Source organism: Prinia subflava, chromosome 8 (genome assembly GCF_021018805.1).
Source record: "Prinia subflava isolate CZ2003 ecotype Zambia chromosome 8, Cam_Psub_1.2, whole genome shotgun sequence".
Classification (NCBI taxonomy): Eukaryota; Metazoa; Chordata; class Aves; order Passeriformes; family Cisticolidae; genus Prinia; species Prinia subflava.
In genome coordinates, this window is record NC_086254.1 from 19256713 (window position 1) to 19383311 (window position 126599).

General features: G+C 55.9%; 16 protein-coding genes across 27 annotated transcripts; 11 read left to right on the top strand and 5 right to left on the bottom strand.

Annotated features, from left to right (window-relative positions):
• Positions 1-2723: 2723 nt before the first annotated feature.
• WNK4 (WNK lysine deficient protein kinase 4) lies at positions 2724-14835 on the top strand. 2 transcript variants are annotated; one of them, XM_063403886.1, is made up of 20 exons: positions 2724-3301; positions 8451-8623; positions 8791-9011; positions 9086-9243; positions 9779-9867; positions 9941-10160; positions 10237-10567; positions 10730-10860; positions 10931-10992; positions 11083-11224; positions 11306-11422; positions 11496-11651; positions 11960-12017; positions 12141-12275; positions 12409-12962; positions 13186-13282; positions 13389-13818; positions 13924-14126; positions 14241-14338; positions 14417-14835. In XM_063403886.1, exons 1-20 carry the CDS (start codon positions 2852-2854, stop codon positions 14417-14419), a joined length of 3828 nt encoding a protein of 1275 aa, XP_063259956.1. In that variant the 5' UTR covers positions 2724-2851; the 3' UTR covers positions 14420-14835. The 2 variants fall into 2 exon arrangements, with proteins under 2 accessions (XP_063259956.1, XP_063259955.1); XM_063403885.1 differs by having other exon boundaries at positions 14420-14835.
• A 164-nt stretch (positions 14836-14999) lies between these two features.
• LOC134553884 (cytochrome c oxidase assembly factor 3 homolog, mitochondrial) lies at positions 15000-15693 on the bottom strand. The gene is made up of 2 exons (XM_063404014.1): positions 15441-15693; positions 15000-15360 (listed from the first exon to the last, which is right to left on the bottom strand). Exons 1-2 carry the CDS (start codon positions 15676-15678, stop codon positions 15248-15250), a joined length of 351 nt encoding a protein of 116 aa, XP_063260084.1. The 5' UTR covers positions 15679-15693; the 3' UTR covers positions 15000-15247.
• Positions 15694-16297: 604 nt separating this feature from the next.
• CNTD1 (cyclin N-terminal domain containing 1) lies at positions 16298-20132 on the top strand. 4 transcript variants are annotated; one of them, XM_063403961.1, is made up of 8 exons: positions 16298-16683; positions 16776-16851; positions 17088-17259; positions 17707-17869; positions 18234-18378; positions 18759-18820; positions 18922-18991; positions 19230-19388. In XM_063403961.1, the coding sequence occupies exons 1-8, from the start codon at positions 16512-16514 to the stop codon at positions 19243-19245; spliced, it is 876 nt and encodes a 291-aa protein (XP_063260031.1). In that variant the 5' UTR covers positions 16298-16511; the 3' UTR covers positions 19246-19388. The 4 variants fall into 4 exon arrangements, with proteins under 4 accessions (XP_063260031.1, XP_063260029.1, XP_063260028.1 ...); XM_063403959.1 differs by having other exon boundaries at positions 18759-18991; positions 19230-19369; XM_063403958.1 differs by lacking the exon at positions 18922-18991 and having other exon boundaries at positions 16299-16683; positions 18759-18855; positions 19230-20132.
• A 139-nt stretch (positions 20133-20271) lies between these two features.
• On the bottom strand, positions 20272-24342 carry BECN1 (beclin 1). Of its 2 annotated transcripts, none has more exons than XM_063403928.1 (11): positions 24158-24342; positions 24002-24069; positions 23866-23924; positions 23383-23473; positions 22990-23126; positions 22664-22855; positions 22316-22462; positions 21681-21830; positions 21532-21592; positions 20945-21087; positions 20272-20658 (listed from the first exon to the last, which is right to left on the bottom strand). In XM_063403928.1, exons 1-11 carry the CDS (start codon positions 24282-24284, stop codon positions 20490-20492), a joined length of 1344 nt encoding a protein of 447 aa, XP_063259998.1. In that variant the 5' UTR covers positions 24285-24342; the 3' UTR covers positions 20272-20489. The 2 variants fall into 2 exon arrangements, with proteins under 2 accessions (XP_063259998.1, XP_063259996.1); XM_063403926.1 differs by having other exon boundaries at positions 22664-22858.
• Positions 24343-24431: 89 nt separating this feature from the next.
• Positions 24432-30690, top strand: PSME3 (proteasome activator subunit 3). Its single transcript, XM_063403984.1, has 11 exons — positions 24432-24590; positions 25089-25121; positions 25404-25466; positions 26040-26144; positions 26447-26495; positions 27065-27177; positions 27690-27758; positions 27963-28030; positions 28186-28240; positions 28421-28507; positions 28981-30690. The coding sequence occupies exons 1-11, from the start codon at positions 24549-24551 to the stop codon at positions 29059-29061; spliced, it is 765 nt and encodes a 254-aa protein (XP_063260054.1). The 5' UTR covers positions 24432-24548; the 3' UTR covers positions 29062-30690.
• A 2835-nt stretch (positions 30691-33525) lies between these two features.
• Positions 33526-39647, top strand: LOC134553810 (membrane primary amine oxidase-like). 3 transcript variants are annotated; one of them, XM_063403908.1, is made up of 5 exons: positions 33526-36191; positions 36324-36924; positions 37910-38195; positions 38392-38521; positions 39036-39647. In XM_063403908.1, the coding sequence occupies exons 1-5, from the start codon at positions 35358-35360 to the stop codon at positions 39318-39320; spliced, it is 2136 nt and encodes a 711-aa protein (XP_063259978.1). In that variant the 5' UTR covers positions 33526-35357; the 3' UTR covers positions 39321-39647. The 3 variants fall into 3 exon arrangements, with proteins under 3 accessions (XP_063259978.1, XP_063259977.1, XP_063259980.1); XM_063403910.1 differs by having other exon boundaries at positions 35801-35932; positions 36021-36924; XM_063403907.1 differs by having other exon boundaries at positions 33526-36924.
• Positions 39648-40405: 758 nt separating this feature from the next.
• On the top strand, positions 40406-44522 carry LOC134553805 (membrane primary amine oxidase-like). Its single transcript, XM_063403901.1, has 4 exons — positions 40406-42233; positions 42333-42618; positions 43372-43501; positions 43606-44522. Exons 1-4 carry the CDS (start codon positions 40421-40423, stop codon positions 43900-43902), a joined length of 2526 nt encoding a protein of 841 aa, XP_063259971.1. The 5' UTR covers positions 40406-40420; the 3' UTR covers positions 43903-44522.
• A 144-nt stretch (positions 44523-44666) lies between these two features.
• On the top strand, positions 44667-51048 carry G6PC1 (glucose-6-phosphatase catalytic subunit 1). Its single transcript, XM_063403952.1, has 5 exons — positions 44667-47770; positions 48273-48382; positions 48698-48806; positions 49020-49135; positions 49225-51048. The coding sequence occupies exons 1-5, from the start codon at positions 47541-47543 to the stop codon at positions 49734-49736; spliced, it is 1077 nt and encodes a 358-aa protein (XP_063260022.1). The 5' UTR covers positions 44667-47540; the 3' UTR covers positions 49737-51048.
• A 105-nt stretch (positions 51049-51153) lies between these two features.
• On the bottom strand, positions 51154-56358 carry AARSD1 (alanyl-tRNA synthetase domain containing 1). 5 transcript variants are annotated; one of them, XM_063403940.1, is made up of 13 exons: positions 56173-56358; positions 55971-56093; positions 55741-55900; positions 55264-55321; positions 54753-54909; positions 54547-54663; positions 53821-53951; positions 53585-53651; positions 53312-53403; positions 52783-52837; positions 52143-52237; positions 51856-52006; positions 51154-51301 (listed from the first exon to the last, which is right to left on the bottom strand). In XM_063403940.1, exons 1-12 carry the CDS (start codon positions 56209-56211, stop codon positions 51871-51873), a joined length of 1230 nt encoding a protein of 409 aa, XP_063260010.1. In that variant the 5' UTR covers positions 56212-56358; the 3' UTR covers positions 51154-51301; positions 51856-51870. The 5 variants fall into 5 exon arrangements, with proteins under 5 accessions (XP_063260010.1, XP_063260007.1, XP_063260008.1 ...); XM_063403937.1 differs by having other exon boundaries at positions 51154-51305; XM_063403938.1 differs by having other exon boundaries at positions 51154-51323.
• A 133-nt stretch (positions 56359-56491) lies between these two features.
• Positions 56492-58627, bottom strand: PTGES3L (prostaglandin E synthase 3 like). The gene is made up of 7 exons (XM_063404025.1): positions 58486-58627; positions 58004-58117; positions 57802-57868; positions 57411-57509; positions 56962-57051; positions 56804-56857; positions 56492-56598 (listed from the first exon to the last, which is right to left on the bottom strand). Exons 1-7 carry the CDS (start codon positions 58491-58493, stop codon positions 56590-56592), a joined length of 441 nt encoding a protein of 146 aa, XP_063260095.1. The 5' UTR covers positions 58494-58627; the 3' UTR covers positions 56492-56589.
• A 53-nt stretch (positions 58628-58680) lies between these two features.
• Positions 58681-62539, top strand: RUNDC1 (RUN domain containing 1). Its single transcript, XM_063403917.1, has 5 exons — positions 58681-59078; positions 59605-59763; positions 60033-60231; positions 60500-60589; positions 61070-62539. The coding sequence occupies exons 1-5, from the start codon at positions 58749-58751 to the stop codon at positions 61933-61935; spliced, it is 1644 nt and encodes a 547-aa protein (XP_063259987.1). The 5' UTR covers positions 58681-58748; the 3' UTR covers positions 61936-62539.
• Positions 62540-63222: 683 nt separating this feature from the next.
• Positions 63223-65172, top strand: RPL27 (ribosomal protein L27). The gene is made up of 5 exons (XM_063404007.1): positions 63223-63299; positions 63399-63481; positions 63597-63766; positions 64289-64399; positions 65082-65172. Exons 2-5 carry the CDS (start codon positions 63401-63403, stop codon positions 65128-65130), a joined length of 411 nt encoding a protein of 136 aa, XP_063260077.1. The 5' UTR covers positions 63223-63299; positions 63399-63400; the 3' UTR covers positions 65131-65172.
• A 552-nt stretch (positions 65173-65724) lies between these two features.
• On the top strand, positions 65725-68826 carry IFI35 (interferon induced protein 35). The gene is made up of 9 exons (XM_063403950.1): positions 65725-65925; positions 66000-66089; positions 66307-66459; positions 66790-66888; positions 67202-67346; positions 67565-67686; positions 67859-68048; positions 68312-68418; positions 68530-68826. Exons 1-9 carry the CDS (start codon positions 65911-65913, stop codon positions 68719-68721), a joined length of 1113 nt encoding a protein of 370 aa, XP_063260020.1. The 5' UTR covers positions 65725-65910; the 3' UTR covers positions 68722-68826.
• A 105-nt stretch (positions 68827-68931) lies between these two features.
• LOC134553800 (uncharacterized) lies at positions 68932-75363 on the top strand. Its single transcript, XM_063403889.1, has 5 exons — positions 68932-69254; positions 69951-70054; positions 70980-73727; positions 74063-74271; positions 74729-75363. Exons 1-5 carry the CDS (start codon positions 69077-69079, stop codon positions 74796-74798), a joined length of 3309 nt encoding a protein of 1102 aa, XP_063259959.1. The 5' UTR covers positions 68932-69076; the 3' UTR covers positions 74799-75363.
• A 275-nt stretch (positions 75364-75638) lies between these two features.
• On the bottom strand, positions 75639-83861 carry VAT1 (vesicle amine transport 1). The gene is made up of 6 exons (XM_063403949.1): positions 83459-83861; positions 82462-82669; positions 81963-82133; positions 81786-81875; positions 80651-80892; positions 75639-79676 (listed from the first exon to the last, which is right to left on the bottom strand). The coding sequence occupies exons 1-6, from the start codon at positions 83783-83785 to the stop codon at positions 79575-79577; spliced, it is 1140 nt and encodes a 379-aa protein (XP_063260019.1). The 5' UTR covers positions 83786-83861; the 3' UTR covers positions 75639-79574.
• A 7922-nt stretch (positions 83862-91783) lies between these two features.
• RND2 (Rho family GTPase 2) lies at positions 91784-112625 on the top strand. The gene is made up of 5 exons (XM_063403993.1): positions 91784-91969; positions 92058-92145; positions 104126-104235; positions 108974-109108; positions 111191-112625. The coding sequence occupies exons 1-5, from the start codon at positions 91868-91870 to the stop codon at positions 111437-111439; spliced, it is 684 nt and encodes a 227-aa protein (XP_063260063.1). The 5' UTR covers positions 91784-91867; the 3' UTR covers positions 111440-112625.
• The last annotated feature ends 13974 nt before the right edge of the window (positions 112626-126599 follow it).

The window sequence follows — 126599 nt, forward strand, 5'->3', positions numbered from 1 at the left end:
GGAGGAGGGGGGGATTGGCTGGCACAACCCCCTCCTCCAGGCTGTGGCCCCTCAGAGGCCCTTGCCACGTCTGGCCGTGGTGATTAGGGCTCGCTGGCCAGGGCGAGGCAGAGCTCAGAGGGGCTGGTGCCAAGATAAGGCGCTATCAGGCTGGGCACACTCGGATCCCACTGGTCAAGGAGGAAAGATTCTGAGAGAGGTTTCACTTAATGCAGCTGCTTAGGAGCAAGAACTGTTTCGGTTTGATAACTTTGTATGTTGGGATAAACGTGCAGGCAGGTCCCATCTGTGCCTCTGGGCTGAGGAAATCCTCTGCAGTGATCTGCCCGGGGTTACAGCCACAGCTGAGGTTTGGGTGCCATCTCCACCTCCCTAAATTCAGTGGGTTAGGGTGACAGACACACAAGGTCCCATGGGTTTGGGGTGGTGAAGCAAACAGAGAAAGAAGCCCTGGGTGTCTCTGGAGCCCCCCCGGGACAGGCACCCTGTGCTGTGCAGCCCCAGCTGTGCATTCCCTTCGTCCAAACCCATCCTGGCCCCTCTGTGATCCTGCCCCAGGTTCTGGGATCAGAATGGACAATTCCTGGCAGGGCTTGGTGGAGCCTGGAGCTGAGCAGGGCTTTGATTCATGATCTAATTCTGAGGAGAGTGATTACACAGTCCCCTGTACTCTTTCTGGCAGCCAAATGCAGGCGAGAAATGGGTTATGTTCCCTGATTGTGGCGGTTCCTCAAAGCGAAGGCTGGCACTGGCACCTGCAGCCCAGAAATGTCACCCTGATAACGCTGGGGAGCTGCAGTGGGCGCCTGATTGTGGAACAGGAGCCCTCTGGTTTCAGGCCAAGCTGGCTGCAGATTGGTATTCCTGGCCAGGTCAGGAGAGGACCTGTTCCCCTGCCTGAGCCTCCTCCCCCTTACCCAGTTCTGGTGTGGAGTGGCATTTGGGGGGATCATTTAGGGAATTTCTTAGACCACTCACAAGGGATGTGTGGGAGGGCAGCAGTTGGAGCAAACTTCAGCCCTAATTTCCCTCCTGCAGGGGCCTCACTGGACTGGGATACTCCTCTGCTCCTTTGGGATCTTCCGAAGGATCTCGTTTCATGATGGAAACCCTTGATAAGGGGACATGAGCCTGCCAGGGACCAAGCTGAGATCCCTACCTGGCTCTGTGTCTCTTGTTGGAGAGCTGGGGCTCCCTGCCAGCCTGCTCTGTGTTCCTGGGGCTGGGCATGGCCCCTGTGTGGGGGCAGCCACAGAGTCAACCTAGAGCACCTTGGGCAGCATGGCCCCTGTCTGGCAATGCTGAGAAGTGGGCAGGTTCTGGGCAAGGCTCACCTTGAACAAAGGGTGTTGTTCAACACAGCTGAGTGAAAACACGTTGCATCTTACAACCTGAGAGCCACCCACGGCAGGACCAGTGGCCACTGCACCTGTGGCCTGTCAGCCTTCGCCTGTTGGCTCCAGTGGCCCATGGGCACCCGGTGGCCCAGCAGCAGGCAGAGCCCTGCCAGCGTGATGTTCTGCCTGGGACCATGCCCCTCACATGCTCCAAGGAGTGCAGGGCTGAGTGGGGACGTGGCTGCTGCTCCCTGCTCGAGCAGCTCTGGGCAGGGAGGCATCGATCAGACTCCTTCTTGGGAAGGAGGTACCTGACTCCTCCGGTGCTGGAGACGAAGCTTCTGGCAGGAGGAGCTGGCTCGAGTCGGGGTAGCAGAGCAGAGATCAGCACTGTGGCACAGGTCGGCCAGGAACATTTCGTTAAATGCTTGTCCCTCCCTCTTGCCAGCAGGGATTTGTGGGGAGCAGCCGTGCGGGACGTGGCCACAGCCGAGCTGCAGGTCAGCAGCCCCAGTCACCCTGCGGGTGCCAGGCTGGCGTTTAGGAGACCGTGACTGCGTTCCCTTGTCGATCCACTCCTTAATGTTTCCGGTATCGTTGAGTAGAAACAATCTGACCTCAGGGAAAAGAAATTAGCGGTGGCCTCAATTGCTTTGTGTTTTGTGTAAACAGCCTCACCGGCAGAACAACCCTCTCCTTCAGCCCAGAGAGACAACACGCTCTTGTCCGGCTGTTGGCTCCCCCGGGGCTGACACACACCTTCGACTCTTCCTATTTGCGTGACCCCAATTTCAGGATTTCGGACCGCAGTGAACCCGAGCGGGATTGTCTGGGGCAGCGGGAGGGGGAACTCGCGTCCCGGCAGCGGGACTGGGCTGCTCCAGGACACGCTGCTCCAGCACCACAGTCACAAACTCCGAGGAAATGTTTAAACCAGGGACGTTCCTCCGTCCCGGCTCCGGGGGACAGTCACAGCAGCCCCGGAGCCCCACGGGGGTGGCGGCAGGGAAGGGGCTGCCCTGCGGGGAGGGGACAGCAGGGAGCCCCTGGAGCAGCGGCAGCAGCGCGGATCCGGGTGGGCGCCGGGCGGTGACCCCGGCCTGGGAGGGGACATCTCGGCATCCCGGGGTGGTCGGGAGCGGTGCCGGGGCGCGGAGCGCTCGCCCGCTGCTCGCAGCCCGTGTCTGCAGTTGCAGACCGTCCCAGGTCGCTGCCCGGTGCGGTGTCGGAGCGTTGCCCCGGCCCGGTGCGGTGTCGGTGCGGTGTCAGTGCACTGCCCCGGCCCGGTGCGGTGTCGGTGCCCGGTGCGGGGCCGGTGGCGCAGCGCGGGCGGGGGGCGGCGGTCGCACGGGGGCGGGCCCGGGCGGGGCGGGGGCGGTGCTGCCGGGCGGGGCGGCGGCGGTGCCGGGGCCGGTGCTCGGGCCGGGTCTCGGCGGTCGGTCCCGGTTGCGGGGCGGCGGAGGCACCGGGTGCGAAGCTGCTCGGGAGCGGCCGCTCTGACCGCGCTTGAGCCGATGCTGGCAGCCGAGCCCGGCGCTGCCGGAGCCATGTCCCATCCCGAGGCGGAGCGGGCGGACAGCGGCTCCGCGCCGCAGCCGGAGCCGGAGCCGGCTCCGGGGCTCACCGGACGGGCCCCGCACCGTAGCCGCAGCCGGCGGCCCTCGGGGCGCGATTCCCGACGTGCTTCCTCCCGCTTCAACCGGCGGAGCTCGGCCGAGCTGGAGCTGCTGGGGTACCCGGCACCGGACGGGGGGAGCGGGGGCTCGCCGCCGCCGCCGGCCGCTGTCGGGCTCCGGGAACCCGAGGAGACGGAGAGCGAGGAGGTGGAGACGCGGGCGGTCGCCACCTCCCCCGACGGCCGGTTCCTCAAGTTCGACATCGAGATCGGCCGCGGCTCCTTCAAGACCGTCTACAAGGGGCTGGACACGGAGACCACCGTGGAGGTGGCGTGGTGCGAGCTGCAGGTACGGCCCCTGCCAGCGCCTCCGCCCCTGCCTGCCCCGGGGCAAGGGGCTCGAGAGGGGCACTTGGACCCTCTTCTGTCCAATTTTCCTGGCATGTGCAGCCCCCCCCGGCCCTGACCCTGCTGCCCACTGCTGTCTGCCTGCGTGCTGTGTGGGACCCACGGGGCACCTCCCCGGGCTGGATGGAGCCTGTGCCGGTGAGGGCAGGCACCCTCGAGCCTCCGCTTGTGCCACTCACTGCGGTGTCCCGCTGCAGCCGGGCCACAGCAGCAGGGCAGGGCAGGGACCCGCAGCTGACTGCAGGTGCCCCTCTCTGCCTTGCCCTGTGCCCATCACTGCCAGTGAGTGCCTCGGTGGTGCCTCGTGGGTCTGCTGGCCCGGACCCAGACTCCTGCTCAGTGCCGCCGCTCCTGGCCCTCCTGCTCATCACGTGCTGTTTTCCATTTGCTTTCTTGCTACCTGCCCTATGGAGCATGCCAGGGTGCCCAGGTTCTCGATGCCAGTCCCTGCTCTGGCGCTTTACAGGTGGATCTGAGGCTGAGCATCCCACTGTCTCTCTGGCAGTGCTCACCAGCTCGCAGCTTTCCCTCCAGGAGGACAGCGAGGGCAGCAGTGCCCTCTCTGCATGCTTGCCTGTGCTTGTGCTGGAGCTGCCTCCCAGGTTTGCTGTCAGCTGGGAGCAGGGTACGACATGACCTTGGTGCTCTCTGCCTGCTTGACCTTGGCTGAAGCAGTGTTCGTGGTCACCTGTGTGTGCTTTCTGTGATGCTGCCAGGGCCTCCCTGCTGGCAGCAGCTGGACCTGTGGTTCCAGGTCTCTGAGGAGCATCCCCATCTCCTCTCTGCTGCCACACTCCAGCTCTGTGGCTGTCCTGCAGCCTGACAGCAGGATGCTGAGAGCAGTGGTGACAGTGTTGCCTCCACAATGCCTTTGCCCACTCAAGTGCTTTTGAGGAACCTGATCTTGTGGAGGTGCCCAGGGAGATCTGTGCAGTGGGGCTGCTGCCTTTTCTCCTTGGAGCCCCTGGGGAGGGGCTTTGGTGAAGTCCAAAGTCTCCCACAGGCTCCTGAGCCTGGGATGGCTGCTGTGGTGGGAAGGTCCAAGTCCTTGTTGACACAGAAAAACGTGTCTTGCGAGTTTGTTGTCCTGTTCCTAAAAGCTCAGTGCAGTTGCAGGTAGCTGCCTGGGCTGGGTCCTTGGGGTGGCTGCAGCCCAGCAGAGCAAGAAGAAATCCTGGGAGACTGGCAGGTGGTTTCTAGAGGGGCTGACTGCGGCCTCTTAGTGAGGAAGGTGAAGATTTTCCCCATAGCCCCATGGGTTGCACAATTGCTTCAGTTGTTGAGAGTTCAGTTCAGAGCCAGCTCAGTTCTCCTGCCCTAACAAAGCCCCACAGCTCTGTCCAAATACCCCTGAGCTCTCTTGAGTCCTGTGCCCCTTCAGGTGGCAAGCACTGATTGGAACAGGCTCTCCTTTGCGAGCCCAGGGCCTTCCTTCTTTGGATGAGTCAGCTGTCCCCAGTGCTTCCCACTCAGCTGGCTTCGTGTCCCTCCCTGTGGGTCTCAGCCCCATGGCACAGCTGTGCCCCAGCTGCCCTGCCCTGGGGGCTGGCACGCACAGCAGGGCTGGCAGCATTCCCTGCACCCTGCTCTTCCCCGTGGCTTTGTGCAGGCAGTGCAGGTGTCTTGCGAGGGGATGAGCCTGCCCCATCTCAGGTGGAGGGGAAAAGGGAGTTGGGAAGCAAAATGCTTCCATCTCCCAGTCCAGCAGGCACGTGCTGGCCCCATTGCTGGTCCTGTGAGCCAGCCAGGCAGGAGTGGCAGAAGCCACTCACTGTCCCCTGGGGGTGGCTGGGGAGAGGCTGGGGTCAAGGCTGAGCTCCTGCCAGAGACCCTCCTGTGAGCATCCCACGGTGCTGAAGACCTGGCAGACCTGGCCCCTCTTGGCCTGCACCTTCCCCCAGGAGTGCAGGTCCCTGCTCCCACCCCGTGCCTGCCCCTGCAGCCCCTCTGCCCCAGCCCTCTCTGCTCCCCACCCAGTACTTGGCTCCATTCCACTTATTGCTCTTTATCCAGTGTCTCTTGTACCCAAATCTGTGTCCCACAAGGGGCTAAGAGCACAGACGTAGACATTTAGAAGTTTGTTTTTTTCAGCAATCATGCAAAGAATTGGACACTGTGACACAAATATGGGATTTGGAACCACAAATAAAATTGGTTGTGGTTCTGCCATTTTAAAAATAGCTTTGTCCTGTGCACTTCACAGTTCTCCTTCTATTGCCTTTCAATTCCAAATGAGTACTTAACCTCAGGCCTGACCTGTTCTGCACCAGAGAACCTGGTTCAGCTGCTGTGATGGATCCCAGTTCCAAACCCCAGCTCTCCCTGCTGTCCTTGCCCTGTCCTTCCCTCCTCAGAGCCTGGAGAAACAAGGGCTGGTTTTGCCTGTCTGCTGCCTTCCTGTGAGACCCCTCTGGGGACCTGCCCATGCCCGTCCCCTCTCCTGAACGCAGTGTCTGTCTGTCCTCCCGCCCGTGTCCACAGCCCCACTGTTTGTGCTTTCCAGCTTTAGCCTGGCACTATTTCTGTCGTAGGTGCTGCGGGAGGTGGGGAAAGAGGAAGCAGGGAGGAAACCAGAGGCCCAGAGTGGGGTCGGGCTGTAAATACCTGACTGTGCCATTTTCCTATGGAACCCCTTGGGGGTTCCCCAGTGGGCAAGGGCATTCTGGGCAGCAGGCACTGCTGTGCCTCCCCTGGCTCCGGTGCCCGGTTGGGCAGGTAACCTCAGCCAGCAGCCCTGGGGCTGCAGGGCACCTTGTGTGTGTGCTCACATGGCTGGCAGCACCACAAGCTCCTGCTCGGCAGGCCAGACCCACAGGGAGAGAAGTGAGGCGCTGGCACCCACTGCTGACACAGAGCTGGCTCCTCTTTGGGGGGCTCAGGACCTCCCTGTGGCTGTGGACACGGCTGGAGGGAGAGTGCTGGGCACATTCCAGCACCGGCTCTGTGCCCCACCATGGCATTGCTCTGAATGCCCCTCCAGAGTGCAAGTGTCAGTGCAGAGCTGGGGCCCTTAAGGGCTGCAGGAGCAGGACAGCCGAGCTGTGGGGATGGGAGAGCCCTGGGCGTGCTGCAGAGTGCACTGGGGACCAGGGACAGCCGAGCTGTGGGGATGGGAGAACCCTGTGAGCGCTGCAGAGTGCACTGGGGACTGGGGACAGCCGAGCTGTGGGGATGGGAGAGCCCTGTGAGTGCTGCAGAGTGCACTGGGGACTGGGGACAGCCTCCTGCCACAGAGACAACAGCCATCCTCGGCCACTCGGCCCCACCCTCGCTACTCCTGCACTGGCCTCAGCTCCTGCTGTTGGCTGTGCTGGGCTCCTCGGCAGCCAGCTCCTGGCTCACAGGACGGGCTGGACCATTTCCACCCAGCTCCTCATGGTCCCCCCGCCACCACCCCCAGAATCCTCCTCCTCCACCGTGTGCGAGGGCTGTTAGGAGAGGACACGGTGTGCCCATGCTGTGTGCCCCGTCTGTGCTGGCAGCCCTTTCTGCCCTGCCCTTCCTGGTGCTCCTCCAGCCAGGCTGGGCTGTGATGCCCACACTCCACAGCAGAGTATCAGCACGCACAGGAGTGGGAGCTGCTGCTGTTTTGGTCATGTGGAAGGAGCCCAGCAGCCCTGGCACAGGCTTGGGGGACACGCTTGGCTCCTCCAAACCTTACTCCAGGCCCTCTGGGAGAGGTGACTCTGGGGTTCTGCCTGGAATTGGGCATGGCACAGTGAGGGCTGTGCTGGCACAACTGCTCCAGCTGGGGTCCACTCTCTCTGAGCTGGGAGAGCTGTGGCCACCCCTGACTCCCCACCTGCCCCAATTCACAGCCCAGGTCAGCCTCCTCATGCCTTGGCAGGTTTGTGGGGTGCAGTGGACACCTCTTGGTGGGGAGGAGGGGGCCAGCAGGGTGATGGTGGCAGTGGCACTGGGCAGGGAAGCTGGTGTGTGCTGCTGGCCATGCAGGGGTTCGGGTGATGTTTTCCTCCTTCCATATGAAAGGTCCCATTCATGCCGCTGCAGCAGGCTCAGGTTCTCGTCTGGGCTGAGCCTGTCCCTGAGCATGTATTAAATGAGGGGGGATTATGGAGCAGCTCCAGCCAAGCCATGGGGACGCCTGTGATGCAATGAAAATATTACGAAAGCTGACGGCGCTGATGGATGGTGGCCACTGGCCAAGGGGCTGAGCACAGCTCTGGCAGCTCTGGTGGTGGGAGCTCTGAGGCAGCTCCAGTTTCCTTGGCCTCTGAATGTGGGCTGGGCAGGGGTCCCAGCTCGGAGGCCCCCAGGCTCTGCAGGACCTCAGGCTGTGGTGTTGTTGTCACTGCTCCTGCTCCTGCCCAGGGCTGAGCACTCCCAGCTGCTGCTCTCGGGGCTGGACGTGGCTCCTCCAGCTCTGGCCAGTCAGCTCCCCTCTTCCTGCACCCCGGGGCTGTGTCCCTTCAGGGTGAGGGGGCTGTCCCCTCCGCTGGCCCCTGCCCCAGCTGCAGTCAGCACCCTCGGCTTGTGTTTCCACTTTAATTAACTCGAGCAGGAGGAACATGGAAAAACCTGGGCTGGAGCCTCCCCCGCCTGCTTTCCCCAACAAAGGCCTCATTGAGGCCACACAGAGCCCAGCGCTGATGGTGCCCCAGTGGGGGCAGAAGAGCCATGGCCATGGGGTCTGCACAGGGCAGGATGGCAGCAGAGCCCCCACGTGTCCCCTCCAGCTGGGGTTCCCTGTCCTGAGGCAGCGTGGTGGGCTCCAGCTGGGGTTCCCTGTCCTGAGGCAGCGTGGTGGGCTCCAGCTGGGGGCTGTGAGGGGAGTGGGGATGGGTGGCCCCGGCACAGGGCAATGGGGAACTGTGTGGGGTCCTCAGTGCCCTGTCTGCACCCACACAGAGCGGTGGGCTAGTGTGTGACCACAGCCCAGGGTGGCCCCAGCCACGTGTGTGCCACTGTGCTGGGGGACAGCAGGTCTGACCCGAGCTCTGTGCTGGGGACACAAAAGCCTCCTCTGCATGGAGTGGGGAGGGGGACGTGAGGGTCCTTTGCAGCCAGGGCACCCCCTGAGCTCGGCAGGAGCCCGTGTGCCCTCCTCACACCCTCACTGGCTCCCACAGACGCGGAAGCTGTCCAAGACAGAGCGGCAGCGCTTCAGCGAGGAGGTGGAGATGCTGAAGGGGCTGCAGCATCCCAACATCGTCCGCTTCTACGACTCCTGGAAGTCAACCATCAAAGGCCAGATCTGCATCGTGCTGGTCACGGAACTCATGACGTCCGGCACCCTGAAAACGTGATTGGGGCGTGAGGGGAGGGAGCAGGGTCCCTGCTGAGACGCTCTTTGTTGCTTGCCTTGTGCCCACATGGGCTTGGCATGGCAATAGGAGGAGGGCGGGCTGGAGCCAAGGCTGGGGCACGAGTCCCAGCCCCACAGGTCTGAGCCCTGTTTGTCCCCACCAGGTATTTGAAGCGCTTTAAAGAGATGAAGCTGAAGGTGCTGCAGCGCTGGAGCCGGCAGATCCTCAAGGGTCTGCATTTCCTGCACACTCGCTCGCCCCCCATCATCCACCGCGACCTCAAGTGTGACAACATCTTCATCACGGGCCCCACGGGCTCCGTCAAGATTGGGGATCTGGGCCTGGCCACGCTCAAGCGAGCCTCCTTTGCCAAGAGTGTCATAGGTGGGGCTCGGGGGAGCTGTGGGGGCTGCAGGGGTGGGCATGGAGGGGGTCCTGAGCTGCACCACTGCCCCCAGGCACCCCTGAGTTCATGGCGCCCGAGATGTACGAGGAGAAGTACGACGAGGCTGTGGACGTCTACGCCTTTGGGATGTGCATGCTGGAGATGGCCACCTCAGAGTACCCCTACTCGGAGTGCCAGAACGCCGCCCAGATCTACCGCAAGGTCACCTCGGTGAGGGCCCGGCCCCGGCTGGCGTGGTGCTGCTGGCTGACCCCACGGGAAGGGCAAGGGGCTGAGGGATGCTCAGCTGGAGCTGCCAGGCCTTGCTGCTGTCAAAATGTGGTGCTGTGCAGGTTGTGTGAGTGGCTAAGATAGTCTGGGCAGAGAGGGGTTGCTCTGCCAGGCTGTGGAGCTGTGGGTGGTGGTGGTGGTGGTGGTGGGGCCGTGGCTTGGCCAGACCCCACATCCTGGCTCTGCACCAGCCACTGCCAGGGCGTTAATGGGGTGGAACGGGAGCAGTCTGCTCGGTCACCCTGGCCCGGGGCACTGCAGCTGCCCTGACTGGTCATGGCCGGCTCCTGCCAGCTCCTGCCTGGTGGGGTGGAAACTCAGAGCCCTGGGGCATCCTGGCCCATGCAGCCACACATGGCCTGGCCACAGGAGCCACTGCAGAGCTCCTGGGGGCCTGGGCTGGCTGTTCCCTGGGCCCTGGGAGCCCACGCTGTGGCAGGTTAGCACAGGAGGGGCTCACTCTCATCACCCCCAGGGCCTGAAGCCCAGCAGCTTCTACAAGGTGAAGGTGCCAGAGCTGAAGGAGATCATTGAAGGCTGCATCCGCATGGACAAGAACGAGAGGTGGGGGCAGAGCGGGGCTGGGTGGGAGGGTCCCCCCTGGCCCCGAGCCCGTGCTGAGCTGTGCCCTCTGCAGGTACACCATCCAGGACCTGCTGGAGCATTCCTTCTTCCAGGAGGACACAGGGGTGCACGTGGAGCTGGCTGAGGAGGACGATGGAGTCAAGTCAGGGCTCAAGCTCTGGCTGCGCATGGATGACACAAAGAAGCTGCATGGCAAATACAAGGACAACAATGCCATCGAGTTCCTCTTTGAGCTCTACAAGGACGTGGCAGAGGAGGTGGCTCAGGAGATGGTGGGTACAGAGATGGGGGAGCCCTGGGCGCTGTGGGGTCCCTACACCCCGAAGTGACAAGCTGCCTCCTGTGCAGGTACTCCTGGGCTTTGTCTGTGAGGCCGACTACAAGCTGGTGGCCAAGGCGGTGCGGGACCGTGTGGTGGCCATCAAGCGCAAGCGGGAGAAGCTGAAGCGCGCCCAGGACGCGCCATCGCCCGCAGAGCCCGAGCAGCCGCCAGGGGTCCTGCGGCTGCTGGAGGAGCTCAAGTCGCCGCTGCCACCCGGGGCCTCCGCGCCTGCCCTGGCCACCCCCGGCTCTGGGGACTCTGCCTTCAGCAGCACCTTCCCTCTGGAGCCTGAGGAGCCCGAAGCTGACCAGCACCAGCACTTTACCTACCGGCACACCAGCTACTCCTCCGCCACCTGTGCGTGGGCACCAAGGGGGCACCAGCGGGGTGGCCGGCAGGGGACCTGGAGGGGGAGGCGGGTGCGGGGTCCGCCGGCTTCTCCCGGCCCCGCAGCCCTTTCCCAGCTGCCCAGCCAGGGAAGGGATGGTGGCTTCAGTTCATGCTAGCCCTCCTCCACAGCCGACTGTGAGACGGATGGGTACCTGAGCTCCTCTGGCTTCCTGGACTCCCCGGATCTGGCCCATCGCAGCTTCGTGGCAGTGGACCCCACCAGCCCGCCGCCCACCCGGCCCGTGCGCTGCTTCCCCACGGTGAGCACGGCCCCGCGGGCGGGGGCTCAGGGCAGCCGCGGCACCGGCTCACGCCGCCCTCTCCCCGCAGAGCATCGCGGTGCAGACGGAGCGCTTGCCCTCCGCCAGCGGCTTCTCCTCCTCGGTGGACAGGTGAGGCCGGGGGCTCGGGCAGGGGCGGCACAGGGAGTGCGGTGCTTGGGAACGGCCGTGCTGATGCTCCGGAGCTGGGGCTTCCCGCAGCTACACCTCAGATGTGGCCTCGGGCATGAGTGACGGCTGTGAGGGGCTCTCGGCCAGCGAGCAGAGCACAAAGCTGCCTCCCAAGAGAGCCTCGGGGAAGCTGCTGCGGCGCCGAGCTCGGTCCAGGCTGCGCATCACCAACGTGAGTGCCACAGGTGCCAGGGAGGTGCCAGGCAGGTGCCAGGTGGGTTCTCCTGGGCTGAGCCAGCCCTGCCGCCCGCAGATCTCCGACAAGAGCGACCGAGTGGTGGAGTGCCAGCTGCAGACCTACAACAACAAGATGGTGACCTTCAAATTCGACCTGGATGGAGACAACCCAGAGGAAATCGCAGCTGCCATGGTGAGAGCGGGGTGAGGGTGGAGGTGGGGTCTGCCTGGCCGGGCTGGGTGCTGAGCAGCCCCTCCACCCTCAGGTCCACAATGAGTTCATCCTCAAGTCAGAGCGGGACAGCTTCATCAGCCGGATCCGGGACATCATCCACCGTGTGGAGACCCTGCTGCGCAAGGACGGGCGCAGCGGCACCGAGCTGCCCAAGGGCCCCGAGGCTGAGAGTGCTGTGGGCAGCCCTGTGAGTGCCAGCCTGGCCCTGCCAGCGCTGGGGAAGCTGCTGCTGCTGCTGCTGAGCATGGCTTGGGATGCTGCCTGGCCCCAGGGAGTCCAGGGTGGGGAGGGCTGGGGTGCAGGGTCATCCTGCGGTCACTTGCCCACTCCTGCTGGCCCCCGCTCCTGTGACAAGTCAAGGTGCTCCCCAGCCCAGAAGAGTCTGCAGCTCCTGTTGCCACAGGTGGTGGGACCAGGGTGGGGCCCAGCAGGGGCTTGGCACAGCCTGGCTGGAGCCTCTTCCCCAGTGCCGGGCTCAGCTCATCCTTCTCGCAGGTGGACCTGCAGCTGCAGGGGCTCTCGCGCTCCATCTCCTCCTCATCCTCGCTCAGCGGTAAGTCTGTGCCCTTGTGCAGGCCCTTCCTGTCTCCCCAAACCCCATGCAGGGCAGGTGATGGCCTCAGAGGACATGTCCTGCCCTGGCTGAGCCTGGCTGTCCCCCCTGTGTGTGCCACAGACCTGAGCTGCACCAGTCCCAGCCTCTCTGTCCAGTCCCCTGTCCTGCCGCTGCTGAGCCGTTCCCCATCAGAGACCAACCTGGCCAGTCCTGTGGAGCCCCTGGCAACCACAGTGCCACTAAGGTCCCCCACAGGTACCAGTGCTGGCAGGGCAGGCACGTTCATGGCCCTGGGGCTGCCAGCTGCTGGCTGGCTGCAGTCTCTGGGTGCCTGGGCAGGGTAAGAGATGGTCCTGGGGGGCTCCTCCTGATGCTTCTCTCCCTGCAGGCTCAGCTTCGGTGACTCCCTCCTGGCTCACGTCATCACCAGCACTGACACCAACTCTGACTCCCCAGAGGACCCCAGGGCCTGTCCCCCCAGCCCTGCCCCAAGCCCTCCTGTCCCCCCAGCCTCTCCCCACATCCCCTGTTCCCTCTGAGCCCAGCAGTCCCCTGAGCCCCTCTGTGACCAGCACACCCCTGTCCCCCACTACCCCCCTCTTGTCCCTGGCCAATGTCTTCTCTCTGGCAGTGATGACCGTGGCCCACACTGTCTCCTCCATTGCCAGCTCAGGTGGGCACCTCTACCCACTGCCACGGCCACAGAGCCTTGTCCTGGATGCCCCACGCTTTGTGTACCCTGACCCCAGCAGCACAGACAAGCCAGTCCCGCCTGGCAGTGGGATCCTGCAGTCAGTGGGCGCTGATGTCCCCACTGCCGGGGTGCCCACGTCCTCCCTGCCCCTGGCACCAGCCCCAGCGTGCCCCACTGGCAGTGAGGCCGTGGGGAGCCCTCTGCCGTTGCTGAGCACATCCACACCTGGGAGTGCAGAGGGCAGCACGGTGAGTGTGGGTGTGCAGGGGCTGCTCCAGGTGGAGCTCAGTGTCAGGAGGGCTGGGTGGATGCTGCAGGGGCTGCACTGGGATGGGATGGAGCCTCATGGCTTGTGGAGCCACTGGGATGCAGGGAGGGCTGAGGGGGTGGCAGATCCAGGGCACGGAGGAGAGGACAGGAGATGTGGCAGGACCCGGGGTGGGGCAGCTGATGCTACTCAGGTGCCCACAGGTGCTGCCCGGTGCCCCCAAGCCCAGCCACTCTCTGATCATCTCGGAGGCACCAGCCCCCAGCGTGCCCAAGGCACAGCTCTCGCCCATCAATGAAGGTAAGGCGGGGCAGGGCCAAGGCTGTGCCGTGTGCCTGTGCCAGGGCACCGCAGTGCCCCGGGCAGCCCATGTGCCCTGAACCCCACCGGCTGCCCCTGTCTCCAGCAGAAGCCAAGCCCCAGGTCCTGGGCCGGTTCCAGGTGGTACCAGCCAAAGACCTGGCTGTGACCTCTCTGGCGCTGGGCAGCAGTGACGGGGAGCAGCACGGCACGGAGGCGGCAGCCAGCGGCTCCCCGCCGCCCGCCGTGCCTGACACAAGCCGCAGCTCAAGCAGCGACTCGGATGTGGCGCTGGAGGCAGTGCAGCGGGACCCCAAAGCTGAGGAGGTGTCAGCCGAGGGCGGCGCGGTGCCTGCGGCGCCACTGGGGAGCGACCCAGGGGACGGCCCTGGGGAGGTGAGCACAGAAAACGTGCCGCAGGCCGTGCTGAGCCAGGTGTGGCTGAGCTACTCCCGCAGCTTGTCCTACGTGAGCAGCGATGACACTGAGAGCGAGGACGAGGAGATCTGGGAGGAGCTGCAGAACCTGCGCCAGAAGTGAGCAGGGGGTTGGGCTGCACCGACAGGTGATCCCACCCAGCCCGGGTGCGAGTTCACCGTCCCTGCCCCGAGCCCCCGCTGCCAGCCCTGTGTTCTCCCCAGGCACCTGGCCGAGGTGCAGCAGCTGCAGAGCGCCCAGAAGAAGGAGATCGAGGAGCTGTACCTGCGCATGGGGAAGCAGCCGCCGCTGGGCATCGTCTCGCCCGCCGCGATGCTGTCCAGCCGCCAGCGCCGCCTCTCCAAGGGCAGCTTTAACCCCTCCCGCCGCAACAGCCTGCAGCGCCTGGAGCTGGGGCAGCCCGCAGGTGCCAGCCCCGCTCCCCGCTCTCTCCGGGGCACCCGGCCCGGGGGGGCTGCAGGACAGGGACCCCCGGGCTGCGCTGCACAGCCCCGTGCCCTCACTCGCTCCTGTCCCGCAGGCATCATGCGCCGTAACTCGCTGAGCGGCAGCAGCACCGGCTCGCAGGAGCAGCGCCTCAACAAGGGCGTGACCTTCGCCGACGACCTCGGGCGCATGGTAAGGGCAGGGGCGGACCCGGCGGCGCTCCCGGCCGATCCCGCGGCGCTCCCGGCTCACGGCTGCTTCTCTCCCCAGTAGCTGGCCGGCCAGGAGTGATTTCTGAACTACCTCATCCAAGTGCCTGCTGCCCCGGGGGGGCAGAGCTCCCGCAGCTCCCAGAGGGCAGTGCCAGCCCTGGAGAGCCCGGAGTCCCTGCTCCCCTTGGCAGGGACGCCGTGCGAGTGCTGGCCTGTCCCACAGGGGTCTGCCCGCTGTCCCCAGCCCCTCTTCTGGAGGACACGTGCCAGGTGTCTCCGTCCTTCGTGGCTGCGAGGAGCTGAGCCTGCCCTGAGGCCCCCGGCTTGTCCCAGCCCTGGCACCGCCTCAGCCCCGCGCCAGAGCCCGCCCACCCTGCGGAGCGGCCCGAGCTCCCTGCTGGAGCACGAGGATCCAGGAGCACTTTCTTATGAATTGGTGTTGGGAAAGTGTTTTCATAAACATGGATTGGATACAAACTGGGTCTGTGTGTGTGTCTGTCGGGCAGGACGCGTGGCTGCTTGCCTCACTGTGTGACAACAAAGAGCAAACGAGAAAATCCCCCCTCAGCAGGCCCTGAGCAGGGTGAGATCTGAGCTGGGCTCAGCCTGGGAGATGCCTGACAAGGGGCACTGACGCGGTCTCCAGTGAGAGGATTTATTGTGGGGAGTGGTGGGACCAGGGCGCTCCTGTCCTTCCCGCGGGCACGGCCCCGGCAAAGGCCGCGGGGCGGGCTCTGCCCTGCCTGCGGGGAGCCCCCGGGGCCTTCCGCTGGCCAAAGCAGAGCACGGGGCAGGCCCGAGCCCCTCGGGCGCATCTGCCTCGAGGCCCGTCCTGCCTGGCGAGGGCGGCAGCTCAGTCCCGGGCCGGGCCGGGCCGGGCGCTCCCCGCTCAGCTTGCGGCGCCCTCGGTTCGCGCCCGGGCCCGCGCCCGCGCCGCCTCCGCCTCCTGCTCCAGCTCGTCCAGGAACCGCTCCTGCGACACCGAGTAGAAGGTGTAACCGTCTGCGGGGGGTATTAAGGAAAAGCTGCGGGCGCGGCCCCGGAGACCCCCGGCCCCACCCCGCCCCGGCCTCGAAGGATACAGATGCCGAATGTCACCGCGCCGATGCCGAGCGCCAGCAGCACGTTGCGGCTGCGGAGCCGGCGCTGCAGGACGCGCTGGCGCTGGGCGAACTCCACCTGCGCCATGAGGCGGCGCTGCTCGGGGCTGAGCCCCGGTTCCCGAGCCGGGTCGATCCGCCGCGCGAACGCCGCCTCCCCGGGCTCCCCGGGCGCCGCCATCTTCCCCCGCCGTCTCCGCGCGGCGTCGTGACGCCACATCCGGCGGGGGGCGCTGGCCAATCGGAGGGCCCGGGCGGCGCGTGGCTTCGAGGCGTTGGCTGAGGCCCAGCGCGTGCCGGCCCCGCTGATTGGCGGAGCGGGGGTCACGTGACGGGAACGGCGCTCAAGCCCTGCCCCGGCCGGAGCGGGGCTGGACCGGGGCCGGGCTGGACCGAACCCCGGGACCTGCCCGAACCCCCCCGGGGCCTGCCCGAACCCCCCCGGCCCTGCCCGAACCCCCCCGGGGCCTGCCCGAACCCCCCCGGCCCTGCCCGAACCCCCCCGGGGCCTGCCCGAACCCCCCCGGGGCCTGCCCGAACCCCCCCGGGCCTGCCCGAACCCCGGGACCTGCCCGAACCCCCCCGGGGCCTGCCCGAACCCCCCCGGGGCCTGCCCGAACCCCCCGGGGCCTGCCCGAACCCCCCCGGGGCCTGCCCGAACCCCCCCGGGCCTGCCCGAACCCCGGGGCCTGCCCGAACCCCCCGGCCCTGCCCGAACCCTCGGGGCCTGCCCGAACCCCCGGCCCTGCCCGAACCCCCCCGGGGCCCGCCCGAACCCCCCGGGCCTGCCCGAACCCCCGGGGCCTACCCGAACCCCCCGGCCCTGCCCGAACCCCCCCGGGCCTGCCCGAACCCCGGGGCCTACCCGAACCCCCCGCGGCCCTGCCCGAGCCCCCGGCCCTGCCCGCACCGAGCGGCCTCTCCTCCCGGTGCCGTCTCCTCCCGGTGCCGGGAATCAGCGCTGCCGGGAGGCGGTGGCGGGGCCGTGTCCCGCTCTCTCCCTGCGGGGCTGGTGGAATCATTGTCATTACGGCTTCGGCCCCGAGCCGCTGAATGGGGTCTCAGGTGCCACTGAAACCCCGGGGCCGTGACTCAGGCCCCGTGTTCAGCGGGGTTGCTCCCGAAATTATCGAGGACACGCTGATCCACTTGGCCACGGAGAATGAGCAGTACTTGAGTGAGCTGCCAGAGCAGGCTGGGCGCTTCAAAGAGACCCGGATCGTGGGTGAGGCCTGGTTCCAGCAGCTCCTGGGGCAGGGGACAGCTCTGCACTGAACTCCAGGAGACTGACATGAGTGGCTGCTGTGCTTTTTGCAGAATTCATATTCCTTTTGTCTGAAAAATGGCACTTGGACCAATCGATATGCTACCAGGCAGTGGAGTTACTTGAAAGGTAGTGAGAGTCCTGAACACTCAGCACATTTCCCATTCTCTGGTGGGGTTACACTGCCCATGCCCTGTCCCACGCTGTCCCCCTCACCCAGACCACACATGACTAATGTGCGTGTCGAGGGCTTTGTCTCTTCATTCATTTAACCCCAATTTTTAGTTCTAAGTATACACGGAATTGCCTTTCTGCCTTTTTCTCAGCAGCCAGACGCGTTCTTTGAGCACTTGTGGGTTTTGTAGGTTTATGATCAAGCAGGTAGAGCAGATGTGTGATGACAGAGGGAACGCTAAAGGTCGTGAGCAAGGCCAGAGGAGCAGCTGGAGCTCTGTGAGGGATCAGATAGCCAGCACCTTTGTCCTGAGGCTCGTGTCGTGTGTTCAGCTTGCCAGCAAACTCTCTCTGCACTACAGTGTAAGCCAGCTCAGCCTGCCCTTGCTCTAGCAACGTGCTTAAATCTGCAGTGTATTAATCTCTCTTAAAAATAGATTTCCTTTTTGAAAGGCAGTAGTGATAATGAAATGCCAAGGACACGATATTCCCTTTAGGGCAGGGAGATTGCTGCTCACCCAGTGACAATTTTCTGGGAAACCTTCCCAGTTCTGGGGGGAAAAAAAGGCACAGGAAAATCTGGGCCCGTGGTTGTCAAAAATCGTGTGCTGCCCACAGGGGTTCACCCCTGCCTGGGGATGGTTTGTTGAGTCCTGTGGGAAAGGTCAGAGCTGGATTTCCCCTGCCAGCTCAAAGGACAGGCGGGTGAGCTGCAGCCTCAGCTCAGCAGGAGAGAGGTGATAAAGCACTTTGTTCCTACCGAGTGCCTTTATTGCCTGCAAGACATTTTGTCCCTTTTTTCCTTTTCAGAGAGTGACCAGTGACACAGCTTTAAAATTCCTGCAATCCTTAAAATACTCCTACACTAAACAGGAATTGCTGGAGTCAGAGCTTGCTGTTTTAAACACTCTGCACTTCCACATCAATGTGTCAACTCCGTTGGCCTACGTGGAATTGCTTCTGGAGGTTCTAGGTGAGAGCATCAGTCAGAGAGAATGGGAAGGAAGCTTTTTAGTAGGGTCACAGAGCTGTTGCTGATCTGAACCAAAACGTTTCATATTACAGATTTTTGCACATGGAACTGTTCAGATTGTCCAGGGCTTCACTTCTTAGATGAGAACTTTGTCCTTTGTAGAATGTGATGAATGTTGGACAGCCAGTCATGACTCATTCAGTAAAAGATTAGGTTTTAAGCCCCCCAAAACTGGTGACAGGCCACATTTTCTACCATTTTATTGGCCTAAATTTCAGAGTGAAGGGATCCTTGGGCATTCCTAAACACTCCTAATTCAATTCAGTGACCCAAAATGTGTGACTGCTGGTGTGATCTCTGCCAGGCTACAACGGCTGCTTGCTTCCTGCCAAACCCTTACACCAGCTCTGTGTGCAGCTGCTGGACTTCTGCTACCTGGCCAGAGAGACCATCTATGACATTTTGCTGAAGATTGCCATCGAAAACCCCACCCCGAGCAAACTGCAGATGTAAGGGCCTTACCTGAGAAAGACTTAAAAGAACCCTTTGAAATTAAAACCCTTAAAAAAGCTGGTAAAGTCACATAACTCTCACTATGCCATTTTGGGGACATGTTTAAAAAAAAATCAATGAAGTAATTTGGGGGGCGTTCATCATTGTTTTGGAATACATCAGTTCAAAGCAAGATGCTTTCCCACAGCTGCTTCATGGGGAAGGAAAATATTTCACTTGCCTGTTGAAATCCAGCCTTGCACCATCAGCTCCAACCTCTGCTGCTGGGCTTTGTTTGGCCCGAATAACCCAACACATCCTGGGCATTGACAACTACAGCAGCAGGTGCTTTTGAACCGTGTTTGAAGCAGTGTTTTACACACATTTCCCTCTGCAGAGCCAAGTTTTTAACGGTGAAGGAGGATTCCATGCTCTTGGCTGTTGGAGTCATCAGTGCAGGTGTGTTCATCCTGAGCCCCGGGCACTGGGAGCAGGTACAGTGGCTGCTGAGCGCGCTGGCCCCACGGGAACACAGTGCCAAGGTGGTTCATCTCTTCCAGCACAGCAAGTGGGGCTGCACTGGGAGTGGCATGAAGGAGGGGACTCCTCTGTGTTTCTAGCAGGAAGCATGTGAGTTTGTGTCAGAGCTGAGGGCATGGGGCAGCTCTGTGTGCAGCGTGTGTGGTACTGGTGAGTGGCTTTGCCCTCAGTGCTTCACAGCCAGAACAAAAACCCACAGGCAGCGTTTCACTGGCAGGTAGAGAAGGAATCTCGTGGGACAACTCCCTGTGAAATGTGCCCAAGGAGCAGTTACTCTTGTCAGGCTGTAAGCTCACAGCCTTTATGTGCTGTATCTTCTTTGTTCCAGGTTGTGGAGCATTTGAACTGCATCACTGGCATTACTCCACAAAGCATCCTGGAGTTCTCCTACGCCGTGGTGAGGCGCATAGTTGGCAGCAGCACACCCGAGCAGCACCGTGGGAGTCATGGAAGCAAATCTCCTGAGGACAGAGCTGTGCCTCAGAAATAGAACCAGCCTGTCCATCCAGGCATTGGCCAGCAGCAGGAGCTGTCACGCTGCTGCCAGCAGTCCCTCCTCTGTGACACTGCCCAGGCACCCAGCACAGCTCAGGGTTACTGGATTCTGGAACAGGTCGTCAGTCAGTCACTTGCTAATTAGCAGGGCTCATCCTGCTAGACATTGCACTCATGCTCTGAAGAGAGGCCCAGCAGCACCACAGTGTCCAGAAATGCCCTAAAAGCTTTATTGTAAGAATTGTATCTTTGAAGTTTTGACTCTAAGCACAGAGACCCCTCAGAGCAGTTGTTTGATGGTGCTACCATGCCTGGTGCTCATACGAATGTTACAAAGGGGGCTGTGCTGTCACCTCTTGCTGCTTTTATAAAATCCCTGCCTCAGCTGCCTGTGACTGTCCCCAGCACCTGGAGCCTGTTTGCTCTTGCCCCAGCACAGCCAGCAGTGACCAGCATGGTGATGAGGACAGAACTGGGCCAGTGCTGTGACTGTCACCGCAGCAGTGACAGCCTGGGGTGTGTCCTGTGAGTGCCAGGCACTGCTGGCTGCAAACACCTGGAGTGTGGAGAGTTTCATTGTTTCCTCAGTGCAGGAACAGGCTGCAGGAGGGATTACGGTGCTGTAACCTCGTTAAGTTCAGTCACATAGAAGTGATGATGTGACTTAGAAAATGCTTTATTTCAAACTGTGGTTACTCTTTAACGAGACCATGCAGAATTCTGGCATTATTTCCACATTATTCCCCATATTTGTAATGTTCTGCTTTTCCAACCTTGCCTTAATTGTAACAGAGCAGCATCAAACTGATGGGTATTCTGAAGTTTGACAATGATTTACGTGCATGGCCATAAACCCCCAAAATAACAGTTTAGAATCCATTTAATAGCTGGGTTTTATTCTGTTCAGCTCAATGATACAACTTTGCATATTGCTTTTCTATAAACTACTTGTAATAATGGTATTTTTAATAAAGTGTCTTGTGGATTTTTGGTATTGTAAACATTTTGTACTGGTTAATATTAACAGACATCTTAATTTACCTTTCTCCAACACAATGCAGACTCCACAGCTGCCAGAACAAGTTCTGACCAGTTACTTGTTATAGAATTGGGATGAGACCCAGGCCAGGCCCCATTTCAGGTTAGTTAACATGAATTTTAGTGCTTTTGTCCATTGCTCTTCAGAGTTAAACTGTGTTTTAATTGAGTAAGAGCCACCACTGCCACCCGTGTCTTCAATCTTTCCTTTCTCCACGTCCATCCTGTATCACACACAAGCTTTAATTAGTGCACTCCTACTGTAAACATTTAATCTCAGTATGACATCAAGCACTCATTTTAAATTTGACAATAATACTATTCTGTTTTTAAAGGGACTTTAGCAAGCCTCAGGACTCCACCCAAGGGGCTGGTTTAAATTTTCAATGAAACCAGCAAACACAGATCATAAAGAATTCCAGGTCATTTCCAAAAGTCAGGACTGAAACAGCAGCCAGTGCTGGGGGGAGCACACAGGGCTGAATTTGACAGTTTTGTGGCAACACTCACCTGTAAGGCAAACAAAACCGAGTTTCACCTTTTTCCACTTCCTCTTTAAACTGCTGCACACAGTCCAGGAATGCCACCATGGCGTGATCAAACTTATTGTCCCAGAAGAACCTCAAGCCTCCAGAGCAGTACAGGGGAAGCTCCTGGGAAAGAGATTTGTATCAGGCACCCCCCAAGCACTTGTTTTTACTATGGTCACTGCAGCTTTTTAATCTTATATTTGTCATGGGATGCTGAGAAATGGCATCTTGTGGCACAGAGCAAGTGTGACTGGTTTTATGCAAGTGCCTACCACGTGCAGGCATTTATTCCTGACTTCCACCAATCCCAAATCATGCCATCTACCTGCCAATCACCCCAAGGCATGCCTCTGCCCCTGGCCAGATGTGTCATTCAACAGTTCTGTCCCTTTTAACACTGCTGGCTGGCAGCACCAGTGGCTTCACACAGGATGTGGAGTGAGCTGGGGCAGCCAGTTTTCCTGCACTTCACATTCACAGAGACCAAAATTTGTTTCCTGCACCCCAGTGTGACCAGAGCTCTGGCACTCAAGGCCAATGTCCCATGGTTTGTCTGTGACCTCTTACCTTGGATTTGTCTGTGAGGGACTCCAAATAGGAGTGGTTGCCAAAGGGGACAAGACGGTATCTGAAAAAAAAGAGACAGAATTCACAGGCACCTGAGTGTGCCTGTCCCCTCTGGGTCACAGATGAACTGTGTGTGGTATTGCACACACCTCTGGAACTTGAGGCCCATTTTGTTGGCCAGGGCATGCAGCAGCAGCACAGTCTGCCCCCAGGCAGCGTTGATCTCATTCCATTCCACGGGAACGCTGGGGAGACGGCCCAGCCTGAAGTTATTTATTGTGCCAAACTGCCCGCTGTGCCTGCGATAAGAAGAATTATAAATAAGTGTGCTAGGCTGGGAAAAGCTCTTGGGCTGATAACCAAACAGGGGCTGTGTCCCAACAGCACAGCACACACAGTGCCAGCCGTGCACACAGAGGGTTTGGGGCCATTCTTAATAGGTTTATGCAAATACCAAACACTTGTTCTCTTTTTGTCATAAAAACACAACAAAACCCCCTAGCCAGCCTCTCTAAGCTGCCTGCTCTGTGAGCCCTAATGCCAGTGTCACTGCTGGCTGGCCCAGGGCTTCCCAAAGTGTTACTGGGACTGGTGAAGGAGCCATTTCCCAGTCCCACAGCCTGGCACACTCTACTCAGCTGCCACTCCTGGGAGGTGGCACTCATTGCTTTGCTAGGAGGTAACTGTGAGCTGGCTGGCACCTTTCCTGTCAAATGCAGTGACTTAACAGCCTCACACTGCAGATTCCAAGAAAATGGATATAATATTCCAATGTCTACATTACCAGATGTGAAAGGTTGCATTGAACACGTTGGTTTTCTTTAATTTATCCAACTGCATCTGGGCATAGCGCATTTGGTTGTCCACACTTTTCAGCTCATCATCCAGCTCCAGCTGTTGCCTCTTGAACTCACAGTATTCCTTCTGATACCTTTGAGCAAAAGCAAGACAACGAGTGCTGAGTGCTGGCTTATACATCAGGGACAGCTCTGCAGGCTGGTTTGGTCTCACCCTTTCCATCTGCAGGGAGAGAGCCACTGGCCTTTGGGCACATTTACAGTTTCTCATGTTACAACCTCATTTATCTGCTGCCTCCAACCCCTGCCACAAGCTGCAGGTGCAGTTCACTCACTGGGCCTCCTCCTGCTCCAGGCGCTCGGCCTCTGCCCTGACCCTCTCGAAGTCCTCAGCCACAATCTTGCGGTTCTTCTCGACATCCTCCAGCTCCTGAATCAGCTGCTCCTCCTCCAGTGCCAGCTCTTTCAGTTCTGTCTGCAGCTTCTCTTTATCATCCTCATTCATCTGTTCCAGGATCTCCAGACATCTTCTAAAGGAGAACAACAGGATTACCAAAACAAGAATCCTGGTCAGTCCAGTTGTGAGGAGCCCCAGGCTCTCCAGGCTGATCGTGCCTCAAGCTACAGCAGCTCTGTCTCGGGTCATCTCTGGCTCACTCACTTGTAGTTCTGGCACTCATTCTCTGTGATGTTGAGCTGTGTGTCCAGCTGGTCCAGCAGAGTGTCTGTGCACTCCTCACACAGGGGGTGATCCACGTCTGTCTGCCCAGACATGATGTCAAACAGGTCGCCAGTGACCTGCAGGAAGGGCTCACGTTAGTGCAAAGGAAACCACAGGCAGCTGCCTGCTGGTTAGCAGCAGCCTCAGCTAGCAGAAATGTTCTTTGCAAGTCAAACTCTGATTAAATAATCTACATTTACTGAACTACTCACCAACCAAGCCCCCGGAGGGCAAATGCTATAGGAAACTTTGACGTTTAGTTTTGCAGAGCATCAGGAAAAACTGATGCTCCCTTCCCCAGGATCTGAGCCCACCAGCTCGTGAGCCACTTGCCTTCAGTCTCCGGCTGAGGTTTTCCATGGTGCTGCCATCCGAGGCCTCCCCGATCAGCGTGAAGCTGTTGGCACTCTCTGTTGACATCATTCTTGGAAAGAATGTTACTGACATGAGCGCTAAGTGCTGAGGGGAGGCAGCTCAAGCGCCAGACCAGAACCTGGGGCTGGCTCAGGGAAGAGTGAGAGCAGGAGGCTGGGGCAGCCCGTGATTCAGGGGCTCTGCCGGGTCTGTGTTAACCACACAGACTCCACTTGGAGCAGTGCCCCAAGGACTGGGTAGATCTGTGCCCAGACTGACAGGGAGCCCGAGGGCCACGGGGATCCTGCAGGGGAAACTCTAGGGGGTCACACGAGCTATTCAGCATGATCTCTGTCCGCGAGAGGAGCTTTCTCAGGCGCTGCCACAGCGTCGGCTCAAGCCACCCGCAGGGACAGGCTCCAAGCCGGACCGGGCCTGAGGGCAGCGTGGCAGCGCCTGTACCTGGCTGGCGGGATGAACCTCCTGGACACGCCGTCCTGCCGGTTCTCCACGAAGGCTTCCTGGGGGCAGGGAGCATCATTACCGGCGGGCCCGGGGGAGCTGTCGCCGCGCCCCGCCGCACCCGGGCCCGCCGTACCTCCGTCAGGGCGCTCTCCTCTTCGTGCAGGTCCCCGGGTCTGGCGGGGGCGGCGGTCACCAGCGGCGCTGTGGGAGAGAAGGCGTCAGCCGGGCCCAGGCCTAGGCCCGGGGCCCTGCCCCAGCCCCGGCCCGCCACCCTAGCGCGCCGCGGTACCGGTGAGCTCCTGGATGGTGAGGCGGTCGAGGACCTTGAAGGAGGTGTCGAGCTTGAGCGGCTGGCAGCAGCGCTGGCACACGAAGCTGACATGCGCGGTGCCGCCGCCCGCCCGTGCTCCCTCCATCGCGCCGCCCGCGCGCGCCCCGCCATCGCCGCGCGCCGGACGTGACGCGCGCGGGGCGCGGTCCTGGCAGGGGTGCGCGGCGCCGCCCGCGCCATTTTCCGCGTCCCCGCCCCGGGCGGCGCTGAGCGGCCAGGACCCGGCGGCGCGTGCGCGCGGGGGGCGTCACGCGGGCGGCGGGCACGCGCGGCATTGGCGGGCGCGCGGCGTGAGGTCATTTCCGGTGTGGGCCCGGGGAAGCGGAGCGGCCCCGAGACCGGAGCCGCCATGGCCTCGCTGCTCAAGGTGGACCCGGAGGTGAAGCTCAAGGTGCGCCCGCCCCGCCGCTCGTCCCGCCCGGCCCCGCCCGGCCCGGCCGCCGCCTCCGCCCCGCCGGCCCGCGCCGAGCTCTGCTGGTGCCGGCCCGGGGCGGGGCGGGCTTGGGGCCGCCCCACGGCGCCTCCCGGCCGTTCCACCCTGCCCGCCGAGCGCGGCCCGCCCGGCCCGCCGAGCCCCCGGTGTCTCCACCTCCGCCCGGCCCCGCAGCGCCGGGGGGCGGGGATGCGGCCGGCGCTGTGCCCCGGGGGGCGGCCCGGCGGATCCCCCACCCGGCGGGGGATGCGCGGTTTCCCGTTCCCCGCAGCGCCCGGAGCCCGGGCCGGGTGGACAGAGCCGCTCCGGGGGTCCCCGGGCAGCCCCGCTCGGTGTCCGCAGACTCTCCCGTTCCCGGGAGAGCGGGGGCCGGGCTGCGGGGGTCGTGCAGGGCCCGGTGCGCGGCCGCCCCGCCGTTCCACGGCCACCCTGACGTGTCCCTGTTTCATTCTGTAGGTTGACTCCTTCAGGGAGCGCATCACGAGTGAGGTGAGTGGCACAGGTGGAGCAGGAAGGAAGTGTTGGTGCTGTATCTTTCTGACAAACGCTGCTGTGGGTTGAGCCTGGCCTGGAAGCTCCTCAGTCACCCACTGCAGTGAGGCCCCTGAGCCTCGGGGCTCTCTCCTCACCTGAGCTTTGTTTGGTTTTGGCAGCAGGAGGAACTTTTGTTCTTTCTGTTTCCTGCTTATGCTCAGATCATTTCCCTGGTGCTCTTGCCTGCTGGTGGGAGCCACATGGCCTTCTCTCACATCACTGTTCTTTCTTTCTTAGGCTGAGGACCTCGTAGCAAACTTTTTTCCAAAGAAGCTGTTAGAGCTGGATGGATTCCTTAAGGTAGGGTGTGCCTTGTTCTCCGTGTCCTTTTCCATTTTCAGCTCTGTTTTGAAATTGATGTGGCAGGTCTTTTCTCAGGTGTTTTCCATGCATTTCACCTTGTTGCACAGAGACAAGGCAGCAGCTAGCTGCTCACACTGCAGTGCTGTTGGCTCTGGAGGGGTGCTGCCTTCTGCAGTTTGCTTTGTGTGATCTCTCACATTTCTCTTTCCCCAGTGTCCCTGGCAGTGCTGGGGTCTCACAGGGACACCAATATCTGCCCCATAGCCCTGGCTGGGGGGTCACAGCCTATTGCCAGACTTCTTGTCTTCATTCATCCTAACTTTTGTCTTCATTCATCCTAACTTTTGTCTTCATTCATCCTAACTTTTGTCTTCATTCATCCTAACTTTTGTCTTCATTCATCCTAACTTTTGTCTTCATTCATCCTAACTTTTGTCTTCATACATCCTAATTTTTAATCTCGTTCCTCTTGGACAACAGGGATTCCTGAATCTTTTGTCTTCTCATTTTATTTGCTGTGGCAGAATTTGTTAATTCATAATCAAATAACAAATCTGCTTTGTTCTGCAGGAACCCATCCTGAATATTCATGATCTGACTCAGATCCATTCGGACATGAACCTCCCAGTGCCTGACCCAATTCTTCTCACCAACAGCCATGATGGACTGGATGGGGTAAGGTTACTCTCCTGGCTGTGATGCCAGCTTCTGTTTAAAACTGCATGGTTTCCTCTGTGCTGGGGTAGGATATTCTTATTTAATAACAGGCCTTGGCCCAGAGGCTTCTAGAGATTGATCTCTCAAGCCTGGGAAGTCTTCTGGAGGTAACACTGCTCTGCAGTCCTTCCTGGGCTTTAGGGAAGAATGCTTAGAAACCAGGATCATGGCAGGGCTCTAAGTTTTCCTTTCTTTTTTTCCTTTGCAACGCTTTTACAGCTTACGACTAGTTTGTGAGTAAAACATTTTGTATATTTTAGCCAAATATGAAAAAGAGGAAGCTGGAAGACCATGAAGAGACCTTTCAGGGTAAGAATCCCCGAGTCCCTTGTGTTGCTGCCTGCCCCCTGCACTGCTGCACTGAGCCTTGGGGATGCAAACCATGTGAGCTGCACTTGCCCTGCCAGCAGCTGCTGCTCATACAGGCCAGAGCCTGACCTACAGATGTTTGATGTGGAGGTTCCAGCTCTTAGAAGCATAATTAGTACTTCTCTGATGGACATAAGTAGTACTTGTCTGGATCTTGGCCCGCTGACAGAGGCAGCTGATCTCCTGGTGGCTCTGTGCAGTTCCTCTCTGTGTCTGGAAGAAGATTCCAGGCTTTGGATTGAGCTGAGACACAACGTGTGCACAAGGAAAGCCCTCTGTGCTCAGCATCCTCCAGCTCTTCAGTCTCATCCTGCTCTGTGTTTTCTCTTCTCCTTCCCTTGTGGTCACTGCTGTCATCCCATGCCCTATTTCCCCTTCCCTACAGGTGGCCACAGCCTGGCCCAGTCCCTTTGTGGCCTTGGTGGGAGATGAGTGAGGCTCAGGTGGGCCCTTGGTCCGACCCTGGGGCAGTTCCTGGGAGCTCACGCTGGGGTTTGTCTCTGCCACAGGTACCAAAGTGTTTGTGATGCCCAATGGGATGCTGAAGAGCAACCAGCAGCTGGTGGACATCATTGAGAAAGTGAAACCAGAAATCAGGCTGCTCATTGAGAAGTGCAATACGGTGGGTGTGAGCCTGGAGCAAGGGGAGGGAGCAGGGTGGTTTTACGCCTGGGCAGGCAGAGCTGTGAAAGGAGCAGGTCCCTCCGTGCTGCAGATGAGGAAAAGCAGGGCTTGGTCCTGTCTGACAGGGGCTGGGAGGCAGCTGAAACTCCTGGGGAGATTTTGTTTTGTTTTCATCCTTGGCAGGTGAAACCTCACTGGAAGGGGAAGGATGTCTGTTTTCAGGCCTCATGAGGCTTTGCTGTGCCCTTCTTTTGCACAGACTCCTGCCAAGGGCTCCTGTGGCGTGGTGAGGAGAGCTTCCCATGGGAAGCTGGGCCTGTGCTGGTTGCATGGCATCCCAGCCATGTGGGAAGTGATCTTGGAAGTGTTATCGGTGCATAAGGGACCTGCAGGAGTTTATCATGGTGTCTGTGGCAAAGGCAGGGTCCTGGGAGGCTTTTGCTGACATTCCTGAGAGAAATCTTTGTGCAGATGTTGGCATTGGTCAGCGTTGTGATCTCTCCACTGCAGGTCAAAATGTGGGTGCAGCTTCTCATTCCCAGGATAGAGGATGGGAACAACTTTGGTGTTTCTATTCAGGTAAGGCACTGCTCTGTGCTCCAGGGCCTTGTAGCTGTGAGGTTCCTCTGGATCTTTCAGTTCATGCTGTCCAGCAGCTGCAGGATGGGGTTAGCTCAGGTTGTAAAACACAAACTTGAACGTGATGTGATGCTGCTGAGACAGTGAGCCCTGGAGGCCAGCTGCAGCCTGCTGGAGCTAATCGCTTCCTTGTCCTCCCTGCAGGAAGAAACAGTTGCTGAGCTTCGGACTGTGGAGAGCGAGGCAGCATCTTACCTGGACCAGATTTCTAGGTAGGCATGCAAGAACACACAGACTTCTTTTTTCATTCCTTGGGAAAGGAATGTGTTTGGGAAAGGTCCCCCAGCTTTTGTTACAGGGCAGCTTGGACCTGAAAATAATCCAGGTGCTGTTTATCTGAGCTTTAATCTCTCTCTTTCCCTGCCAGATACTATATCACAAGAGCAAAGCTGGTTTCCAAAATAGCCAAGTACCCTCATGTGGTAAGTCCCAGGGACATGGCGATTTACGCGTTTGTGCTGCTGCTTCTTGGGACTCCTTGAGCTGCTTTGTCTCTGTCCTTTCTGAGCTGGGGCTCCTGGAGGAAGAGGGGGGATCATACCAGGATGAAGGTGGGGGTTTCTTGGTGGGGGGCTTGGCTGAGCCGTGCGTGCCCCCGGCAGGAGGACTATCGCCGCACCGTGACGGAGATCGACGAGAAGGAGTACATTAGTCTGCGCCTCATCATTTCAGAGCTGAGGAATCAATATGTAAGTGGAAACACAGAGCTCACACGGGTTTCTCAGTAGCAGTGGAGAGCCCTTGTGAGCCTGCTGCTGCTCCTTTCCCCCTGAGCACAGCCACTCCTGGCAGGAAGCCTGCCTGCTTCCCGCTTCGGCTCCAGCGAGACGAGCCCACTGCTGCTTCCCCACCATCTCCTAGAGCTGCTGATGTTTCCAGCAGTGTTCACAAGGCCCTAGTGAAAAATATTCATGTTCCCTCTGTGGGAATCTGATCCTAAGCTTTTCATACAGCACAAGCCAATCCTGGGGTTTCTGAGTAAATGTTTTTGGTATTACCTGTACTGGCTTCTGTAAGCTCTGGCTGGAGGAAACCCTTGCCTTAACCAGGTGTGTGTTTGCACACAAGGGTTGAGGGTGGTGCCAAGGGGAGTGGTGCTGCTGTGGTAACCAGGTGAAAGCTGGATCTGTTCCTGCCTGAGTCCTGTTCTTCCTTTTTGCAGGTCACTTTGCATGACATGATCCTTAAAAACATTGAGAAGATCAAGAGGCCTCGGAGCAGCAATGCTGAGACCCTCTATTAAGTGTCAACGTTTGAACTTGAGAACTGTTCAGTCAACTAAAGACCGTCATTGCCTTGGTTTGTTACGTGACTATCGAGATGGGAAACTGGCTGGAAATAGTATTGCATTCTTAGTTAAACTCTAAAGAAATTCTTGCCTAGTTTTGTGATTGGTTTTGTTCAGGTCTCAGGAGCTCTCCCTCTTCCTCTAGTCACTGGTAGTAGAGGCCATGCTGCACTGGGTGCCCCAGAGGCTGCTGCAGCCAGGCAGGGACATTCCTTCATGCCTTGCTTCCTACCTGACTGGGAACACTATAGACCAAGCCCTTGTCCTGTCCCATCTCTTGTCTGGTGGCTGCACTGGGGTCTCTGGAACAGGGCAAACAGCCCAGCACGAGGGCAGGCCCAGCAGTGCCACAGCAGGGGAGCTCTGTCCCCACTGCTGGCTGTGGCCAGGCCCCTCTGCTACCAGCTCTGCACTGACCAGGGACCCTGCCCCTTGGCAGCTGTGCTCTGGTGCCACTGAGCCATCTGCACTCCCTTTCTGGCTATCTCCTGGCTCAGCAGAGCCTGCCCCACAGGTCTCTGCCTCACCAGTTCTGTCTGGATCAGTGCAGAGCATGAGGCAAGTGCTTGGAACTAGAGCTGGTGCTGTCCTGGCTGTCAGGAGCTCAGGTGGCTTCTGCCATTTGACTAGAGCCACTTTCTTGGCTAAAACCAGTGTTCTTTCACATACATCCCAGTTGCCCCTTCAGCATGGGTTCCTTTTGCCTGGGCTGAGAGAAGGGATGGGCTGGAGATCTGATGCTAAACTCCTAAAATATCTCTGCATGTGATCAGACCGAGTCCCCCTGTCCCTGGCGGTGCTCCCTGGTGCCTGGGCAGAGCAGGCTGGCTGCCACAGCTGGTGCTTGACGGTGAGGGTGGCTGACACCCACCTGGTACCTTGCAGACCTTGCAGTCTTTCCCCTGCACAGGGCACACTCCCGTGCCTCGTGACTCCTCCAAGCTGCCAGAACATTTCGTGGTCCATTACAAACCCCTTTGGAAATGACTGGTTGTATTGCGTCAGTTTTTGTGTGTGGCAAGTGGGCCCATAACGCTGCAGGCTTCAAAATTTTCTTATTTATAGTATTTCTACTTAAGTCCCCTAATCAGGGAACGTTGAATCATTTGTTTCAGGAACCTCGCTGTTTCCCAGGTCTCGCTGTTACACCTGTATATTCTTATTGTGCAGTAGCCTTAAGAGTTGTGTTAATCTCATTGTAACAACAGTGACAAATGGAATGAATTTTCTTCCCTAATTTTTTTTTACTTTATTTTTAGTTGGTTTTTTTTTTCTCTGCTTCCACATCTAAGAGCCATGTTGTCTCTTGCTGGTTTCCCAGGGATTTGCCCAGAGTGAGGCGGGCTGCTGGCCCTTGCTATAGACTCTTCTGTTGTTGTTTGTAGTAAGTCAACTCTTAGTCTTCCCTCTAATAAATATTCAGTAACAAACCAACTGCGTTGAGCTGCTGTCTGGGAGCAGCACTTCCCCTTGTGTTTCTTTGTATTGATTCCTTTTCATTTGTTCAGCTTTCTTTGCCAGATGAACGTATGTAAACTTTTACCATGTCAAGAAATTAAAACAAGGTACTTGGAATTCTTTCAAGGCAGCCCCCTGTGTGTGATGCTGGGCTCTTAGGCCATGCAGTTTTAGTGTCCAGTTGTGGTTCTGCCTTTCTCACATTCAGTTGCTCTTTCCCTTCATTCTCCTCATTCCTTTTTTTGACTGTTATAAACTGCTGTGCTGTGTAGGTTGTTTCTGTTCCTTCAGCATGCCTCACATTGGGCAGGATTTTGCCCATGGGCTTGGGTTTGATGGAATCTGTGCCATCTCAGCCCAGTGTGGGACTTGGGCTGTCCCAGCTCAAACAGACGTGGGGACGTTGCCTGGTGTTTCTCTGAGCCTGCAGTTGCTCCAGGTGTCTCTGCCTGTCCAGGCAGGGTCTCGTGGGCAGGTGTCTCTCGGCTGTCCTGGGTGCAGCACCCGGTGTCTCTGTGTCTCTTGCTCCTGGCTGCTCCCTGCATGTGGTACCCAAGGAGAGGCAGCTGCCCTGCTGTGCCCACAGTGCCCTCTGCTTCTCTGGGGATTGTCCTGTTCCTGCCTTCCCTCCATGCTGGGGCACTGAGGCCTCTCGAGGGGCACTCCAGGCTTTCCTGCGTGCCCTGCCTGCAGCTGCAGGGCTGCAGCCCCTCTGAGCCAGCCCCTGGTGCCTGTTTGGGGTTGTGCCTGTCCTGGTCACCGTGCTGCTCAGCAGAGTCTGTGACTGGCCCTGGGAGCAGCTCCTGCAGATTGGTGCTCCTGTCTGACACCTCTGGCTGCCCAGGAACAGGAGCAGCCACTTGTGCAGGAAAATTCCTGCGGTGTGGGAAAGCCCTGCAGGTGCCTGACCCATGCAGGGAGGGGGCACTGAGCTGCAAACAGGTCTCAGGGCCAAGGCAGCTGGAGCAGAGCCCAAAGGAAAGAATTGCTGGCAGGACTTGGTGTGGTGCAGCCTGAGGGGCTCCTCCTCAGCACAGTCAAAAAACCTGAACTCCCAGAGAGCCAGTGCCAGCACTGCCGTGGAAGGATGGAGCTTCCAGGACAATTGTCTTGGCAGGTGCTGGCAGGGACTGGGTTCATCCCTGGGAGCAGGGCAGGGTTTGTTGTCTGTGATCCTAGCGAGCCTGGGAGCAGTCTCAGCGTGCAGGCAGAGCTCTGCTTCACCAGTCCTTGAGACATCCCAGCTGAAGGGCAGGGGAGGAGAAGAATGGCTCAGCAGCTGTGTGCAGCCACAGGCACTGCCAGCAGCACAGCTGGAAGGGAGGAAGGGTCAGGCAGGTTCCACTGCTGTGCTTTGCATAAGCTCACCCCATGAGGTGAGGCATTGCAGTGGGAGCTTTCTAAAGTCTGAGCTCTGGTTTGGGGCTTGCTCAAGCCTTGTCAGTGTTGGGAGTGTTAGCAGGGGTTTTCCTGATCTGCCCTTTCCCCAGCTGCTGCAGTTGCTACCTCCGAGTTTCCCCAAGCCAAAACCTGTCTGCCTCTGGTTTGGGTTTCAGTAAATTCCAGATTCTATTTTTTGCCACCTTTACCTTTCTGTGTGCGTGAAAAACAGCACTCCCATCTCCCTTGCTTTGTTTGGGGAATGTGGGCAATTTAACAAATATAAAATGGGCAGTGCCTAAAAGCAACCACAGAGCCAAAATAAAACCCGGGGAGGATGTGAGTTCTGCATCTGGGATGTGGGTCAGTGATGGGCTGATCACACTGGGGACTGGCATGTGGGAAGCAGGACGTGCACTGAGCAGGTCATAAACAATTATGCTGCTGTTGCAGAGACATGCAATTTCTTTAATTCTAGGTTAGCTTTAAGCTGCTGCAGCCTCCTTTTGGAGAGGGTACACAAGCAATTCCATGGTGTGTGTGGCCCCCAAAGAGCCCTCATTGCTTTTCATCAGGCAGCTACTGACACAGGTTCTGGCTCTGCAGACTTAGTTAATTACTCTGCTTCCTGAAATTCCTACTGCAAGATGAAGGTGGGTTTCAGGCTGTTTTGTTTATTCTGAAACAGCTCTAAACCAGAGTTGGGAAAGTCTAGCAGAAGCAGAGAGTACTAAAAATCCTGGTATCAGACAAGGCCTCCATGGCACAGGCTCTGCAGTGGGGCAGAGCAGTGCAGAAAGCTGCCATCCTTATCCAGCAGCCCTGGGGTGTGTGCTGTGCTTGGTTTGTCATGGGGATGTCAGTACACATTAGGGTTTCTCTTTCTTTCCAAGCCCCCAACATGCAGAGAACCAGGAGTGTTCCCACACTCTATTTTTGGATCTCTTTCAGGCCAGCTGCAGGATTGAGTTGTGATTTGTGGGGCAGGAAGGCCTGTGGAGTTTTCCTAAACTACTGCTGTGCTGCTTGGAAAGGGCCCTTCTGTAATTGCAGCCTGTGCCGTGGCTTTGAGGAGCTAGAGATGCAAATCCAAGAGATGAAGTCAAACCTGAACAATTTGCTCTTTGTGTGCTTCTTGAAGGAAAGGTCCACACGAGCATTGTGCAGCCAAGGAGGTTCTGCCGCAGTCTCACCTTGGCTGTGTCAGTGTGTGTGGCAGCACAGCACTTGTCCCATTCCTGTGTGACAGCAGGTATGTCCTGGCTGTGCTCCAGAGCTGGACCAGGACAGCAGAGCTGCTCTGAGCTCCAAACCTGATCCAGGACAGCAGAGCTGCTCTGAGCTCCAAACCTGGACCAGGACAGCAGTGCTGCTCTGTGCTCCCAAGCTGATCCAGGACAGCAGGGCTGCTCTGAGCTCCAAACCTGGACCAGGACAGCAGTGCTGCTCTGTGCTCAGACCTGGACCAGGACAGCAGAGCTGCTCTGTGCTCCAAAGCTGGTCCAGGACAGCAGTGCTGCTCTGAGCTCTAAACCTGATCCAGGACAGCAGAGCTGCTCTGTGCTCCAAAGCTGATCCAGGACAGCAGAGCTGCTCTGTGCTCCAAAGCTGATCCAGGACAGCAGTGCTGCTCTGTGCTCCAATCCTGGACTAAGCAGTGCTGCTCTGTGCTCCAAGTGAAATGGGCACCATGTTCCAGGCTGAAACCAAAAAGGAATTATTCTTCCAATCCTGACCCCAGGTAATCCTTGAAGCCTCAGTGACTTCATAGATTGAAGGACTGACTTGGAAATCAGTGCTGCTTTGCCTTTTTGGGGGTTACTCAGAGGCATTTGATTCTGCCACTGTGAGCTGATGAGAGCAGATACTTCTGCCACCTGTGGCTGCTGTCCCATGCAGCCATGGCACTTCTGTCCTGTCCTGTCCCTGCCCCTTGCTGTGCCCGTGCTGCAGTGAGCCCCTTTGCTGGCACTGTGGCTGTGTGCAGCGAGTGCTGTGGCTCTGAGGCTCTCCTGCGTGGTGGCTGCCGAGGCAGAGCCCTGTGTGCTGGCACAGAGAGCACGAGTGTGTCCCTGGCCTCACACTGCAGCCTGCCCTGGAGAAGGCTCAGGCTGCCAGTGGTGGTGAGGATAATGGAGTGTGTCCCATGGCAACGTGGCCTTCTGCCTCCCAGCGTGGTGTCTGAGCACGGCCAGAGGGCCACAGAGGGGCTGAGCCCCCGGCAGGACCTGCCGCAGAGGGAGAGCCAGGGATGGTGGGTGCTGCCTCCCATCAGGAAAATGACGCAAGGAAGAGAAGATGAGGGTGAGGTGAGGTGAGGTAAGGCTGGCAGCAGGAGTGGAAATTTTGGGTTGAATCTCCAGCCCTGGTTCTCTTGGATGCCTCGTCCTACTCAGCACCAGCTCCGGGACTGTAGCCAAGGCGGTGCGTCTTGTCTGCCCCGAACATCTGCTGCGTGGCAGGACGGAGCACCGAGCCCTCCTGGCTGCCTCCTTCTGCCAGTGCCTGTGCACGGCGCTGCCAGGCCAGCAGGGACAGTCCTTGGGGTGGCAGAGGGCAGCTGTGGCTGCCCAGCCTGGGCACTGTGGCTTGGCAGCACTGAGAGTGGGCACTGCCCTCGGCTGCTGCCAGGTGCAGGTTCTGGCTTCTGCCCTCGAGGGAACCTCTCGGAAGCTGCACCTCAGTTTTTCTGTGAGTTGGAGGCAGAGACAAAAGCTGGATGATGCTGTGACAGTGCAATGCTGGGGATTAATTGACTCAGAGCTGTTCTGTGGTGCAAACTAAGAGCTGCTTGTTCACAGCTCCTTGAGGCCTGATTCTCATCCTGAACTACAACTCCATGCCTGCCAAAGTTTTTCCACCACCACACAGGAGGATGTGTTTTCAGCAAAGGCTTCCATGTAGAAGACTGAAAAAAATTAAATAAAAAGTAACTCCAGGCTTGGAATGGTGCTGCCAGGGAGAATGTTTACAAGGAAACAGCCTGATAAACAAGGAAAATCGGTGAGTTGTAAAGAGGTGAAATTGTAGAGTGTGGCAACAATTCCCAGCTTGTCAGAGCCTCACAGTGGTCACAGCCACCTCAGACTGGCTGCAGGATCTCCGTTTTTACAGGCAGCCTCAGGAAGCCAGGCTGGACTGAAAAAGTAACGGAATTATGTGGAACTTGTCTGAGTCACTGACCCTACATCTCCACAAGTTCTTTCAGGGCACTGCCATGAAGGAGGACCGAAGAGGCTGCAGCTGAGAGGAGATCTGCCCTTTCTGGTCACCAAGGGTTTCAGATCTCCTCCCCTAGCCTCTCCCAGTCTTTTGTGCTTTGCTAATCCATCCAGTGCAGCATACACTGACAGAGGCAGGAGCTGGAAAGTTTCCTCTGAAAGCCTCTGAATGCTGCTGGACCAGCTGCAGGCATGAACCTGAAAACCGTGCTCATCCTGCTTGGTCTGGCGTTAGCCACGATATTCGCGTTGGTCTGCGTCTTGCTGACCAGAGAAAGGACCCCCAGCCCCTGCCAGCGCCTGCCCCCGCAGCAGGAGGACGTGGAGGACAGCCAGAGCCTGGTCTTTGCTGACCTGACAGCCGAGGAGATGTCCCAGGTGGTGCGGTACCTGCAGGGACACCTCGGGGTGCCGCTGGTTGAGGCGTCGCGCGCCGAACCCTCGGACAACTGCATCGCCCTGGTGGAGCTGCAGGTGCCCGCCAAGGCAGAGGTGCTGCGGTTCCTGGACGGCGCGGGGGCTCGTCCCCCCCGAGAGGCCCTGGCTGTGCTGTACTTTGGGAAGCAGCCGGAGCCCAACATCACCGAGTTGGTGGTGGGGCCGCTGCCGAGGCCGGCGTACCACCGAGATGTGACGGTGCAGAAGTACGGGGGGAGGCTGCCCTACCACCGCAGACCCACGCTGGCTGTTGAGTACAAGCAGATTTGGGGATTTCTAAAGAGCCAAGTGCTGCCCTCGGCTCCGGCTTTCATGCAACAAGTGCTGGGGTATGATGGAACCAATCTGGCAGTCGTGACAGCTGCTCCACGTGGGTTCCAGTCTGGAGATCGGGTGACCTGGTTTGTCCTGTTCCAGAACGTCAGCGGGTTCTTTGTGCACCCAGTGGGGCTGGAGGTGCTGGTGGACCACAGCAGCCTGGACATGTCGCAGTGGGCGGTGAGCAGGGTCTTCTATAACGGGCAGTACTACAGGGACATGGCTCAGCTGGAGAGCGCCTACGTGCAGGGTCGGATGAGCGTGGAGAAGGTGAGGAAGGTTCCGTGGGACGGGGACTTCTCGTCCATGAGGCCTCGAGCACCTCGGGCCGCGCAGTTCCCGATGCAGTTTGAGCCGCAGGGTCCCCGCTACAGCGTCAGGAACAACCGGGTGCTCTTCCAGGCCTGGAGCTTTGCCTTTGGGGTGAGCGTGAGCAGGGGCCTGCGGCTGTTTGACATCCGACACCAGGGGGAGAGGGTTGCCTACGAGATCAGCGTGCAGGAGGCGCTGTCAGTGTACGGCTCCAACTGCCCGGCGGGGATGTCCACGCGCTACATGGACGGCAGCTTCGGCCTGGGCCGCTACACCTCCCCGCTGGTGCCAGGGGTGGACTGCCCCTACCTGGCCACCTACGTGGACACACACTCTCTGTCAGACAGCCTGAAGCCCCAGAAGAGGAAAGCTTCCCTCTGCATCTTTGAGCACAACCTGGGCTCCCCTCTGCGGCGCCACTACTCCAACTTGCAGTCGCTCTACTACGGCGGGTTGGTCAACTCCGCGCTGGTCGTTCGCTCCATCGTCACCGTGGGCAACTACGACTACGTGTGGGACTTCATCTTCTACCAGAATGGGGCCATGGAGGGCAAGGTGCAGGCCACGGGCTACCCAAGCTCGTCCTTTCTTCATGGGGATGGGCTGAGATACGGCAACAGGCTGTGGGAGCACACGCTGGGCACGATACACACCCATTTTGTCAACTATAAGGTGGACTTGGACGTGGGAGGTAGGTCTGGCTCTTGTCTCTCCTTTTTAAATAGTACTTTCCAAATGCTTTTAGATTCAAAAATCTTTACTTTTTTTGGTGGTTATACAAGTTTTCCTTTTCACCACTGAAGTGGTGTGCTTGCAGTAGGGGGTGGTAAAACTGCAGGAACAGGGAGAAGGCAGATAAAATCAAACTGTCACTGTTAATACTGCCAGGGGAGGTGTGGGCTGAAAAGTTTTATTCCTGTGAGAAGAAGAAAGGAAATGAGCTCTGCTGGGCATGAATGTTCTTCTGTGGGGATCAAACCATCATAGATAGCCACAGGTTCAGCTCTGAAATGGCTTTTATGAAAGCTGAGAATTCACATGTTAAAGAAGCAGAACACAGAGGGGCTTTGTGGTGGGACAGGCAGGAGGTGCTGAGCAATAACCCCTTTGCCAGACCTGCACAGGCACTGGCCATTGAATGCCCCCAGCAGCCTTTTGACACCTTTTCCCCAGATCCATCTGCTCCTAAGCCACTCTTGTTGCTCCAAACCTTGGGCCCATGTTTCTTCTTTGTGGCAGGCCCTGAGAGCAGCACAACACTGCTCTTGTCCGTAATGTGCAAATGTGTGCAGCACCTGGGCTGCTCCAGGCGCCTCCACTGTGCAGAATGAGCAGTAACAAAGCTCATGCTCTGGTTAATCAGCCTGTGCTTGCACAGGAAGCAAACCTGTTCCTCTGCCCTGGGGTGAGGCTCATCCCTCATCCCCTCTTGTCTCTCACAGTGTCTGCTGCAGAGTGGTGTTGCCTGGCTTGGACAAGAGTCCCCAGCCAGAGATCAACACAAGGGGTGTTGTCATGGCATGTGGAGCTGCAGAGCAGTAACTGCTCCTGGACAGGGTTGGTGCTCAGAGCCCCGGGGTGCAGGGAGGGAGAGCAGGGAGAGCAGGCACTGTGAGGTCCCTGGGGAACAGGGCACTGTGGGGACTCTGCTCAGTGACTTTGTTTTGGCTTCGCAGGGGTGAAAAACTCCCTGGTGGCCCACGACATGGCATTTGAGGTGACACGGGCTCCCTGGAGCCCCGAGCAGCAGATAGAGCGGCCACAGCTCACCAAGAAGGTCCTGGACACGGAAGACCAGGCTGCCTTCAGGCTGCACTCCAAGGTCCCCAGATACATCTACTTCGCTGCCAACAGCAAAAACAAGTGGGGCCACCAGCGTGGCTACAGGATCCAGATCACCAGTTTTGCAGGGGACCACATGCCTGAAGCCAGCTCCATGGAGAGAGCCATCAGCTGGGCAAGGTCAGGCTGTTCTGGCTGGCGTGGCAGGGTCTCAGAGATCCCCCAGCCCTGCCAGCTGGGAAGGCTTTGCTGGATGTCCTCTGATGGGAGCACTCTTCTGGGGTCGCTCCACTGGAGCAGGCCTGTGCTCTGGAGGCTTTCAGGAGCTGATTTAGCTCTGCCCTGCCTCGGGGGGCTGCTCTTTTCTTGTCCTCAGGTACCAGCTGGCCGTCACCCGGCGGAAGGAGGAGGAGCCCACCAGCACCAGCATCTACAACCAGAATGACCCCTGGACGCCCACGGTCAGCTTTGCTGACTTCATCAACAACGAGACCATCACCAACGAGGTGAGCTGGGCTCCCTGGGCTGGAATGTAACACCCAGCTCCAGGCTCAGTGGGAGCTCCGAGGAGCAGAGAGGCTCCAGCACCACCCCTGGGACAGCAGTGAGAGCAGCAGCCCAGAGGAAAGAGGAAAGTGGGTCTGAGCATCCCCTTCTCTGTGTGTCTGCTTGGTGCTTTGCTCAGAGAACACAGAGTGTGTGTGCAGAGCAGAAGCTTGTTTCTCCCTGTGGAGAAATGCTGGCAAAACGTAATGAAAACCTCTGTCAGACCAGAGTGAGGCCACGGCAAGGGCCCTTCACCTGGGTGGGTGTCTGCAGCCACGGCTGTGGCAGATCTTTGGGGAAGGGAGGAGTTCTTTCCCAGGAGGGGGGAGCTTGATGTGTGGGAAAGCAGCTGGCTTGTGCCCATCGGGGTTCCCCTCCTTCCCTTCTGTCACTCCCCACTGCCCCGTGCGTATTTTGGTCACCGCTGCTGCAGCTTCTGAAGTAACCCTGGGCTTGTGGCTCTTCCCTGCCTAGGACCTGGTTGCCTGGATAACTGCTGGCTTCCTTCACATTCCACACTCTGAAGATATTCCCAACACTGTGACCGTGGGAAACTCGGTCGGTTTTCTCCTGAGACCCTACAACTACTACGACCTGGACCCCTCCATATACTCCCACGATGGGGTGTTTTTCACCAGCGAACAGGACTTCACAGCATGTGAAATCAACCCTCTTGCCTGCTTGCCCAAAACTGCCTCTTGTTTGCCAAACTTCCCCCCGTTCACCTATGATGGTTTTCGAAATATGAGCAGGCTTTGATGCTACAGGATGGTGTGAGGAGATGTGGTCAGAGACACCAGGCTGACCATCCTGTCTCTGATTTGCAGCTTTTTAGTGAAGTTGTCTCAATTTTCAGTTATCCAGTGACTTCACATTTTATTGTTGCTTTTGAAATAGTGCTCTTGAAAAGGGAAGCATGATTTTTCCTAGCATGACGTGAGATGGAAATCTAAGTTGTCTGTTAATTCCCGAATTTGAGTCTGCCGCCAGAGGAAAGTGAGGAGAAAATCCTGTTCCTCTGCTGTAGAAGCAAGTGCTGTGTAGTGCATACCTCAGGTTAAAATAATGAAAATGGTGCTGGTCCAATGCTCTCAAGTGTCTCATTCTTACAGCAGCATCTCCTGTGGATGATGCTGGTCTCTGCCATAGTTCCTGTGCCCACAAACCAGCCCAGCAGTGTGGCTCTGGCTGTTTGTCAGGGCACAGGGATGTCCAGCTGGAGGGCAGGAGGGACAAGCTGGGGCGTGCCCCAGGGCTCAGGGGCATGGACTGAGGTGGGCACTGGCACTGAGCCCTGTGGCTGTTGGGGGGAGGCTGGGTCATGGCCAGGACTGGGTGGGTTGTGGCCCTCAGGCCCTCAGTGCTGGGCACAAGGGAGGGATCCAGACAGGACTTGCAGGAAGGGGTCTCGTGGCTGCTGGTGATGCAGCTTGGCCAGTGCCACTGCCTGTTTGCCGGGATGCTGGCTGGGCTCTGGTGCCCCTGTTCCTCTCCTCGCTGCCCCATCTGTGCTAGGATCTAACTCAGGATCAGTGGGCACCTTTGCAAGGTGACAGAGAGCTGTCCTCTCCCTCCCGGCTGCAGGACCACAGGGATGTTGGCAGGAGCAGGCAGTGCTGCTTGGTGGTGTCTGGGCTGTGTCAGGATGGGGCAGTGATGCTGTGTTTAGCTCTGCTCTGCACTGGGAAGGTTTATCTCTACAGCCACTGCCCAGCATCTGCAGGGTTAAGAGAAGGAGCAGAAGGGAGATGTGCTTCTTTCCCCTAAATGATTGGATCCCTTCTCTCCAAGCTCTGCAGTGTAGGATCTGGGACCAGAGGGGAAGGATGGATGTACAAACATTGAGTTTACTTAAAATTATGACCCTCAAGGGAAGTGGAGCAAAGTTGCCTTTTATGGTTCCCAGCAAATCCTGGCAGTGTGTGAGAACATCCCCTTGCACTCTCCCTGCGAGTTCCTGCAGGCTGTTCCCTGGTGAGGAAACAGGGGAGGAAAACAAACCCGAGCCAACCCAGCCCCTTGTTCTGGTGAGTCTCTGGGAGGATTCTGCAGCTGGAAGCTTGTCCTGCCAGACTGCAGGAGCGCTCAGTGCCCCAGCAGGCATGAGCCTCAAAACCGTGCTCATCCTGCTTGGTCTGGCGTTAGCCACGATATTCGCGTTGGTCTGCGTCTTGCTGACCAGAGAAAGGACCCCCAGCACCTGCCAGCGCCTGCCCCCGCAGCAGGAGGACGTGGAGGACGGCCAGAGCCTGGTCTTTGCTGACCTGACAGCCGAGGAGATGTCCCAGGTGGTGCGGTACCTGCAGGGACACCTCGGGGTGCCGCTGGTTGAGGCGTCGCGTGCTGAACCCTCGGACAACTGCATCGCCCTGGTGGAGCTGCAGGTGCCCGCCAAGGCAGAGGTGCTGCGGTTCCTGGACGGCGCGGGGGCTCGTCCCCCCCGAGAGGCCCTGGCTGTGCTGTACTTTGGGAAGCAGCCGGAGCCCAACATCACCGAGTTTGTGGTGGGGCCGCTGCCGAGGCCGGCGTACCACCGAGACGTGACGGTGCAGAAGTACGGGGGGAGGCTGCCCTACCACCGCAGACCCGTCACGGGCAGGGAGTACGCGGACATCAACGCCCTCGTTCAGAGGGAGCTGAGAAAGGCGCCGCGCTTCCTCGCTGCCTGCTGTGAGTCTGACGGGACTGACCTGGTCACCCTCACCACAGCCCCACGCGGCTTCAAGTCCGGTGACCGTGTGACCTGGTTTGTCCTGTTCCACAATGTGGCTGGCACTGGGTATTACCTGTCTCCGGTGGGGCTGGAGGTGCTGGTGGACCACGGGGACCTCCGCGTCTCCCAGTGGCGGCTGCGCCAGGTCTTCTACAATGGCCGCTACTTTGCCAGCACAGAGGAGCTGGAACAGGAGTTTGTGGCCGGTGCTCTGGAGGTCGTCAGGCTCAAGCGGCCCCAGGGTGATGCAGTGCTGAGCTCAATGAAGCCCCGGCGCCCTCCTGGGTCCCCAGGCCCGCTGCAGTTTGAGCCGCAGGGTCCCCGCTACAGAGTCAGGAACAACCGCGTCACCTTCCAGGGCTGGAGCTTCGCCTTCGGCATGAGCCCCAACACCGGCCCGCGCCTCTTTGACATCAGGTACCGTGGGGAGAGGATTGTCTATGAGCTGAGTCTCCAGGAAGCCTTAGCCCTGTATGGCTCCAACTGCCCTGGGGGCATGTCCACCCGCTACCTCGACGGCAGCTTTGGCATCGGCAGGTTTGCCTACGAGCTGGTCCAGGGCCTGGACTGCCCCTACACGGCGACCTACGTGGACAGGCACTACCTGGCAGAGTCAGATACCCCCAAAACCAACCGAAGGTCACTCTGCATTTTTGAGCACGACTCTGCCCTCCCTCTGAGGCGCCACTTCTCCGACTCGCAGTCCTTCTACTACGGTGGGCTGCGGAAGAACACGCTGGTCGTCCGTACCATCTCCACGCTCATCAACTACGACTACATCTGGGACTTCATGTTCCACGGCAGCGGGGCTGTGGAGGTCCGGGTGCACGCCACCGGCTACATCAGCTCCTCCTTCTTCCATGGCCGAGGCACTGACTATGGCAACAGGGTTGGGCCCCACACGCTGGGGACGATGCACCTCCACCACATCCACTACAAGGTGGACCTGGATGTTGACGGTAGGTCTGGCCACCTTTTGTGCACAGCTGTGGTTTGCTGTGGCCTAAAGCTCTGCCTGGGGTGCAGAGCTTGAGAGGGTTTTCTCTTCTGCTTCACAGGGCAGCTGAACTCCCTGGAGACCCAGGACATGGAGTATGAGTTTGTCAAAGATCCCTGGAGCGCACAGAACACCATTGAGCGGCCGTTCCTCCGCAGGGAAAGGCTGGAGAAGGAGGACGAGGCAGCGTTCCCACTCAACGCCCCCATGCCCCGCTACCTCTCCTTTGTCAGCCCCAATCCCAACAAGTGGGAGCACCCACGCAGCTACAGGATCCAGATCAGCAGCTTTGCTGGGAAGCACCTGCCCACCAGCAGCTCCATGGAACGCGCCGTCAGCTGGGGCAGGTGGGTGCCAGGGCTATGGAATGTGAGGCCTCAGCTGCTGCTGCTCCTGGTGGAGGGAGGCTGTCACCCCTGGGCAGGCCTGCACCAGGCTGCAGGGAAGGGTTAAACAGCAAACATTCACAGCTTTTGGCTCTGAAATGTCCCTGAGATGTTGCTCAATAACATCTGCTTATGGTATTTCACAGGCAGGAATCTGACCCCGCGTCAGACTGATTTAGAGCAACCCCGTGTGTTTTTCCCTTTGAGGGGAAGTAGGCTGCAGAACAAATTCCTAAGGGAAGCACTTGTATTGCTAGGCTGTGATATTTTCCCATGAGGACAGAATGCCTTTTGGAAAATGCTTGGGATGAGCACAGAGCAGTCTCACTGCCAGGGTGAACTGATGGAGCTCGTGCTGGGGAAATCTGTGGGGGAGAAGCAGCTTGAAGGGAGTGCATTGGGCATTGGGTGGCAGCGTTTGCACCTGGACCCATTCACATTTCCCAGCCACGCTGGAAAAGCCACAGGCAGCAGGGGATCCCCTGCAAAGCTCAAAGATGCTGGGGTTGCTGCTCACTGCTGCCCTCCCAGCCCTTTCCCTCCCCACCCCAGGGCAGGCCAGGGATGCATCCAGCCCCAGACTGCCAGTGCATCCCAGCTGGCAATGCCCTGTGCTGGCAGGGACGAGCCCCTGTGATCCCTGTGCTGGCAGGGACGAGCCCCTGTGATCCCTGTGCTGGCAGGGACGAGCCCCTGTGATCCCTGTGCTGGCAGGTACCAGCTGGCCGTCACCCGGCGGAAGGAGGAGGAGCCCACCAGCACCAGCATCTACAACCAGAATGACCCCTGGATGCCCACAGTCAGCTTTGCTGACTTCATCAACAACGAGACCATCACCAACCAGGTAAGCTGGGCTCCCTGGGCTGGACAGAAGCTGCCCCTGTCCCAGAGCCAGCAGCTGGCAGAGTCCTGCTCAGCCTGACTGATGCCTTATTCCTCTCCTCACAGGACCTGGTTGCCTGGATCACTGTGGGGTTCCTGCACGTCCCTCGTGCTGAGGATGTCCCCAACACAGTGACTGTGGGGAATGGTGTCGGCTTCTTCCTGAGGCCCTACAACTATTTCAACGAGGACCCCTCGGTGGATTCACCTGACAGTGTCTACTTCAGCAGTGAACAGGATGTTGGGGCATGTGGGGTCAATCCCCTTGCCTGTCTGTCCTCTGCCACCTCCTGTGCCCCTCGCCTGCCCCCCTTCCACTTCGGGGGCTTCCTCAACCTCAGTCTGCCACCTGGTGGGCTCTGATGGGCCAGGGGCTGCTGCTGGCTCTCGGGTGGGTGCCCAGGGTGTCTCTGTCCCACACCAGGACCTGCCTTCCCCCTGCCCAGGGTGCCACGTGCTCAGCGTCAGCTTTTGGGAGAAGCTCAGTTCTTGTTTCAGCACTGCCAAAGGAGGACCCAAAGCCTCTGAAAAACAGCCCCTGGGAGTGATTTTTTTTTTAGTTTCATCCTGGATGCCACCCTGTGTACCGTGGAGTGCCCACAGCCACTCCCCTCCTCTGGGGTGGGGCTTCCACCACGTCCCCATCCTCGGAGCACAGGGTGGCAGTCCTGGCCAGGGCTGCCCACAGCACAAAGCTGCAGCTGCCCTTGGTCCACCCAAGGTTTTGCCCACAGCAGCAGGAGTGAGCAGAGTGGTGTTGCTGTGGTCCTGCCACAGGATGCCCAAACGCCCTCCCCAGCCACGCAGCCTTTGCAGCATCGAGGCCACTGTGCCCAGGCACTGCCAGGCTCTGGCTGCTGCTGCAGTGCCAGCTCTGCAGAGGGAGAGCTGCCCTGGGCTGGCTGGGAGGCTGCTGGAGGAGCCCAGGGCTGGCCTCCGGATGGGCTGTCCCAATAAACAGGCACTGCAGTGCTTTTCCTGAACACACTGGCTCAGCCCCCGGGTGCTGCTCTGTTTCCTGTGGCCAGGGCCAGCCCCAGCACGTCTGAGGCTGTGGGAGCTGATGCCCTGTTAGGGACGGCCCTGGCTCAGCTCTGCGGGGCTCCAAGGGATGTGGGGCTGCCCCAGTGCCCAGCACAGCGCCTGGCAGGGCTGTGAGTGTGTCCTGGCGATGCTCCTGGACCCAGAGGCTCCTGCCAGGGAATAAGGAGCAAACAAGGGAGTTAATGTTTAACAGTTGTTCTGAGCTGTGTTAATCAGTTCTGGGCTTGGCTGCTGCTCAGCCCCCCTGAGTGGGGACCCTTGATTCTACACCCCTCGCTGCACGTGCAGCTCTGGGCTGCAGGATCCCACAGCCCACAGATCCCATCCCCACTGTGCAGGCTGGCATGGGGACACCAGGGATCCCCGTGAGGCCAGTGCCAGCCCTGGCACATGGCTGCAGATGCTAAGCACTCACAGAGGTGTCCCTGGGGGCATGGTGGGTTTCCATGCCCTCTGCTGTAGTGGATGGCTCTGTCCCATGCTGTGAGGAGCTCCAGCAGCCCTGCTGGCTGTGGCATGGCCCCTGGGAGCCAGCTCAGCTTGCTGCAGCACACGGGAGAGGCGGTGGGAGGAGAGGGCAGCTCAGGCCATGGCTCAGTGTGAGGCTGCAGCGGTCCCTGGGTGCCCTGGGGTGACAGCAGGGGCTGTGCCCAGAGGCTCCTGCCAGGCCTTGTGGCAGGGGAAGGTCGTGTCCAGCCCGGCTCCCTGCCCTCCACCACGTGCCCACGTGTGTGGGGCTGCCTGGACTCTGCTCGTGTGCTGACGCAGTGGCTGCCCTGCCACAGCACAGCCCGCACCTTGCAGCTGTCTGGGAACATTCTGGAGAAACCCTGGCACTGCCACAGCACCCACTGGTGCTGCACTGGCCAGAGCTGCAGCCGGAGCCTTGGGAATCACGGGCACACCGTGTCCCAGAGCCTGCTGCTGTCACTGCAGTCACACAGCTCCTGGGCTGCCATCTGATCCTGGGCTGGGTGTGCACAGAGGCACAGAAATTCCCCCAGCCTGGCCCTCTCCTTCCCTGGGAAAGCCTCCCTGGGAAAACTTCCCTGGGAAAGCCAGCTGGTTTACAGTGCACTCCCCAGCAGGGCTGCACAGTGCAGGGCACGAGCTGGGCCCTGAGCAATTGCCAGACCAGCCAGGATGCAGAACCCTGCAGTGCCCAGGCAGCTCCTGCTCCTTCCCTGCCCTGCCCCAGGCCTGCACAGTGACTTTGGGGCTGGGGGTTTATCCACAGGGAGCAGTGCTGGGGCTGTGTGGGCCCTGGCACAGTCCTGACCTGGCACTGCTCAGGGGGGTACTGGGCTGAACCACTCTGTCCTCTGTGCTGGCAGGGAGGAGGTGACTGCCTCCATCCTGCTTCCTGTCCTCTCCCTACCATGGCCCCTGTTTTCCTGCAGAGAGTTTTTCCTGGAGGACTGCAGTGCTAGTCCCCACCCCCCACCTTTTGCCCCATTTTCCGCTCTGAAATCTCCTGTGAAGGATTTATTGCTGACGGTTTCAAAATATTTTTGGAACAGAAGCCAAGTCTGTTGCATTCCTTCACGCTGGCCAAAGCCACTCTCTGTGGAGGACCCTGGAATGAGCTGTTGGGGAATTCATTTTCGAAGAAAAATTCCGTTTCTGTGCAGACTTCTGTTTTGTTGGGATGTTTTGCAGGTCAGGAACTCAGTCCAGGATCTGGGACCACCTTCCTTGGGTGCAGCAAGGCCAGGCTGGACAGGACATGCCTGCAGCAAGGCTGAGTCTGTGGCCTTTGCCTGTTTTTCTCACAGGCCATCCATGCCTATATCCAGGGAGCAAGGTTTGCCGGTGTTTTTCCTGTCAGACCCCGTGGGCTCTGCATGGGCAGAGGGGCAGGATGGGGCCTGTAACTGCTGCTGTTTGTCAGCAGGACCCAGAACTGGACACAGCTCTCACAGAGGCAAACAACATAGGGCAGGGGTTCAAGGATCTTGACATGAATTTTCTCAGGAGGGAGATAAGTGATGCATTTCACTGGCTGTTGATCATTAATGCCTTGCTGCCTGTTCAGCTGCGTGGGTGCTGCCTGGGCACCCTGCGCTGCTGCTGCAGGGCTGTGTGTTCATGCACTGGCAGTTGTGGGTGATGAAGTTGCAGTGCCAGCAGTGCTGCCAGGGACAGCAGAGTGCAGCTGGGGTGGAGGGGGTGGCCATGGGCACTGCAGGATGAGTTGTGTGTTTGGCTCTGCACCCACAGCGGGGGTCTGAAGGGGCAGGAGGGATTAACCAGTGGAGCAGTTCAGGGAGGAGAGGTGCCATCCCTATTTGCAAAGGTCCTTTAGCCCCCCACTACAGATCAGAACCTGGCTGGCAGCCAGGAGCATCCCAGGCCTGGCTGTCTGGGACTGCAGGGTCCTCCAGGAATGGCTTTGAGAGTTTCCCATTATGCAACGTCCTGGCTAAATTAGCCTGGCAAATGAGGAGGGGAGTGGACAGTCTGCCCTCTACTCCATGCTCCCACTCCATGATCCTGGGCATCCTTGCCATGCTCCAGTGGTTGTTCTTGGGGGGGTGGCAGAGGGACCAGAGCAATTGCCAGCCCTGGACACGGCAGCTCTGCAGGACTGTCACCCACAGCCTGTGGGGTAATGGAGCAAGGGGCTCCCTCAGAGCAGCTGAACCGTTGTATTGGACAGCTGAGGAGCCAGGGCTGCAGAATCCCGCAGTGAGGGGATGGTGTGGGGCAGGGGATGCTGCTGGGGACGGAGCACCCTGCACTTCACGTGCCCTCCAGCCTGTTCTCCCCTTTTACGTAAGCTGTTCCAAACATGTTTGTTCCAACCCCCTGGCGATGTACCTTTGCAAAGAGTGGTTTTGGGTCCAAAGATCAGTGCTGGGACAGTGACCTGCCCCCTGCAAACAGGACCCTGCAGAGTATAAAACCCCAGTGGCATCGTGGAGCACGGGACAGGCAGAGCCACGCAGCAGAGGAGGATGGAGGCCAACATGAACCTCCTGCACGACGCGGGCGTCCGGACCACGCACTGGCTGCAGCAACACTTCCAGGGCTCCCAGGACTGGTTCCTCTTCATCTCTTATGCCGCTGATCTCAGGAATGCTTTTTTTGTCCTCTTCCCCATCTGGTTCCACTTCAGTGAGGCAGTGGGCATCAGGCTCATCTGGGTGGCTGTAATCGGAGACTGGCTCAACCTCGTCTTCAAGTGGTGAGTGGCCCCGGGCCAAGGCTGCCACCGTGTGTTGGCACACCTGGACTGATGTGGGCCAGGTGGGTGCTCTCAGCCCCAGTGCTGGAACAGAACAAGGACCAGAGTTCAGCTCTGGCTGGGCAGTGACAATGGTCACTCCTTCCCAAGCTGTGCAGCTGCAGCTCCCCCCTTCCCAGAGCCAGAGAGATGGAGCCTCCTGCAAACAGAGCGTCCCATCAGGCAGGGCTGTGGTGTGAGTGGGGGGTTCTTCACAGAGCCCCCCACCTCAGGAGCTCATATTGATTTGCTTGCAGGCAGTTCTTGCTCTTCCCTCTCAGGGCTGGGGGTGGGGACATGGACAGCAGTGTCAGCTGTCAGAACCAAGCACTCAGCTGGGCGCTGTGTCTGTCAGGGTGCCCTGCACCACCTGTGGGTCCTTTGCTTTTTCCATCTCCCGGGACAGATCTAAAGCTGCAACTGTGCCCAGGACCTCCCCAGATCCCTTCTTTGTTCTTTTCAGGATCCTCTTTGGGGAGAGGCCATACTGGTGGGTCCTTGACACGGACTATTACGCCAACAGCTCTGCACCAGAGATCCAGCAGTTCCCACTCACCTGTGAGACTGGCCCTGGTAGGTTCCCCAAGCCAGGGGCAGGGCGTGCTTGCCCATGGTGACCTGCACATGCAAGGAGGGGGGTGCTGGCCTGGCCAGGGTTGTGGCTGGCAGCCTGCAGGTAGTACATGCCCCTGGACAGCTCTGGAGAGAGGGCCCTTACTGCTGTGCTCCTGGGGATGGCAGCTGTGCCTGCAGGGGAAGGAGGCAGGGCAGCCCCTGCACAGAGCACACCCTGACCCTTGGTGAAGCTGTGGTGGTTCAGCACAAACCCCTGCCTGTGCTCAGCTCTGGCCCATGCACAGTCTGAGCTGGGTCTCTCTTCTTGCTCAGGGAGCCCATCTGGCCATGCCATGGGTGCAGCAGGCGTGTACTACGTCATGGTGACGGCCCTCCTCGCTGCTGCTGGGGGAGAGAAGCAGTCAAGGACACTCAGATACTGGTAAGCTCCGTGCTAAAACCACCTGTACTAGGCAGAGGCAGCTCCAGCACTGACAGGCACAGCCAACCCATCAAGGCTGTGGACTGACAGCTGGGTTTGGTACCCCGGGTAGAGTCTCAGCACGCAACCAGGCATTGTTTGGAGCACATGATGGCAGTACCATGGGCAGTGCAAGCTGGCCCTGGCACCCACATGGCTGCCTGTCCCTCACAGGGTGCTGTGGACAGTGCTGTGGATTGGCTTCTGGGCAGTTCAGGTGTGTGTCTGCATGTCCCGAGTCTTCATTGCTGCTCACTTCCCCCACCAGGTGATCGCAGGGGTTTTCTCAGGTGAGTTCATCAGAACCCCCCTCCCTTTCCCTGCAGCACCACTGCAGTACCTGCAGCACTGACCAATGCTCCCACTTTGTTCCTGGTAGGGATGGCTGTGGCCAAGACCTTCCAGCACATCCACTTCATCTACCATGCCAGCTTCCATCGGTACCTGGGCATCACCATCTTCCTCTTCAGCTTCACCCTGGGTTTCTACCTGCTGCTGTGGACATTCGGCGTGGACCTGCTCTGGACGCTGGAGAAGGCACAGAAGTGGTGCAGCCGCCCTGAGTGGGTCCACATTGACACCACTCCCTTTGCCAGCCTCCTCCGTAACCTGGGCATCCTCTTCGGCCTGGGGCTGGCACTCAACTCCCACATGTACCAGCAGAGCTCCCGGCTGAAGCAGGGCCAGCAGCTGCCCTTCCGCCTGGGCTGCGTCGTCGTCTCCCTGCTCCTCCTGCACCTCTTCGACGCCTTCAAGCCGCCCTCCCACGTGCAGCTGCTCTTCTACGCCCTCTCCTTCTGCAAGAGCGCGGCCGTGCCGCTGGCTACGGTCGGCCTCATCCCCTACTGCCTCTCCCAGCTCCTGGCCACGCAGGACAAGAAGGCTGCCTAAGGCAGGCACACAGCCCAGCGCTGGGCTCGGGGCAGCTGCCAGGCCCTGGGTGTGCCCCAGCCGCTGTTTGCCTCCCGCTGAAGCTGCCCTGGGAGCAGAGCACGGAGGCCGGGCCCGGGGCGCTGCTGGGCGGCTCCTGCAGTGCGGGCCCGCGGTGTCGGTCACGCTGCTCCGTGGCTGGCTGATGGCACTGAGAGCCCTGTGTGCCCACGACTCCCCTGCTGTCCCTCCTGCACCCACAGGTGGGGGTCACCTGCCCAGCACCCAGCAGCAGCAGCGGGAGGTCCTGCACTCCCTTGCAGCTCGTGGGGACAGGCCACCTCCGCGCTGCAGGGCTGGGGACAGCGGCACTGGGAGCAGGGCTCTCGCCTCAGCGGGTCTGGGGTCTGCTGAAGAGGCAACTCTGGGACAGGAATGGGCAGACACTGTGACGTGGAGATAAAGAGCCAGTGTGAGGGATCCCCCCAGCTCTGGGATGTTTCACCTCTGTGCCACGCAGGGTGGGGTGCACACAGGCCCAGGAGTGGACATGGGTGACGTGTACCTGTGCACATGGCATGGGCTGGGGTTGGGCACAGGAGGTGTTTTATTAAAGCTGAAGGTTGTTTAGCTGGTGAGTTTGAGTGTCCCACTGGCCAGCACCATGGGATGGGGGATCAGCTCCTGGATGCAGGGTTGTGGCATGGCCTGCAGGTGGTAGAGGAAGGACATTTCTCCTGGGTGCTGAAGACCCTCAACACCTGCAAGGCACGTTCAAACCACAGGGAAAAGCACTGCCTAGTGCCCTGGGTCTTCACCTTTTGCCCTGAGGTGCACTTGAGCACTGACAGCACAGTGGGGGCAATGAGCTGCTTTTTGTGCTGTTTATCCAAGGTTTCTGGGTGCACTTTGTGCCAGGAACAGGGACAAACTTGTGTCACCTCGCTGTTTACAGAAACAAGCTCAGCTTTGGGACCAGCCAGCTTAGCTGGGGCTGTGCTAAGCCCCCAGTGCTGGGGCCAGAACTGGCATTTGGCTGTGCTGTGGGGTTGGGGTCATGCCTGTCCCACCTCAGTACCCCAGCCCAGGAAATACTGTGGGCTCAGCCTGCTGCCCTCAAGCTGTGCAGGCTGTACAGCCCAAACATCCTCGCTCAGTCTGAGACAGTCCAAGCAGACACTGCCAGGCTCTGTGTGCACGTGTAGGATCCCTCCCAAAGCACCAGCCCCTGCAGCCCTGACCCCACAGCCAGCTCCAGGCCTCAGGGGTGCTCCCTGTGTTCTGACGCCACCCCAAAAGCTCAGCCAAGGCTGGGCCATGCAGCAGCAGCCACGGGTGGGAACCTGATCTGCTGGGGCTGCTCCCATCTCCTTGTTCATGACAGATAAACTTCCTTAGGTTTCTTTTATTCTTTTAGAGGTTTCTTTTATTCTGTTTCTCTGTTTATTACCAACATCTGGAGTAAACCTGTCGTGCCATTTCTAGCAAGAAGGGGAAGGGTAAATTCTCAAATTACCTGTTGTGCCCCGTTGTGGCTCCACAGCGCCCTTTAGTTCCTCCAGAGGAGACTGCAGCAGCTCCAGGGCCTGCCTGGGCAGGAAAGGTGAGCTGAGGGAACACCGGGGACAGCTCTGCCTGATCCCGAGGGAGTTTACAGCTGCATCAGCCTGAGAAACTACCGATGGTCCAAAAACGACCAGGACAACTGCACCCTACCAAGGGGAAGGAGTTGGTGTGTGGTGGGGAATGATCTCCCACCTGTGGGGCACCTGCTCTCCTTGCCAGCTGCTGCCTTTGCCCAGCCCAAGGTGTCTGGTGGGGACCAGCTGCCTCTTGCTTGAGCGTTTGTGCCAAGCAGCTCCTCCTTAGCAGCTGGCCCAAAGCAAAATGCCCCAAAGTACTGCCAGCAGGAGGCCCCTTCTGGGTTTAGGAACCCTACAAAATGGTTAACTAAGGACTCCTTTAATCCCTGCACCATTTGTCTTGAGAAATGAGGTCTTGCAGCAGATCCCCTCCCCATTTCTGTGAGCACCAAAGCAGCCCACGCAGAGCATGTGCACACCAGCTGTCGGGTTCAGGTCTTTATTCTCTGGCAGAGAAGCTAGTGGAGCCTGTGCAAACAAAGGGAAGACAAACCTACTTTGAGAATTGCTTCCTATGCTCCAGGGTTTTGATTGCTAACGAATTCCTGGAGCAGGGCTTGCACTTCTCCTCGCCGGCTCATCTTGGCTGCCTTGCCCTGGAAGCGGCCGCGCTTCCCAGCTCCTTTCCCGCCCAGCAGTTCTGCCACCCTGCAGCAACAACACCACGGGCTGGAGCCCATCCTGCTCCCCACAGCACACAGGGATCCGTGCCTGGGTCACCCTGTGCAGCTCCTCAGTCTGCAACACCACAATTCTTACTCAAGTTAAACAAATCACGCGTTACCTGGGACCTAAATTTTCAACTGCTTCAACGGGTCCAGCTAGAAGGAAGAGTCCTGCTTCTTTTTCATCTCCCACAGTCAGGAATAGCAGGGTTTCCTGTGGACAGAGATGGGCCTTGCTGCAGAGAAGAGGACCCTGGCCACAGGACACAAACAGCAAACTGACAATTCAGAAGTCTGTGTGCATTATCAGGACTGAGACTGCTTGAAAAAAGTAAAAGGGAGGTGGCATCTGAACCTTTTGCGCCCAGTCATGTGCTGTTAGGACCAAAGAGTACTGGAGTATCCCTAGTTAAAAGCATCCAGTTGGCAGCTGATTGTGATTGAAACCAGCCAGGTGATTGTGACTGAAACCTTCTGTTCTTTCTATTCTACTCCTACCTGATCCTATCCTAACCTATTTCAGGTTAGGAAAACCTAATGAGGCCCTGTACAGCCTTGGGCTAAGGCTCTTCCCCACTGCTCTGAATTCTGACTGTTGAGGACTGCCCTAGAGACTGAGGCTGCTGGGGAAAGGTAACCTCAGGTACCTGTCAAAGGAACCAGATCTGCAGGTCATGACTGTGGCAGGAACAGCCCCTGTCCGTGTATAAATGGGGTGAAAAAACAATGGTGTCAGTTTAGTTCTCATCACTGACTCACCTCTGTCCCAATCTCATTAGCAATGATGTTCATGAATTCAGAATCACCCTCTTTCCTGTATAGATGGATTAAAAAAATACTTTAGAAAGAAGCAAAACCTCACTCTAGAGTACAAAATCTCAATCAGAAACCAAGTGCCTGAGCAGGGATTTTAGCCTCTTGCTTTTATTTGTCTATATATGTAAACCCTCTCTAGGCACTTCTGTGGATATTACGAATTATTATGATGGAATTATCTAAGTGTTATCTTTAAGAAATAGAACTCCTTGGTCTTATTTGAAAATATCAAGGGCAGAGGGAATTAGATGGACACAGTAATTTCTCAGCTACAAAACCAGAAGATTTCAGTGACTGAATTATGAACAGATTCCTTTAATCACACAACCTTGCAGCAGGCCAAGGAGTTTAAAATTCTATTTACTTTGTTTAGGTTCTTTCTAGAGAAAACAAGCTGCAGAGGTGTGAGAGATCCAACTGCCATAAAACGTGTGGGATGCTGTTGGCCCCTCTTCCCTCAGCTCCCCCATACCTGTGCAGTACAAACAGCTGCTTTGGAGCAGGTTTGCTCTTGAAGTCCCGGGCTATCAAAACAGCAATGTCTCTAAGCAGGTTCAGGTTATTCTGAAAGAAAAGCAAATGAACTGTACTGCAGCTGGAGAAGTCAAAACACAGTTGTGTTCCCAGGGGTTTGAGCACTTTGCATAATATCCACACAAACAAGCCAATTATCTGACTCTCAGTTACCACAGCTAAAAGTCTACAGGAAATAGTGAAATCCCACTTTTCCCAGCCATTTTTGTACCTTCTGGAGCAGTTTCACAGAGCTCTGCAGTCTCTTCACAGCCTCTACGTGCTCACCCGGTCCATTTCTGAAAGAAATGGGAGACTCTGGATCACTGCTCTGAAGGACAAAGGAAAGATTTCCTAAAGGGGCAAAACAGGGATCATACACAGCCCCATAGCATGTACTCTGAGGCTTATGTGGTATCTCTCAGGAGGAGGAGGAAGATGAAATAACAGAAGTGGAAAGGGTATTACTTGAGCAGGGAGGTTAGAGCCTTCTCAGTATTGTGACTTTGCTCGATTGACTTCAGCACTCTGTTTCCCGCCAAGAAAATCAAGTTGGTTTTGTTCTTTTTCCCTTTTTCCACGCCAAGGAGTTTAATAACCTTAAAGAGAAAATCAACCCGGTCAGAACAGCATTTTGGTAATTCACATAGGTGGCCAGTTCCTGCCAGATTATGCCTTGTGGTGAATTTGGACTCTCTGCTAGTGAAAATAAATTTATTAAAATCAGCCATAGGGTCAACATATATATATTTAAAAAAGGGATGGTGGTACAGTGGAATTTACACAATTTTCTAGGCATGGGATGCACTCTACAGGGCATCTGGATGTCTCTGCTGGGAAACACTCCAACCAATGACTGAGAAAGTACAAATACTTAAAGGCAGGTCTAAGATTTTATCACAATTTCCCTGCACAGAGGATTTATCATCAAAAATATTAGAGTTTTAAGGAGAGGGAACATGGTCAACACCCCTGGCAGTGCAAAAATGTCACTGCTGCACACACAAGGCTGAGTTCTGCACCAAGGAAACAAAAGCACCTGAGGTGCCCAGGCTGTGTGTGACCCTCCTGGGGCTCCCGCTGCCACCCCCCTTCCCCATCAGCACAGCCTCGAGCAGCCTGTGGATCCCACGGTCTCTGCTGTGCTTCACAGGGAGTGTGGCCCCCAGAGGCAGCCCAGCTGCAGCTGCACACCTGGAGGTCGCTCAGGTTGCTGACGTGAGTGCCACAGCACAGGTTGGAGTCGATGCCCTCGATGTCCACCACCCGCACTGGCCCTACGTGGTCATCAGGCAGCCCCCGGCTCCTCACCTGGCACAGGAGAACAGTGACAAAGGAGGTGACATCTGTGCTCAGTTATTCCGGCCCCACAAACCCCATCAGCTCTCCCCACCACTCACTGTTTCAATTTCAGGGTCACCTGCAGGCAGTTCCCTCACTGTCACAGGGACCCTGTCCCGGATTTTCTCGTTCACGCTCTGCTCCAGGGCCTCGAGCTGCTCTGCTGTCACCACGGGGGTGTCCAGCTCGATGACACTGCGCTGACGGCCCAGCTCCCTGCGCCAAGGAACAACCTCTGCTGCTGTGGCTGAGAGCAGCCAGGAGGCCCCTCTGTGCAGCACCAGCATCCCACTGCTGGGAATGTGGTGACTGGAACAAAATGGGCTTCCCTCCTCTCCCTGTTATGCTTAAAGCACCAGATGAAAACTAAACATGTAAGGAGGACAAGACGGAGGAAACATTTTGTACAGCTTCTCTCCAGGTCAGTCTCCTCTCCTGCAACATCTGACCTCAAGTGAAACATCCAAATTGCTTTTGGTGTTTCAAAGTTCAGGCTCTGTGCAGGGTAGTGTGGTGGCATGTGCCAAACAAGGACATACTGGGGTCAAATGGAACCTTCATCCTGCTCACCATGAAGTCGTCTTGAATCCAAACATCTGCTCTGCAATGGCACTGATGAGATGCTGTCCTGGAAGAGATGTGCAACCAGCAGCTCTGAGTGCCAGTGGCATTTTCAGTCTTTCCTGTTGACATTGTCGAGGACAGGCAATGCTGGGCGCTGAGGGGCTCCTGCCAGTGCTCAGGAGCAGCAAGGGGACAGCTCTGGCCTCATGAGCCTCGGCTGCCGGCAGCACACGCTGGGGGCTGCAAAACCGCTCGAACTTTCCCTTCCAAACCTGTTTTCAGTGCGTTTGTTTACAAGCCAAGGAGAGCTCGCAGAGAGGCACCTGCTGCCCTCAGTGGTCCCGGGAACAGACTGTGCACACAGAGCTGTGGGGTTTCTCCCTACCCTGAGCAGGGTGGGAACACGCTGGGCACCGACCGCCCCCCTGCCCCACCGGCTCCCCCCGCGGGTGGTACCGGGCGGCCCCCGGTACCGGCACGGACCTGAATGCTGCTGCATGTGATCGAAGCGGCGCTCCCAGTCCAGCGACAGCACCACTTCGGCGCCCGGTTCCAGCGCGGTCGGCACGAAATGCACGGCCTCGGGGCCCCGCCGGGTGACTCGCAGCACCGGCACGTCCCCGATGAGGCCGCGATCATCCGGCTGCGGACACGGCCCGTTAGCGCCGCCGGCCGCGGCCCGGCCCCCGCCCGGCCCCCGGCCCGGCCCGTACCTGCCCGCCGCCCTCGGGGAAGAGGATGGTGTCCTCCAGCACCACCTGGAACCCGCGTACCGGCTCTCCGCCGCCCTCGGGCCGCAGCTCCGCCGCCCGGCACGACACCACCCTGGTGGTGAACTGAGACAGAGACGGCGGCGCCGTGAGGGCCCGCCCGGGCCTGCCCCGCGCCCCGGCCCCGGCCCCGGCCCGACGCTACCTGCCGGGCCCAGCTGTCCCGCTGGCACCGGAACACCATCTCGGCCGCTCGGCACACGCGAGCCGGGGGTGGCGGGAGAGCGGCCGAGCACGGACAGGCGGTGGCGGCCGTGCCGCGAGTGGGCGGGGCCTGCGCGGTGACGCGCGGGCGCGCTCCCGCCGGCGGGGGCGCGCGGCTCCCGGTGCCCGGCGCGGCGGCGGCCCGAGCGCACGGCACACGGCTGCGGCACTTCACGTTTATTGCCCCGTGCCCCGCGAGGGTAACCGGCTACGGGAGACCGGACCGGACCCAGGGAGCGGTGCCCGCGGCGTCGCACGGCCTGAGGCGGGCCCGCTTCCCCGGAGATCGCTGCCCGCGCCGCTCCTCGGTAGCACCGTCTGGCCTCCTCCGGCCGCGGCGGCCCCGGGCGCCTCGGCGTCAGTCATCCTGCGGGAGGGAGGAGCGAGGTGCCGGGGACTGGGTCGAGACCGGGCCAGCGCCGGTCGCAGCCAGTTGTCCCGGGGAGCATTTCCACCACAGGCTGCCCGAGGGGTGCAGCACGAGGTGCTGCCGCCGTCCCGGAGCCGGCGGAAGGCTGAGGCTGGGTTGTGCTCGGCAGGGCATCACGGAGCAGCTGGCGGGTGGTACTTACATCCAGGTCGTCCATGGCTGGCGGGGGGCCTTTTTCTGTCACCTTCTCCAGCATCTGGATGGGAAACAAATGGCTGGATGCCCAAATGCCCGGCGTCCCCCCATCCCACACACCCGTGCGATGTGCCCCAGGATCCTGGGGCCAGTGGCCCAGCTCACCTCTGCGTACTGCTCCACCATGGCCCTCTCCACCTCCTCGTCCCCTTCCCAGTCTCGCCAGTTGTCAAAGTCCACGGAGAGCCAGGCTGGCTGTGGGCACAAAGAGCATCCCCTGAGAGGGGGGAGCAGCACCACAGGGACCCCAGCCCAGAGGCAGCTCCTGCACGGGTGAGGGGCCTTGTCAGACTGGGGAGGGCCAGGAAGCAGGAGCGTCCCTTTGCCTGCAGGCAATGCTCCTGAGTGTGTCAAGGAGAAGGAGTGCCACATCCTTTCAGGAGGGCAGAATCTGTGGACTAGTGGTGATTATCAGGACAGGCTTTTTGGGAGCTCTGTCTTGAGGTCCCCTGTGGGGGCCTCTGTGTCTGTCCTGGGGGCAGGTTGGTTCCTAGGAGCCACGAGGTGCTGAGTGGGGATAGCATACGTGCTGAAGCACCAGGCACCACACACACCTTGATGTTCTCCTTGGTGATGCGTGGCCAGGCCACTTTCTCCTTCCACTTCCTCATAAAGCATGTGATGGAGCGGTCAGAGCGCTTCTCCCGTGAGTCCTGCCAAGAGATCGGGGGTGCCTCAGTGTCTGCCAGGCTCCTCTCTGCACAGGGTTAAAGCTCAGCCCTGTGCAGGCTGTGGGGTCACAGAACCACAGAGATGGGTTGTTTCTGGCTCAAGGCAGCACTGTGAGTATCAGCCCCAGGCTTGGGGCTCAGGCTCACCCCACTGAAACTCTCAGGATGGGCAGCATTCAGTGTTAAGCAGCATTGCTCAAGACTGCACAGATCGGCTCTGACTCTGAGCCTGACAGAGGATGTTGGAGGACAGTTTGTTGGTGGCAAACCTCACCTTGGAGTTGACCCTGGCGTACAGGTCGATCTCGTTGTAGAACTCCACACCGTCTGCATTTTTGCAACTGCCAAAACATCGTAACAACCGGGCTTAGGAGAGAGCTAAGGCCACGCGTGGTCTCCTCTCACAGAGCCCTCCCGGTGCTCTGAACCACCCGCAGAGCAGGGCCACGTCGCTCGGCAGGGCAGTGGCAGCTCACCTGAACACCAGCCGGTGGTCCTCGATGGTGACCTTCACGTCCCTGCTGTCCTCGACACAGAACTCCAGGTACACGTACCGCGGGCGGTCGTACCACAGTGTCTTTGCAGGTTGCCTTGGGGAAGAGCACACCAGCGGGTGTCACCAGCGGGCACTTCCCGGTGCCCAGCGGTGCCCAGCAGGGCCCGGCACGGGGGGCGAGCGCGGGGAAGGGGTCCCGGACAATTCCTGTGCCGGGCCGAGCCCCGGGACGGGCAGTGGGAGCCGGGCGGGTGCTAGCCGGGCGGTGGGCACGGACACTGGCCCCGTGACGCTCCTCTCTCCCGGCCCACACGTCCCTGGCCGGGCAGCCGGCGGGCCCCGGCCGGCTCGTGTCCCGCTACCCTCTGCCTGGCCCGGCGCCGCTCCCCGCTGCTCCAGGTCGGCGGGTCCTGTCGGGACACCGGGTTCCGGGCGCTGCCTGTCCCGTCCGGCCGTGCTCACCTCGCCATGGCGGTGCCGACCCCGCCCCGCGCTATTTCGGGCCGGGGGCGCGGCTGCGGCCGCGGGGTCCGGCCGGGATGGGGGCGGGGCAGCCAACCCGCGGCCCCGCCCCCGTCCCCCGGTGCGCGCCCCCGCCCCCCGGTGCGCGCCCCCGCGGCCGCCGCCGCGCCGCCAGGAGCTCGCTGGTCCCGCCCATGGCCCCGCCCAGTCCCGCCCCCCGGCGCCAAGATGGCGGCGGCGTCGCGGCGCCGGTAGCGGCGGCTATGGAGGCAGAGAGCGGCTCGCTGGGCCCCGGCGAGCGCTGGGCGCCGGTGGGCGCCGTGTCGGCAGAGGAGGACGAGGAGGAGGAGGACGAAGAGGCGGCGGCCACGGGGGGAGAGTCGCCGCAGTCAGTGCCGCGGCTGCGGGCCGAGCGGCGCCGGCTGCACGGGGCGCTGCTGGCGCTGGCCTCGCACTTCGCTCAGGTGCAGTTCCGGCTGCGGCAGGTGGCCCGGGCCGGCCCCGCCGAGCAGCAGCGCCTGCTCCGCGACCTCGAGGACTTCGCCTTCCGCGGCTGCCCCGCGCCGCTTGCCGATGGTCTCGGCGCCGCTCCGGTGAGTGCCCGGCAGGGCTGAGGGGCGCCTTTGCTGGGCACAGGCAGCACCGGGTACCGGCTGCCGGGAGGGGCTCGGGCTGCCCTGCCCGCGGTGCTGCGGTTTGCACAGAGCTCAGCACCAGGCGTTCACAAGCCGCTGGTGACTCGGAGCCAGCTCGCAGGGATGTGCCCTAGAGCCAAGAGTGGTGTGTCACCGCTCCACGCCCTGGTACAGCACAGGTGACTCAGAGGATCTGTGATATGTACGTGGTATTTGGCTGCTTTCTTCCTGGATCCTGGCCCTGTGGGACAGAATGTGGGTGCAGGTGGTCTGGAGGGGTGTGACCCCTCCCTTATCAGATGAGGTGATGTAGCTGGTACCTGTGCTTGGTACCTTGCTCAGACACATTTCTCAGACTGGTTTGCAGTGCTCACTAGTGTAGTACATGAGCTGGAGGAGATACTCCTCATGTCATAATCCTGTTCCCTGTGGTTTGGGTATGACAATAAGTCTTCAGTTTTATTTACTGATAGCTTATTTTCAGGGCGAGCGAGAGAAGCAGGAGCAAATTGAGGTCCAGAAGGAGAAGCACAGAGAGCTGATCCTGCAGCTCAAGACACAGCTGGATGACCTAGAGACCTTTGCTTATCAAGAGGGCAGCTATGATTCTCTGCCACAGTCTGTGGTTATGGAGAGACAACGGGTAAGGCTCACAAATCCTCCTGCTGTATTCCCAGCCCTTGTGAGTGTCTTACACACTGCAGGTACTCATCAGTCTGTATTTCTCACCAGCAGCTATAATAAAATGTCAGGAGTCTGTCTACATGTGTGAACCTGTGTCTTTTGCACTTATTTCTGTGCAGCAAAGGTATCCTGTTCCTGAGGGAACCTCTGGGAAAGGCATACTTGAAGCTCTCAGGCAGCAGTGCCACATGGTGATATCGCACTGCTCACTTCACTTGTGTTTTGCAGATGATTATAAATGAGTTGATAAAGAAGCTGGACATGGACTTGAGTGAAGATTTTGCAAAGCTCTCTCCAGAGGAGCTGCGGCAGCGGGTGGATGCTGCCATAGCACAGATTGTGAATCCAGCCAGGGTGAAGGAGCAGCTGGTGGAACAACTGAAGACCCAGATAAGGGACCTGGAAATGTTCATCAACTTCATTCAGGGTCAGTGATGAGTTTTTGAATGAGCAGACTGAATTGCTTTGTAATTCCCTGATGTAGTCATGAGGAGGAAGGTCATGGATGTGGGGAGAGGCAGGAACAGCTTCTGTGTCACATTAAAATACAAATCTCTCTAAACTGATGGTGAGGAAAAGTATTGATAGAGTGACAAAATAGGTCCAGAGGGGTCTGAGGAATGTTGACCTTAATACTTGGGATATGCAGCTGAAATTCACAAATGTGAAATAATGATGTGAAATCCATTTTGTAGATGAAGTTGGAAGCTCTGGCAAGGCAGAAGATGGCCAGTATGACTGTGGAGGCTCCTCCAAACCCAGCACCCGGCCTTCTGGGAACAGAGGTGGGCACTGCTGGGCTCAGCACTATCAGCAAAGCTCCAGCATCTCCCTGGAGCTTTGATGAGCACGAACCAGTCATTGTCTGCTTTTTCCTGGTTTCTGTGTACTCCTGTTGAAGGCCTGTGTCCTGTTCCTTTACCCTCTTTCCGTGGTATCCTCAGAGCAGTTGCAGAGCTTGAACATGTGGCATGGAGGGTGGGCTTGGTCCTCAGTGGGGGCCAGAAAGAGACTGCAAAACACTCTGTAATTTGTGCTCTTCAAGCTCTGAGCTTTGTGAGCAGGTACAGTGAGCTGGTTTGAGACCTCCTTACTTTATCCCTTGAACCTGCTGGAAATACAATAATGTACTGAGGCATCTGCTACTACTCAGAATGCTAGCCTGAAGGGATTTTCAGATATTTGCAGTCCCTTTGTGTGTATGAACAAGCAGAGTTGTTGACTCCCTGATGACAGTATGTTTTTCTCTTTTCTATCCTGGTCAGTGAACCCAGAAGATGCCAGAAGGATGCAAGAAACGGGCCTGCAGCTCATGCGCCGCGTGCTGGCCGTGCTGCAGATCTTTGCTGTCAGCCAGTTCGGCTGTGCCACGGGTCAGATCCCTCGCACCCTCTGGCAGAAGGACCAAGACAACCAGGACTTCTCCCCCTTAATCGAGAAACTGGAGTTGTCGGTGGAGCGGGTGAGGCAGCTCGCCCTGAAACACCAGCAGGCAGAGCACGTTATCTGCTCCTCTGAGCTGCAGGACATTCCCCTGGGAGGCAGAGACGAGCTGACTCTGGCTGTGCGCAGGGAGCTGACAGTGGCTCTGCGGGACCTGCTGGCCCACGGGCTCTATGCCTCTTCCCCAGGCATGAGCCTGGTGTTGGCCCCCATCGCGTGCTTGATCCCTGCCTTCACGCCCTCGCCGCGGACCATGCACCCCTGGGAGCTCTTTGTCAAGTATTACAACGCTAAGAACGGACAAGCCTTCGTGGAATCCCCGGCTCGCAAGCTCTCCCAGTCCTTCGCCCTGCCTGTGACAGGAGCAGTGGTGGCCACCCCGAAGCAGAGCCTGCTGGCGGCCATCCACACCGTGCTCACGGAGCACGGCCCCTTCAAGCGCAGCGCGGACTCGGAGCTGAAGGCGCTGGTGTGCATGGCGCTGAACGAGCAGCGCCTGGTCTCGTGGCTCAACCTCATCTGCAAGTCTGGAGCTTTGGTTCAGTCTCACTACCAGCCCTGGAGCTACATGGCCAACACTGGCTTCGAAAGCGCGCTCACTCTCCTCAGCCGCCTCAGCAACCTGAAGTTCAACCTCCCGGTTGACTTGGCTGTTCGGCAGCTGAAAAACATCAAAGATGCTTTTTGATGTGTTTTTATTGTAGATCGTCCATTTTCCACTAGTAGGCAGCTGTTGGGCTCAAGAAGCCTGGCTTTTGTAAGACCAAGTTTGTCTCTTTGGTATTTGCTTTTAGGGAAGTCGTAGGGTGTTGTGATGTTGGCAGTGTGTTGTTGTCTGATGCTGCCCCTGCAGAGCGGCTGCAGGTTGGGCAGCACCTTGCCCTGCTGCTCTCAGGCCAAACTGCCCTGCCCAGCGCCCAGTGACTGTTCGGGGGGCAGGGGCCTGGCCACGGGGCCTGTGGGATGTGCAGTTGAGCTCCCTTGTGGTTGTTCCTCACAGTCTCTGCTCTCCACCTTGCACACACGATCCCTCATGGAGGAGGGAGCTGGCGGGTGTTGAGGCCCCTTGGGAGCTGTCTGGGCACACGAGACTTGACCTCCCCCGGGTGGGTGTTGGAGAAGGTGGGGGCCGATCCTGAGGGGCCGGGGGCTCCTCTGGCAGCTCTGCAGTCTGTGTCCCTGGGGCTGCCGGGGCTCTTTGTCCCACGGACCCAGCTCCTTGTTCCAGGCTTTCGTGTGGGGTCAGCGCAGCCCGGTGTCCCGCGGGGTGTATTAAATACCGCTGTAGTACCTGTGGGCTGAGCCCGCCGGTGTCTGTGTGCTCTGTCCGTTACCGGGGCTGTGACAAGGCATCCGCGGTGCCCGGGGAGGGGGCGGTGGGAGGCGGACACCCCGCACTGCCGTGTCCGGGGCGCAGGCGACTGAGGCTGAGGCGGACACCGGCACCGCCGTGTCCGAGGAGGGGCAGCTGAGGCGGACACCGGCACCGCCGTGCCCGGGGAGGCTGAGGCGAACACCGGCACCGCCGTGCCCGGGGAGGGGCGGCTGAGGCGGACACCGGCACCGCCGTGTCCGAGGAGGGGCGGCTGGGCGGACACCGGCACTGCCGTGCCCGGGAAGGGGCGGCTGAGGCTGAGGCGGACAGCGGCACCACCGTGCCGGAGAGGCTGAGGCGGACACCGGCACCGCCGTGCCCGGGGAGGCTGAGGCGGACACCGGCAGTGCCGTGCCCGGTGAGGGGAGGCTGAGGTTGAGGCGGACACCGGCACGGCCGTGCCCGGGAAGGGGCGGCTGAGGCGGACACCGGCACCGCCGTGCCCGGGGAGGCTGAGGCTGAGGCGGACACCGGCAGTGCCGTGCCCGGGGAGGGGAGGCTGAGGTTGAGGCGGACACCGGCACCGCCGTGCCCGGGAAGGGGCGGCTGAGGCGAACACCGGCACGGCCGCCAGGCTCCGGTGGCGCGGCGGAAGTGACGCAGCGCCGCTCAGCGAAGGGCGGGGCCTCCCCGTTCCATTTCTCTTCCGGCCTGGGCGCCATCGCAGCGGAGCCTCGGTGAGTGCGGGCGGGCGCGGGATCCGCCGCCATCCGCGGGGGCGGGGGCCGGGGCGCGGATGGCGGGCACGCTCTGACTGCCGGCTGCTGCCTCCGCAGAGATGGGGAAGTTCATGAAGCCCGGGAAGGTGGTGCTGGTGCTGGCCGGCCGATACTCGGGGCGCAAGGCCGTCATCGTGAAGGTGAGCGGGGGCCGGGCCGGCGGGGCGGGCCGTGCTGCCGGGGCCAGCGGGAGCCCGGCGGGCGGCACGGGCGCGGCTCCCCGGTGCTATCGCCGCCGCGGCCTGGTTGTTTCAGAACATCGACGATGGCACCTCGGACCGGCCGTACAGCCACGCCTTGGTGGCCGGCATCGACCGCTACCCGCGTAAGGTGACTGCTGCCATGGGCAAGAAAAAGATCGCTAAAAGGTCCAAGATCAAGTCCTTCGTGAAGGTTTACAACTACAACCACCTGATGCCCACCCGGTGAGTGCTGCTGCCGGCGGGGCCGGAGGAATCTTGGCTGCATTCGTGGTTGTTGTGTTCTGTACGGGATGGGCGTTACCAAGGCTGTCAATGCCGTGGCTGAGTGAATGTGAGTGAAACAGGGAGTTGGGGGTCTGAGGCTGAGTGGAAATATTAACAAACTTCTGGAATGAGGCAGCTGGCTCTCATTTCAGCCGCACTAATCTTCCCTTTGCTCAGGGGGTGTCAGCAGGTGAGCAGTTTGAGCCAGCTGTGAGGGTCTGGAGCTGGCAGAGCCATTTCTTACTGTGCCTCAGAGATCCCAGAGCGGCTCCCAGGCACTACATGGAACAGAGCTGCATGTCCCTGAAAAAGTGTGTGTGGTTGTTCTCTTTGTGGCTTGAGCTGAGACTGCTTTAGCGGTTTGGTGATTCCTGAACTGAGGAGACTTCATGAGCTGTGACTCCTTGACCAGACTCTAGGATGAGTGTTTGACCTGTGCAGGTACCATGGCCCCTTTTGAACCGTTCTGCTCTCTCCCAGGTATTCCGTGGACATTCCCCTGGACAAAACAGTGGTCAACAAGGATGTGTTCAGGGATCCCGCTCTGAAACGCAAAGCAAGACGTGAGGCCAAGGTGAAATTTGAGGAAAGGTGAGTTGGGAGCTCATCTCTTCAGCGGTGTTTGTGCTCATCCACAGAGTCTGTGGATGAGTCTCCGAGTTGGCATTTGAGTCTCCGAGTTGGCATTTCTGCCCCAGCTTCTTTGCGTGTTTGTTGAGCGTGTTCTTTTCACTTGTGTGTGCAGCATCGTGCCAGCACCTGTGGGGCCTTTCAGGTGCCAGAGGGCGATCTGACAACGAGCTGCCAGTTCATCCTCCCTCCTACCACTGGGCTGGGTGGGCCAGGGCAGTGCTGATGCTTTACATGGAAGAACTTGGTTTTCTGCTCTTTCTTTACGGTTTTCTGTTCAGAAGCTCCTTCAGAGGGAGGAGCTGTGTGATCTCAGTGGGACACAGTGTCTGGGGCAGCCCCTGAGCTGTTCTCGCAGGGCATCTCCCCCTGCCACACCAAGTGTCCTGTGCTTGTGCCTGTTGGGGTGGAAGCTGCCACAGTGCAGGTGTCCTTCATGAGAAATCTGGAACCTGGCATTTGCTTCCCTTGGAATTTTAATGTTTAAAGTGGATTTAGTTGTAGCCCAGGCCAAAGAGACCAGGTGAATTGCCTCTGGGTGAGCTGGGTGCTACATTCTGTCTGTGTGGGACAGCTCAGGTACGAGTTAGGTGCTGTTACCTGCTAGTACACATCCTTCTCTAACCTCTGTGTTCTCTTTCAGGTACAAAACCGGCAAGAATAAATGGTTCTTCCAGAAGCTGCGATTCTAAGGGTGTAACAAGGTTGCATCAATAAATGTTTATTAAAAACCATGTAATTTTTGTTATTTAACAAACAAACATATTGTGGTCACGCTTGCTCTGTGTCTCTAAGAGCTGGGAAAGCCATTGCAGTCCAGGTGAGCATCAGGACGTTTGTGGAGCCGTGGGTGCAGGTGTCATCCCTGGGACTGCCCCAGGTGTGGCCAGGGCTGCTCTTCCCTTCTGCAACTGCAGGGTGCTTGATGTTCTTGCCACAGGGGGAATCTCATTCCCAAAACTGAGGTGATCCCTGAGAAAAAGGACGAGGCAATGGGTGGTTCTGGGTGTGGGCTGAGTGCACGGTGGTTTGTGTGGTCACTGACCTGTGGGTGTCAGATTTTAGCTTCCCAAACGGGTCAGTGCTGGCTGCTGGCCACCCGGGGAGCAGCGGCTGGGCCGGGTTGTAAATCCTGGAGTGGGGCAGGAGGGGTTTATTTCTGTGTTCATCAGCAGGTCCGTCCTGGCAGGGCGGGTGGGTGCTCGGGGAGGGCGAGTTAGACAGGGCGGGAGGAGGGAGGATGAGGGTGATGAGTACCGGGCGGGGCGGGCCCGGCCTTCCGCCGCCCCCGGGCCGCGGTCGGGGCTGCGCTCGGAGGGGCCGGGGCGGGGCGAGGCCGCGGAAACGAAAGCGAAAGGCGGGAACGGCCGCGGGGCCCCCGGTGGCAGGGACCGAGCAGGGAGAGCGGTCGCGGCGGGCAGGGCTCCCCTCGGGACCGGGGCTCCGGTCCGTGCTGCGGCAGCACCGCGGGGATGGATTCGGAGGAGGTGAGGGAGAGCCGAGCCACGGGACCTGCGGGCGGGGGGCGGCGCAGTGAGGCTGAGACCCCTCCTGTCTTTAGGACTCCGTCCGGCTGCTCTCCAAGGACGACCCGCAGGAGGATGGCTCGGAGAGCCCCGAGCAGCTCCGCCGGGAGATCGAGCGGTGCAAGGTGGGTCTGGCTGGCCCGAGGGAGGGGTTGGTCGGCCCTGGCTAAGAAGGTCGAGTGTCTTTTCTAGGACTACCGGTCAGAGGCGGCAGAGAGGAGTAATCCATGGAGGGGAGAGCCTGTTCTAGGGTCCGGGCTCATTCCCGAAGGCACAGCCGGGGCTGGGTGGCTGCTGGGGGTGACACAATGTCATCACCATTGCTGATGGTGCTTCTCACAGGAGCTTTACAGTGTTCTGGAGCAAGATCATGCAAAGCTACAGGTGGCCAAGGAAGCTGCAGAGCAAAGGACACAAGAGCTGAGGAAAGAAGAACTTCATAAAATTTCGGAGCAACAACTGCCTTTAAAGGGAGATGAAGAAAGAGCCCAGCAGGTCGGTGGTCAGTGGATGTGTCTTGGGCTTGGAAGGGGGCAGGGAGTGCAGGGTCTGCATCACACAGGTCACTGCTCTGACATCACTTGCTTGGGATCCAGTGGAGGTTTCATGGGCAATATAAGGTCTGCGCTCAGAAGTGAGGCAGTGCTGCAGTGAAGGGAGGGCTGTCCTCAAAGCAGAAGAGCCAGGGCAGAGCTGCAGGCAGTCAAGAGCAGGAGAATAGGGGAGAGTTATGTGCCCAAGAACAGTGCTGTGCTCAGAACAGAAATGTACTGCAGCCCCTCCTGTCCTGGTGTTCCCTACTTCCCACTCTTTCCTTCCTTCCAGATTTCTGCAATAAAGGAGGAGAACAACAGACTGAGGCAGGAGAAGCAGGTTCTGAAAAATAAACTGGAAGAACTGAAGAAGAAGAATGATCCTGTGATGGTAACAGAATGTGTGTGGGCACTTGGGTCTGTTGGCAAGGACACAAGGCTGGCTGGAGAAGCTGCAGGTGAATGCAGCTGGGCACTGTGTGATGACTGGAACAGCTCCTGCAAACAGGCAGCTCCTCTGCCAGGGCCAGGAGCTCTGGTCATGGCTTTGGGATTCCAGGCACAGCCAGACACTAGGAGAGCCTCTGCTGAGGTTCTTCAGCTGTTTATTTGAGCCATGAGTTTATTTGTAGCCCGTGGATTGGCAGGGACATGCCCCGTGCAGGGTCCAGTCTCCTCCAGGTGCTGTCTTTACTTGAATCTAGATGCTGCTTACCTTGCCAGAAAAGAAAATGATCTTTAAGGGACGCACAGCAAACAAGGAGGACATGAACAATCTGATGCTCACCCCACTGATCCGCTACCCTCTGCCGGGGGGCTCAGCTCTCATCACCTTTGAGGAGGCAAAGGGTAAGTGTGAGAAGAGCACTGCTCTGGCCAGGTGTCTTTGACCATTTTGGGGCCTGCCCCGTGCCCCCTCCCTGTGCCAGAGCTTGGTGCTGCCCCTCTCCCTGCCTTGTGTGGGGCTGTGCCCCCTCCCCGACACCTTTGCTGTGCCGTGTGCTGTCCCCCACAGCGCTGGGAGTGGGCAGTCACTCCCCTGTGCTGAGGGCTCTCCCTGCTCGCAGTGGCCCAGAGGATCACAGAGATGAGGGAGCACACGGTGCAGCTGAGCTGTGAGGAGCTCGACCAGTGCAGAGTGCGAGTGCAGGCAGTGCCAGTGGACATCCTGCTGCCCTCTGCCCTGGAGGTAGGGCCCATGGGTCCCCTGCTCCCCATGCCGTGGAGCTGCCCTGGGCGTGCTGCTTTCCCTGTCTGAGCCTGCCTCGAACAGGGCACTGCCACCAGCTACACCCAGCACTGCTCCCCTGAGCTCTGGGGCCAGGCCTGCCCTGGCACCCACTGGCCGGTGCTGCCCACAGATCAGGCTGACTCAGAGCAGCAGGAGCATCCTCCTGTCCGACTTGCCCAGCCTGGACATCTCCAAGGAGGCACTGCTGGACAAGCTGGAGCTCTTCTTCAGCAAGACAAAGAATGGGGGCAGCGAGGTGGATAGCAGGGAGTTCCTGGAGGACTCTGACCAGGTGGTGCTGACCTTCACAGAAGATGGAGGTGTGTGGGCTTGGATGGCTGGCAAGGGTGGAGCAGCCCAGCCTGGTCTGGGGGGAAATCTGAGAGCAGATGAAGCTGTGTTTGGGGAACAGGGAAGATAGAGTGCGCCCCAGGCTGTCCTGTCTCCCCCAAAACTGTGCTGGTGTGGGTGAGCTGAGCAATGAGTTGGGCAGTGTCAGCCCTGGTGCCTGTGCCAGGGACAGAACCTCCCCTGGAGCTTACCTGGGACCTGGGCAGCTCAGGGCTTTCCTCTCTGTATGCAGTGGCACAGTCGCTGATTGAAAGAGGACATACCCAGGTGCCCATTGGGAAAGGGAAATACAAAATCAAAATATCACCATACATGAGTGGGGACATCTCTAACCTGCAGGTAAGGGCATGAACCCAGTACCCACCAGCCTGGGTTGAGCAGCCCAGGCCGGGGGGCTCCTGAAGCCCCTCTCCCTGCCCTGCTCTGCAGCTCACCCCCTGCTCTGCCCAGCTCCAGCCCTCCCGCTGCCCCAGGACCGTGCTGCTCTCGGGCATCCCCGATGTGCTGAGCGAGGAGTCCATGCGGGACGCGCTGGAGATCCACTTCCAGAAGGCCAGCCGCGGCGGCGGGGAGGTGGATGCCCTCGCCTACGTGCCGGCGGGGCGGGCGGGCTCGGCCGTGTTCGTGGAGGACACGAGCTAGTCCCGGCCACCGGCAGGCTCGCGTGGGCGCCCCGGCAGCCGCTGAGGCGCTCGGCGGGGCCGTTGGCGCTCGTGCACGGGGGTATTAAAGCGTCTGTTGCGAGCACCCTCCGTGTCTGTTGTGCTGGGGCCGGGTCGGGGCAGGGTCGGGCCGGGCGCTGCCTGCGGGAGGCCGGGCCTTTCCCCGGCCGCGCTCTGAGGGCCGGGCCGCGCCTTCCCGCGGGGCCCAGGGCGGGGCGGCCCCGCTTTCGCTTTCATTTCACCTCGGCGGCCAGGCCGGGGCGGAGACCGGAGCCGGGGCCGCAGGGCCGGTGAGGGCCCGGTGTGGCGGGGCCCGGGCAGCCGCCGCCGCGGGCATGGCTGGGCGCACGGTGTGGGTGCAGGGCTTCCCCGCCGAGCTGCCCCCCGAGAGGGCGGCCGACAAGCTGACCATTCACTTCCAACGCACCCGCAACGGCGGCGGAGACGTTGCCGAGGTCCGGGTGCTGCCCGGCTCCCCGCCCTGCGCCCTCATCACCTTCGAGGTGCCAGAAGGTAACGCCGCGGGGGCCAGGCCTGTGCCACCATCCCCAGCCCGACTCTTCCCTGTCTCACCATCCCTAACCCCGATTTTCCCTGTCCCACCATCCCTAACCCCACTTTCTGCCGTCCCACCATCCCTAACCCCGCTTTTCCTTGTCCCACCATCCCTAACCCCGCTTTTCCTTGTCCCACCATCCCTAACCCCGCTTTTCCTTGTCCCACCATCCCTAACCCCGCTTTTCCTTGTCCCACCATCCCTAACCCCACTTTTCCCTGTCCTACTATCCCCAGCCTGACTCTTCCCTGCCCCACCATCCCCAGCCCGACTCTTCCCTGTCCCACCATTGCTAACCCCACTTTTCTTTGTCCCATCATCCCTATCCCCACTTTTCCCTGTTCCGCCATCCCTAACCCTGCTTTTCCCTGTCCCACCATCCCTATCCCCGCTTTTCCCTGTCCCACCATCCCTAACCCCACTTTTCCCTGTCCCGCCATCCCTAACCCCGCTTTTCCCTGTCCTACTATCCCTAACCCCACTCTTCCCTGTCCCACCATCCCCAAGCCCGCCATCCCCTCTCCAGCTGTCCCCAGTCCTGCTGTTCCCTCTCCCATCACTGTCTGTCCTGCTGTCCCACTGTCCCCAGCCCCACGGCCCCACTGCTGTCCCTCAGCTGGGCTGACGCAGGTTCGGGTGGCTTTTCCCACCAGTGGCCCAGAGGATCCTGAATGTGAAAAACCACGTGCTGGCCATCGGGAGGACACGGTACCCGCTGGAGGTGATACTGCACCCTGCAGAGCTGAGCCCTGATGAGGTACTGAGGGGACATGGCAGCCCCAGCTGCTCCCACACAGACTCTGTGCCTGGCAGACAGCTCGAGAAAGGAGACCTCAATCTCTTCTTTCATCTTAATTACAGCTAAATCCATTTTCATTCATATTCAAATCAAGATTTTTTTTTTCTGTGCTAATAGCACAGGGAGGCTGTGCACTCAGTCATCTGGCATTTGTGCCTGTCAAATGATGGGCAGTCAGGCTGGAGAGAACAGGCACTTTTCCCCAGTCCATCTGGCAGCACACAGGGGATCCTGTTAATGCCTCTGTCGTGTCATCAGCTGGACATACAGTGTATTGTTCCTCTTTCCTTCTCAGGAAAGCTTAGCATACAGACATGGTGGTGTCTAGGAAGCATTGGAGAGTTCTTGACTCTTCCTCCAGTCTCAAGAGACTGTGGCAGGAGCCATGTCTCTTATTTTCATGTCTGAGCCCCAAAAACAAGGACGTGGGAATTAGCCTGGCCTTGCAGACCTTTTTGCAAGCCTGTGGTGCTAAAACTGTGTGAAGATCTGGAGCTGAAGCTCTCCAAGGGCAAGAGAGCATCTGCATTTCAGATGCAGAAACAATAGGGGATTTCTTAGGTTTGGGCCTTTTGAAGAGCTCCCAGTGTGTAGAAATGTGGCCTCATCTCTGTGCAATTTCCCTGTCTGATTCCTTGTTTGCAGAAAGCTTTTGACGAGTGCACAAGTCTTAGTCTGGGTCTTGCTTAGTCTGGGTCTTTTGGTCATGTCTCTATCAGGGTCCATCTCTCTTGCAAGTAGGATGCTGAGGGAGAGAGGTGGAAGAGGGTGTCACCTCTTCTGTCACAGTGACGCAGGGGCCAGGTGCACTGGCCTTCTCCCTGCCTTTGGAAGGGGTTGGTTTTGGTCCTTGCTCTCTCATTCCTTTCCTATCTACTTGCAGATCTTCATCGCTGCCTGCATGACAATTGACTATAGCAGGCTGCCCATGGGCAAAACCCTCCTGAGGGACTTGCAAAAGAACAGCAATGTGCAGCTCAGCTTCGACTCCAAGAATATGCACTGCATAGTCCAGGGACCTTTCACTCAGCTGCAGATCTTGAGCCAAGACCTGCTGGACAGCCTGCAGCTCAAGAATCAAAGTGTTGGCGAGATCTTCCGGCCAGGTTCCAGGTGTTCGTCCGAAGAGATGGGAATGCAGGAGCACCAGCAAGTGCTTGACTTCATTCAGTCAGCACAAGAGACAGCAAAGCTGCCAAATGGGGACCAGGTGCATGAAACAGCAGCTAAAGTCCCATCACCTCAGAGCCCCGTGAGGGGGGAAGCTGTGGAGGACTTCTCCCTACCAATGGACTTGGACATCTATTTGTACATGCAGAAGGTCTGTGCTGCTGAGTACCAAGGCGTGCTGCGCCAGCACCACGTGGAAGTGGTGGATGTCATGGCCAATGGCACCGCTATCTTGTACCTCCGGCCAGCTGGAGGTGGCACTGGGAACAGGAATGCCCTGCGCCAGGCCCACCTGGCCCTGCAGCAGCTCCACCAGCAGCTGAAGGCGAGCCTGCACAAGGAGAAGATTGCCAAGGAAAGGCTGGGGATGGACAGCCAGGAGCTCACGGCTCTGACATGTGAGCTGCAGCAGCTGTGCCCCCAGTTGCTCTGCCACGAGGATGGGAAGAATCTTTATCTTCTTGGAAAGCCTATTGATGTGTCCCAGGCCAAGCAGTTCCTTCAGGATTCTGTCACCAGGAGAAGTGCTGCACGCACGGTGAGCCCGCTGAGCAGCTCCCAGCCCTCTGGCACCACAGAGGCTGCACTACCCCTGCCCAAAGAGCCTGTGGGTACTCCAGCCAGAAGGCTTAGCCCAAGCAGGCTGGAGGTGAAAGGTGAGTTCAAGCTAGCTGCCAACTTCAGCACCCTGAAAGGTGACGGATCTCAGGCTGGCCAGGGCCTCTTGCTGAATCAGGACTCTCCACTGGAGGGACAGCTGCAGCTTTCTGGGCAACATTCATTAGAGACAGATGCTCCTGCTCTGAGTGCACTGAGCCAGCAGCATCGGCCTCACACCCCAATGACAGATAAAGTTCTGGGGTCAGCAGCAGAGCCTCAGCAGAACAGACCCACAGAAAGGGACCATGTGGAAGGAGGTGCCAGACGCACAGGCCAAAAGGTGCTGTTGCCCTGTGCAGGCAAAGAAAGCAGCACTTTTCAGCGTCCTGAGGATTCTAAAGGCTCAGATCCTACTGGGCACCACCCCCTCACTGCCTCCTCCAGCATCTCTGATGGGACACTGCTCTCTGCATCCAAGCTGCAACAGTCCAACATCTCCCTACAAGCTGCAGAGGAAAACAACAGCAAGTTGAGAGAGGACATGACCCTGGACTTTCTGCAGTGGTTTTACCTGAAGGCTATCTACCCAGACACTATCTCTGAGCTGTGCAAGAATGAAGGGCTGTATGTGTTGGAGTGCGACGGTGGGAACCGCACACTGCTGATGCTGCAGGCAACAGACAGCAAAAGGCTGTCCCAGGCTAAACTGAAGGTGGAAAACCTTGTGCAGATGTGCCCTGACTTGGTCTGTGGGAATATGAGCTACTCAGATCTCAATGTCCCTGGTCCAGATGACAGTGACCTGAATGAACTGTGCAGCCTCTTGCAAGGAAAATCCTTCCAGGTTTGCTTCAGAAAACACAAGGACAAGCTCTTTTATGTCTGCCCCAGGGATGTGCTGCCAGGAGTGTATGAGGCTTTCCAGATGTTTTCTTCCAGGAGGCTCTCTGCCATGAAGTCTTTATCTATGTCTGCTGCATCAGAGAGTCCAGGGAAATCAAGCATCATGCAGCCAAGCAGAAGCCAGGACGCAGTGCTGGATGCAGCCCTTTCTGGCAGCCCGAATTCCCTACAGCCCGGGAATATCAGCAATCAAGTACACTCTAAACATGTGTCCAGGGCTTCCTGCATGCCAGAGGCTGAGAAAAAGAGGGGCTCCAGTCCTTTGAGGTTCCAGCAGGCTTGGGGGCAGGAGAAGGCCGGGGACCATATTGATTCTGTGTCTGGGAGAGGAGGAAGCAGCTTTCTGGGCCTTGGTGCAGGGGATAAGCCAAGTTCTCCTGGCCTAAGGGAGTCCCAGGAACCAAGGAAGACAAAACTGTTTCTGGGGGAGCCTGACACCACCAGAGTCAAACAAGTCTTGCCAGACAGATTCCAGCTTGCAGGAGACAAGAGCAGAGGGGGCCACCACAAAGCAATGGGACAGCAGCACTCTCCAGTCCCTGCAGCTGATGGAGCTCCTCACTCTCTGTCCCCCAGGCTAGCCAGGGCCACGGCTGCTGAGCCACCACCAACTGTGGTCCAACAGGCACCTGCAGCAGAGCCCACGAATCAGGGGAGGGCCCAGCTCCCAAGGGGCAGGACCATTGAGCAGGAGGAGCCTGAGCTTCCATCACAGCAGAGAAGAGACCCCAGCCTTGGACAGAAAAGCACCACAATCCTTCCGTGCCCGTGTCATGTTTGCCACTGCGGCAATGTCTCAAGCAGGACACGTTTTGCAGCAGACAGACCCTCCTCAGCTGTCCCAAGCTGCAAGATCAGGGGGACAGTGAAGGTCTGCTCCTTGTCTCAGAGCCTGCCTGGATACCCTCAGACCGAAACACTTCAGGTTGTTTACAGCATCCCTGATGGCGTGCAGGGGGTAAGTACCACCACAGAGCTTCCCCAGCCCACTGCAGCCCGCACGGGGAGGGTCCTGTCAGAGTGGCTGGGGGGGGGAAAAAGAGCAGCCACACTCCCTGCCCCCTGAAAGGAGCAGAGGTATTAACCTATGAAAGGCAAAAAGCTCCACACCAGGTTTTGGAGCAGCTTGCTACTTCTCAAGAGCATGTGTGACCTCTGGTTTGAGCTGACAGTGACTATCAGCCCTTAGGGATCATGGTCATCAGTGTAGTTTTCAAGCTAGACAAACCTTAGAAATCCCCTCAGAGGCACAGCACTCCAGCCATGTTTAACAGGTCTTATTCCTGTTTTAAGGTTGGGGACCCTCGCCCAGGACAGCCTTACAAAGGGGGAGTTTTCTGTGCCTTCCTGCCTAATAACGAAGAAGGGATGAAGACAGCAGAGCTGATGAGAGAGGCATTTGAACGTGGGCTGACATTCCAGATCAAGTCCTGCAATGGAGAAGAAAGAGTAACTTGGGGATTTATCCCCCACAAAACCTCCTGCGATGGAGGCAAAGCCAGGTATGGCCCAGCTCATCCTAAGCTTCTGGGTATGGCTGTGGGTTTTTAACAATTGGGGGAGGAGAAGCATAGCTCCAGCTCAACAAATCCTGGCAGGGATGGCTCTTCCACCCTCCCACAGTGGCAGAGTTGGTTTTGATTCAGCTTGCAGGGCAGCTGTGGCATGGCAGACCAGCCCTGGCACCCTCCAGCTGGAGCAAAAGCCTTTGCCCATCCCACAACAATAAGTGGTGTGGAAACGTTCCCCATGGACAAGAATTCTGGGCCCTGTTCACTTACAGCCTTTCCCATGACAGTGCTGGGTACAAGCTGTGCCTGCAGACAGCAGGACATCCCAGGAGCAGGACTTCCACTCTCTTTCACTCTGCTAAAGCATTAGGGCAAAAAGAAAGGGCTGTTTCCCACTGTGGTTTTGGCAGATCAGCAGGATTTACAGTGCTTCCTCTCTGTCCCACAGGAATGGCTACCCGGATGACGAGTACCTCAGTGAGGTCAGCACAGTCCTGAATCAACTGAACCTTATGTGATTCTCCCTCAGCCACAGCCTGTGCCTCCCCCTTACCTTCTTTTTCTGCTGAGAAAACTGCATCTTAACAGAGACAGCTCAGGAAAATGCAGGTGTTTGTTGAAGGAGCTCCTGCATTCCCCAGACATAGCCAGAAATCTGCACATTAACAAAGAGCAGCACCTCTGTCCCTGGCCCATGCAGGCCTCTGCATGGATCAGTGCTTCCCAAAAACTCCAGCTCCTCTTGGATGCGTGTCCTGCCAGCCAGTCACAGAGCTGATTTCAGCTGAGCCTCGTGTGGCTTTCAGTAGCAGACACAAACCTGGGCACAAACCAGTCTGCACCTAGCTCAGCCTCAGCTTCTGGAAGTCTCTTCCACCTCCTGCCCCTACAGGCGGATGAACTGTCCTCAGTGTCAGCTCTTCATGCTGGCAGCCCCACGCTCCAGCCCCTCCCCAGCCCCTGCTCTGAGGCCAGCAGGTGACCTGGTGCTCTCTGGAGGAGAACATGAACAGCTGCCTCCCAGGGACAGAGTCTCTGCTCACAAATAAAAGGAATTAATCTCATGTTTGGTAGTGGCTGTTCATGCCTTGTCTAACCCTCAGCCCAGGCACCCACTTCAGTCCCACCTGGCTATTGAGACACCCAAAAACAAAGTGCAGAGCCCAGCTAAAGGTTTCACAAACAAAAATCACTGTGGCTGCCCTCCAGGAATAGTGTCAGGAACAACACTCAAGCCCACAATTAACAGTTGTCCGTGAGAGCAGAGGCATCTCCTCATGCTGGGAGATGTCAACTGAACCTGCCCTGAGCTGTGGGCAGAGGGCTCACCACAACAGAAACCTGAGCAGCATACTGGGGAAGGTTTTGTTATGGTTTTAATTAACATTTGAAACACATAAGGCATATGGTAACATTTGACAGAGGAGCAGTACACATTGGAGTCATGTAAACAGCAGTGCTGCAGTTGTCTTCTGTCCAACTTGGTTACACGCACAAAGCGAAATACATTTTTTAAACAAAAGATTTGCTATGTGTCTGTAGAATGAGCATCACTCATATCACAAATCTGCAAATCAACACAATTCAGACAGTACAGACCAGACCATATGCTGTGAGAGGCTCGCTCAGAGTCTAACACGTTTCACATCATGCTCATGTACTACTTGCCAATAACACTTTGCCATCACGAGGGCTCAGCACACCAGAGACTGCAGGCAACCAGAGTGGTTTAACACCTATGATAGCAGCTGTCAGCAGGCCAGGATCCTGCACCAGCTGAAGCCTCACACACACAGCTTCTTACTCCTCCCTGGCCAATCAATTCTAGTTTAATACAGGTGTCTGAAACACAATATGATGCTGAACTCCTTCCCAGAGCACTTGGCAGGGGCCACACTCCTCAGTGCAAGGGGTGGCCACCTCTGCTCCCTTCCCCTCCTGCAGTCATCTACAACACAAGTGAGCTCCAGAGAACCAGAGAGTCAAAAATGTGGCAACTGCTGCCTGGTGACAGCAAAGGAGTTGCACTTTGTCCAAGGTCAGCAGCGCCAGGCTGGGAGGCCACTACAGCAATGACAGGAGAGGCACTCACTGAGCCCCCCGCAGCAGGCAGGGCTGTGAGTGCCCCCTCCCCTCATCAGCCCCTTCCACTTCCACTTGGGACTCCTCATGGCACAACCTTTGAGTCTCAGACAATCAGTAAAAGAAACATTAAATTGCACTTCTGGAATGGCACACATGATTAAGTACGGGAATCTCCCAGTTCCTCAGTAGCACAACTTTGCCCTAAACAAGCAACATTGAATGGAATGATTTTTATCCTAGGGTTTCGTTTTGGTTTTCTATGCTTTGGTCCTTAGTATACAAACCCGCTGGTTAACTTGATTAAGACACTTGAAAGTTGTTTGACATAGGTTCTATACTTATTGGCCCGTAAAAAAGAAAAGTAAAAAACCAAAACACAACCAACCACACCCACCTAGAGCAGAGCCTTGAGCAGAGGTGGAGGATGGCAAGGTTACATTTAACCTTGGGCTTGCTGTAGAAAACACAGTGGCTACCAAGAGACACAAAATAGCCAGTGCTGAACTCCAACAGGCAGTAACTGCCTGGCATTCCTGCCTTGATAAGGGCTCCAGGAATTTCTAGGTAGAAAACACGTGAGCCCGAAGAGAGCCGGGAGCTCAGATTGTTTCCAAAGAGTCAAGGCTGGGGCAGCTGATAAAGCCTCACTCAAGGCTGACTCTGGAGCCAAACCTGGGAGAGACAAGGACTTTACAACAGGACTTTTGGACTGGGGGGGTACAGAACCACCAGCTCAGCCCCAGAAAGGGCTGGAACAGCCGGGGAGAGAAAACTAATTCATGGAAAGTCCAACGACATCACCAGTGTTCACAAAACAGAGCTAATGGGAGTTAAAACAGGGTTTTGGCAATACTTTGAAAGGCCGGAATGGAAAAGGCCCCAGTGACTTCCTGGTCCTGTAGCAGAAGGCACCGAGGTGCTGTTTCCCGTGGGGCACAGGAGGCAGCAGGGCAGAGGGAGCTGTGAGAGCCCTGCCACACCCCAGGCCATCCACGTAAGGCACTGAGCACGAGACTGGCTCAGAATAAAGCAGGGAGAGGATGTTACTGTGAAACACACCATAAAATTTCCCTTTTACAATGGAGCAGAGCTGGAAGATGTGCAGGGTTGTGTGCCTTTGGGGCATGCTGCCCTGTCATCAAGGTGAAGTCCAGTTTCTCACAGGAACGGGTCCAGATTTTCCATTTCAGCAATTTAGACAGTCCTTCTGTGTTCACACCTGGTAAAGTAGCATTAGATGCTGTTGGATTCAATCTAAATTAGCATGACAGGGCAGGCTGAAAGAAGCAGCAAGATTGTGGATTCAGAAAGGTAAAAAGTTGTGCTTGAGAGTTCCACCAGCCTGTGTTTATGAAGTTCAAGAGATGAACTGACAAGGATCTGTGAGAGGACTCCAGCACTCCTCTGAGGTTGTAGGGAACAAGGTTGTTGCAATATTTAAACTTAGCTAGGGCAAGACCCCTGGAAGCTGTGCCTATGCATTGCTAAAGAACTCTGGACTGAGCCCAAGCACCTGAAACACAAGCTGGAGACAGGAGTCCCACTGAGCAGGCTGAGGGAGAAGCCAGAGAGGAACCCCAGCCCTGTGTGGGGTGGGCTCTGTTGTGTGCCCAGCCCTGTGCCCAGCGGGTACCTGCCCTCCTTGGGCCCTGGGCCCTCCCTGTGGGCTAGTTAAGCAGGCTAGTTAAGCAGGATTCTAGTGTCAAGGTTTTGCTTCTGGAGCACGAGATCTTCCATGATGGGCAGCTCTTCTTGGTGCCCATTTCAAATCCAGAATGAAACCCAAAAGCCCACCACACCTACAATCCATGCCAAGTGAGCACCAACAGCACCAGAGCTGCCCAGGGCTGCAAGCAGGGCCCAGTGGGAAGGACAGCATCAGCCAGGACTCAGGGTGCTCACAGAGCTGGGCTTGGGTCTCTACACAGCTCCGTTTCCAAATGCACACAAGGAAAGAAAAGCAGAAGAGAAACACAGTTCTGGTACAGAGAGGAGCATCCCAGGCAGCTCCTGAACCCTCAGCACTTGGAACCCCAAGACAGATTCAGGGGAAAAGAGCCAAGCCCTGCAGCAGCAAATGAGTGAGGACACGATGGAAAACTGCTCAGAATGTGCAGGTCAAGAGGCTTGACACACAGCTGGGCTGTTTATCATCTAACTGCTACCCTGGCAACTGCTTTACCAACCAGTGTGCCACAGGGAGAGCCAGCCCGGGCTACTGGGCAGGCAGCCCACAGGACCAGCAACACCTCCTCAGTGCACTGCACAAAGCATTAACAGGAGACTGTTTCCATCTCAGTGAAGTCCAATTCAATACTTGGAAATATAAAGACAAGGGGTGAAGCCCTAACAATGTCAACTTGGAGCCCAACATAATAAAGCACAGAGCCAACATGAATTGTTCCAGTTGTTTGAGACACAGTTGAGTCCTTAAGGTCTCTAAGGATCAGACACTGCTCAGATCTCTCCATACAATTTGGAAATAGAAAATGGACAGGATCAGGTTAGCTCATTGAAACTTTTCTTCTGTAGTCAGACATAGCCCAGCCCAGCCTGTGACTGCAAATGAAGAATGATATGACATAGACTCCAAATTGCCAGGATGGCCAAGGCAAAACCAACATGAGCTGTTACTGTCTGGCTGTGTTAGTGGTCTGCAAAAAGCACAGGGAATAGAGCTGGGTTAGTGTGAACAGAAGAGAAACCCCTGCTCAAATTAAACTAGGCCTGCTTTGGTTTTTCTTTGGCTGTGGAGGAAACATCCTACATTTGGCCAATCCTCTGCTGAACAGGCTTCCCAAAGCTGACAGTGCAAAGGCTGCAGCAGGGCTCAGCTTCTGCAGAGACACTTGGCAGTTGTTACAGTACATTGTGCTGTGATTTTACAGTGACAGGCTGTGCAGCTGTTAGTCACCAACTGCTTGGAAGCTTCAGCCTCACTGCCAAAGAAAAATAAGGTTAGTCTGGAAATTCAGTGGAGAAATAAGTGGTTAGAAAACAGTATGAAATAAACAGGCTTCAAAAGAGAGAGCAGGAGGCATATCTGGCAAAGGGTCAGTCACAACAAGAGCATGCAAACCTCATCTGAATGACAACCATGATGTTCTTGTACTGGTGAAAGATGGAAGATACTGATCTGTCCATTTCCAGGTCCCAAAGAGATCAGGGAGTTGAACCATGAATTCATAATCTGCATACATCTCTTCTCCTTAGTTCTCTGCTTTTTTGGATTCTTCCTTGGGTGCTTCAGGAACCAGGATGACTTTTCCAACATTCTTCTTTTCTTGCATCTGCTTCATAGCCTCTGCCACCTGGAAGAAAAGGAGCCTGGTTAGAGCCCCACCACTGCAGAGTGCATCCCTGCCCTTCCTGATCCATCCCCTCAGCATCCCCAGACCAGTCTGAGGCACAGCTGGCAGGCTTTCCTGGCAGTGCAGGCAAGTCACAGGCATTCAGCTGCCTCTGCACAGACCTGGGCAACTACCCCAAAAAACCCACAGGAAACTGTCCTCAAGAATTCACACAGCCCAACCTTAACACACACAAGGATGCTCTGCTCACACAAATGTGGAACTGCAGCGTGTGTCACCTCAGGTTCCTCTCCAAAGGGAGGAATCCACCCATCTGCCAGGAGGACAAAGCCTCCACCAGCTACACAAAACAATAAATGCACAGAATTGTATCATTATTATCTTTAAGTACCTGGGCCAGGCCTGGAATCAAAGCTTTCCTTAAACCTTTGCATCAGTCTAGTTCTCAGCTATGAACACTGACTGATCACCACTAAGTTCTTTGCTGCCCTGCAGCAAGTCCTGCCCCAGCACAGGATTCCCAAGGGAAGAGCCAGACTCTGCCTGGACACATCAATGCAATAACCCTGAGCAGAGCAGAGCTGCTGAAAAACCTTCTGCTCCCTTCTAATATCCTCATTCTGCTTCATTGCCTGAGCTCTTCTGCACCCTTGGAAGGGCAGCAGCAACCTTCCCATCTGTCTGCTTAATTACAGGGTGCAGACTGCTCAGGGCACACTCCAGGCTGATGCACAGCCCAGCCCCCTCCTGGCTGCCCGTGGAGCACCTGCCCTGCTCCACAGGGACTCTGTCTGGCATTGCCCAGCCCTGGGCACTGGAGCAGAACAGCCCAGCCACTTTACTCAGCCTTCATATTCTAAGAGGAATAAAGCACTGAGAACAGATGGTTGTTAGAGGCTTTCAGCAGTTCAGGCTCCAGGAACAAGGCCCTCACTCTTGTACCACTGCCTGCCTGTATGTCAGCTCAGACTCACCTGATCAAAGGGCCAAACAGAATCTATTTTGGGCTTGATTTTGCCTTGACTGTACAGGTTAACCAGCTTGGTAACAACGCTTCTGAGAAGCTCAACTTCTTCATCCATATATCCGAGATGGTAGCCACACACAGCCTTGTTCTGGTGCAGGAGCTGCAAGGCAGTGATGCTGAACTGGTTCCACCAGGTTTTAGCCATAGCCATGAGGTTCTTCTTCTGCCCAGTGAGCAGGTTTGCTACACCTGAAAAGAAGAAAGCCACAGGAAAGTTGGAACAAAACCCAAGAGGCAGTGGGCATCCCATGGAACAGCTCACACCACACACAGGGGAACTCAGCATAGTGAGGAAGAGCTGAGAACTGGACCACACAACCTGTCCAGTCAACCTTCAACACAAACAGGCACTTGCCTCAGCCTCAAGAGATGCAGAATTTGGATTATCAGCACTCATATGGAAAAAAAATGCAGAACAACTACTCTCTCTGGCCTTCCTAAGGCAGCAGCAGTGCAGCTGAGCTGGGGCGCTGGCAGAGGTAAGAAAGGGTTACATGTGACATCCAGCCAGGCTTCTTTCCCCTTCTCCTACAGCCCTGCTTCTTCAGGGGAATCACACCCTGCAGTGGCTGGGACAACCAAAGCAGCACACTGCTGCAAGTGTCTGGAATCCCACTGGGGGTTGTGTGAGGGCTTTGTGTATGGGACAAAATCACAGTGTTCCAGGGCTGGGGAATGGAGAGATAAGCATTCAGTAGCCTCAAACCTCATCTCCCACACATCCTCTAAAAGAAAAGCAAGGCTGTGCATTAACTCAGCCTAGACAAAGCAGCTGAGCCAGTATTCCTCCCTGAGGACATTCCAGCTTCCCCTGCAGGCACCAGCTTTTACCCCAAGAGAGATTTCACCATGGGAGGGAAGAGCCTTGGAGCCTGTGAGCACAGCCCTGGGGACAAATCTCACTGCCCTCAGTATTTCACCAACCCAAAGCATCCTGAAGACCCAAATAAAACAACAGAACTACAACACATGGTGCAGGGGGGAATAGTGATGATCCCTGACAGCCATGCAGCCAGACATGGAGCATTCCTGTGTGGATCCCAGCCCACCATCCCACAGTCCCTGGGTCTGCTCACACTCACCATAAGTGATGACTTTGCCCATCGGCTTCAACAGGTTAAAAGCTTTGGATGTATCAGCTCCTCCCAGCGGGTCCAGGACAATGTCAACACCTAGAGAGGGAATTGGAAGTAAATAGAAGTTTTTTTGCAATTGCAAGAAATGCAAGACAGTTGCAGAAGCCCTCCACCAGGTCGTACCTTTGGGAGAGATTTTCCGGACCTCCTCTGCGTAATCCATCGTTCTGTAGTCAATGGGGTGAGCAACCCCGCTCTCCTTGAGTACATCGTGCTTGGAGGCAGATGCTGTGCCAAAAATGGTGACATTTTCTACAGTCTTGCACAGCTGGATGGCAGCAGTTCCCACACCACCTGAAAACCAGCAGTGAGAAAGATTTAGAAGCAAACAGCCCCGGCAGTCAGAAAAACCTCTGAGGAGGTGAATTATCCCTGCCTGTACTGATCACACAGCACAGCAGTGTGGGGAATAGAGGCTCTGCCTGGGGAGGTTGATGCCTGGGACACACCAGGAGAGACTGACCCCAGCTGCTGGGAAATGGGGCCAGCAGGAAGCCTGCATCTCTGCTAGGTGACATTTTGTCAGTGCAGCCCCATTCCCCATTTCCCCACCCATGTCACTTATTCAGAAGCTGCACGGTGAACCCAAGAGCCTCAGCACGGTCTGGCAAGAACTGTTTACCTGCAGCCATGTGGATGAGGACGCTCTGGTTGGGTCTCAGGTTTCCAAAGTCAAACAGAACCATGTAGGCAGTGATGTAGTTAACAAGAAGAGCAGCGGCTTCCTCGAAGCTCATCCCCTCGGGCATGGGGAAGGTGTGACTGGCCGGCACATTCACCACTTCTTGCCAGAGCCCCGACCTAGCCAGGACCATCACCTTATCGCCAACCTAAAATCAGAGCACAAGGTGGCCTCAAACAATCCCCCAAGGCTAGCAGAAGCCATCAGACCCTTGCCCTGTGTCGGAGCTAGTGCACACACACTGTTCTTTCTCTGTGCAGAGGTCTGCAGGGACTGCAGCACCGCTGGACTCAGGCAGGAGACCACAGCCTGCTCCCTGCTCATCGGGAGGCAGCCAGACCTGGGCACACCCCAAAAACCTCAGAGACACCACAGGCACTCCAGGCTCTGCAGTGGTACCCAAACCCAAACTGTGGTTGCCCAAACCAACCACTGGATCCGTGCTGCATCCCCAACAAGGCAAGAGAGACGAGGACCATGTCCTGCCCTCCTGGCTCAAGCTAAGCAGAAGTCTAAACACCGAAAAATATCAGTGCTGCTCCTTGTAAGGATCATCCTGCCAAGAGGCAGGAGCCTTTGGGAAACGTTTAGTAGCATCAATCACGGAAAATGCACGTCCAAACTTAGGAAAACCTCCTGAACCGAAGGCACACGGCCGTCCTCAGCTCCTCCCCAGAGCTCCCGGAGCAGCCGGGCCGGCCCGGGGATCCCTGCCCGCCCTGCCCCTTTGTCCACGGCCTTTGTCCGCCGCCCGGTCGCCGCCGAAGCCTCCGCGGGTGGGACCGGACGGACCCCGGCGGGGGCTCAGCGCTGCCGGGCCCGCCCCGACGGGGAGCCCCGGCCCCGGGACGGCCACCGGCGGCCGGGGAGCGGCCGGGGCTGCGGGCACCGGGCCCGGCCGGGGCGGTTCGGGGCCAAAGGGCCGGGCCGCCCTCACCTGTCGGTCGCGGACGCCGTCGCCGAGGGCGCGGACGGTGCCGGCGCACTCCATGCCGGGGCAGACGGGCGGCGGCGGCAGGCGGTCGTACAGCCCCTGCCGGGCCATCAGGTCGGCGAAATTGAGGCCGCAGGCGCGGACGCTCACCGAGACCTCTCCGGGCCGCGGGGCAGCGCCGCGCCGCGCCTGCACCTTCACCTTGTCGTAGCCGCCGAACGCCGTCAGCACCAGCGCCCGGTGCTCCGCCGCCTCCCCGCCGCCCGTCGGCGGCTCGGGGCCGGGGGCCGGCTCGGGGGCGGCGGAGGCCGGGGCCGGCTCGGCGGACATGGCGGTGCGGAGCGGGAGCGGCTGCGGGCGCGGCGGCGGCGGCGGGCGGGGAAGCGCCGGGGCGCGGCCGGGGGCGGAGCGGCTCGGGCGGGCGTGGCGGCGCTCCCGGTCAGCCCCCGGGCCCAGCCGTACCGGCCCCCGCCGCCACGGACCGTCTGCTCCTCCGCGCCGCCCTTTTTGTCTTTTATATTCCTTCCCCCCCTCCCTCTTTTTTTTTTTTTTTTTTTTTTTTTTTTTTTTTTTTTTTTTTTCTTCTTCTGCTAAATAACTCTTTTCCAACAAACACGCTGCGTCCTGGGGACACGGCTGAAATGGCAGTTTTGCTGCAGCATCCTTTCCCCTGAGTTACTTCTCCAATTTATAGCGCGGAAATCCTGACACTCGCGGGGAGCTCAGCGGCCGTGATGGCTGCGGGCCACAGGGAGGGGGCACGGGCTGCACACAGCTCGGAGGGAGGAGCGGAGTTCTAAAGAAACTAAAGAAAAATAAATTAGGCAGGGTGTGGGGACAGATCGCTGGATCCGGCCTCTCTTTCTGCCAGCAGACATCAGCCTCCTCCCTGAGCTCACTGCTCGGATATCCCTGTTCGGCTCCCTGTTATCACAGTTCCCATCGGGAATGCCCGTTCTGTGCCATTTTGTGTGTGCAGAGCAGTTTACAATCCACACCTCAGCTGTCAGAGCTTGGTGAACTCATCCCTAACAACCCGCAGCCACTGCAGGGTGACTGCTCAAGCGAGCAAAGCAGAGATTTCCCCGGAGCCAGAAGAATATCCGTGCCCCAAAGGAAAATACAATCCACCTGGAGGATAATCAGTGCGCTGGGAAATTCCTGTGTCATTCCCAAGCCAAGGAAAAGCCAGCACGGTGCCTGTGCAGGGCAGGGCACTCCCAGCTCTGTGACAGCTCTGGCTGACCCGCGGATCAGCAAACCCCGGCATCTCCTGGCTGCAGGAGTCCAGCGGGGGCTGCAGGAGCTGCAGGAGCTGCAGGAGCTGCAGAGCTCTGCACGACTGCGGCTGTGCCCTGCAGGGCCCCGCTCCGGGATGCGCTGCCCTGACGCTGACAGCGCCCGGGGCTGCTCAGGAAGAGGAGCACAAAGACAGGAAAGGAGGCAGGAGGACAGAGCCCGCACATCGTGCGGCTCTGCCGTGCGGCAGATTTATGGGTGTTGGCGTGGCTGCGGTGGGAACAAGAAGGAGACTCGAGTCCAGTTGCACGGCAGGACCACAATCTAGCTTTACCCTTTGACTCTGGTCAGCTCTGAGAAATACGGGTGTGCCTTCCTGATGTGTGGGCATTTCCCACATCCCAGATTAGAAAGAGGCAGTCAAACCAATCCTTTATCTTCTCCTACTCTTCCTAGGAGCTTTCCTAGCCTTCCTTCTTTTAGAGATTTGTATTCACAGCTGATGTCAGGGCTCTTGGGGTGGATGAAACATGCTGGTCCAAAGGGAGCCTCTATCATCCCCAGAGTTCAGGGGATGATCCCCAGAGGCTGAGTGGGCAGTGAAGGCAGTGGATTTGGCAAGTCAGATTCCACTTCTGCAAGACTGCTCCAGCTGTGTGAGGCTCTGGAGCAGATTGGACAGGACAGGGACATTTCTGCACAGTGGCAGGTCTCTGTGGCTGGGCAGGACGCTCTTTCTGCCTTGGTCTCTTCCATGTTGCTGGGTCAGTTTTTCCTTATCAGCTCAGTCAGCAACATTTTCCCTGTAAATCCTTACTCCCTTCACTCTGTGTCCTGCAGGGGTGGTTTTCTCACTGCATTGAGGCAGCAGGGTTAAGGTCAGCCGTGGCTTGCTGCTGCTCTGGAATTGGTGTGAGTGAAGCTGTTTTGGGGAGCAGCCAGGGAGGTGCTGGTGTGTGGCACGGGCCAGGCACTTGCAGCTGGCACAGTCTGAGCTGGCAGACCTGGGATCCCCAGCCCATCCCACTGGGGCAGAACAGCAATGGAGCATTAGCTGGAGAAAACTATTTTTCCCAAAGGAATTGATGCTCACTGCTTTTGCCTATTTTCCAGCAAGCTCTGCAAATGTGAGCTTTGCTGCCCAGAAGCACATGGCCAAGGGCCCTTCTGAATGATGCTCACTTGTGATTTACTGCCAGAGGTGGGCACAGGCCGCCTCTCTCATGAATGAGGTTCTCATTCTCTCTCATTCTTTCCAGCTGCCCTGCACCTCCCTGTCAGCTGCTGTTCTGCTTTTTCCAGCCTCTTGCAGCCCCCCCAATCCCATGAAAGGGGTTGAGGAGGATGTGCCACAGTAGGAGCAGTGCCAGCTCCCCTGCCTGGCCCTCTGTTGCTTGTTCTTTTATTTCTACGAAGGGCTCTACCAGTCCCTCTCCTCTGCTCTCAAGGACATTTTAACAATGACCAGGCAGAAGATAAAAAAAACCCAACAAAACAAAACAACCAACTGGCTGCAGTTTTCTTGTCAGCAGGCTGCTGCCTGTGCCAGCTCCCAGGGCTCTCTCAGGACAGAGCCCCAGAGGCTCAGGCCACAAAAGCCTTACCTGGCAGGGCAGGGCTTGCTGAGACCCCACTGGCTGCAGGACATGGGGTGGCTCCACACCACAGGTGAGGTGCTGGCACCTGAGGTTCTCCATTCCAGCTCTGGCCCTGACCTGGTGCCACCACCCCTCTCTTCTGCTCTGCTGGTGCTGCCCATGCTCCTCAAGCCCCCTGCTCCCTGTCCCCCCGTCCAGGGCGAGGGCTCAGCTTGGGAAGCAGCTGTGGGGCTGCAGTCAGCCCTCCTGGGGTGCTGGGACCCACACACCCTTTCAGGGCTCTACAGTTTGGTATCCTGGCTCTACAGCAAGTGCTGACCTCGATCCATCTACCTGGATTTGTCGGGAACTCAAGAGAAAGATTCCTCCTGCCTCTGTTGTGCCTTTTATTCCCCCATGAGTGCAGCGTGTTAGGATGCACAGAGAGGAAGGCACAGACAAGGTGTCCCACCTGCACCACACGTACCAGGAATGCTGTGCCTCCTGGGTGCCACTGTCCCTGCATCACAGGAAATTACATTTACATTTGACAGGTAGAGCAGCAGGTGGAGGAGATCTGACACAACCCCTCAGACGTGCCTGCCACTCACAGCCGCAGCTCCCTGCGCTGCTGTTTTGATCACAGAGACAAATTGAGGCAGTTGTCAAGGGCTGACTGAACCTCAGTGGATGGCAGCTCACTCCTTGCACTGCCAGCAGACTGAACCAATCCTCCCAGCACAGAGCATCATTCCCACAAGGCAGGGACTGTGGGAATTCTCCAGCCCCTTCCCCTGCATCCCCCCAGCAGCAGAGGCTGTGGATGTGCAGCACCAGTGTTGTATTTCTCAGGGAAATGGTTTGTCCCACCCCAGAGACCCCTGGAGTCTGTAACCATGTTTAGTTTAACCCTTCCTCCCCTTTCTGACCCTACTGGCTGAGTTCCAACTATTTCTCTTTAGCAGGAGAGTGGATAAAGCTCTGTTCTTCCTCATTCTTTCTCTTTCCCCCCTGGAAACCATCTGGAATAAACATCTTGGGTTACATCTGGGGGTCAGAGCCTCTTTTGGAATCTTTTGCCTTGTCCCTGAAATATTCCTCCAAAGCCCTCTAGAATCTGAGCTGGCATAGGAACTTTGGGGGGCTGCAGGGGGATATTTTACGAGTGAGTGGCGTGGCTGGCAGGAAGCCAGCTCCCAGGTGTGCAGGGAACAGCATCCCACTGTGTCCTCCTCTGGAAGGAGGCACTTTCTCCACTGCAGTCCTCAGAGAATCATGTGAAATGAGACTCAGTCTCCTCAGCTTCAACCTTCTGCCACAGCATCAATAATTTACTGACAATTATAGTGCCAAAATTACAGGCTTAGCACATCCACATGCTGTGCATCCATGAGAACCCCATTATCTGGTCAGCATGTCTTACCTCGCTGAAAATGCACAGGCTTGCCTCTGTGTGCTGAAGCTTTCTGGGGTACAGCAGGCAGGACTGGGCAGTGTGGCTCTGCCCTGGATCAAGTCCTGGCTTCCTCTGCACCACCAACATCTCTGCTGCTGTCCCAGGGCCCTGGCTCCTGGCAGGTTCTGGCACTGCTGTGCTTTGGTGTTTCCCTGCACCAGCCCAGGAACAGGAGCAGCTCTGCAGAGAAAAAGAGAAAAGCAAGGGTGGGACTGAAACACATCAGGGCACAGCAGTGGCTCTGCAGAGGCAGGACCTGAGCCCAGCAGAGAAGCCCCATCCCTCAGAGGCAGCAGGGACCTTTCCACAGCCTGCAGCCCCACGGGCATACACAGCCCAGAGGGTGTTGCCTCACCGTGTGGGGCCTGCAGAAAGGGAGACTTGAAAAACTGCTTTTTCTCCAATTTGTGTTTGGGATATGCAGTTCATTTTCTAAATCAAACGGAAAAGAAATGGAAGCTTTGAGGGTTTATTGCTGTTCATCCCTTGTCCACCCCACCTCCACCACTCTCCACATGAAAAAGGATTGCAAGATTTCAAATGTGAAGGTGGTGGAGATCACTCCTGCTGCTGAAGAATTCCCATTTCCACTGAGCACCTCTGCCAGGGCCCGCTCAGCTGGGCTTGCTCTGTCACTCTGCAGCGTGCTGCAGCTGCAGCCATGCATGCAGGAAGGCAGGGATAGGAACGATGCATGGGTGCTGCACTGCCTCCACCCAGAGCGAGGAGAGGCCAAGGCAAGGGCAAGGCCAGCACAGCCCTGGGAGCTGCAGTTCAAACAGCTCCATCCAGCCCGGGACAGGACGTGTGGGGCAAGGAGGTTTCTACAGCCAAGAAGACGGAATCAGGCATTTTTCTTCTCCCAGCCTAAGCCTCTTTTTATGCCTTCATGCTGCAGTGCCTCTCCAAGGGGCCTCCTGTTCCCTGGAGGAGAATGCCCAGCTGTGGCCAGCCCATGGAGTCCCCCAGACTCCCCAATTCTCTCCAACTGATGAACCCTGAGGAGAGATGTCCGGGGAGAGAGAGGGGGAGAAAAGGGAGCTGCTCACCTCCAGAGGAGAGCTACAGAGGCTCCAGATCCCTGTCTTCACAGAGAAATCTGCAGCAGTAATTGAGGCATTGTGCTTCCTCAGCCTCTAGCACACGCGCTCCCACTGCAGTCTTTCCAGCAGAAGCCTTGGCAGTTGAATGCCTCCTTGCTTTAATCCCTGAGACTGCTGAAGGATGCTGCTTTCATCTGATAGCATTTATGGACAGTTATAATGAGCTTTGGCTTGCTGAGATATATTAAATTGCTCACCCAGAGGTGCAAACTTCATTAATGCCAGCAGAGAGTCAGATCAGTGCTATTCTAGTCCAGAATGTAAACAGGCTGGACACATGAAAGGGGATTTGGTTGGGATTTTTTTTCTTTCTTTTTTTAACCTTCCTAATTGCTGCTGATTTGTATTCTTTTGCTGCATCTCTACTGCTTTTCTACCTCTTTATCTTCTAGGGAAAAGCGTAAAATAACACACCACTCCGGGCTGAATTATTTAACTCCAAGTGTTCATAGTTAGCAATACTCTACAGCTTGGCCTGGACAGTTTCTAGCTCTTTCCCATATTTGACAAGTCCAAAAAGATATTTAAGACTAGATCTGGTGAGACACTAATGTGTCCCTTATTTCTGTCCCAGGCTGGGAAATAAGACATTGCACACCGAGACAAATGTCAAAAAGAAGATGGATAAAAAGTGAATAATCATCATAAAAATGCAGGAAACTGTCAGGAGCTCTGTCTGTGATCCCAGGGTGACACCAGGGCACCTCTCACCCTGTGCTTCTTGCAGGGACCACAGCCATGTGCCAGACTACAAGACTCTGCTCACTCAGTAATTCACCTCCTCACCACGTTTGAAGTTCAGTCCAGAGCCTGTGATTTTCTGTACAGGACCAAACTCCAGGGCTCTGAGATGTCACAGGCTCCAGATTTCAGAATCTGGCTCCTTCAGTGAAAGTTATCTTCTCACAGTATATTTTCCCAGTGCAGGATGTCTTCCAGTTTCTTTGTGCAGAAAATGGCATAAACACAACACAACGTATTTAATTCATAATTGCAATTAAGACCCCAAGAGGGTGGATCAGCAAGGGAGGATCCAGCCACTGGGGAAGCACTTCCAGGAGCAAATGTGTGAGAGCCATCTGTCACCTCTCCACACACAGTGACAGTCACAGCATGTCTCTGCAGCCTACTCGGAGAATTCACACCCTGGTGAAGGGCTGTTGAATTTATTCTGCAAGTGTTGCCTGCCAAGGGGAGCTCTGCACTGGAGGGGACGTGAGGCTCAGCAGTGACGGTGCCCAGCAGCTCTGAGCTGCCTCTCCCTCTGCTGAAGGAAGATGCAGCTGTTGGGTTTGCAGAGGTCTGAGCACTCCCTGCAGAGAGCGTCCTGCCTCCACTGAAGCAGCGTTTCAACAATCTGATGGCTGGGAGCAAAAACCTAATTCCTATTAGAGAAACGTGGTGAAGCCTTGTCAGAAAGGGCATTGGCCAGGGGAAAACCTTGCTACAGGTGACACTGATGAATAGCCTGCACTCCTTTACCTGCAGTCACAAGACAATGAACTTTGCTTTCCATTCTTCTGCATAAAAATGGAGTGACATGCGCATATATAAGAAGGCAAAAAAATCACTACAGGCCTTAGAAAACCTGTCACGGTGCTGCACAGGCTCCTTTCCCCAGGGAGGGTTGGAGGAAACAAGCATGAAACAGTCACTCATCATTTTGCTGAAGACAAGGCTGGGAGGCCCAGGGATGCTGCAGCAAAACCCAGAGCAGAGCTGCAGAACAAAGAACTGACTGAGCCAGCTCCTGGCCCACAAAACGCAGGAATCAGCTGAGGACAGGAGCTACAGGGATTCCAGGACTACCTCATCTCCTTGGACAACCTCCTCCCTTCAGCTTTCAGGTCTTCCCTGGTATGTGACGATGAGGTGGGACCTGAATTCCCATTTCCCAGCTGAATGTGTTACAGACACACCTTCAGGTCTGCTTGCACTTGGCTCCTGTCCTAGGGGTGCATCCTGAGAGGGTTTGTGAGCACGGGGAGGCATCCAGCTCACCAGTGCTGACTGAGGCTGCTGTGTTCCAGGGGGCTGGGCTGGCAGGGGTGTCAGAAGCACCTGCAAACACTGGGTACCTGCAGGGCAACCCCCAGTCCTTGCACCCTGCCTTCGCTCTTGTCCCAGTGCCATGCACAGCAGCAATATTTATATACAAAAAAATCACTGTGATTTCAGCAAAAACAATCTGCCCCCTCAGTCCATTAATAATCTTGTTTCGCTGCCAAAACATTTTCATTTCCATTTCTCCAGGCCTTCTTTGTCTTCCTTGTGTCTATTTTTTACAGCACTTTGTGACAGGCAGCCAGTCATTTTGGCATTCAGGTGAACCTTTCTGCAGATGTGGCCAGCAAAATATTAGCGGCAGAGAAGACTGCAAATTAAAATCACTGCCTGGAATTTACAGATGTGCTCAAGGAGGATCAGGGAGCAGACATCGCTGCCCTCTCTGCAGAGGGCAGTGAGGCAGGCCTGGGGTCCCGCAGGTGCTGCAGGGCCGGTCCCCTGCCCCCGCCGATGTCACTTGGCCGCGGACACCGGGGATGCGGGATCCTTGGAATGCCCGCCGGGCGGGCCGGAATGCCGGCTGTCCCCGCCGAATTCCTCCGGGAACAGCTCCCGTTCCCCGAGCTACAGACCCTGGGGAAAAGGGCATCTCCGGGGAAAAGGGGCATCTCCGGGAAAAAGGGCATCTCCGGGAAAAAGGGCATCTCCGGGGAAAAAGGGCATCTCCGGGAAAAAGGGCATCTCCGGGGCGGCGAGCGCAGCGCGGAGCCGGGGGCGCACCGGGGGCGCACCGGGGGCACCCCGCGCCCTCCGCCCTTAGCGGGGCCGGCCACGAGCGGCGGCGGCAGCGCCGAGGGGACGGCCCTGGGGGCGGCGGGGCCGGCGGGGGGCGGCTCCCGGGGCCGCGGATGCTCGGCCCTGCCCAGCGCCGGCTCCGCTCCGCGCCTGGTTGGTGCCGTCGGGGCCGGGGGCGCGGCCAGGCCGGGGCCGGCCCGGTAAAGCGGCGGCGCGGGCGCGGCGGCCCCGCACCATGGAGGGGCACCTGGCGCGCTGCAAGATCGTGGTGGTGGGGGACACGCAGTGCGGCAAGACGGCGCTGCTGCACGTCTTCGCCAAGGACTGCTACCCCGAGGTGAGGGCGGCGGGCGGGCGGGCCGGGCTCGGCTCCGAGCATCGCCTCAGCTCCGCTCACCCCCGCTCTCCCCTCCGCTCTCCCCCAGAGCTACGTGCCCACCGTCTTCGAGAACTACACGGCCAGCTTCGAGATCGACAAGCAGCGCACGGAGCTCAACATGTGGGACACCTCAGGTGGGGCTGCGCGGGGGGCGGCGGGGCCCTCGCACCGGGGATCTGCCCGCTCCCGGAGCCACCGGGCCGGGCCGGGGCAGCGGCGGCGGCTCCGAGCCCTGCGAGCCGCGGGCGGGCGCTGCCCTGTCCCGCAGCACCGGGAGACAGCGAGAACCGGCTGCGGCTGCGAGGGCAGCGGGGAGGAGGCAGAGCCCGGCTGGAGCAGCGAGCCCGCACCTCGGGAGGGATGCCCTGGCCCGCTGCCTCTGGGCTTCTCTGCCGGCGTTTTGGCTCGGTTGGGTTTTGCCTCTTTGTGTCCTCAGCTGTGGTTCTGTGTAAAGCTGTCCCAGCCCGCCGAGACCCGTCCCAAACTTTGTGCCTGCCCATGCCCCAGTGGAGGCATGAGTTGCAAGTGAAGTGCGTGTTGCAGGGCTAATAGAAATATTTGGCATCTCACGAAGTTCACATGCACTTTTGAATTTGCCTTTGGATCCTTTTGTACAGTGCAGCTGAATGCTGTGCTCTGCTGGTGAATGTACATCATGTGCTTGCTGATGCTCTTTCCCCATATTCTCATAATTTCTGGACTCCTGATGACAAATGAAGTCCTCTCGGTGTCCAAGAGCAGTACTAAATTAAAACAACCCAGCACTTTCTTTTCCTGTTGTTCATTCAGATTCCTTGCTGTAATTTTGCATTCATTAAATAACAGCTATAGGATCAGCATAGCTTTACCTAGAGCAGTGGCTTTACTGAGTTTGACTAGGTTCAAATATGTAAAATATGTTTGAGTCTTCCTCTAGAGCTTCCTGGAGAAGCTCCCAGGAGACCTTGCATTGCTGATTTTTATTCCCTGAGACAGAAATGGAATTAGATTTAGCTTTGCTGGCAAGCTGTGTGCTGTGACCCATGGGGACACTGGCTCCTGGGGCAGCTGCTGGGGCTGTGGGTGAGGTGCTGGCTCCCAGTGTTTGACCAGGAGCTGGGCTTGAAGCACAGAGTGGTGGGCACCACTTGGAAGCCCTGGTAGGGTGGCTGGTGCTGGGCTGATGTGTGTTTGGAGACTCTGAGACGTGGCCACAGTGCCACACAAGCTGCTTCTCATCTGGGGGTTTATTGTTCATGATAAATTCCATCCCAGCAAGAGCGAAAAAGGAGGTGTTGAGAAAGGGTGACCCTGACTTGAGGAGGGGAACACTTTCTATTTTAAATGCTCTCCAGCTCTTAGATAAGTGGTTGGAACTGATCGTGGCTGATCTGGAGCTGCAGAGGGCTCCTTGAAGCAGCTCAGGGTGTGCCAGGACTCAGGGGTGGTCGCCCTCCCGTGTCACTGGGGTGCACATGAGTGTTCACCCCCAGCTTGTTCACCCCCATGGCAGGGGCAGTTCCAAACCTTGGGCTCCTGCAGCCTTGGAAGGGGATGTGGTGGGTTATCTTTGCTAGGCATTGAATGGCTTTGCTCTTGGGTATCTGTATTTGATATAAAAAAATTCATCTTTGGAGGGTGTGGGAGCACGTTTGAAGCGTTGTTTGCTTTTTAGGAATTCTCCAGGATGATTTGCTTTGGTCTTACAAATGTTTAAAGAAAAGACACAATAAAAAGTCCTTAAGGTATGTATCTGACACCTGCCTCTGATGCTGTCACACATTCATTTTCCCCCTTGTGACAGAAGATGTTTTTCCAATATTTGTCTCTGCAGCCAAAAGGAAATGGGCTTTGATTCTTTCTCTTTTCTCCTATGAAAAGTGTCAGACCTTTTTAACAGCTTTGCTGTAGACAGAGTTCATCAGGTAGTTTTCCAGATAAATTCGCTTTGATTTGAAATACACAGGAGCTAGTTCTTAACAAACAACCCTGGAAAGCACTGTACAGCAGTTTTCCCTAATAATCAAACTGAAATTTTTAGCTGTAGACTGCAAACTTCAGTTGAGTTTCCACTGGCCTTCAGTGTCCCTTACAAACGAGAGCTTTGGCAGAAGAAGTTTTGCACAATAGTGAGTTAAACCAGCTGAGCTGAAATGATCAGGAGCCACCTGATCTCACTGCCACCCCCATGGCCTTGGTGGGCACTTCCCCTTCTCTCGGTGCTACCTACTCTTTCTTTAAGTTGCTTTTCATCTGGGGGTTTATTGTTCATGATAAATTCCATCCCAGCAGGAGTGAAAAAGGAGGTGTTGAGAAAGGGTGATCCTGACTTGAGGAGGGGAACACTTTCTATTTTAAATGCTCTCCATATTTTAGGTAAGTGATTGGAATGGAAATTCCCCAAGAAATCAGCAGAGACCTGCAGAGAGGAGGTGGATATTGTTTTTTACTTTTTTATTAGTTTCCCTCATCCCATACTTAGTTGAGGAAGCAGCTGGAGACTCTGGGAGCTGCACAGAGTGAGCTGAGCATCACTCAGGAGTGGGTGATGGGGAAAGTGCAGTCTGGCCTGGAAAACTCCCTTGCTGATGACTGAGTGTGTTGGAAAATGCAGCCTTTTGAGCTGAATTGACCCCTCCTGCTAAGTGGCAAACACAGGCTGTGACATTGGCAGCTGGCAGGCAGGAGCTCTCATTAGAGGAATATTGACACAGAGTGGACAGAAGTGATGGAGAGCTGAATGGCTCCCAAATTGTATTGGGACCTCTGACTTTCTTTAAATGGCTTTTAACTCTTTATCCATTGATAAGGCTTTCTGAGGCTGGAGGGTGACTAAGAAAGGGTGAAACCTGTGGTGCTCTGACAGGGCAAATGCTGGGACTCTGCAGTGGCTTAAATGTGCCTTAGCTCTAGGAACGTACCAGGGAGAAAATCCCCTTGTGCAACATCTGCAGGTGCTGGTTGTGTTTCATTTGTGTCCCAGAGCATGGGAGTAAAATTGCTCCAGGTGCCATTTCACAGTGTGCCAGTGATGTCCCGTGTTCCTGTCCCCTGGGAAGCCACTGTTTGCTAAAGCCCCCATTAAAAAGCATTTTCTGTGAGGGATGGGGTACAGAGCCTGCAGACTGCATGGGGTGGACATGAGCAGCTCCAGGGAGTGGCCGTGCCCTGGCACTCTGCTCTGTTGAGGACAAGGTGCTTTGCTGCTCTTCTCCTTCCTCTTCTGGCAAATTCTTCTGGCTGAACACGCTCAGGACAGGAACAACTCCTCTGCACAGGGCTGGTATTTTGCGGTGGGGGAAACTCCTGTTCGGTGGGATGTGTGATGGCTCAGGGTGCTGTTCCCAAAGGGCTGGGTGCCTCCCAGACCCGGAGTGCCCCGGCCCCGTCAGGAAGAGCTTTGTTCCTTGCGGCAGGAGGAGGAGGTGGATGCCTGGTGATCATTAGCGATGCTCTGCAAGGAGTGGGCGAGTTTCGTTCCAGTGCCTCAGGTCTGGGAGGGAGCATCGATACCCCCGGGCGTGCAGGGGCAGGGAGGTTCTCCCCAGCAATGCAGCTCTTCTGTCCCTGTGGGATCAGGGAGTATCCGTGGGTCTGCCCAGCTCAGGGAGGTCTGGAAGTGGGGCCAGTGAGGTGCTCAGGAGGTGTCTGGCAGTGAGAGCCTTCAGTGAGCAGGCTGAGAGGGCCCAGGGCCGAGCCGCTGCCCGGGGCTCCGGGGCCGAGCTGCTGCCCGGGGACCAGGGCTGAGCTGCTGCCCAGGGACCTGTGCTTGGAGTGTTTCCCACCATGCCCTGGCATTTCCAGTGAACCTGCTGCCCATGCTGGACTGGCCCCATGCCCTGCCTGTTCTGCAGAGCTTCCCTGGCACTGGGTGCAAGCAAGGGGAGAGAGGAGCTCAAACTGTGCTGCTGCCCAGTGCTTTGGCAAGGCCTGAGTGCAGCAGCAGTGATGCTGGCAGGTCTGAGCCTTTACCCTGTATCTAGGTGGACTTTTTGTTCTGTTTTCAATAATAATTGAACAATTGTGAGGAACCTACACTGTGCCTTGCAGTGTGGACTGAGTTCTTTGCCTTTGGTTCACCCCCCTCTGCTGGGAGGCTCTGCCTGCTGTGCCTGTGACCTCCAAGTGCAGGCAGGCAGAGCAGTGAGTGACCTGAGGCCACCGAGCTGCTTGATGCACCTTTTGCTGATGCAGATTCAGCTGCAGAGTAGGAGCTGCCTGGTGCTGGTAGGGCCATCTTTGCCAGTGCTCAGTGGGAGCCCAGGCTGGGCTCTCCCTGCCAGGCATTGTGCCTTGCACGAGGTCATTGCTGCCTTGGGAAGCTGCTGGAGGGGACTTTCCTCTGGACCTTCAGAATGCAGCGTGGTCGAGTCGCAGTGTCTGCTGCAGCCTGCAGTGTTGCAAAGGTCAGTGCTCACAGGTTCAGCAGGGCCCTGCTCAGCTCACAGCAGAGGAGCTGTGTGGCTGCCAGCCCTCCACAGCCACTGTCTCTTCAGCAGATGTGCTTCAGAGACAAGAATAACGCTGTGAATTGCAAATCCCCCTCCGCCTTCCTCTTTGCCTGTGCTCAGCAAACAGTCTGCCTTGGAATGGCCTGTGTGGGAACCCACAGGCTGTGATAACAGATCCTTCTTTTAAGGGAACCACTGAGGAATGTTGATGAGATTAGAGAGCTGAAAGGGGCTGAGTTTAGCAATGGCATCTCCATGGATGCTGTCTGTGCCTGGATTCCCAGCGTGCAGCTCCAGGATTGCCATGGCTGCCTCTTCCAAAGGGTAAGAACAAGTTCTGTCTCAGAGAGAGTTCAATGCTACTTGCACTCTGAGGCAGAGGGAAAATGTGGAGCTGCCCTTTCCATACCAAAAGAGCTCCTCCCATGCTTCCTGTTCAGACTGAGAGGCTAAAACCAGCATGCTTGTGTTGTGCCTCAGCACAAACACGTAGCTAATCCTAAAAATACAGCTGGGTCACATTCTCACACAGGCCAGTAACCAGTCAGACAGAACTTTAAAGGGTTGCAGCAGAAATGCTGACACTGAAGTGGGTGGAGGATGGACCTTGAGAAGACATGACAGGACATGTCAGGGCAGGGCAGTGCCCAGGAGGATCATCCCTCTGGGCTGTGCAGGGTGTGGGGGGCGTGCTGCGATGCTGTGTGGCCCAGGGATGGAGGTGCCCTGTGGCATCACCTGTCCTTTGTCCCCTACAGATCTGAGAGGCTCAGGCCTCTTTGGGATGTCCTGGGAGTTGTGGGGGTGCTGAGGAGCACTGCCTTCAGTGACCTCGTGGACAAGGCAGGATGTTCCTGCAGTGGGTTTGTTCCCAGCTCAGCTGCAGACCCCTTTCCCACAGCCCAGAGGTGACCTGCTCTCTCCTGTGCTCTGCTCTCCCTGCTCCTTTTGCCCCAGATTCCAAAGATAAAATCTCCACTCCATTAAACTTTGCAAGGCCCAGCCTTCCCTGTGGGAAGTAACCTTATCTGGCAGGCAAATGCTTGGGGAGGGATCCAATGCTTGTGAGCAGAAAACCTGAGATGTGCAGCATTGCACCAAGAGAATGTGTTCATTCAGCCCTCAGCCGTGCTCCCTAAGGGCACAGTGTGTGCTGGCTGTGCTGCAGGGAGCTGCTGCCACTCTTGGTCCTCGTTGTACCCTGTGGAAAGGGTGGCAGGCACGCTGTGGCAATGCCAGTTGTCCTTGTGACATGGCACGAGTGCCAGGAAGGGACTTGTGACCCCCGTTTGTCTCCTGGTCAGCTGCTGCAGGCACGATTGTGAAAAGGCTGGGAGGGCTCCTGGGCTGCATCTGCAGACCCAATCCTCCCATGCCAGATTCTGATGCTCCCCCAGGAGCCAGCAGGGACTTCAAGGAGCTTTCAGGGCCTCCTCACAGTTCTGGAGGGAGGTTTGCATCTGAGCAAGCCTCTCTGGAGCACTGGCAGCTGCAGATGTGAGGCAGGAGACAGGACTGGGATGAGGCAGGAACACTCTGTGCCTGCCTGAGCTGGGGATTCCTCCACCGGTAGATCCAGCAGAACAACCTCCTCCTGAGGGGCAGGCTTCCAGTAATAAGATCTGGAGAGGGGCCCAGAAATGCCACCTCAGCCTATGCAAATACCATTCCCTCCATCCTGAAGGTATGCCAGCTGGGCTCTTTAGTAATTCACTCATTTTTGTATGTGCATTGTAAGGATTAGGAGCGGAGGTTAATTGTCCAAGCTGATGAGCTATTTTTTTTTGCAGTCATGCACTTCCCAGAAGAGTGTTTATTCCATGTCACAGAGCAGTTTCCTCCTTTCCTCTACTCCAGGGGCTTGCAGTGATGTTGCACAAGCAAGACAAATGTCAAAGTTCAGCCAGGACAGAGGGCTGTAGAAGTCCTGGGGCTGTTGACTTGGTGCTGCTTTGGCAGCTTTGTCCTCTTACCCAGAGCTTGGCTGGACCGTGGGTGGGATCTGTCTGGACATCCTCTGTCACCTCTGTGTGGGGAGGTGACCCAAAACTCTTTGGTTTGCCAGTGTAGCCCTGCAGAAAGCTGGGATGAATTTCTGTTTCATCCCAGGAAGGCTGTTCTTGGCAGCCCCTGCAGAAAGCAGCACGTGCAGGATCCAGCATGCTGGCTCTTTGGGGACAGCTTACAGGGAGCCCCCCAAGACAAGTGTGCTGCTGAGAAATTTAGGTCTTGGCAGTGCTCATCTCAGTTTTAAGGCAGAGCTGGGCTGTGGGAGCCCCTTGCAGAGCAGATCATGGCCCTGCAGGCACACTGGCTTTCCTGGTTTGTGGTGCCCTAGTGTTGGATGGAGGGGGCTGATGTGAGGATCTCATTATCTCTGGAATAGCTAATAAGGAACAAATGAAGATCAGCACAGTGTTGGTAAAGATGAAACAGCATATTTCTGTCCCCTGCCCAGGAGTGGCATCTCTGAGCTGCAGTGCCAGGCATTCCAGGACCTGCCAGCCAAGAGGAAAGAGGAACCACTCATGCTTGTACCCACCCCTGAATCTCAGACAACTGTGTGAAGTTTATTTTTAAGCTGGTTGTAGGCTTGCTCCAGTTTTCTCTTTAATCATGAGCAGATGCAGTGAGGTCCTGTTTCTTGCAGACCTGGATGCCAAGTGGGAGAATGACTCATGCAGTAAAGGAAGGCTGAATCTGCAGACACACCAGCCTTGGGCTCCTGGGTGTGTTTGGAATTGCCAGACTGTGGGTCTCTGGAGTGTCTTGCTGGACTATCTGTAAGGTATCAAGTGCTCATAATCCATAAAACTGAAGAGCTAGAGTTGAAGGCACTGGCTTTTTTTGGTTGTTTAGGTGGGGGTTTGGGGGTGTTTTGTTGATTTTTTTTTTTTTTTTAAATTGTCATATTCAACAAAAATGTAATAGATGCAAAACCTAGAGGACTAATCACCCAAACAGAATTTCCTGATTCAGTAGAGATGTCTCCAGAGCAAATTGGGGATTACCTTGCCTGGGAGCAGTGCAGCTCTCATGGGGGTCCCCATGGCTTTCAGTCTCCTGAGGTGGGCAGAGGCTGCTGCTTCTGCCTGTGAGCTGAACTGCCAGCTCAGCTGCCAGGGGTGACTCCTTGGAGCTGGAGCAGGAAGTTAATGAATGTGAAGCAAATTTTGATCTCATTAAAAAGATAAGGTTCTTTACCTCGTGCTTCCCTTCCCTCAGCTCCTCCTGCCAGCACAGGAGCCTCTCCTCCTGTGGTCCCAGGTGATTCCTGGCATGATTCCTGGCATGATTCCTGGCTCTGGGATGAGCTGCTGGGGGTTTTGTGGGATGGTGGGGGGCTGCAGCAGCGCTGTTGGCTCTCTGCTGAGGGGCTGGCTGGCTGCTGAGGAGCAGCAGGTTGCTATGATACAGTTTGCTGTGGCAATGTCTGCGCTGAATGAGCCAAAACTGCCCCTACAAAAGGAGCATTCCTCGGCTGGGAGGGGGTAGATTTATCTGAAGTGTTTATGTAAAACTGAGAAGCTGCAGGGAGAGGATGTGCGTGGGAACGTTTCCTCCAGCACCAGGGCCCCTGTGTGGAGGCAGACACCCCTGTGTGCATGGGGGAGAGGGCAGGGCTCAGATAAAGGACCAGGTTAATTCAGGAATGTGGATCAGCGCTGGATCTCCCGTCCTGTCCTGTCCTGTCCTGTGCCAAACGTGAGACTGAAAGCCCCGTTCAAAGGGCACCTCAGCACTGCTGTGCTTGGTGCTGCCTGTGAAAGGCCTGGGTCACCTCTCTGTGCCATGGGGAGAGCTGTGAGTGTGCCAGGAGTGAGCCTGAGGCCAGGCCAGGGACCTCTGTGCCCGGGACACTCCCTGGCTCACTGTGCCTGCCTGTCTGGCATCCCTGTCCCCAGAGCTGTCCAAGATGCCACAAGGACTGGCTCCTTTCCATTAGGGGACATGACTTTCCCTCTAGGAAGAGGGCTGGGCTCTGCAGAGATCAGGGTCTGTTTCCTCTGTCCTTCCTTTCCCAGTGACTTTGCAGGGACAGAGCCCCATCTGTCCCCAAGGGGAGCAGGAGGTGCAGGTGCCTTTGCTCCTGTGGCTGTAAGAGCCGGGGATCCAGTTTTGCCGGGGATCCAGTTTTGCCGGGGATCCAGTTTTGCTGGGGATCCAATTGCACATCAAATCCAGGGCACCTTCCCCTGGCTGCATGGGAGTGGCAGGGGCAGGGCTGGTCAGAGCCCTGGAGCTCTGCTGTTGTTGGCACCATGCTCTGAGCTGGATGGGCAGTCTCTGGCACTGGGCAGGGTTTGGGAAGGCTCCACACAGCCCTCAGCTGCCCCATGTGGGCTCTGGGCAGAGGCAGGAGTGTCAGGCTCTGCTCCCCAGCTCTGGGCTTGCAGAGGGGCTCAGGTGTCTGCAGAGCACTGATGTGCAGCGCTGTGCTGGGGGGCTGCACCTCAGCTGGGAGCCCCTGTGCACACAGGACTGGGATCCGAGCTCCTGCACAGAATCAGCCCATTCTCCTCTCCTGCTGAGCCCAGGCACATTTCCATCCTTCCGGAAACACAAGCCACTGTCATCCATAATTCATCAGGTGCTGAACCTCACCAAGGAGCCACCTGACACCTGGGCTGCACCCTTCCCTGGGGTGGGAAAGTGCCAGCTCCAGACATCCCAAGAGCTGCAGGAAGCGTGTCTGGCTTCCTCGGCCTGGGATGGGCAATCCTGCTTTTGGAGGAGGCAGATTCAACAAGGACTCTGGTGTCTCTCTTTCCTCTTTTCATAAATAAACATCTGCTTCTCATCCCTCCAGGAAGTTTAGGTCATTTGTCTTTGCAGCATGAAACCAAAATGGTGTTTTTAAGTAGCAGTGAGCTGTTTGCTCAGGTGTCTGCACTCACCAACAGAGTGCAGTGCAAATAAAATAGCTATGGCACCATGACTTTCCTGACTGAAATTTGCATTGAAGGTGTGTGCATTGTGCTCATGTGTGTAGTAGAAGCTGTGCAGGATTCAGGCTGGGCTCTCTGCCTGCTCACAGAACTCCTGTGGAATGCAGAATCATCCCCTTCCAGTTATAGCTCCGTCACCAAATCCTGTCACTTCTTTTATATATACCAAAAAGAATCTGTTTGACTTTTTCCAGCACAAATCCAGAAAGAAGCCAATTCATTTTTTACCTGTCACAAATTCTCTCAGCCTATGCTGTATAAAGATAGCAAGGGAGGATAAAAGCCAGCAGCAGCATTCCGTGCCTTCCCTCAGCCACACCTTTCCACTGTCAGTGGTGCAGCTCTGGCATGACAAGTGCTGGAATCCAGGCGTGTTCTGTGCCCTCCTGGGCAGCATCCCCAGCAGCACAGCTCCACCAGCACCTGCCCATGCCCACTGGGGAGGGAGAGGGATGCAGAACTTGCCTCTTCACTCTGGCCAGGGGTAAATGCAAGAAAACAGGGACAGAACCATGGAATTCCATGCCTAAATAAGGGAACTAAAATCCTCTGCCAATCAAACTCTGCTGAACCTTATGGTGTATGGTTGTGGATAGAGCTATAGCTGGTCTGTCATTTCTTCTAAGTGCAGCTAACAAGCAATTTGTAAATTCCCATATGAATCTGTTTTAAGAATGAGAAGTTCCTTTAGCAATCTATTCTGAGGGTGAAAAATAAGTGCACCTGTAGTAACAAGGGATTTGTTCCATGAGAATCAATAAAGAAAATATGTAGACAATCCGAGAATAGACAGATTTGATGGACAAGTAAAACACCTTTTATTAACTAATAGAATAATTAACAAGGAAGCTATTAACCAATTAAAGTTGCCCACGAAGTTTGTAAAAACTGTACAAAAGACAGCATGCAGCCATAACAAAGGGAATCCTTCTAAACTTTTATAGTGTCACTCTTGGTGTCATGACCATCCCAACAACACCTCTTCACCCTGTCCAGGGGTAAATAGAAGAAAAGAATTACAGAATCTCTGACTTCTATGCCTAAACAAAGGAACTAAAATCCTAAAAGCCAATCAAACTCTGCTGAACCTTATGGTGTGTAGTCACTGTGAAAAATGAGCTTCACTTTCCTGGTAAAATTTAAAATAGGTTTAATAAAATAAAAGAAAAATAGACATTTAGGAAACATAAATCAAGCAAAGGATTAACAGGTGACTTGGCACTTAGCCAGGTGCACACCTGCTATTTTAGAGACATTCTTTAAATACCCTTTCTATTGCATCAGTCTGTGGCATATTCAAACTTTTCCACAAACTGGTTTCCATATTCCAGGAACTGTTTAGCATGGTCCTGCCTTTTTAGAGCACGTGTGTTTCTTGGCTGTGTCTTCATTATCACCTCCAGCTTGTGGTCCATGCTTTCTTCAGGCAGGTGCTGATAATTTGGCATATCCATAGCAGGGTCTTCTTCACATGTTCATTGGGTGTTATCCCAACCAAACAGTTCAATTGCAAGCATAACTCTAGATCAGCTATCCCACTGCTATGACTAAGCAAAACCATCAAATCTATGTCCTTACAGCAGAGCTATTTCAACACCACACATGCAACAATCATTTGAATATTTGCGAAAAGCCAGTACAATAATGTACATTTCTAACAGTCACCGGTCAAACGTGCAGGGGGATATGGGCAATAGATGAACCAGTATGATTTCACCAGAAGCTGTTTATTGTTTACATTACAATCCCAGTTATAGATTCTAAAATCGACAGCCCACGTGGGCACACACTCTTGGTTGGTCAAGTCGCTGGTTCAAGAGGCAGGGACATTTCCTTCAGGACATCCAATTGGTCAAATGTCCATCATCACGTCTTCTGTATCTAGGGTTTACGTTCTCTGTGGACAGTTTCTCAGGCTCTCTGTTCTTATCTTAATCCCGTTATTTTCCCAGTAACCTTGATGAATCCCTGAGAACCCTGAAAACAAGACTGCGGGTGGCTTAATAAGATTTCTCGTGAATGGTTTGGCTGGTGCATCAAAACAGCCTCTGTTACACAGATGCATCACTACCCAAAACCTCGGGTCAGCGCCCTTTGTGTTCCACAGAGCAGCCCTCACCGTGGGGCAGTGTGTGGCGGTGTGTGAAATTTAGTTTATTGAGTTTGTTATATGTTCCTTTGTTCCCTCCTCATCCACGTGTACCCCTGAGGCAAGTGACGTAACTGTCAGTTTTCTGTCTGTCAGAAAGCCCGCGAGTTTTGTATTTCCCCTGTCCCCTGGTTGGCAAAAGTTGAATATTGCACCTGTCTAACGGTCCCTAGAACTCCCTCTCTTGGTTGTTTCACCTTTACCCCTCCCTGACACCCTCTGTATAAAGGTGTATGCAGAACCGCCCTCGGGGCAGTTTCGAGAGCAGGCACAGGCGGGTGAGATCGCGCTTGCTGCACAATAAACAAACATCGCTGCCTTCCACCCTGCCTCTGCTTCGTCACTTTAACACCGCTGCCAAAGATCTCTCTTAACAAGAACCCACAGGAATCAGGATCGTCGCTCGGCGCACGAACTGATCCTCGTCCCGTGTCGCGGTGCCCGGGCTGGCCGTGCGTGGAGACGCTGAGGTCTCTAAACAGCACCGTGACAGCAGTGTGTGTCCAGTTCTGACTGGAATTACAGAGCTCTGCCTGGCCAGGGGGCTGAGGTGGGACGGGGCCGCTCACCGCGCTCCTCTCCGCAGGCTCGGCGTACTACGACAACGTGCGGCCCTTGGCCTACCCCGACTCGGACGCCGTGCTCATCTGCTTCGACATCAGCCGCCCCGAGACCCTGGACAGCGTGCTCAAGAAGGTGAGTCCCCCCGAGAGAGGCACCCTGAGGGGTCCCTGTGCCCTGAGGGGTCCCTGTGCCCTGAGGGGTCCCTGTGTCCTGAGGCTCCGTCCTGCTTTAGGGCAAATTTGGGGGGAAGCCTCCAAATAGGGTCCCTCTGGGAAGCAAACCCAAACAGCCCCTCCCCGATGTCACAGTGGACATGGAAAGAACTACGCGAGGACATGCTGGTGAGCGAAGCAGGAAAAAAAGGGGGAGTTTATTTACAAAACTCAGTTTTATACATTTCTTATGGGGCTCGTGGATCGGAGGATGGAATTCCACCTCTCAATCCACATTGGTCAAGCTAACTGTCAATCACCTTTCTCTTCCCACTTAGAAATATGTAAACAATGAAAGACAGTTAGCAAAACATGGCCAGTGTTTATAGCAGAAAGTGTGATAAGGTGAAATTTCTGACTCCAATATGAAGAACATTACAGAAAGCTTAGAGAAGTCTTCAAAACCAGGGTGACACCCCGTAACTGGTCCGGGAGAAAATCCCCTCAGAGAAAAGTTGGAAAAACCTATTTATTTAACAAACAAAGTGCCCACAAGTATAAAGAAGGAATAATATTAGTTCTGAAGTGAGATGGTGTCTTGGTTTGGAAATACAGGTATCTGTCAGGGAAAATGGGATTTTCCCTTGGAATGGAGAATGTAAAACCCCCTCCCTCCAAATGATTACAGTTTTGCAATTAGGAGCTTTCAGGCAAAAATATGGGAATAGGAGTAACAGTTCTTTAGTAGGAATATTAAAAATGCAAATGCAGTAATACAAAAAAACCCACCAAAAAACCAAGTAAGCAAACAAACCAAAGTCCTAGAAAACCCTGACTCCAGGTTTACTCCAGGAGTACGACCTGACACCCTGTTGTCAGGGTGTTGGAAGCAGTCCAGATAAATCCTCCTGGAGTGACAGACGTGGTTCTGTTGGAGTAGAGATGATCCTGTAGACAGGTTCAGTGCTGGTGAGATGAGTCTGGTCCTTCTCTGGGAATCCAGTGGAAAAGAGGAATGTCTGGGGTCCCTGTGTCCCCATTTTTATCTGGGTAGGAATGGTTGGCTCCTCCCCACTGGGTGGAGCATGTCCCAATGGATGATGTAATGTGTGATGGCACTGGTGAGCCTCAATGGCCCATGAACAGAAGATATCCCATGGGGAGTGGACAAAGTTGATGAAAGAGATAAGAAACACTGCCCCACCTGGTTTTAACAGCTGGTCTGTTATCAGAAGGCATCCACCCTCCCCCCCTTAGACTTACAAGAGATAAAGAAAAAAGAAACCATCCCCCAACTGCTTTCTACAAAGGAAATAGAATATACATTTTTTTGGTTAGATAACTCAACACAGATGGCAAATTAAGACAGTTCTTGCCGTGGGTTAGCTCGGCTTGCTCAGTCTCTCATCAGTTCCTCCAGTGCTGGAAATGCTGTCCTGGGCCTCAGGTGTGAGCTCCTGATGCTCCTCTGGGTTTTCAGTCCAGAGCAGGTTTAAACAGTCCCAAGAAAAAGGAAGATAAAACAGTCCAGGGAACTTCTCTGCCTCAGCTAGCTAAAACTAACTAAAAGCAAGGCAGATCTCTGTCCAGTTCTCTGTCGGTGTTTCAGACGAACCCAGTCCGGAGAAGGAATGTGTGGGAGTCAGACAATTTTCTCAAAACAAACTCTGTGCTTCTTCTTTCCCACCTTTGCCCTCAGAACCAGCCTTAGAGGTACAGAACCAGCACAAACAGAACAGATGACTGGGGATACAAGCATGATAAAGTCACCCTAGGACAGGCTCCCATCAGGGCTCAAAGCTCTGGCCCTGTGGCCAGGCCTTGGCTGGAGCTCCTGTGCTCAGGGGAGGAAGGTCAGGTCTGTGCAGAATGCAAGATATTTCCATTTGAAAGGAACCTAGTGAATGGTGAAGCTGGTGGCAGCTTGCAGCATGTGTGTGGGGTCTGTCTGTGTTCACACATACAAATGTGGGGACAGAGAGAAATGTTGTCATTTCAGAACATTCGTTCTGTTTTCCATTAAGACCTTGGAAGGTATCACAGATCTCTGTCAGCAGAACCACCAGTGACTGTGGATTGCCTGCAGCAGCTGAGAAGTAGCCCCTGGTGCCTGTTTCCAAGCAAGCAGAGTGCTCAATTTTTTTGGCTCTCCCCTTAGTTCAGCATCTGCATAGTAAAAAAGACAGCAATCAGTTCTCTATAGCTCGTCAAAAAAAATAACGAGCTGTGTCGCTGAATTTCAAGCCTGTGGATTAATAAGATGAGGTGGCACAATGCCACTGGCCTGGAGAGCAGGCAGGGCCCTAAGCCTGGCCTGGCAGAGAGCTGCTCTGCAGGAGCAGCTGAGGTTTGTACCTCTACCTTAGAGCCTTTCAGCAAAGCTGATGTTCCAGCTGGCAGGTCCAGAGAGCCTCACAGGGCTGGGGATCTGCTGTGGAGCACCCCTGGCTGGTCTCCAGTGGGTCACTTCTGGCAGGAGGTCCCACACAAGGCTTTCCTCTGAGATGAAGCCCGGCAGCTCCGAGTGCTGCTCAGAGGAGTGAGGCACCCCTGGGTCCTGGCTGTGCCCTGCTCCCTTCCATGCAGCTCAGGGAGCTGTGCAGGAAAGCCTCTGGCAGCTGCATCCTGTCCTGGGGGAGCCTTGGCTGGCATCTCATTTGTGACACTCTCTGAGACACCAAAGCATGAAAGCACCACGGAGCAGAGGCTGCCGTGGCTGTTCTCAGACAGCCCCGGGCTGCTGGGGCTGCAATGGCCATGGCCTGAACATGTCACATTGTACTGGCTGGCCTCTTGGCCTCTTGGCCTCTCCATGTTTTGCCAAATGTGCTGAAGCGAGTGCCTCTTACTCAGCTGCTGGGAGGGCTGAGAAGTGGGGCTTTGTCTCAGGAGGGTCCTGGTGAGGGGACAAAGACCCTTCAGATAAACTGGTCAATGGCTCAGTGTTGTCCTCCAGAGCAGGTCCCGGGTACCAAGGCTGGGTGGAGGGAGGGGTTTCATGTGGACTCAAAGAATTCACTGCCCAGCTTGGGAGTCAGCAGAATAGCAATGCAAGTGAATCACTTACACCTTAATGAAATACAAACCCCTCAATAATTAGGTGGGGCTGGGAGTTATTTGTCTCTCTGCACACCCTTCGTGTGAGTCCACCCTGCTCAGTGCGTGGCTTTCCCTGTTCAGCCTCACAGATGTTTTGAGTGCTGTTAGGCAATGTTTTTTTGATATGGTAACTTAAAATAAACCCTAAATCCCAGGGGATTTCTTAAGTGCCTCTGAGTAGATGCCTTGTTTCCTTTGGTGCAGACTCACAGCCTCATGGCAGCGAGGAAAATTCCTAAGACACCATGAAGTTGAAATGGGTTTTAGCTTGTGATATCAGGCAAATAAAGAAAATAACATTTCCTGTTCAAGCCTCAGGCAAAAATTCAGCAGAGGAAATCTTTATTAATGCTGCCCTTCTGATGCCTGGGCTGCTGTACAGCGTGTACAGATGAAGGGGCAGAGGGAGTGCAAGCAAGCAGCTCTGCCTTTCATGCACAGCAAGTTTTCATCGAGTGGCACCTTGGTTCTGACAAATCTTGACAGCACGACAGGGTTTGGGCTCCCAGAGGTGTCAGGCAGGCAGGAAAAGGGTCACAGCTCCCTACAAAGACTGGGGAACCCTGTGTCACAACAAAAGCTGTGACCTCTGCCAGGTGAGAACAGACCTTGTAGCTCAAATCCCTCACATAAATGAGGGTGCTTGAATTCCAGCTCCAAAAGAACTGGATCTGTTTACAGAGAGGTTGTGTAGGCCTTTGGTGCTCTCTCTCATGATCTCCAGCATCCTGCCCCGGGCCTGGGGGTGCCTCAATCCTGGGGAGCCAAAGTCCTTGGCAAGCAGATACCTGAAGATACCTAGAACAATCTCATGACAGAAAATAAGATTTTTCATATTTTGCAGTTGCTTTGGTCTGACACTGGTTGAGTGACATTTGGGTGGTTCTTGGCACTCCCTTCCCCACCAGGTTGTGGACACTGGGCTTGGTGGTTTGGTTTTCTTTCTGCTTCTAATTGCCCAGGGTATGTGCTTAACCACCAGTTATCGTAGCAGGAAATTGCTAATTCCAAGTGACGACTTCAGCTGGGGGTAATCTCTATTTATTATCTGTTTCCTACTTCAGCACCACTAGATAAGTAACTGGGGCAGGTCTCCCCCGGGGGAGGTCACAGGTGATGGATTTATTTACTGCTGCAGACACAGCTGACATCAGGCATTCACTTTGGGAGCTCTGAAAGGAGTTATTTATATGAAGGACATGGATGTTTGCCCTGGCCTTCTCTTTCCACTGTTTCAATTCTTAATTTCCCTGCCTATAGCTATGCTCTGAATATTACAATGTCTTTAACAGGTGGCTTCCAGTAATAAATAGTGTGTGAGTGTGCAAAGAGCTCCCCACTGGCCGTGTTGACCCTTGGGGTCCCAGATCTGAGCACCAGGCTGGGTGGTTGTTGTTTTTCCACAGCCAGGACTGGCTCCCCACTTGGGATGGGGCAGGTTGGCAGGGCATGACCTGGAACAGGGGAGCATAAATTTGTGCAAGGTGTATTCTGGCCATTCCCATCCTTGACCCTGGCAGTGATTAAAGAGCCCTGATGTGCTAATCAGTGTTTGAACAGTTGTGACACCCTGCCTGGAAAAGCCACATGCACACCAGAGCCTCTCCTTTCCTCTGCAGTGGCAAGGGGAGACGCAGGAGTTCTGCCCCAACGCGAAGATCGTGCTGGTGGGCTGCAAGCTGGACATGAGGACGGACCTCAACACGCTCCGGGAGCTCTCCAAGCAGCGCCTCATCCCCGTGACACATGAGCAGGTCTGTTTGGGCAGTGCCAGGGGGGACAGGGCTGTGCTCCCTCACCCACTGCACCCAGCTCTGGGGCTGCAGTGGTTCAGTCGTGCCTCAGGGGCTCGAAGCTGCTCGTGTTTACACCACTCTTGTCCCCAGCTCTGGGAGACCCTGACTTATTCCTGGTGCTCTGCTGAGCAGCACTCAGCAGCCAAAAAGCCATTCCTCAAAGCAGGTGGAAGTGCCTGATTTGACAAGCTGGACCTGCTAAAGGGAAGTGTTGTCCTTCTGCATCTCCTGGTTCGGTGCAGCTCTTCCTGCTCCCAATCACTCTCTTGCTTGGGTTCTGCTCTGGGGCAAAACTGCAGGAGGAAGAAGCCACAGCTGGGAGGGGCTGCTGCCCGTGGCCTCCAGTGGAGCCAGCAATGACCCCAGGCTGGTGACAGACTCAGACTCTGCTGCAGGGGCAGCTGCTCTCTGAGCTGCTGCTGTGCTGGCTCCGTGCTGTGCAGAGCAGGGGACTGTCCAGGTGAGGGGGTTGCCCAGGTGTCCCATTTCAGGGGTGGCACTGTGCCAATGACAAAGTGCCAGGAACCCATGGCCCGCTGGTTGGCAGCACTGTCTGCTCAGGAGGCTGCCCTCACCTCTGGAGCTCTCACAGAGCCTTGCACTGTGTGTACAGATGCTGAGGGTGTCCCCAGGATGTCACTGCGCCCTGGCAGGACTGCTGGCTGTGTGAGAGGCTGCTCCTTGGAGAGCAAGGGGTCCTAACCTGTTGGAACCCTGGAGAGTGAGAATTTCAGGCTTGCTGTGCTAAGTGACCCTCAAGCAAACACTGCATTTGACCTGAGGCCGTGGAACAGGCATCCAAAATTGAGTGGTAGCCCTGGGGTTATGGGTGTGTTGTTTGAATAGTATTGTGTGATCTTGCAGGTTGAAAAACTTGGAATTTAAGGTTGTATTATATAGTAATATATATGGGACAAGATGGAGGATTTGAGGCATTGGCCAAGACCTTCTTCTTCACCTTCTTCTTCTTCACCTTTTTCTTCTTCTTTACTTTCTTCTTCACGGTTTTGGGTGGTTTCTTCTAATTGGGTGAAAAAGGTCTGCATTGCAGACCTTGGGTGGCCAGTTATTGGGTTAAAAGTATAAATAATATAGGTGTCATCTCATTATTGGATAGTTTATGCTTAAGAAGACCTTGGAAAGAGTTAGAAGCATCCATTTTCTACCCTGTCAGTTACAGCTCATGACACAGGGGACTGTACTATAGATAAGAATTAATAAACAACTGAGTCCCAATCTCAGGGTTGCTTTTCCCTGAGAGTCTCCTCAGGGCTGCTGTTCCCTGAGATTCTCCTCAGGGCTGCTTTTCCCTGAGGTGTGTAGGGTTTTCGGGCTTTTCTTGCCCTAAAGGTCCCACGCCAGAGCCAGAGCAGCCAGGCTGAGTCCCCAGTCCGTGTTTCCAGGGTTGTTCATTCTTTCATCATCTCTCAGTTCTGTCCCAGCTCTGCAGGGCGTCCCCAGCAGAGCAGGACACGCAGGGGACTGGGCGGGTCAGAGGGTCCCGGGCTTTCTGTACGGTCCCCTGACCCAACCACCATCCACAATGAACTTTTTATTTACAAAATCTTACCAATACTCACTGCCTATGTTAACATGTCATTTCTACTCTAAACTAATCCTTGTGATCCAACTCAGCAGAAAATGGGGGATGAGAACAAGAACAAGGAGCACAGGACCACTCCCCAATTCCTCCATCTTGCCTCTTCAAGCCCATATACTAAAAATCCTAAATTCTACATTTACACTCTATGATAAACTAGCTACTACTTATTTTGAATTCTCTCAGCTTGTGATTCTCCACACACTGTGGGCATTCACTGCCATGGCAGGGATCAGAGGCAGTGCCCTCCTGGGCTCTGTGTGAGGCTGCCTGAGCCCCTTGGACAGATCCCAGATCTCCAAACCCTCCAGGGTGGCCAGAGGGATGTCCTGGCCTCCAACATCCCAACACAAAAATCGCATCTCCCGTGCATTAATCCCTGCTCTAACAGATGTAAAGAAGCTCAGCAGTGGGCACTAACCCTGCTCCCCTCTCCCCAGGGCAGCGCGCTGGCGCGGCAGATCGGCGCCGTGGCCTACGCCGAGTGCTCGTCCAAGGTGTCGGAGAACAGCGTGCGCGACGTGTTCCACCTGACCACGCTGGCCTCGGTCAGCAGGGCCCACAAGAGCCTCAAGCGCAGCAACTCCAAGCGGGGACTGAAGCGGGCGTCACAGATGCCCGGCAGGACGGACTTACTGGGAGACACAGAGATCAGGAAAGACCGGGCCAAGAGCTGCTCCGTGATGTGAACGGCTGTAAATAACCTTGTGTGTGTTTGTCCATTTGTACAGTGACTGGCTGAGGCGAGGGCGTGGTGCTGGCTGCAGGAGCTGGCCTGCCTTTCCAGAGCCTTTTTCTCAGACTTCTAGGGCTGAGCAAAGGTCCCAGCTGCAAGCAGGGCTGCACGAGCTGCCCTGTGCTGTGGAGACTCCTGGGCTGGCTGCTGCTGTGCAGATTGCTTGGGATGAAGGAACCACTTGGCAGAGGAGTGTTCGGGTGCTGGAAGGTTTGTGAGATGAAGTGGGAGGGAGGGAGGGATGCTGTGTGTGCCACCCTCCTGTTCCCACAGCCCAGGCCCTGCCCGTGTGTGCCTGTGCAGCACTCACAGCGTGGGGTGGGGGCTGTGTGGGGCCTGGGCTGCAGGGAGGAGGGGGATTGTGACAGCAATCAGGACAAGGTGTCCTTCCAATCTCCCTTTAGAAGGGAAATGATGTTTGAGGTGATGCTGCCCTTGGCCAGGCTGGACAGCAAGTGCCATGGAAGGGGCAGGTCTGGGCCAGAGCTGGGAGGACACCCTGGGAAGGAACCTTAACCTAGTGAGACACCACAGTTGTCCCCTCCTGCAAAGAAAATAGACAGGTGTCTCTTTCCACGGTATTTTAAATACTTGAACTGCATTTGAAATGCAGTGGATCTGGCTCCGAGGGAGAGGTGTGTCCCAGTAGATGCATCCTGAGAATCGTGGTTCCCTTCAGCAAGCAAATGCCCCTGGGGAGCTTTGTGGGAGCTGCTGACACCTGGGCACTCCCTGGGCTCTCCCCACTGCCCTGCACACACGGCTCCTGACAATAACTGCAATAACAACCCATATCTTGCTCCCCACCCACTTCCAAGCTGCAGATTGTGTTGCATGGTGCTGTGTTTGTCTGGTATAGATGAGAAAAATGACTTTATGCATATCTGCACCCTGTCTGTGCTGTGGCAGTGGGAGAGGAGGTGCCCCTGCCCTTGTGCCTTGCTGTCTGGCCTCCTCCCAGCATCTCCCATTGCTTCTGCTGCTGCCCTCTCTGAATGCCTTTGATGACAGTATTAGCCTGGGCTTGATGTCACATGGACACTTTATGGAAAAATAGAGTCTGCTCTGTTGCCAGATCCAACTGTGTCTGTGGGCTACAGGAAAAATAAACATCATTGGAAAACTCATGGTGCTCAGCTGTGTTCATTTTTAAGTCAAACCATGCATCCTCTTAAAATCTCTCACTGCCCAATTTATCTTTGAATCCTTATGTCTCTCTCTAGCTCTTGAAATGTGCTTGTGCACCCCCTTCAGTGAAAAACCCAGAGGAATTATCAGCCTGTATTCATTTTGGAGCTGAAACACCTGCCTTGAATAACCTCTCCCTCTGTCCCAACTCCTTAAATATTGGGGAGCATTTGCAGGTTGTCTGTGCCTGATCCAGCAGCCTGAGCTGACAGGAGCTGCCTCTTCCTCACTACAGCAAAAGCTTTTGATTCAATATTTTGTGTCTGCTCTCACACCCAGGTCTTAGACTGCAAGAAGGCATTTTGGGGATTTGGAGCTGCTGATTTACCAGGACAAGAAAAGCTCCATCAGTGACTGGACACTTGTGCTGTGTGCAGAGCATGAAAACATCCCTCTGCAGCCTGCGAGGAGAAAGAACTGAGCTAGACAGTACAAGAACAACCCTCAGCACCCTGATGCTTCTCTTGCACTCTCTGTGTTCCCCAGAGCCTTTTTGTTGAACAAAACCAGATCCCTGCTTGGATGGCAGCAGTGCCATTGCCCACTCCTCATAACCTGTTTGCAGTTGTGCTCACCATCCTCAGGTCACACAGCCGCTGTGAATTCCTGCTTTCCACCCACACCCAGCAAGTGCATTCCCTTTTACTGTGCTCTAGCATCTTCTAGGCTGTTGAATTCAGTGTGGCAGTCTCTACAAAGGCAGTTTCTGGGTCACTGCTCAGTTTGAACTCGCTGTGGCTCTACCTTAGCTCACCCTGGAAGCAAACCCTGAGGTGCAGGGTCTGTCCTGAGGGGCTGTGCAGGGCAGCACCCCCTCCCTGAGAGCTTCCACCTCAGCACATCAGACTCAGCTTCCCAGGGCAGGGCTCAGGGAGCTGGGGGAGCTGCTCCTGTCCTGCTGGGGGAGGCTCGGGGCTGTCAGGTTCTTGTCCTGGTAAATCCGCAGCTCCAAATCCCCAAAATTTGCAGTTTAAGACCTGGGTGTGAAAGCAGAACAGATGAGAGCTCCTTGAGACCTGCAGCTATTCATGAGCAAGGTTAGTTACAGTCAGGGGAGTCCACAGTGCCCACTCCCACAAGATATATATATATATATATATATATATATGACATAAAATGAACCACACTGACTCTGTGAATCATCAGAAGGCTGGAGAGAGCGGTTTATTCAAAAAGCAATTTCTTATATACTATTTACAGAGACCAGTATGATTGGATGGGCAATCCAATCCTCCTCAACCACATTGGTTAAGCCAGAGGGCCAGCAAGAAGTCTCTCCTCTAAAAGGAATGAATAACAATGATATAACAACAATATATAACAATGATATAATAACAATGATATAATAATATTCATTCTAAAAGGAATGAATAACAAAGATACAGTTAACAAAACATCTCTTTTTGTTTACAGCAAATCACTTGGGAAAAAAATTTCACAAACTAAAACACCTCAGACATGAAATCAGAGCTCCACTCCCCAGTGAGGGAATTAGGACATGGAATTCTAAATTTCCTCTGTGAAGAGGCAGCTGCATTCTCCATGGTCTTCTCTCTGCTTTCCACGGCCACCTGACACCTCCCATGCACATCCAGGTGGAGCTGCAGTGCCAGAAAAGCAGCTGCTGTTTGGGCTTACACAAAAAGGATGGGATCTTTCTAGAAAACTCCTTGTTCTGGTCTCATTTATTTTCTGTACAGGAGAGAAGTGTCATTTCCCCTCACCTCACACCCCTCTCAGCATTGCTGCAACTGGCTGGAGAAATGTGGTATGAAAATAATGATATTGCAGTGAGAGTAATTTGTGCCCAGCTGCTTCTAGAACAGCCAAAAAATGACGAAAAAATGAATTGTATCAGCCAAAAAATTGTGCATTCTGCCAGAGTGAGCAGGACCAGACTCAGATGCAGACATGACCAGAGTAGATTTGGACACAGAAACGTGCAGCCCGCGAGGAGCTAATGAAAACCAAAATGCAAATGCTGCCACAGCTGAGCTGACCCCAAAGCATTCATCTGTCACACTTGTATTCAACCCAGACATGAACTGTTTGAAGCCTTCTTTGAAGGCTTGGGCTTCAGAGTGGGAGTGAATTCTGTGCAAATGAGTGTCCCCATCCCCTTCTCTGCCCCTCCTCAGAGGACTCCAAGGCTGCTCTCTGCAGCCACAATTCAGCAAGCAGCTTAATATTCTGGCACTTGCTTCTCTGCCAGCTTTCTTGTCTATAAAGAGTGTTTGGGCTCCCACAGTAGCTCATTTAACCAGACTTTTCAAAGGAGTTCCTCTCCCTCACTCTCCTTCGCTATAGAGGAATAAACAAGACAAAACAGGAAGCAAAATCAAAAGAAGAATAGAAAAGGCAAAAAAAGAAAAGAAGTCTAAAGCAGGAAAGGAGAGCCACAACCATAGAACAAACCAAATTAATCCATTGTTGGGTCCCTTCTCCTCCAAACCAAGCCAGAGCCTGCTGGGAGAAGTTTGAGAGTGTTTTGTATATATATATAGATATATAGATAGGAGTAGATACAAAATTAGTCAATGGAAGTTTGGGGATTTTCCCCTTGTCAGCACAGGGACAGCTCCAAAGAACCTGCTGAAGTTAATTTGGTAATTTGGGATTAGAAAAAGCAGCAGCAGATGTGTGGGGCTGTGGCCATGGCCCTCACCCCCAAGCACAGAGCTCCTGTTGGACAGCACCAGGTACCCCAACACTGTCACTGGGCTCACTGGACCCCAGGGTGGGGGATTCTGGCTCTGCAGCCTGGAGAGGGCTCATGGATGCAGCCCCAGAGCCTGCTGTGCCTGCTGGGTGCAGGGAGGGCACCCAGAGCCCCTCCTCTGTGTGTGAGGGAGCACCCAGCACCCCTGCAGAGGACAGTCAGGGTTGCTTTTCCCTGAGATTCTCCTCGGGGTTACTGTTCCCAGAGGTAATAAGGGTTTTCGTCCTCTCTTTGCCCTAAGTGTTTCACACCAGAGGTAGAGACGACAAGCTGAGCCCGCCAGTGCACATTTCCAGGGTTGTTTATTCTTCATTATCTCATTTTTTTCTCAGCTCTGTGAGGCATCCCCAGCAGGGCAGGACACGGGGGGGACTGGGTGGGTCAGAGAGCCCTGCACCTTATGTACAGTACCCCTGACCCAACCACCATCCAAAACGTGCTTTTTATTTACAAAATTGTACCAATGCCTACTACCTATGGTAACATGTCAGTTCTACTCTAAACCAATTTCTAAAATCCAACTCAGCACAAGATGGGGGACGAGAGCAAGAACAAGGAGCACAGGGGCCACTCCCCAATTCCTCCATCTTGTTTCTTCAGCCCCATATACTAAGAATCCTAATTTCTATATTTATATTCTATAATAAATCAGTTACTACTTATTTTACATTCTTAGGGTTTGTGATTCTTCCTGCATGTGAGTGTTCACTCCCATGGGCAGGGATCAGAGTCAGTGTCCTCCTGGGATCTGTGTGGGTCTAACTGAGCCCCCTGGACAGACCCCAGACCCCCCTGTCCGGTCTCCAAACCCTCCAGGGCTGCCAGAGGGATGTCCTGGACTCCAGCAGACAGGACCTGTCCTGGTTGCCCTTCATGGCCAGCTGGGGATGGAGTTTGCCTGGGGGACCAGGGAGATACCCTGGACTCCTGCAGGGCCCCTGGAGGGAACCAGGCTCCCCAAAAACGACTCAAATGCCCAAAGCCAGCTGCTGATCTCAGTTCTGGCAGTGCTGGAGCTGTCAGAGCTGTCTGTGCCTTTCACAGAGTGCAGCCCCTGCTGCCCCTCAGCTCCCTGAATGCCAACTCCACTCTGTGCCAGCCTGCCCTGGCATGGGGCGAGCCTGGGAGCCCCGGGCAGGGCATGGAGGAGCTGCTGCTGCAGAGGAGCTGCCTGCTTGGGCAGATGAGTCAGCACGGCAAAGAGAGCAACAAAAACAGATGGAAGAGATGGAACTGGCTCATGAAAGACACAGAGAGTGAGGAGGACTTGAGGCCCCTAATTAGTGCCTGCAGAAAAAATTAATGAGCAACGCTGCCAGTGCAGGTGTCCTGTCAAAGAAAGCATTCCCCAGCCGTGGGGAGCACCGAGCAGCCAGGGACAGCCTGGGGCACTGCAGGGATTGTTCTGCTCCCAGCAGGGAAAATTCAGTCCTCTCCCAGCCCCAGGGCAGGGCAGCAGGGGCTGGGGTGGGTGCAGCAGTCTGTGAGGGCAGGGAATGTCCTGGAAAGGCAAGGGCAGGGCAGGGAATGTCCTGGAAAGGCAAGGGCAGGGCAGGGAATGTCCTGGGGAAGGGGAGGGCAGGGCAGGGAATGTCCTGGAAAGGAGAGGGCAGGGCAGGGAATGTCCTGGGGAAGGCGAGGGCAGGGCAGGGAATGTCCTGGAAAGTGAGGGCAGGGCAGGGGCTGAGTGACCTGGCCCAGCACCAGGGCTCGTGCAAGGTGTGTCAGGCCCTGGCACTGGGTCACCAACTCTTCAATAGTTCTTTCAGTGAGTTGCTAATGAGAGATAATCACTAGATGTGAAATAGCAAGAAAAAAACCTCCTATGACTCCAACATGAGCTTTAAGTGTTAATTAATGGACACCTTCCAAGTCAGGATAACATTATGGTGACAATTCCCTGTCAGCAATCCCATCTGTACTAACTGGTCTGGTGTTTAATGTAATAGCTTTGACCATAATGAGTTTAAATTATTGAAAAGAAATAGATAAAGCCTTTATTAATAATTAATAATGTCTCCCCGGTGTGTTATTTTAATAAAGCTCCATGACCTGTAAGATTAACAATCAGGGGACCCAAGGGAAAAGGAAGGAGAATGGGTGATCAAATAGCAAGAAATCAAAAGTTGCTAAGAGTTCATTTCTTCTGCAACTGCAGCAACAGGAGTCAAGGACTGAATGTTTGATATGTGTATACATATATATATATATAAATATATATACTCATATAACCAAATGTAAATCATCTATCTGATATCCCCCTTGTAGATCTTCATTGCAGATCTGAAGTTTTTAGGCATTTTAGGCATTTAAACTATCCTTCCAGTATCAGAATGCCTCTTTCTTCAATGTATTTTATGTTTATATCCATTGCCAGACTGTTTAGACTTCTCCTCTTCCAGCACTGAATGAGATCATTTGCTCCAAAACCATCAGCCTCCCAATTTTTTGTTCTGATTCGACCTTGCAATTTCCAAACTCTGTTATTTAATTATGTGTTTTTTAGTAATGGCAGGTGCCCCTGTGCCTCTGGATGCAGGAATGTTGTGCTTGGCCTGGGACAGAATGCCAGGTACCCATGAAAGCCACTCACACTCACTCACACTCACTCACTCACTCACTCTCACTCACTCACTCAACTCACTCTCACTCACACTCACTCACTCTCACTCACTCACTCACTCACACTCACTCACTCACTCAACTCACTCTCACTCACACTCACTCACTCTCACTCACTCTCACTCACACTCACTCACTCAACTCACTCTCACTCACACTCACTCACTCTCACTCACACTCACTCACTCATACCTCAGGAGCTGGACAGAGGGGAGAAAATATAACAAATATAGCAAATATAGCAAATATAGCAAATATAACAAATATAACAAATATAACAAATACAACAAATATAACAAATATAGCAAATATAGCAAATATAGCAAATATAGCAAATATAGCAAATATAACAAATATAACAAATATTACAAATACAACAAATATAACAAATATACCACATATAACAAAGGGTTCATGAACTGAGATAAGGACTGGGAGAGATTGCTCACTAAATACCATCAAGGACAAAACAGGCTCAACTTTGAGATATGAAGTGACTTTATTGCTAACACAATCAGAGCAGGATAATGAGAAGTAAAATAAACCCTTGAGAACACCACCCCCACCCCTTCCTTCTGTCCCAGCAGCACAAGGAGACAGGGAATGGGAGCTGTGGTCAGTTCATCACCTGAGCTTCTCCTGCTCTCAGGGGGGGAATCCTCACCCTGCTGCAGCGTGGGGTTCCTCCCATGGGACACAGATCTCCAGGAACTCCTCTGCTGTGTGTTCATCCCACGAGCAGCAGCTCTGTGTGACCTGCTGCAAGCTGAGTCCATCCCGCAGGCAGCAGCCCTCCCAAAACTCCTGAGGTGTGGGTCCTGCACCTTCCATGGGTGCAGCCCTCCAGGGACAGCCTGGGAACAGGGCCCCTCTCTCCACGGGTGTCCCACAGGGTCACAGCCTCCTCCAGGCATCGCCTGCTCTGGTGTGGGGCTCCTCCAGGGGCTGGGGGTGCATCTCTGCATCCCCAGGGATCTCTGCATCCCCATGGATCTCTGTATCTTCCACGGATCTCTGCATCCCCATGGATCTCTGCATCCCCATGGATCTCTGCATCCCCCATGGATCTCTGCATCCTCCATGGATCTCTGCATCCCCATGGATCTCTGCACCTCTGTGGATCCCCAGGGACTGTGCAGGGATCTCTGCACCCCCTGTGGATCCCCAGGGGCTGTGGGTGCAGTTCTGCCTCCCCTGTGGATCTCTGCATCTGCATGGATCCCCAGGGACTGTGCATGGATTTCTGCATCCCCTGTGGATTTACACATCCCCATGGATCCCCAGGGGCTGTGGGTGCATCTCTGCATCCTCCATGGATCTCTGCACCTCCGTGGATCCCCAGGGGCTGTGGGTGCATCTCTGCATCCTCTGTATGGACCTCTGCACCCCAGTGGATCCCCACAGGCTGAGAATGGATCTCTGCACCCCCGTGGATCCCCATGAGCTGTGCATGGATTTCTGCATCCCCTGTGGATCCCCATGGGCTGTGGGTGCAGTTCTGCCTCGCCTGTGGATCTCTGCATCCCCACAGGCTGAGAATGGATCTCTGCATCCCCCGTGGATCCCTGTGGGCTGCAGGGGCACAGCTGCCTCACCACGGTCTCACCACAGCCTGCAGCACCTGCAGCACCTCCTGTCCCTCCTTCTCCACTGCCCTTGGTGTCTCCAGGTTGTTCTCCTCAAATGTCGTCACTCCTGCTCTTCTCTGGTCACAGAACTGTGCAACAACTTTTGTTTTGATTTCTTCTACAATCTCTTCCCACCGAGGTGCTACCACCTCTTTCTACCTGGCCCAGCCTTGGCCAGCAGCAGGTCCATCTTTGGAGCCACCAGGGTTTGGCTCTGCTGGATGTGGTGGAAGCTTCCAGAAGCTTCTCACAGAAGTCACCTCTGTGTCCCCTCCTGCTCCCCAAACACCAGGCCCTGCACACCCAATACACTGCATTGCTGTAAGTTTGATTTTATTATTGTAATTATTACAACATCTGGACAGTTTTGAGGTGGCTGCAGGATCTATTTTATTTAGTAAATGTTTGCATTTAACACATTCAGGCAGAGTCTTTTCCAAGATGATCAGTCTGTGCTTACACTTGCTAACAGAAGCACATTTGAAAGTCATCCCAACACAAATAAGTGTTAGAGAAACCCCAGAACCCAGAGCAGATCAGACCCAAGGAGACAATGCTGGAACCCTGAGAATTTCAGGCTTTCTGTGCTGACAGGCACTGACCCTCAAGAAAACACTGCATTTAATCTGAGGCTGTGGAACAGGTTCCAAAATTCAGTGATAGCCCTGGGATTTGGGGTGTGTAGTTTGAATAGAAGTGTGTGAAATCACATGGTGGAAAACTAAGAGTTTAAGGTTTTAGAATATAGTAATATATATAAAGTCAGATGGAGAATTCAGGGCATAGGCTAAGTTCTTCTTTCACCTTCTTCTTCATGGGTCTGGGTAATTTTGTAATTGGGTAGAAAAATCCACATTGCGAGCCATGGGTGTTTGGTTATTTGGTTAAAAGTAAAAATAATTTAGCTGTCATTTCATAATTGGACAGTTTGTGCTTAAAAGACCTTGGAAGGAGTTAGAGACAGCCATTTTTCACTTTGCTAGCTAGAACTCACAGTTTGTGAGACTGTAACATAGATAAGAATTAATAAACACCTGAGTCAACACAAACTGTGTCATTAGAGCATTTAATCCTGGCTCTTCAGCTCCTGGTGTTGCCAAGGAGTTTTAAGGAAATTAAAATCCTTTGTGGTCATCTTTATGGGCAGTTGGGTGATGGTTTGTGACCACTGTTAGGCCAGGCTGTGCTCCCATGGACCAGAATTAAATCCAAGGGCGGCAGGAGGAGCAGCACTGGCACCTCAGGGGGAGCAGCAGCTGGAACAGGCTGAGAGCAGAGGGCTGCAGAAACCCCATGGCCTGGAAAACACAGACTGCTTTCAGCTACAAAACAGGAGCTCTCTCCTGAGTGCATCAGTGCTGCAAAAGCCACGAATTTATCCTTAAAACCACTCCAGTTGTGTTTTCCATGCCTATTTCCATCGTCCCTATTGCCCCATCTTCACCCTCTCAGTTCATGTCTGGCAGTAAAGTTTTGCTCTATGCAGCTTCTCAAGCTTCTTTTTCCTTTCCACCCAGCCTACCTGAGGACTTAATTCTGGGTTTGAGGTCTCTAATTAGCCACCAGTCATTGATATTTATATCAAAGATGTCAAATTCTCTTTCAGAAAGAAAGAGCAGCAAGAAAGCTCTGCAGGCAAAAACAGGTTGAGGTTCCTACTCAGACAATTCTTTTCAGGGGCTGCTCGAGTGCAGGGCACTTCCCTGTCTGTATCCCTTGGCAGCCAGGGTTTCTTGTGGAGCATGGTGAGCACAGAGATTCCAGGGTGTCGCAGTCCAGGACATCCCTGTGGCCACCCTGGAGGGTTTGGAGACCGGACAGGGGGTCTGGGGTCTGTCCCAGGGGCTCAGGCAGCCTCACACAGAGCCCAGGAGGGCACTGCCTCTGATCCCTGCCATGGCAGTGAATGCCCACAGTGTGTGGAGAATCACAAGCTGAGAGAATTCAAAATAAGCAGTAGCTAGTTTATCACAGAGTGTAAATGTAGAATTTAGGATTTGTAGTTTATGGGTTTGCTGAGGCAAGGTGGAGGAATTGGGGAGTGGTCCTGTGCTCCTTGTTCTTGTTCTCATCCCCCATTTTCTGCTGAGTTGTGTCACAAGGATTGGTTTAGAGTAGAAATGACATGTTAACATAGGCAGTGAGTATTGGTAAGATTTTGTAAATAAAAAGTTCATTGTGGATGGTGGTTGGGTCAGGGGACCGTACAGAAAGCCCGGGACCTTCTGACCCGCCCAGTCCCCCGCGTGTCCTGCTCTGCTGGGGACGCCCTGCAGAGCTGGGACAGAACTGAGAGATGATGAAAGAATGAACAACCCTGGAAACACGGACTGGGGACTCAGCCTGGCTGCTCTGGCTCTGGCGTGGGACCTTTAGGGCAAGAAAAGCTCGAAAACCCTGCACACCTCAGGGAACAGCAACCCCGAGGAGAATCTCAGGGAACAGCAGCCCTGAGCAGAATCTCAGGGAACAGCAGCCCTGAGGAGAATCTCAGGGAACAGCAGCCCTGAGATCTGGGCAGCTGCCAGGCACAGGGAGGGGATGCCAAGCACAGGACCAGTCTCACCTGCTCAGTGTTCAGATGAAGAGCAGGGTCAGAGCTCCGGGAGGAGCTGTGGGAGAAGGGGAGGTGGCAGGAGGTGTTTTTGGTGAGTGAGAGCAGCGTTGGCACTGCAGGGTGGGGCTGCAATTTCCACATGCACGGGGATGGGAAGGGAGCAGTGCAAGGATCCAGTGTCATTCCCAGCTCTGACCACTGAGCTTCCAAAGAGAAATAGAAAATGTCAGGCAGAGCTGCCCAGTTCAGGGTGGATCTGAGGGCAGAAGGACAGAGGGACACTGGGGCACCTGGCCCTGCTTTGTTTTCCAGTGAGCAGGGTCTGGCTCTGTCACAAAGTTCTTTCCTCTGTCACATCAGTGCCCTGCTCTAATCAAGTAAGAAATGACAAAGAACCACTGATCCAGGGTGGAACTGAACAGAAAGGGAGCCACCTGTCCTCTCCATGTGTTTACTCTGACCCCAGCTGATTTCTACAGCTGTCAATTAATCACCTTATTTCATTTAATCAATCAATCCTTTGTAATCAATTGAAATGTATGTATGTATGCAGAATGGCAAATGCTTCCCTCTGAAAGGGCCTCGGGGGAACGTGCTGTCAGCTCTGCAAAGCTTGTTTCATTTATATAAGCAAATAAATACAAATGCTGAGGACTTCAGGACCTGAATATTAATACAGGTAATTAAACATGTTGGTTTTTTTTTTCCTAGCAGATGACTTCATGCCAGGCCCTGGCCTGGAGAGGCTCCATGAACAGAACCTCCTCCCTGAATCTCTTGCCTGCATTGTGTTGTATTTCTCTGGGGAATGGTTTTTGGGGGAATATTTCAGCATTGCACGAATATATTCTTGGCCCTTGGTTTATCCCCACAGAAAGGAGGGAAGGGGAGGCACAAAGGCCATGGTTAGGAAGGACACAGATAAAATTCCCTCCTTCTTTTTGACTGTGCTTGTTAACATCAAGGTCGTGGAACAAGCTCAGCCTGGTGGTTTGAAATTGTAATTGAGCCTGAAACATCATTCCTGCTTGTTGCAGGCAGGTAAAAGGTGTTATAAAAGAAAAGGCCTGGTGAAGTTAGGCCTTGCCCTGCTAAATTGCCAAAGCTTCTCACTTCTGAGTGCAGCTTACGAGTTCCCACATGAAACAGCCTTGGGAATGAGAGTTTGTTAACACAACAAATTATTCTTGGGTGGAAAACAAGTGCACCTGTAATAACAGGAGATCTGTCCCATGAGAATCAGTAGAAGAAGTATGTAAACTAACCAAAAATATAGAAATTTGATAGATATGCAAAACACCATATAGTGAGCAGTGAGCTAAGTGTGTTGTCATATTGTCAGCCAATAAGTGTAAATTCATTGTCAGCCAACAAGATCTGGCAGTGCTTTTGATAATCCTATAAAATACGGCCTGTACAAGAAAGATTTGGCTTTTTTTGCATGCAGGAAAAGGAAGATCAGCTGACTTATTGCAGCACCTGCTGCCTGTGTTATGCTGTCCATGCACACAGCAGGCAGAGCAGCCTGCAGCTCACCCTGGGGACCTTTTCCAAGCAGGCTCAGCCAGTGGAGCTCAGCAGGGCTGGGCTTGCAACACCTTGGCCACAGGAGTCCCCTGCTGACAGCTCCACTGCAGCCTGCAGCAGCTGGCTGAGGGCAGCAATGCAGGCTTGGGCTGCTTTGTTACAGCCCTCTGCAAGTGTGGAGAGTTAAAGAGCTGCCCTGCAGGTCAGGGTGAGTCTGTGTTTTCCCCACACCCAGTCTGATTGCCAGCTCCTCTCCTTTCCAACACGTTTCACTTGCTGTGGGAGCAGGGCAGAAACCACAACCCCTTCCAGTCTGGGTGCTGGAGTCAAATCAGGATTAAGAAGGGGTCAGTGGTTTTCAGAAAGCTGTATGGTGATCAGCAAATTAATGAGCTGCTCCCATAACCCTGAGCTCTCTGTGCAGGGCTCTGCCAGCTTGATTAGTATTGCCAGCACACACTGGCACAGATGCACGGCTGCTGGCTTGGCTAAGGGTTGAGACAATTCCGTCTCCTTTCCCCCTTCCCTGCAACTCTCCGGAGAAATATTAGCTGCAAGACTCACCACACATATATCTCTTAAATTCACTGAACACATAGAGAATTAAATTCGTAATTTAAAAGTTAAAATGAGTATTTGTGTGCTTGGCTGTTCTCCAGGGATGGGCACAGGGCTCTGCAGGATGCACTGAGCAGCCTGCACCCCTTACAGGGAGTGGCACTGAGTTTTCTCCCTGCAAGAAGGGAAAAAAGGTTTTCTCCATTTGCTAATCTAGAGAAAAACTCTGGCAAGGAAAAATAGCATCCTAATGGGCAATGGGATTGGGTGCATGAGCTATACAAACTGAGTTCCCCAGAGCAGCAGCAGCTTTTCCACAGCCTCTGAAGTTCTGTTTGTCACAGCCCCCCAGTCCAAGGAAAGGCTCTGGTTCCCTGCCTTGACAAATAACCACAATCACCAGGTGAGAAACAGGCTGGAGAAAATTCTTTGATGTTTTTCCTCACCCACACGGTTCCAGCTGTGATGACAGCCTGTCAGTACTTTGCTCTTGGTGAGGCTTTTCCTCTTCCTCTAAAGTACAAACTTTTGATCTGTGTTTTTTCTAATCCTGAACTGGTTTGAGGTGTTTCTCTCACCAGTACTGATGATTTTTCTGCAAGAGATTTCTTAAGCTGAAATAAAGCCTCAATAAATCAAAATCTCTCAAGCCAGGAATGAGAAATATGTGGGAGTGCAAGCAGGGCAGGAAAGCCTCCCCACACCTCCTAAGAACGTTTCTGGAGAGGTTCTTATGAACAGGGGAAAATGAACAAAGGAATTAAGAGCTCCTGGGAAATGGCTGACCCAGCAGCCCTACAGGAGTATAAATAGCTGCCCTGATTCCCTGCATTCCCTTTGGACCAGGCTGCCCTTTGTCAAATCTTGCCTGGTAAGTGCTTGAAAAGGATCTTGAAGCTCTGCCAGCTTCAAGAGAGGCTCATTCTTAACTTTGGGATTCCTTCCTTTCCTGCACCTTCCCAGCAGGGCTGGCAGAGCTGAGGCAGCCCCAGCACAGCTCAGGCTCTGGGAGCCCTGCTCTGAGCAGAGCTGTGCCCAGCAGGAGCTGAAGTGCTCTTATCTGGCTTACCCCTGACATTTCAGCAGCAGTCACCAGCAGGGCACAGCCACATGCTGGTGGCTTTTCCATCACAGCCTTGCCCTTCAGCTTGTGAAGGTTTTCTGGCACAGTGAGACTCCTCTGAATTTCCAGGCTGCCACAGACTCCCCCCAGCTTGGCTTTGGTGTGGGGTCAGTGACAGCCAGTCCTCTCCAGGGCAGGGCACTGCTCTGCTCTTGGGAGCCTGTGGGTGCTCAGCAGGCAAAAAAAAAACTGGAAAGGGACCTGTGGGCACAGCTGAGGGCACTGCAAGGGATGTGCAGGGAAATGTTTTGCTAATAAAGCAGCATTCATTTGTATTTCTGGACTTTCTGGTTCACAGGGAAGGGAATCTGGAGGTTGCTTGGGTCTCAGGTTTCCTGGGCTGATCCAGGCTGTTGGATTGTGACCTGCAGAAGGGGCTACAAATGAGGGGATGTTCTGGTGTGGAAAGACAGGAGTCTGCCAGGGACAGCTGGAGCCTCCCTTGGAATGGAGAATGCAAACCCCCTCCCTCCAAATTATTATAATTTTGAAATTAAGGGGCTTTCAGGCAAAGATATGGGAATGGGAATAACAGTTCTTTACTAGGAATATTAAAAATACAGATCTAGTAGTACAAAAAAGCAAACAAACTAAAAAAAGAGAACACTGACAGAGTCAGAATAACACCTGTTGGTCAGGGTGTTGGGAGCAATCCAATCAAATCCTCCTGCAGTGCCAGATGTGGTTTTGTTGGAGCAGAGATGATCCTGTAGAAGGGTGGAGTTTTGCTCTGAAGGTCCAAACACAGCAGGCACCAACCTTTGCTGGGTTTGCTCCTGCCTGCAGTGGATGGGATCAACAGCCCGTGCTGCTGAGGGCAGTGAGCAGCCCCAGGTACCCCTGCAAACTGCATTGACCTCGGGTTTCCTACCCTGCAAACTGCACTGACCTCAGCTTTCCTACCCTGCAAACTGCATTCACCTCAGCTTTCCTACCCTGCAAACTGCATTCACCTCAGCTTTCCTACCCTGCAATGTGCCACAAATCTGGCACTTTGAGCAGAGAAGAAATGGAGTTTCAGCCTGACATAGAGAATAACCTACAGAGTGGTCTGAAGCTCCAGGTGCTGTAGTTTTGTTACCAAAGCTGGAAATGTGACTGGAGAAGTGCACACAGATCCCAGGACAGATAGAGCTACAGGACAGAGGCCTCATCAGCTCCCCTGGGAGCATTTCTGGGCTTGAGCTGCTT

What these genes read in the sequence shown, in the direction of transcription:
- WNK4 (XM_063403885.1), top strand. Translation starts at nt 2,852, where the DNA reads ATGCTGGCAGCCGAGCCCGGCGCTGCCGGAGCCATGTCCCATCCCGAG. An exon ending in ACGTCCGGCACCCTGAAAAC is followed by an intron (nt 8,624 to 8,790) that starts GTGATTGGGGCG and finishes TGTCCCCACCAG; the next exon opens with GTATTTGAAGCGCTTTAAAG. An exon ending in TTCTCCTCCTCGGTGGACAG is followed by an intron (nt 10,993 to 11,082) that starts GTGAGGCCGGGG and finishes GGCTTCCCGCAG; the next exon opens with CTACACCTCAGATGTGGCCT.
- LOC134553884 (XM_063404014.1), bottom strand. Translation starts at nt 15,678, where the DNA reads ATGTGGCGTCACGACGCCGCGCGGAGACGGCGGGGGAAGATGGCGGCG. An exon ending in CGCGGTGACATTCGGCATCT is followed by an intron (nt 15,361 to 15,440) that starts GTATCCTTCGAG and finishes TACCCCCCGCAG; the next exon opens with ACGGTTACACCTTCTACTCG.
- CNTD1 (XM_063403958.1), top strand. Translation starts at nt 16,512, where the DNA reads ATGGGGTCTCAGGTGCCACTGAAACCCCGGGGCCGTGACTCAGGCCCC. An exon ending in ATTGCTTCTGGAGGTTCTAG is followed by an intron (nt 17,870 to 18,233) that starts GTGAGAGCATCA and finishes GATCTCTGCCAG; the next exon opens with GCTACAACGGCTGCTTGCTT. An exon ending in ACCCCGAGCAAACTGCAGAT is followed by an intron (nt 18,379 to 18,758) that starts GTAAGGGCCTTA and finishes TTCCCTCTGCAG; the next exon opens with AGCCAAGTTTTTAACGGTGA.
- BECN1 (XM_063403926.1), bottom strand. Translation starts at nt 24,284, where the DNA reads ATGGAGGGAGCACGGGCGGGCGGCGGCACCGCGCATGTCAGCTTCGTG. An exon ending in AATGCAACCTTTCACATCTG is followed by an intron (nt 21,831 to 22,315) that starts GTAATGTAGACA and finishes TTCTTATCGCAG; the next exon opens with GCACAGCGGGCAGTTTGGCA. An exon ending in CGGTTTTGTTTGCCTTACAG is followed by an intron (nt 20,659 to 20,944) that starts GTGAGTGTTGCC and finishes TGTGTGATACAG; the next exon opens with GATGGACGTGGAGAAAGGAA.
- PSME3 (XM_063403984.1), top strand. Translation starts at nt 24,549, where the DNA reads ATGGCCTCGCTGCTCAAGGTGGACCCGGAGGTGAAGCTCAAG. An exon ending in ACCCGGAGGTGAAGCTCAAG is followed by an intron (nt 24,591 to 25,088) that starts GTGCGCCCGCCC and finishes TTCATTCTGTAG; the next exon opens with GTTGACTCCTTCAGGGAGCG. An exon ending in ACTTTGGTGTTTCTATTCAG is followed by an intron (nt 27,759 to 27,962) that starts GTAAGGCACTGC and finishes TCCTCCCTGCAG; the next exon opens with GAAGAAACAGTTGCTGAGCT.
- LOC134553810 (XM_063403907.1), top strand. Translation starts at nt 35,358, where the DNA reads ATGAACCTGAAAACCGTGCTCATCCTGCTTGGTCTGGCGTTAGCCACG. An exon ending in GGTGGACTTGGACGTGGGAG is followed by an intron (nt 36,925 to 37,909) that starts GTAGGTCTGGCT and finishes TTGGCTTCGCAG; the next exon opens with GGGTGAAAAACTCCCTGGTG. An exon ending in ACGAGACCATCACCAACGAG is followed by an intron (nt 38,522 to 39,035) that starts GTGAGCTGGGCT and finishes TTCCCTGCCTAG; the next exon opens with GACCTGGTTGCCTGGATAAC.
- LOC134553805 (XM_063403901.1), top strand. Translation starts at nt 40,421, where the DNA reads ATGACCCTCAAGGGAAGTGGAGCAAAGTTGCCTTTTATGGTTCCCAGC. An exon ending in GGTGGACCTGGATGTTGACG is followed by an intron (nt 42,234 to 42,332) that starts GTAGGTCTGGCC and finishes TCTGCTTCACAG; the next exon opens with GGCAGCTGAACTCCCTGGAG. An exon ending in CGCGCCGTCAGCTGGGGCAG is followed by an intron (nt 42,619 to 43,371) that starts GTGGGTGCCAGG and finishes CTGTGCTGGCAG; the next exon opens with GTACCAGCTGGCCGTCACCC.
- G6PC1 (XM_063403952.1), top strand. Translation starts at nt 47,541, where the DNA reads ATGGAGGCCAACATGAACCTCCTGCACGACGCGGGCGTCCGGACCACG. An exon ending in CACCTGTGAGACTGGCCCTG is followed by an intron (nt 48,383 to 48,697) that starts GTAGGTTCCCCA and finishes CTTCTTGCTCAG; the next exon opens with GGAGCCCATCTGGCCATGCC. An exon ending in GATCGCAGGGGTTTTCTCAG is followed by an intron (nt 49,136 to 49,224) that starts GTGAGTTCATCA and finishes TGTTCCTGGTAG; the next exon opens with GGATGGCTGTGGCCAAGACC.
- AARSD1 (XM_063403940.1), bottom strand. Translation starts at nt 56,211, where the DNA reads ATGGTGTTCCGGTGCCAGCGGGACAGCTGGGCCCGGCAG. An exon ending in CAGCTGTTTGTACTGCACAG is followed by an intron (nt 52,838 to 53,311) that starts GTATGGGGGAGC and finishes CCATCTATACAG; the next exon opens with GAAAGAGGGTGATTCTGAAT. An exon ending in GTTGAAAATTTAGGTCCCAG is followed by an intron (nt 52,007 to 52,142) that starts GTAACGCGTGAT and finishes TTGTTGCTGCAG; the next exon opens with GGTGGCAGAACTGCTGGGCG.
- PTGES3L (XM_063404025.1), bottom strand. An exon ending in GACCACCGGCTGGTGTTCAG is followed by an intron (nt 57,869 to 58,003) that starts GTGAGCTGCCAC and finishes ATGTTTTGGCAG; the next exon opens with TTGCAAAAATGCAGACGGTG. An exon ending in TGGTGGAGCAGTACGCAGAG is followed by an intron (nt 56,858 to 56,961) that starts GTGAGCTGGGCC and finishes TTTCCCATCCAG; the next exon opens with ATGCTGGAGAAGGTGACAGA.
- RUNDC1 (XM_063403917.1), top strand. Translation starts at nt 58,749, where the DNA reads ATGGAGGCAGAGAGCGGCTCGCTGGGCCCCGGCGAGCGCTGGGCGCCG. An exon ending in ATGGTCTCGGCGCCGCTCCG is followed by an intron (nt 59,079 to 59,604) that starts GTGAGTGCCCGG and finishes GCTTATTTTCAG; the next exon opens with GGCGAGCGAGAGAAGCAGGA. An exon ending in CCGGCCTTCTGGGAACAGAG is followed by an intron (nt 60,590 to 61,069) that starts GTGGGCACTGCT and finishes TATCCTGGTCAG; the next exon opens with TGAACCCAGAAGATGCCAGA.
- RPL27 (XM_063404007.1), top strand. Translation starts at nt 63,401, where the DNA reads ATGGGGAAGTTCATGAAGCCCGGGAAGGTGGTGCTGGTGCTGGCCGGC. An exon ending in GCAAGGCCGTCATCGTGAAG is followed by an intron (nt 63,482 to 63,596) that starts GTGAGCGGGGGC and finishes TGGTTGTTTCAG; the next exon opens with AACATCGACGATGGCACCTC. An exon ending in AAGGTGAAATTTGAGGAAAG is followed by an intron (nt 64,400 to 65,081) that starts GTGAGTTGGGAG and finishes GTTCTCTTTCAG; the next exon opens with GTACAAAACCGGCAAGAATA.
- IFI35 (XM_063403950.1), top strand. An exon ending in TGCTGCCCTCTGCCCTGGAG is followed by an intron (nt 67,687 to 67,858) that starts GTAGGGCCCATG and finishes TGCTGCCCACAG; the next exon opens with ATCAGGCTGACTCAGAGCAG. An exon ending in GGGACATCTCTAACCTGCAG is followed by an intron (nt 68,419 to 68,529) that starts GTAAGGGCATGA and finishes TGCTCTGCCCAG; the next exon opens with CTCCAGCCCTCCCGCTGCCC.
- LOC134553800 (XM_063403889.1), top strand. Translation starts at nt 69,077, where the DNA reads ATGGCTGGGCGCACGGTGTGGGTGCAGGGCTTCCCCGCCGAGCTGCCC. An exon ending in CAGAGCTGAGCCCTGATGAG is followed by an intron (nt 70,055 to 70,979) that starts GTACTGAGGGGA and finishes ATCTACTTGCAG; the next exon opens with ATCTTCATCGCTGCCTGCAT. An exon ending in TGCGATGGAGGCAAAGCCAG is followed by an intron (nt 74,272 to 74,728) that starts GTATGGCCCAGC and finishes TCTGTCCCACAG; the next exon opens with GAATGGCTACCCGGATGACG.
- VAT1 (XM_063403949.1), bottom strand. Translation starts at nt 83,785, where the DNA reads ATGTCCGCCGAGCCGGCCCCGGCCTCCGCCGCCCCCGAGCCGGCCCCC. An exon ending in CCGGAAAATCTCTCCCAAAG is followed by an intron (nt 81,876 to 81,962) that starts GTACGACCTGGT and finishes TTCCCTCTCTAG; the next exon opens with GTGTTGACATTGTCCTGGAC. An exon ending in CTGTTTGGCCCTTTGATCAG is followed by an intron (nt 79,677 to 80,650) that starts GTGAGTCTGAGC and finishes CTTTTCTTCCAG; the next exon opens with GTGGCAGAGGCTATGAAGCA.
- RND2 (XM_063403993.1), top strand. Translation starts at nt 91,868, where the DNA reads ATGGAGGGGCACCTGGCGCGCTGCAAGATCGTGGTGGTGGGGGACACG. An exon ending in CCAAGGACTGCTACCCCGAG is followed by an intron (nt 91,970 to 92,057) that starts GTGAGGGCGGCG and finishes GCTCTCCCCCAG; the next exon opens with AGCTACGTGCCCACCGTCTT. An exon ending in CAACATGTGGGACACCTCAG is followed by an intron (nt 92,146 to 104,125) that starts GTGGGGCTGCGC and finishes TCCTCTCCGCAG; the next exon opens with GCTCGGCGTACTACGACAAC.